This window comes from Cyanistes caeruleus, chromosome Z (genome assembly GCF_971803275.1).
Source record: "Cyanistes caeruleus chromosome Z, bCyaCae1.hap1.1, whole genome shotgun sequence".
Taxonomy (NCBI): Eukaryota; Metazoa; Chordata; class Aves; order Passeriformes; family Paridae; genus Cyanistes; species Cyanistes caeruleus.
This window is the reverse complement of record NC_141732.1, coordinates 35,523,726-35,662,982: the sequence shown is the minus strand read 5'-3', so window position 1 is coordinate 35,662,982 and position 139,257 is coordinate 35,523,726. Positions and strand designations below refer to the sequence as shown.

General features: G+C 45.6%; 5 protein-coding genes and 2 long non-coding RNA genes across 15 annotated transcripts; 5 read left to right on the top strand and 2 right to left on the bottom strand.

Annotated features, from left to right (window-relative positions):
- The first annotated feature begins 11,252 nt into the window (after positions 1–11,252).
- LOC111941729 (serine/threonine-protein kinase PAK 3-like) lies at positions 11,253–20,897 on the top strand. 2 transcript variants are annotated; one of them, XM_023944902.2, is made up of 13 exons: positions 11,253–11,486; positions 12,399–12,436; positions 12,840–12,962; positions 13,491–13,613; positions 13,832–14,012; positions 14,990–15,053; positions 16,333–16,381; positions 17,577–17,689; positions 18,219–18,336; positions 18,847–18,946; positions 19,384–19,580; positions 20,167–20,304; positions 20,682–20,897. In XM_023944902.2, exons 1-13 carry the CDS (start codon positions 11,411–11,413, stop codon positions 20,769–20,771), a joined length of 1,410 nt encoding a protein of 469 aa, XP_023800670.2. In that variant the 5' UTR covers positions 11,253–11,410; the 3' UTR covers positions 20,772–20,897. The 2 variants fall into 2 exon arrangements, with proteins under 2 accessions (XP_023800670.2, XP_023800672.2); XM_023944904.2 differs by lacking the exon at positions 19,384–19,580 and having other exon boundaries at positions 11,332–11,486.
- Positions 20,898–26,978: 6,081 nt separating this feature from the next.
- LOC147648351 (serine/threonine-protein kinase PAK 3-like) lies at positions 26,979–36,582 on the top strand. Its single transcript, XM_086867969.1, has 13 exons — positions 26,979–27,216; positions 28,129–28,166; positions 28,570–28,692; positions 29,221–29,343; positions 29,562–29,742; positions 30,708–30,771; positions 32,031–32,079; positions 33,274–33,386; positions 33,916–34,033; positions 34,544–34,643; positions 35,081–35,277; positions 35,859–35,996; positions 36,373–36,582. The coding sequence occupies exons 1-13, from the start codon at positions 27,141–27,143 to the stop codon at positions 36,460–36,462; spliced, it is 1,410 nt and encodes a 469-aa protein (XP_086724095.1). The 5' UTR covers positions 26,979–27,140; the 3' UTR covers positions 36,463–36,582.
- A 6,146-nt stretch (positions 36,583–42,728) lies between these two features.
- Positions 42,729–53,185, top strand: LOC147648350 (serine/threonine-protein kinase PAK 3-like). 2 transcript variants are annotated; one of them, XM_086867961.1, is made up of 13 exons: positions 42,729–43,006; positions 43,919–43,956; positions 44,360–44,482; positions 45,011–45,133; positions 45,352–45,532; positions 46,505–46,568; positions 47,829–47,877; positions 49,072–49,184; positions 49,714–49,831; positions 50,342–50,441; positions 50,879–51,075; positions 51,657–51,794; positions 52,171–53,185. In XM_086867961.1, the coding sequence occupies exons 1-13, from the start codon at positions 42,931–42,933 to the stop codon at positions 52,258–52,260; spliced, it is 1,410 nt and encodes a 469-aa protein (XP_086724087.1). In that variant the 5' UTR covers positions 42,729–42,930; the 3' UTR covers positions 52,261–53,185. The 2 variants fall into 2 exon arrangements, with proteins under 2 accessions (XP_086724087.1, XP_086724086.1); XM_086867960.1 differs by having other exon boundaries at positions 51,657–53,185.
- A 5,416-nt stretch (positions 53,186–58,601) lies between these two features.
- On the top strand, positions 58,602–68,985 carry LOC147648349 (serine/threonine-protein kinase PAK 3-like). Of its 2 annotated transcripts, XM_086867994.1 has the most exons (13): positions 58,613–58,837; positions 59,750–59,787; positions 60,188–60,310; positions 60,839–60,961; positions 61,180–61,360; positions 62,318–62,381; positions 63,639–63,687; positions 64,882–64,994; positions 65,521–65,638; positions 66,149–66,248; positions 66,686–66,882; positions 67,464–67,601; positions 67,978–68,985. In XM_086867994.1, the coding sequence occupies exons 1-13, from the start codon at positions 58,762–58,764 to the stop codon at positions 68,065–68,067; spliced, it is 1,410 nt and encodes a 469-aa protein (XP_086724120.1). In that variant the 5' UTR covers positions 58,613–58,761; the 3' UTR covers positions 68,068–68,985. The 2 variants fall into 2 exon arrangements, with proteins under 2 accessions (XP_086724121.1, XP_086724120.1); XM_086867995.1 differs by having other exon boundaries at positions 58,602–58,837; positions 67,464–68,985.
- A 6,869-nt stretch (positions 68,986–75,854) lies between these two features.
- LOC111941714 (neuronal acetylcholine receptor subunit alpha-7-like) lies at positions 75,855–138,483 on the bottom strand. 6 transcript variants are annotated; one of them, XM_086866752.1, is made up of 12 exons: positions 135,274–138,119; positions 132,775–132,927; positions 116,916–117,055; positions 103,928–104,024; positions 103,588–103,632; positions 101,797–101,906; positions 99,387–99,466; positions 98,408–98,575; positions 96,495–96,689; positions 95,122–95,208; positions 82,279–82,388; positions 75,855–76,908 (listed from the first exon to the last, which is right to left on the bottom strand). In XM_086866752.1, exons 5-12 carry the CDS (start codon positions 103,588–103,590, stop codon positions 76,387–76,389), a joined length of 1,275 nt encoding a protein of 424 aa, XP_086722878.1. In that variant the 5' UTR covers positions 103,591–103,632; positions 103,928–104,024; positions 116,916–117,055; positions 132,775–132,927; positions 135,274–138,119; the 3' UTR covers positions 75,855–76,386. The 6 variants fall into 6 exon arrangements, with proteins under 6 accessions (XP_086722878.1, XP_086722879.1, XP_086722877.1 ...); XM_086866753.1 differs by lacking the exon at positions 132,775–132,927 and having other exon boundaries at positions 135,274–138,483; XM_086866751.1 differs by lacking the exon at positions 103,928–104,024 and having other exon boundaries at positions 135,274–137,497.
- On the top strand, positions 108,973–111,186 carry LOC147648348 (uncharacterized). Its single transcript, XR_015280037.1, has 2 exons — positions 108,973–109,052; positions 109,894–111,186. It is a non-coding gene; the product is annotated as an uncharacterized LOC147648348 (long non-coding RNA).
- Positions 134,118–134,635, bottom strand: LOC147648347 (uncharacterized). The gene is made up of 2 exons (XR_015280036.1): positions 134,555–134,635; positions 134,118–134,271 (listed from the first exon to the last, which is right to left on the bottom strand). It is a non-coding gene; the product is annotated as an uncharacterized LOC147648347 (long non-coding RNA).
- Positions 138,484–139,257: the final 774 nt, after the last annotated feature.

The following is a 139,257-nucleotide window of genomic DNA, read 5'->3' as shown; positions in this document are numbered from 1 at the left end:
GTGTTAGCAGCCTCTTTCCAGGTGCCCCATACTGCCCGTGCTGCAAACCATGTATCTGGAGAGATGTCAGAGCAGGTGGGTGGGATAAACCATTTAAACCATTGTGTCAGCCCCTGCTGCCTTGTTGCCCTTGCAGGCACAGTGGCGAACACTTTGTCACCAACAGATCACAGCTCAGAAAAGCAGCAGCACAGAATCCCAGGTTGTGGTAAATTTAGCTGCTTAAGCACCTATTTTCAGGATTTCCTCAGTTTCCCCAGTCAGAAAAAAAACCCTCTTGCACTTGAGAAAATGTTTCTTAAAAAAATGAAATGCTTGAAATTTGAGTTCAACCTGGGTTCAGCTCTTTCTCCAGCTGAGCTTTTCCCATTTTTTCTATTTTCCAGAAGCCCCAGTTCGACGGGTTCACCATATGTATGAGAACAGAGAAGGGGGACCAGGCTTCCTGGGGTCAGAGCAAGCACTGGACATTTTGTGGTAAAATACTGAAAATCTCAGGTCTGGATTCAGACAACCCAGTGGAGCTATTCTCACCAAGTTCATTGAGACTGGATAGTGACAAACACCAACCTTCTTCAATATTTCAATATAAATCAAGGCAGGCAAATGTTTTCACTGGCCCCTCTTATGGGTGATCATATAACCAGACATGAAATTCATGCATTTCAGGTGATGAGAGTGTTAAAATTTTCTTTCACAGAATAAAAGGTGATAAGATGTAAGGAAAGTGAAATATAAGCTGTTCACCAGAAACATGGTATTTTCCCTAGTGGAACAAAAAGTTGCAAATTGTTGCTATGATACCTCATCAGGAAAATTTATTTGATAGAGATTATTTTATAGAGATGATTTTTCTAATCACTTAAGACTTCCAAATCCTTTTAGAAATACTGCTTTATGTTTGCAAATAGGCATTGCAGTTAATATTATGCACCTGATACATAAGCAAGACCAATACACTCACTCTTGTGTCATGTTTTTCTCAAAAATGCTTGCCCCTGTTTGCCTATAGGAATGCTATTGGTTTGACCATAATTCTGAGGGCATTTAATTTGTTTTTGTTTTATAGTATGTTTGAAAGGACACAATCTAAACAGTTCATTGTTTTCTGCTTAGAACATGATGAAAAGCATTGTGAATAATAATTATTAGATTGCATTATTCCCAGCTACCCTTAATCACACAGTTAATAATTTTCATTAAATCCTTATGTTTGAAATGTTTACTACATTGTAGCTAAAATCTTAATTGCCCTGAAGTGTATCATGATTTTTTCTTTAAGGGATGTCTCTGAATATTTAGGACATCTCTTATGACAGCTCTGAAAGAACTGAAAAGCAAAGCAGAAAGTGGAAGTTACTTTTGTATTACTCTGCTATTTCACAACTCTTTGTGCTCCTTATAATTTGAAATCTTTCCTATTAAACTTATATGTCCATCATATATAAACTTATATGTCCATCAAACACCAAGAGTTCTTTCACCCAGTCCATATAACAAGTGCAGGAGGAGTTTTGTCGACTGCTTTAATATTACACAAGCCCTTTTACTTGTACTTCACAGTGAATCACCAAATGTTCCAAGTTAATTTTAGAAAGGTGAGCGTGCATGGGCTCCATAAGTTGTTGCTGAAAATGCAAGATGAGTGTTTTTGTATGAAACTATAAATGAGTTCCAGCATATTTTATGGAGGTCAAAGGACTTGAACCATTAGTTTATGCCTGTGGAAAGCAAAGGTCCTGAAGATGACTCAAAACAATGACAATATGCATTTAGGTACTGAGGTGTGAATGTAGACACCTTACTAAAAGCTCTCAATCACCCTTCAGATGTCCTTGATAAAGGAAAGCAGGGATCCACATTTCACTCAAAATATGATTGTGCTTTGGTATCTAGACCTCCTCAATTTCAAACCTACTTTAGCAAATCTGCTTGTAAGCAGCAAAACCATCAGTATTTACTATATCCATGCTATAGGTAACAAGCGTAGAGAAGATGTGCTGTTAGTGTTTCTTAGAATAACAGTGTTTCTTATAGAAGTTCAGGAATAAACGAACTGGTACTGAGAGCTTAAGCATTCCTTCAGTCAGTAAACAAAAGTAACCTGACAGTTGTAGCCTTGTTACTAAAGTAAGATGTAACTAATTCTGCTTTGGGTATAGGCAGCACAGTTTTGGTGGTATTTTTTTTTTTTTTTTTTTTTTTTTTTTTTTTTTTTTGTCAGTCAGTCTGTATTAGGCAGGTCTGGATCCATCCATCAGGAGGGATCCACCCACATCAGAGCTTCATGATGGGTCACCATGGCAGACTCTTTCTGAGTCACCTTCTCCATGCTAAGTACAAACAGAGCAAGCTCTGCACTGCAGTTGGAAAAGAATATATGTGTTCTACTTCTCTCTATGTTGCGGAGAGAATAATTCCCTGACATCTACCACGAGTATTCACTAGCCTTACTTCTGAGACTATTTCATAAACTCAGAGAACATCTATCAATGTTGGCTGAATGGAAAAACGGGTTTAACTTCAGATCATCATTTTTTAAACAAGTATAATTTTTTATTGGATTTTCGTATCAGGACACTTTAATTTTTACTCTGTGGAAGTTTTACAGATACTTGGTGATCAATTGGTGTTGAGCTTGGTTATGAATAAGCTCTGATGTTAGACAGGGGTGCTTGTCCCTCTTTTGGTGGGCACAGTGTTTTATGAACACAGTGAACCATTGCTAAAATATTCAGTATAAGTGTCCTGTACTTAAAATGTTCACTGTGCAATAGATAAATACTTCTGTGTCAGGTCTCTGTCACAACTTTATATCCATCCTCAGGATACTACAGGCCTCTGTCTGGGATTTCCTCCTGACACAGAGGAAAATATTAGGAGCACACCAGGGATTTTTACTGACAGGATTTAATATGTTTTACTTATGGGAAGGGACAATAAAATATTTTCCTTCTGTCTGTTAGAAGTGGTGAACACTATGGCAAAATTCAACCTGTGTTCAAGACTAAACCCTGAGTAGCTGTTTCTGCTACAGGGACAAATTCTCTCTTTCCTTTTTCATATTTTTCTGCTAGGGAATTCCACGACACAGACTTCAGTTGTGTCACCTGGAAAACCCTCTCTCAGTGGAGAAGAACTCCACAGCCTGTCTGAGAGCAGAACTGATTGTCACCTTGCTAAGAAGATGCTGCTAGAATGAGGTAGAAAATGTGATCCCTGAGCTACAAGAAGCTGGAAATATTTTTTTGATAGTTGGTCAATGAGATGAAAGCCAAGCTCTTTTGATGTGTCCCTGAGAATGACAAAAGCTACTACACAGTATTTTTATATCAATATCTGTCTAAAATGACACACTTATTGCTGTCTAACAATAAACAGTGTCTCTATTTCCATGTTTTAACAGCCATGGAAGAAGAGCATGGACACATGTATGGTTTATTTTTTGCATTATCCAGATTTGGAATATCAGTGGGTCTTTGTGTCAGTTGGTCTTTATGCATCCCCAGGAACTGTGGAAAAAACATTTCTCCTACAAACACCTCTCTGTCTCTTTATCTTACCACTGAATTTGGACAATTTCATAGGAATATTTAGTGTTTTGCAGATGCTTTTCATCAACCCTTAGTTTTCCAAAAGCCCAGATTTTTATTTGGCCATCTTGCCCATGGTATAAATCTGTCTGCTTTTTGCTATTGAAAAACTCCCTAAAAATACCAAAATATCAAAAGCTGAGATTGTTATATTGTTGCATAAAAAGCATGGTATTATCCTATGGGAGAAATCATTACAAAAAACCAGCTATGAATAAGGGATAAGTGATCCAATTCTGATTTTAGGACAATGCTTGTAAGTCTTGTTTTTAGAACTCTAGGGAAACTCTCAAAAAAGCTAATGCTGTTTTTTATGTCAGAAGAGATGGAGAACATCAATAGTAGTTTTCTAAACAATCAGGTTTCTGCTCTGTCAGCCAATGCAGCATATCTTCTGAAGCCTTTAGGTAACTTTGTACAAGATTCACCTCAGGATAGCCATTCTAGATGGTTCATGCTGAACCTGACCTTTCTCAGCTTTAATTGGGAGACCTGTCCAGAGATATAAAAGAAAAGGCTGGCCCAAATTTGCTGTGTATTCCTTTCTCCGAAGGTAATTTGGAATTAAAATCCAAAATTCACGCAGCTGACTGAAAAGCCTATTAGTCAAGTCTTTTCCTGGACATCTGGTTGCAGTCTGCTGCTATTCTTCAAGACAAAGACTTCTGGGCACTGGGGAGAATAAGCTGAAACACGGTCCTTGTGGAACATGTGGTAGTCAGCACCTTCACATCTTGAGCCTTCCAGGTCATTGCACTGCATCAGTGTCTTAGATAGGGTCTTTTTCTGTCTGATCTCTCTGGAGCTATTGTTTCCCATTCCACTTTGAATATCATGTGCTTAATGCCATTTTCCCAGGTGTGTGGTCCAGAATGTTTCTGGCAGCAGCATTCCAATTAAGGCTGAGGACATCTTAACATAATTAGAGAGAACAAAGTCTTTAGGTGTCCTCCTTACTACCACAAACACTATTTGCCTTTAAAAAAATTCCTGCTGAGAACTTGAATCTCTGGCAATCTTTTCTGCTGACCTTACAACTGTTTGTGGGGAGTATGCTGGAACACTTAATCCCAGAGCATGTTCATTTTAATTTCAGCCGCAGCAGGGATTTAGTGAAGAGGTTTGCTAGACTGGTAATATGCAGTGGATACATCTTCAAAGAACACCCAAGAGACTTTAACAAACAGGGCATGTTAAATGTTATGTTTGGAGTTGAGCTAGTGTTTGAGATTATATATGTAGCACAGTCCTAAACCTTCAGTTTCTCCTGTTCAGAATCTTATGCACCAAATAACTAATGTGAAATATTCTCTTTTGTCACTTCCACTTCCTTCTGCTCATCATTGTTTGCCTGTGCTATGTAAGAACCACATAATTTTGCAATAGAATTTTGACTTTTGGATGCATAGAATTATAAAATTGGAAGCTTTCTGAACTGGCAAAAAAACTCCTTCAGCTCTGACTTCCTTGTGAAGTCAAGGTATCTCAGCTTTCAGAGTGCTGAGAAAATGCACTATTTAAATACCTAGGTCATATGTGGAGATATTCATGTTAACCATAAACATGTTTTAGATTCTCAGTTCTTCTCACGGTATAATATGTGGCCTGTTAATTCCTCAGGTATTGTTAGATGCAAAGCTGTAGAAAACAATTTCTATTTAAGAAGGCATAATCAGGTCATAGAAATTGTTGGTCCTCTTAGTTGGACACTGGACTAGAAGGACCTGTCATCACCACGCTATGGATCATTTAAGTGTGCTTCAGATGGGAGAAACTTAGCTATGAACTTCCAAGTACAGTTTAAGTATGCACTGTTAAAACTGGCAAATTACATTTAGTAAACTACTCAGTCTGTAGTGTAGTGGCCAAAAAAGTCACCAAAAGTCTTTCTGCTCCCTGGATTTTCTTTCCCACAGGGATTTTTGACAGGTTATAAAAACCCCACCAACAATCCAAATTTAAAACCAAACCAAAACAACAATAAAAGACAACAAAACAGCCAAACAAAAATCCCACAACAACAACAACACCAAAACCCCTAAACCAACTAAACAAAAACCAATGTAAATGGAAATACATTTTCTTCCTACAGAGTTCCAGAACATGGATTCTTGTTGTTCATATGTTGGGTTGTCTTCTTTTAATTTCCCCTAGATTAAAGGAAAAAGGGAGCCATCACCTGTAATTTTGGATAGTCCTTGTGGCCTGACAGACGCTATGGAGATTTATAGGTTAATTATACATCACTCTTCTATTGATTATAAAATGAAAAATCTTGGCTTTTGCTTAGGAGTAATTTTTCTTTATACAATCAAACTGAAAGTGCTATCCAAATAAAAATTAATTTTTAACTACTAATCATATGCCTTCTCAAAAGATCATAAAAACTAGGTTAAGTTTTTACTCAGAATTATTTCTCACTAAAATAAAATTCACAATAATATTGGTAAATCTATTTTTATTATTCTCTGTGGCTTTCACCTTATCTCTTTCTTCATGAACTTCAGTATTTTATACTGAGTGGATTCTGGGTTTCTGTTTGGTTTTTCTTGTCTGTGACATTTTAATTATTGTTTTCACTTTTTGATGTACTTTTCAGTATCTGTGTCCTCAGGATATCCTATTGGTCCATGGGAAGATTTTGACTGCAAGTCCTTGGGTTAATGACAGCACTATGTGCAGGTTTTGGATGGGGTAGGATTAGTTTTTTTCACAGTCTCAGGTATGGGGCTGTGTTTTGAATATGTGCTGAACACAGGATTGATAATATAGGGATTTTTTGTTGTTGTTGAGCAGGGCTGACACAGAGCCAATACTTCTGCTTTATCCTGCTGCCAAGCTGGTGAGGAAGCTAGAACTACATGGGAGTCTGGGGAGAGACCCAAAGTGACCAAAGGAATATTCCAGACCATCTGACATCCTGCTATGTAGTTCAAGCTGAGTGCAAGACGGAGGAAGGAGGAAGGAGGAAGGAGGAAGGAGGAAGGAGGAAGGAGGAAGGAGGGGATATTTGGATTGATGGCACTTGCTCTCCCAAGTCACTGTGAGGCGTGAGGGGGCCCTGCTATCCTGGAGATGTGAAACACCTGCCTGCTCCTGGGGAATGGTGAATGAGTTCTTTGGGTTTTTTGCTTGCGTGTGTGGCTTCTGTATTCCCTATGCAACTGAAATATTCTTCACCTGTGAGTTTCACAGCTTTTACCCTTCCAATTCTCTGCCCAGTCCATCCCCCTGGTGGAACAGTGAGCAAGAATGGCTGTGTGTGGAGCCTGCTTGCTGCCTGGGGTTAAACCACAGCATGAGAAACAGAGAAAAAAGTGGTTTAAAAGCGAGAGGCAGAGGGATGAAGCTTCCAGACTTTGGGATGGTGGTGGTTTTTCTGTTTTCCTAAGGCTGCCTTCCTGTAGCCTGTCTAGCACCTGATCTATTTGGTCTCTGCCTCACCACTTCCAGTTTTTCTGGGACCAGTCCATTTGGGCCCACTGCTTTCCTCCTGATAGCTAGCATTTTGTAACTTGTCCCACAGCGTGCTGGAATTTTCTTTCCTCCCTTTCTTCACATCCATAGCAGGCAGCTATGCTGCATGGCTGTAGCCAGGGAAGCTCCCTGAGGTGCAGCTCAGGTGGACAAGGCTCCCTGGAAATGCCACAGCAGTGCAGCAGCAGCGTGTCTGTGTATGCAGTGGGTGTGTTGCTTGGCTTTCCATGTTTCCATCAATCCTATCCTTTGGAGGCCCGTGTCCCGCTTTGTTCTGTAGTGAACATTTGAGAAGGTCTCTGAATGGCTTGGGGATGCAGCAATGTTGAGGTCATGTTTTCAGTCCTGTCTCTTCCTGATGTTAGCTCTGAAGTAAATGGAGCAGAATGACAAGCTGTCAAATAGATGGTATTACACTGGTTGTTGGAAGCAATTATTCTTCAATTGCATTTCAACACAGTGCTGCAGCTTCTCACCATTTGGATCAGTTTTCCAATGCCAGTCTCACTCACAGTGCATGCAAGAGTTCATGCAAGGCTTTAGAACTCCCACCCTCTTTTCCTGGTCCGTTGTGTCACAATTGACCTGATAGGGTTTGTGATGTTCCTTATAAATTCTTTTCAGGCTGAAAACGTGAGATCATGTCAAGAAACTGTTACTTGGGAATGTGGTGAACAAAGAGAGCACAAGAGACTAAAAGAGACCGATCTGTTTTCTTGTATAGTTTTACTGGTGTACACCTCTTCTGTGGAACAGATTTTGCCGCTGTTCTGGACATGTGCAGTCAGCCCTTCTTGGTGCTGTCCAGGAAGGGAGTCAGGAGTGGGAGTTCACCTATCAGTACTGAGCACAAGTCTCAAGGCAGAAAAATAAGTTGGCTTAAAAGCTCAGCGCTTTCCCATCTCCACAGCACCCTCTTTTCCAGTCACAAATTTCTGTTGGAACAGAATGTTTGAGATAAAACATTCTTATGCCTCGTACTCCACAACAGGTGATCATGTAAGTTCTCATCTTGTTTTGCACAAGACCAGTGGTTTACTATTCTCGTCAAGAAAGTACTTGAAAGCATGGAGCTTTATAATGTCTTGTGAGATTTTGAAAGAGGAAGGTATTTTTTATGTTTCTTGAAGAACTGCTGATTTGGAGGGTGAAACATGCAATAAATAGCACCAGTTGCCAGTATGAAGAAAGCTACTTGGTTCACCTGAAATCATAGAATCATAGAATGCTTTGGGATTTCAGGGATACTGGAAAGAGCTGTAAGGTCTCCCAGAGTCTTATCTTTGCCAGACTTAACAAGCCCAGTTCTCTCACCTGTCCCTCACAGCACAGGTGTTCCATCCCTCTGACCATCTTGGTGGCCTCCTTGGCACTTGCTCTAACAGGTCCGTGTCCTTCCTATGCTGGGGGCTCAGTGCTGTAGGCAGTGTTCTGGATGGGGTCTCACCAGAGCAGAGTGAAGATGCAGCCCCATTGACCTGCTGCCCACACTGCAGATGTGTGATGCAGCCCAGGACACAGGCTTTCTGGGCTGTAATCCCAGCTTTGTTGAAGGTGATGAGGTTCCCATGGGCCCCCTTTTTGAGCTTGTCCAGGTCCCTCTGGATGGCACCTCATTCCTCAGGCATGTCACCCGCTCAGCACGGTGTCACCCACAAATCGACTGAGGGTGCCCAAGATCCCTCTGTCTTCTGTCCTTGATGAAGATCGCACTGGTTCCAATATGGGCCCCTGAGGAACACCACTTTTCACTGATGCCCATAGGTTCAGCAAGCCATGGACTACTACCATTTGGATATGCCCGTCCAACCAATTCCAATTCCACTGAACAGTTCTATCAAAGCCACCTCTCTCCCAATTTAGAGCAGAAGATGTTGTGGGGAATAGTGCCAAAGTCCTTACAGAACTCCAGAAGATGACGTCTGTAGCCTTTCCCTTGTCCGCTGGTGTGGAAAATGCAGGCACAGCAAGCTCTCAAGGCCTTGAGCATCCAGGCTCAGAGGTAGAGACAGATACAAAGTTTGACCTGAGACCTTGGAAAAGGCTTGGAGTTTTAGAACAATAAATTTGCAGAGACGTGAAGTACGACATAAAGCAGGAATGTGTTTTAAGCAAGCAGAAATACGCCTCATGTAAGGGAATAAATACGTTATGCAAGATGGTAGAAAATTTTAAAGTTTAACAATAAAATCAGTTACAGAGTTAATAGAACTCTCAATATGATTGGTGTTATATATATATATATATATAAATGTATATGTTTATGTATATATGTATATATATGTATGTGATATATATTAGTGTTATATATAGTGTTATATGATGAGTCCGCAAACATGAAAAGAAAATTGTGCAAGAGAAGTAATGGCTTGACCAACAGAGGTGAAGTTTCACATGTGGCCCCTGGAAGAAAGACAAGATGGTGAGGGGCTCCAGAGTGGTTCTGATGGTCAATGGGGGCTGCTGGTGCTGCCTGGAGCAGCTCTGGACCTGCAGTGGCAGTTCCCTGCACCCTCTGTGTGGCAGTGATGGTGCCAGTGGTGCCATCAGTCCACCACGCTGGGCATGTGTGTGGGGATTGGTTCTGCCACTTTGCTGCCTCTTCCTATCACCCTGCTGGGCTCCTTCTGGCTTGGTTGGACCCAGTTGGTGTCAGTGTCACCACTCTGGGTTGCCTTGTTCTGCTGGAGCAGAAAAACAGACCTACATGCTGTCATGAATAAAATCTCTCAAGAAATCCACCCCGGTTAAAATACTGCGTTTAGTTACGTACAGTTAATGCTCTTATCCCATTTGTAAACCTTGTACCCCTTGTTTAGTCGGATAGTTCTTAGTAATGTTAATTACTTACCAGTTTCTGAAGTGTTTTGAAGTTTTTTATGAGACATTCCTGTACCCTTCCCCTTACTTGCTTGCTACTGTGTAACAAAGCTGCTCCCATGGGAGCTAAATCAAACCAACAAAAGCAACCCATTAGCAAGGTATGCCACAGAATGAGGCAACTCCCATGGATGCTGTGCCACACTAGAAGGAAGAAACTCCCAGGAAGCTGTGCAACCGAGTAGTATGCAAACTAAGGCATGCAAGACACCAAAACAACAAGCTAACAGAAGAATAAAAGGACAAAGAAACATATTCTAGCAAGTTATGATGAAAGATCATCTCCCTGTATCACCTAAGCCTGATTAGAAACCATCTTCCTGCATTACCATGACCTACTGGAAAGGACTGACCCCCCTAGACAACGAGCCAGAATATCAGGTCTCCTGGCTACTGTCATGAGGACAAAAGTCCCTGCTCTGCAGTGTGTGCTGCTGCAAAGCTGAATTGTGTCTCTTCCTTGGAGCTGCCAGTGTGGGAATGGCCATGGTGCAAGCAACTCCTCGGGTCCCCCCCACCCCCCAAGAGCTGAATCCTAATAAAGGCATCAAGCAGGAGTCCTGTCTCCTGGCCAATTTCTTTCACATGCTAGCATGGCCCTGATGCTTTCAGCTGTGTGTCAGAGCTGTCACTTCCATGCCACCCATCCTCAGCCCTGTGTTCTAAGAAATACCGTGAAAGGACAAAAATGTGTGGGGGGTGGAAATGGTGGTGGGGCTGGGGTGTCAAGGCCTCTCCGCTAAAGCAAGCCAGACAGAACGATTCCACTTGCATTTCCAGTCATGGCATTTTCCTGCCAAAATGTCACACCCATGTTCAAAATGGTTTGAACAAATAGTGCTGAAAGATCCATGACCTTGTCTCTGTACACAGCAGAGACCTGTAAATGTAATGAAATTAGTGCTTCTCCTTGTTTGCTGCTTCTAGAAATAAGGAAGGTCCAGCTGGAACAAGACTTTTGTTTTTTCTCTCAGAAGCATTAGTACCCAAAGATCACAAATGTGGTTCCTCACATCCTGGTTCCTTCTGGGTGTTCAGCATCTCAGTGTGGGTTATAGGGGCTTGGTATGTTTTTTGAGTTACTCTTAGACGCCTGGAGCAATAGGTTAGGAACTAGGGGGGCTTTTTGCATTGCTTTGTAGCACAGGAGAACTTTGCAGGCTTTTTTTGGCGTTAGCTGTAGAGGAGGTCTGGTTCTATGCATGACTTCACAAAGCAGCCTCATGTGGCTGCTCTTGTGATGTCAGCAGCCACATGCCAGCGTTGTCAAGGCAAAGTTGCTGTGCCGAGGCGCGGAAGGCCTCCGTGTGCAGAGCGGCTCTTTGGCACGCTGGCTGCAGGCGGGACCTGCTGATCGACGAGGTCTCTGCCAGCCGGCTGCACCCGGACAGGACTCGGAGCAGTTTTGCTTTTGCTCACAGGTGTTGTCCGGTGCAGAGTTGCTCAGCGCTGCTCAAGCCATGGAGAGAGTGTGTGCTGCAGTTTGCACGGCTTTCTCTGTGGCTTATTCTGGGTACTTTTTCACCCACCTGGCCCGTAAGTAGGCATTTCTGTTCAGTGCAGCGTATGGAAACCAAAAAGGCCACAAAGGGGCATTTGGTTGGGTAAAGCTGCTGTCAACAGCTCCAGCTAAGAAGGGGGTGTCTCTAGCCAGTGGGGCATGGGACAGCATTTGTAACGTAGCCTGCAGGGTTTTCTGCTCCCACCACGGCATGGCCTGTGGCAGTGGAGTCTGGAATCTCCTCGCTTTGCTGACTCAAGCAAGACAACTTCCAGCATGGGAAGAGTGAGAGAGCTTGGCAGGAGGCCTTGTAAAAACTGTGCGCTGCTCTCTAGGACTGAGGGGAAGCATTTCTTGTCTGCATTCCCTCATGCCAGGATGTGCCTGTGAAACTTGACACTTCCTGTGTGCTAAAGAATCCATTAGCTCTATGATGAAATCACAGAATCAGCTTGGAAAAGACCTCTGAGGTCGACATTTCAAAAGATTTCTTGTGTGCTCCATAGCCCAGGAGCTGTTGCCATGCTGTGTCATCATAGAACTGCCACCATGGCTGAGGGGGGACTTGGGTGAAGCTTTTCTGGGCAAACGTTTCCAGCAAGCTCATGGCAATTGTTGCATACAATGTCTTCAGAAAAGTGAAGCAGAGGAAAGAGAGGAGCTGTAGCTCCTGCTGGGTGGGGTGGGGCAGGAGCAGTGACTGTTACAGAAGCACTTGGACTTCCTGGGTCTCAAGTTTCTATGGGCTGAGTGGCCACAGAGGACAAAAGGTAGGCACAAGGCAGTATTTTGTGCTGTTGTCTTGCTTGCTGTGTGACACAAGTGTTGCTGCTGGAGGGACGTAGTGAAAGCAGAATGCTCTGGTTTTGGGTTGACTCTTTGGTGGGCTTGCCCAGTGTGGGAAGTTTTCTTACAGCATCCATCTCTTTTTCCCCTGTGTGTTGCAGGTCACATTGCCCATGTCTGGAGAGAATCCGGTCCATGGGTGAGTGGGAAAGGAGCCTTTGGCATTGGTAGCGTTTGACGGTTGTGGAGTAAGGTGTGAACTGGGCCTGGTGCAGCCTGGTGCCAGCCTGGTTGGATGAATGAAAGTAGGCTCTTTGCAGCAGCTGCAGCAGCAGCAGGAGGAGGAGGAGGATCCCTGGTTGTTTTCTGGAGTTGCATTTCAGAGCTTTTAATCAGATGAAAGTTGGGTTGCTTGGTGCTTTAAGGCATGATGGAATTGCTCCCGTACAAGAGAGTGCAGTCCCATGTAATTGGCCCATTTTACTTGGGTTTGAGCAATTTAGAATCCCATTTGTCTCCAGATGATTTCTCCTTACTGCATCTGGGTCTAGAGCTGAATAGAAAGAAGGTTGCCTGTCCCTCTCGCTGCTGTCTGTCTGCAGAGCCCAAGACCAATCTCAGAGCCTCCAGTGGCTGTGTGTCTTCCTGAAGAAGAGGCCAAAGGGAAGGAAGATGCCCTCCAAGCTGCACCTGCTGCCACTGCAGGGCCTGAGCCTCCAGCATCAGTAAGTGGCAGCTCTGGGTAGCCCTGTGGCTGCAGGAAAGCAAGAGGTGCACGTTTCTGATCAGACAGCACATCCTCTGTGTGGCTGCAACTGCTGAGGGCTGGAATCTTTCCAGCCCTTCCAGGGCATTTCCCCACCTGATGAGGCCTGGAAAAGGGGTGTGGTACTTGGAGGTTCAGGCATCAGCCTCCACTGTTGTGACAGGGGCCATGAATTTGTTTCAGGAAGAGATGAGAGGTAGCATTAGGATGTCTTTGGATGCTCCTGGGGTCCAAGTGAGGCCCTTTGTGCCCAGTGGCTGTGCAGGCGCCCTGTTCCTGGTGAAGAGAGCAGTGCAAAGATGCAGTTCACAGCCTTGCAGGATATGGAGGAGACACTGTCCCCAGGAGGGACCTGCCCTCTCCTCCAAGCAGCTGTTGGTAGCTAAAGGAACAGTTGAGATGCAGCAGGGCCTGTAACTGAACATACATAAGGTTGTGAGTGGCAGGTTCTCTCCTGTCCCTCACGCTGCTGTCTGTCACTCCACAGAGTGCAAGGGCAGCGTCAGCACCTGCTCTGGCTGCCTCTGTACCTGAGGAAGAGGCTGAAGAGGAGGAAGGTGCCATTGAACCTGTCCCTGCTGTGAGCCCACAGCCTGAGCAGGCAACATCAGTAAGTGCCTGCTTTGGTTAGCAGTGTCTTTGGTATCATTTTGTCCGTCATGTAAATCGGCCTTTGGGTTTTGTGCCTTGAGTTGGATAAGTGGGTAGCAAAAGCCGAGAGGGGAAGAGGCCTGCATGAGGCCTGCAGCATCTTCCTAGGGGCTTGCATTTGAAATGGGGCATGTCTGCACAACCCAAATTCTGACCCAAATTCCTGTCTTGTCCCAGAGCTCCACCTCCTCAGTTGCTGCACCTGCACAAAGTTCAGCTGCGGGCTCTGAAGAAGCCTCCAGGCCTGAAGCTGGAAACTTCAGCACGAGCAGCTCGTGCACCTGGAGCACGAGTAGTTCCTCTGGCAGCACAGATGGTCTGCGTGAGAGGAAAAAGGATGAATGCCTGGCCGTGCTGAGTAGGTCCTTTGTGATCCTTGTCTGCTGGAGCAAGTGCCTTGTGTGTGCATGTGTCAGCATGAGCTGTCCCACCTCCTCTTCATCTTCCTCAGCTGAGTGTCGGGTGCTGAGGCCTCCACACAGGACGTGTTATTGTGCTTTGAGGTGGTGAGGGAGCCACGGGGGTGTTGCTGCTGCCTCTGAGGGCAGCTCGGCCTGGCTTGGCTTTGCCTGAGCTTCCCTCCATGCAAAAGGCAAAAGAGGGATTATTTGTGGCTCTGAAGCAGGAGGCTGTGACCTAGCGAAGGAGGAGGCCTCAGGGAGCCCTGTGGGGCCCGGCTGCTGTGGGGCACAGCCAAGGTCATCTGCAGAACTTAGCCTGTCCTAAAGGCTGGGGGACCTCCTTCCTAAGGCCCATCACGCTAGGTCAGAACATGAGCTGCTGCTTCTCTTGAAAGGCAGGCGGGCATTGTTTAGGCAAAGTCCAGCTTAAAGGTGGAGATTGTACCTTTGCTGGAAGCACTTTGCAATGTTCTTCCTGTTCTGGAAAGGGCAGCTGTTGATAAAAACTGATTCCAGAACCCAAGATGCCTTTGATATTAGCAAGGTTTAAGGCTTTTGTTGAATGTCACAGGCTGTTTATTGCCACGAACAGAAAGGTTTTGTTCTTCCTGTGGCCCTTAATGTTTATAGACAACAATCACTTTACTTGGTTATGGTTTTCTGATCCCTGTCTCCTCTGACTGTTTCTCCATGTGCTTGGACATGTTTAGTTTAGGCTTTTAGTTGGGTGCAGGCCGTCTGTGCTGCAGAGCTGCTTGTCTTGCTGCTGCTGTTTTTGTGGTGGTGGTGGTGGTGGTGGTGCGGTGGTGGTGTTGATCCCCAGCTGACTGAGCTGAAAGGGCCCAGTGTCCCAGAGAGTGGCCCTGCCTTTCTGATCTGCTGCAGGGTGGCATCTCTGTCTTGAAATGAGCATCTTCCCTTTGGATTTTTGCAGGGATGCTGGTGAGCGAGGGAGATCCAGAGGCGAAATACACAGAACTGGAAACTATTGGCAAAGGGTGAGTGCAGCCACAGTTCCTTCCTCAAAGTTCCTTCCCTCTTCCAAAAAGAGGGGCTGTGTATTTTGCTGGTGTCACATCTCCCCAGAGTGACGTCAGGCAAGCTCCAAAGCTGTTCAGACGCTGTGTTGAGATGCTGCCATCTCTCAGAACATTAGAGCTTAATTTATAACAGTTATAGCTGTGGTCCGAAGGCATGGCAAGGACATCTGGATGCTGGCAATGTCTTTTCTGCAGCAAAGAGTAGCACCTGGCAGATGTCCTGTCCCTCAAGTGTGTTGTGCCTGTTTGCTACTTGTCAGAGGAGAAATCGAGTCTCAAGAGAATAGAGAATATGTGGGAATGAAAGGAGGCAAAACTTCATTGCCTCAAAGGTCCAGGTAGCGGTCAGGTCAAGATAGCTGTCAGGGGACAGCTCTCAATAACATTTCTTTCCAGTGTTTTGTGGAAAACAGGATTCAGTGGTCAGAAGGAGCACCACCCAGTGTAGAAGGCAAAAGCAGAAATGAAAGCAGCAGCTCTCTTTTGTAGCTGAGGTGGCAAAAGCCAAAGCTTCAGGGGATGCCCAGTGCCAGTGCACTCTACAGGAAAAGGCATCATCTCCCTGATGGCAGAACCCCTGTGGATCCTGTGGGGTTTAGGCCTTTCCTGCAAAGAATCCACCCAGCTGTTCCCTTTTGAAAGCCAGCTCTGCTGACTGTAAATGGGATTGATTTGCAGTATTTCCTCTGTGAGGAGCCAAATGTACAAGAACTCACAGGAAAAGTGAAGGCCTTCCTGTGCCCTGGGCAGTGAAGAGAAGCAGCTGCCGATGGCTCTGGACCCAGAACGCAGCTGTCTAAGGATCCTGTGTTCTGAGTACCTCTCCATTTTGTCTGTGCAACAATGGAAGCCTTTGCCTGCTCTGGCTGTAGCTGCAGCTATGGCTGGAGACTTCTTTCCTTGCCAGCTGGAGATAGGAGGTGTGTCTGGAGGCTTTCCTCCAATGGCTGTTACATGGCTTCAGGCTTCCCAGAAGGCCTGTGTGGTGGTGCCTGAGTTTGGCATAACCTCCAAGGAGAGGTGTGCGAAGGCCCAAGTGGCACGTGTGTGCCTGGAAAAAATCCACACATGCACAGATAGAGGAAGAGAAAAGGGTAAAAAGACCCACACCAGGATCTGGGCCATGTTCCATTTGCTGTTTGCACCAGGGCTCCTTTTCCTATTGGACTGCGGTGTCTTGCACTTGCTTGCAGGGACTAAAGGACCTCGCCTTCCTAAGCTGTTGTTTTGTTTCTAGGGGTTTTGGCACGGTGTTCACGGCAGTGGAGACTGCCACAGGAGAAGAGGTAAGCGTCAAGCAGCGCTGCAGCTGCTGCAGCTCTCAAGTGCCCTCCCCTCTGCTGTGAGCTGTGCCTGAGCTTTGGGTCGCCGGTCGAGCTTTGCTGCAAAGGCAGATGAAGCACAGAGTAGCGTCTGCCTGCCAAATACTGTGGGGACGGATTTTGTTCTCCTCAGCTGCCCCAAGGAATGCAAGGAGGCCAAGCAGTATCTTTCAGAGGAGGACACGCTGGCTGGGTCTTAACACCAAGGTGGTGTCATAGAGCATGGCACTTCTCTTTGGGGCTGCAGCTCAAGGTTCCTGAATTCTCATTTCTGGCTGCTCGCAAACACGTGGGAATTGTGCTGGTAGTTCCTTTGCCAACTGTAGTGCCATCCTTGGGAACTGTGCTTAGAGAAAGAGGTCTGCAAGGAGTCCCTCAAGGGCTTAAGCCCTGCTCAGAGCCTGCCTGGCGTGTATTGCTAGAGGATCAAGGAGTGGGTTATTTCTTTTTACAGTCAGGCAGTAATTGCAAATGTCAGCGATGTGAAGGAAAGTGTTTTAGTGGAACGGAATGAAAGTTCCTGAAGCGAGGAAGAGCTAGGATTGTCTTTTTTGGGGGTGTACTCAATGATGTTTTCATGGTCATGGCATTTTTTTCTGTAAAGTATGCAGGGTTGTATTTCTTCGGGGGAATACCCTCAGGATGTTTTTAGGACGGCATTTTATCTGTCATGTCTGTAAGAGTTTGCTTTCTGTTGTGCAATGGAAAACAGTGCCAGTGGCTGCTGGAGTAATGATGAAGCCCCCTAGAATTGCCAAAGCTTTGCCAGCAGTTTTGCTCGGTTTTCACCAGCACAGAATGGCTTCCTGCTTCCAAGAGGTGTGTGAAATGAAAATGATGATGATGATGATGAAATAAGGCCCTGGGGAAGACTGTGGGCACAGGGAGTGACATTAGAGTTTTAAGGTGGAGAGTTTAGAACCTGGTGCTTCTCCTGGGTTTACAAGGCAAAGGATGTCTGGCTCTGTGTCCTGGGACAGGCGCCCAAGGAAGCGGTGTAAGAGGCTCTGGCAAGCTCAGTTTCGAGTTCCTCTGCTGTCTAGTTGGAAGGCAATTAGGTCCAGCCCAGCTCTGTCATCCCAAGATCACTGTCTCCATGTTCCCCTTGTGGTCTTGTGCCACAGATTTCTTTGGTTCATGGTTTTCCATGTGGTTTTAGGTGGCCATAAAGAAAATTAGTCTGGTGGAAGACAGCAGCAGTGAACTGTGTGTGAATGAAATCCAGGTCATGCGTGACAATAAGAACTCCAACATCGTGAACTACATAGACAGGTGAGTGGTTCTGCTATTCTGCCGTGAAGGGTCCTTCACACCCTGCAAGCCAGAGGTTCAACCACTCCTTTGGTGGCTGGCAGAGGATGGAGCTGTTAATTCCTGTTTCTGGGCTGATCTACAGCATCTTGGGAGGAGATTGCATTGGGGCTGCATTAATCTTTGTGGGCATACATAGTCTGAAGTGCTCTTTCCAAGACCTGACTCGGCCCTGTCTTACTGAGTCAAGAGCCTGAAAGTTCCTGCCCTCTCTCCACATTGTTTTGTTGGGTTTAGGGTTTGATTTTTTTTCCTATGGGTCTTAAGTGCTGCCCAAGCACTGTAGATCGTATTTCCCTCAGCCTGTTCCCAGTGTTTTGCACGGGTGTGGATACCAAGAAGTCTTTTAGACTGCACAGAGTTCAAGCCCTGTAGAACCTAGTGAAAGACCATTGACTTCCTCCTGTCTTCCTGTGTGAGAGACAGGGAAACAAGAATCCGTCATGTAAATGCAGGCATTCATTCCCGGGCTGTTGCTTTCTCCTTTCAGCTACCTGGTTGACGAGGACCTCTGGCTCGTGATGGAATACATGGACGGAGGTTCTCTGCACGATGTCATTCGAGAGACTCGTATGGCAGAAGGAGAGATAGCAACTGTCTCTCGGGAGGTAAGGGATGGTGCTTGTGCCTCCCATGGCTTGGGCGGGCTGCTCCTTCCCCATGGCTGCTAAGGAGAGGAGTGGTGTCGTCTTCCAAGCTTCCTTTCTGCCTTTCTGTTACGACAGGCAGTAGCAAGAGCACCTGAAGTGCCTGCCAGTGTGCCTGCCCTTCTTCTGGTGTGTTTGTTTGTGTTTGCCTCTCTAAACACTTGCCTGGAGCGCGTGTGAAATGCACTCCTGCTGGAGGGAGCACAGCCACTGCAGGAGTGATCTTGCAGTCTGTGTTTGCAGGGCCAGAGGAACAATTGCCCTTTCTCTTTCAAAAGCAACTACAGCCTCAGTTAGAAAGGCAGCGCTGTCCTTGTGTTGGAGCAGCAAGCTCCTGGCCTTGCCAGCAGCGTGTCCTGCCATGGCTGAGCATCCCTCAGCAAGTCAGTCTTGCAGATGTGCCACTTCCCTGTTTGTGGGATGCAATCCGAACGGGAACTCTTAGGCTGGTGTTTCTTTTTCCTCTCTCAGTGCCTGCAAGGCCTGGATTTCCTTCACTGCAAGCAAGTCATCCACCGAGACATCAAAAGCCACAACATTCTCCTGGGCTTGGACGGATCTGTCAAGTTGGGTGGGTGTCGTTGGCCAGGCTGAGCTGCGGTGGGCTGTGGTGTGGGGCTGCCTTTGGGTGACTGCCAGTTCCTCAAGAGTGGTGCCTGTGGCAGGGCAGGCTGCCCTGCTGCCAGCGCAGAGCGTGGCTGCGAGGTGCAGGGAGGTGTGGCTGGCAAGAAGGTGGTGTCAGGAGTGGCCTTGGGTTGTGTGTGTCCCTTCCTGAGCGAGGCAATTACAGTCTAAAGCTTCAGGCAGCTAACAGCCACCGCATGAAACTGGGGGCTTTTGCTAAGCGGCCAATTCCATAGTTCCTTGGCTACAGGCCTGATGAATGCCCATACGGCCCCTTTTGCAGCTGGATTCCACACTGCTTTCTTGGACGTGGTACCATGGGGAATTCTTTTGTTGGCTTTCCTAATTTGCGTTGCCTTGATCAGAGTGGTTTCTTCTCCTCAGCTGATTTTGGCCTCGCTGCTCAGCTCACTGCTGAGCAGAGCAAACGGAGATCAGCTGTTGGCACTACTTACTGGATGGCGCCAGAAATTTTCACCAGGAAGCCCTATGGCCCCAAAGTGGACATCTGGTCCCTCGGCATCGTGGGGATCGAGATGGTGGAAGGAGCGCCTCCTTACCTGATGAAAACCTCCCGCACGGTACGCTGCAGCTACTCTCTGTCACTCTAACAGAATCTGTCCCCATCCTTCTGCCTGAGAAGCTTGTTAACACCTGGAGACAATAGGTTCCAGGCTGCATAGTCTCTTGAGCTTCTTGTCCAGATCATCCCCCTGCCATTTCATCATGAAAACCACAAAACAACGTGATGCCTTTTGCTAGATGGAAGCTCTGCCTAAGGGAGCAGGGAGCGGTGCTGCGCTGCCTTTAATGGAACAATACTTGGGAAAAGTAGAGTTGGAACAAATTCTACCATCCAGGTTGCCTGTAGAGCTAGTGTCAGTGCTCAGAGAAGCAAAGTGTGCTTCTGCTGATGGAGTTGCTCCTAATTCCATCAGGCAGTGAAATCGGGGGTCAAGGCAAGGGCCTTTGCATGTTGGAGTAGCTGTGGCTGTAAGTGGCTTTGGGGTAGTTCTTTTGGCTGGGGTAGGAAAGACATCTCCCAGCCTCTGGCAGGCAGGCAGGAAGATGGCACTGGAGAGTGGAGCTTGTCTGGTGGGGGGGTCTATTTGAGCAGTTTGGGCTGCGGAGGAGACAGGTAGAGTTTGGTGTTTCCTTCTTCTCTAGGTTCAACAGCTGATAAGCTCCGGGGGCTCCCCAAAGCTGCAGAACCCCAGGCAGCAGTCGCCTTGGTTGCGGGACTTTCTGCACTGCTGCCTGGAGACAGACGAGGACAGGCGCTGGTCTGCCCAGGAGCTTCTGCAGGTAAAAGGCAAAGCGGCTGCAGGGTGTGCCAGTTGCCCGCTGCCAGGGGCTCCTCATCTGCTCAAGTGCAAGGCATCAGATGGACCCTGCTCCTAAGAATGATCTGGGGGCTTTCCAAAGCAAAACAAAGGAGAATCCTGGCCCGGGGTGGGTTGGAAGGAGCTTTTCAAGGTCTCCCAGACCAAATCTCCTTAAGCTGAAGACATCTGTGTCAATGGAGTCGTGGGATTGTGAGCCATGTTTGCCTGTGGTCACAAGGTCCTGGATGTGGAGACAGAGGTGCACAGAGTGCCCTCATTTCTGCATTTATTCAGTAGCCAGAGAAAGCTTGTTTCAGCCTGTGAGGAAAGTTCATTTCTTGTTTTTCTCTTGGTCAGCATCCGTTTGTAACCTCAGCCAAGCCACCCTCCAGCCTGACGCCTCTGATCATGGCAGCGCAGCAGTTTATGGCCGACAGGAGATACTAGCCCTGGAGGAGGCCATTGTTGTTTTTTGTAGTTTGTAGTTTGTTTTTCATAGTTTGTAGTTTGTAGTTTGTAGTTTGTTTAGATTGATAGTCAAAATAAATAGTTATCTCTGTTTTGGAAGACAAAGTGTCTGCTAAAGAGGGCAGGAGCCTCCCCTGGAATGAGAGTGTAGACCCCCTCCCTCCGAATTATTATAATTCTGAAATCAAGGGGCTCTCAGGCAGAGATCTGGGGATAGGAATAACAGTTCTTTACTGGAATTTATATCAAGGCTAACATACAACAATAAGTACAGCGCTAGGAAAGAAACAGAACCAGGGACCCCATGACAGCCTTCTGGGCTGAGACGGGAAGGGATGGAGGAGAGGCTTTGCTTCACAAACCCCCTCGGGCGGGCAGTGCCGGTGCTCCTGCAGGGCTCTGAGCAACACTCAGCTGAAGCAGCAGGGATGAGCTGAGATCCTGGGCTGGTGGATGAGGTGGATCAGCAGCTCTGCAGCGGTGGCTGGCACTGCCACACGTCCTGGCAGGACAGGGGTGTGAGGCCACCAACGAAGAGGGAAGAAGGAGAAGCAGCAGCAGCTCCATCTGGGTGATGGCGACATTCCCTTCTCCACACTGCAACAGCTCTGCACATCCAAAGTGTCCTTCTCCAAAGCTGAAGAAGCCGTCAAACTGTCCCCACCTTCCCCTTTTCCTGCCCCATTCTCCCCTTGGGCCCGGCTGAACTCTTTGTGCTCTTCAAGTATCCACCACGTACCCCCAGTTAGGTTTTTCCCACAACTAAGGGGTAAAAATTCCACAGGTAACTGAAAGACCTAAAAGAAGCACACCTAACCCCCAACAATAATACAAAACCTTCATTGTATGGGAAGCTTCCCTTTGTTCTCACCCTGTGAATAAACTCTAAATTTGCTTCTGAATGGCCAAGTGTTTCTTAAATACGGGAAGACCCATGGATGGGGTTTGTGGCACAGTTTGGAAGTGGGCAAAGGTCTTCTTCCTTCATTGCCTCCAGGCCACAACCTCTTGTGGACATGCAGGCTTGCAGCTGTGAACAGAAGAGCAGAGCAGGACGAAATGGAGCAGAGCAGTGGTGTCACTGCTGGGGATGCCACAGGGGCTGTGGTTGTGTTGCAGCTGCTGGGCAAGGTTGGGAGTGTCTGTGTTGCTCTGGGCAGAGTGGGAAGCAGCCGGGCTTCTCTGCAGGCTCAGCCGCAAGTGAGTGTCCAGCGGGAATGGAAGTTCTGCCATGGGAACCATGGCTGATGTGAGGGAGGGAAAATTTGAGCAGATTGGATCTGTGTGAGCCACGGCCTCTCTCAGCCTCTCTCTCTTTGAGACTGAGACTCCATCAGTCTCAGCTTCACATTCTCAGCAGTGTGAAATGTGGCTCACTTCAGATAGAATTAAGAGGGGACAAATTCTTTGAACCACTATCTATTTAGTGATCCCAACAAATCAGCTGAGTTGGGTGTGTGTCTCTCCTCTGAGAGCTGCACACCCACTTCATTGAAATGGCAACCTTTTTATACCCTTTTGTGGCCAGGGGTCCCTGTTCCCTTTCCCATTGCTTGGGTACTCAGGAACTTTCCCTATCTCCTGACTGCCTACCCTGCTCCCAGAACCTCCTTTCCCCTCCCCTCCCATCTTTCTCCCTTTTCTGGTTGCATCTTCAAATGCATTCCTTTTTTGCTTCTGGACAACACTTAACAGGTGCAAAGAACAGATCAAACAAACCCCATCTAAACCATAGAAAACTGACTGGAGATCAGAATTTCATTTTCTCCTTTTTTTCCTCCATTTCTGTTCTGGACTGAAGCAAAATGCTTTCTCATGTGGTCCCATGGCAGCCACCACATCTGAAGGAGCTGCCCAGACAGAGCTCCCTTGGGCTTGTGCTGCATGAGAGGCTGGGAGGAGACGCAGCCAGGACAGGTGACCCAAAGTGGCCAAAGGAATATTCCAGACCATCTGACATCCTGCTATGTAGTTCAAGCTGAGTGCAAGAGGGAGGAAGGAGGAAGGAGGGGATATTTGGATTGATGGCACTTGCTCTCCCAAGTCACTGTGAGGCATGAGGGGGCCCTGCTATCCTGGAGATGTGAAACACCTGCCTGCTCCTGGGGAATGGTGAATGAGTTCTTTGGGTTTTTTGCTTGCGTGTGTGGCTTCTGTATTCCCTATGCAACTGAAATGTTCTTCACCTGTGAGTTTCCCAGCTTTTACCCTTCCAATTCTCTGCCCAGTCCATCCCCCTGGTGGAACAGTGAGCAAGAATGACTGTGTGTGGAGCCTGCTTGCTGCCTGGGGTTAAACCACAACATGAGAAACAGAGAAAAAAGTGGTTTAAAAGCGAGAGGCAGAGGGATGAAGCTTCCAGACTTTGGGATGGTGGTGGTTTTTCTGTTTTCCTAAGGCTGCCTTCCTGTAGCCTGTCCAGCACCTGATCTATTTGGTCTCTGCCTCACCACTTCCAGTTTTTCTGGGACCAGTCCATTTGGGCCCACTGCTTTCCTCCTGATAGCTAGCACTTTGTGACTTGTCCCACAGCGTGCTGGAATTTTCTTTCCTCCCTTTCTTCACATCCATAGCAGGCAGCTATGCTGCATGGCTGTAGCCAGGGAAGCTCCCTGAGGTTCACCTCAGGTGGACAAGGTTCCATGGAAATGCCATAGCAGTGCAGCAGCAACATGGCTGTGTATGCAGTGGGTGTGTTGCTTGGCTTTCCATGTTTTCATCAATCCTATCCTTTGGAGTCCCGTGTCCCGCTCTGTTCTGTAGTGAACATTTGAGAAGGTCTCTGAATGGCTTGGGAATGCAGCAATGTTGAGGTCGTGTTTTCAGTCCTGTCTCTTCCTGATGTTAGCTCTGAAGTAAATGGAGCAGAATGACAAGCTGTCAAATAGATGGTATTACACTGGTTGTTGGAAGCAATTATTCTTCAATTACATTTCAACATAGTCACAACTTTACTGTTGGAACAGAATGTTTGAGATAAAACATTCTTATGCCTCGTACTCCACAACAGGTGACCATGTAAGTTCTCATCTTGTTTGCACAAGACCAGTGGTTTACTATTCTCGTCAAGAAAGTACTTGAAAGCATGGAGCTTTATAATGTCTTGTGAGATTTTGAAAGAGGAAGGTATTTTTTATGTTTCTTGAAGAACTGCTGATTTGGAGGGTGAAACATGCAATAAATAGCACCAGTTGCCAGTATGAAGAAAGCTACTTGGTTCACCTGACATCATAGAATCATAGAATGCTTTGGGATTTCAGGAATACTGGAAAGAGCTGTAAGGTCTCCCAGAGTCTTATCTTTGCCAGACTTAACAAGCCCAGTTCTCTCACCTGTCCCTCACAGCACAGGTGTTCCATCCCTCTGACCATCTTGGTGGCCTCCTTGGCACTTGCTCTAACAGGTCCGTGTCCTTCCTATGCTGGGGGCTCAGTGCTGTAGGCAGTGTTCTGGATGGGGTCTCACCAGAGCAGAGTGAAGATGCAGCCCCATTGACCTGCTGCCCACACTGCAGATGTGTGATGCAGCCCAGGACACAGGCTTTCTGGGCTGTAATCCCAGCTTTGTTGAAGGTGATGAGGTTCCCATGGGCCCCCTTTTTGAGCTTGTCCAGGTCCCTCTGGATGGCACCTCATTCCTCAGGCATGTCACCCACTCAGCACGGTGTCACCCACATTGACTGAGGGTGCCCAAGATCCCTCTGTCTTCTGTCCTTGATGAAGATCACACTGGTTCCAATATGGGCCCCTGAGGAACACCACTTTTCACTGATGCCCATCGGTTCAGCAAGCCATGGACTACTACCATTTGGATATGCCCGTCCAACCAATTCCAATTCCACTGAACAGTTCTATCAAAGCCACCTCTCTCCCAATTTAGAGCAGAAGATGTTGTGGGGAATAGTGCCAAAGTCCTTACAGAACTCCAGAAGATGACATCTGTAGCCTTTCCCTTGTCCGCTGGTGTGGAAAATGCAGGCACAGCAAGCTCTCAAGGCCTTGAGCATCCAGGCTCAGAGGTAGAGACAGATACAAAGTTTGACCTGAGACCTTGGAAAAGGCTTGGAGTTTTAGAACAATAAATTTGCAGAGACGTGAAGTACGACATAAAGCAGGAATGTGTTTTAAGCAAGCAGAAATACGCCTCATGTAAGGGAATAAATACGTTATGCAAGACGGTAGAAAATTTTAAAGTTAAACAATAAAATCAGTTACAGAGTTAATAGAACTCTCAATATGATTGGTGTTATATATATATATATAAATGTATATGTTTATGTATATATGTATATATATGTATGTGATATATATTAGTGTTATATATAGTGTTATATGATGAGTCCGCAAACATGAAAAGAAAATTGTACAAGAGAAGTAATGGCTTGACCAACAGAGGTGAAGTTTCACATGTGGCCCCTGGAAGAAAGACAAGATGGTGAGGGGCTCCAGAGTGGTTCTGGTGGTCAATGGGGGCTGCTGGTGCTGCCTGGAGCAGCTCTGGACCTGCAGTGGCAGTTCCCTGCACCCTCTGTGTGGCAGTGATGGTGCCAGTGGTGCCATTAGTCCACCACGCTGGGCATGTGTGTGGGGATTGGTTCTGCCACTTTGCTGCCTCTTCCTATCACCCTGCTGGGCTCCTTCTGGCTTGGTTGGACCGAGTTGGTGTCAGTGTCACCACTCAGGGTTGCCTTGTTCTGCTGGAGCAGAAAACAGACCTACATGCTGTCATGAATAAAATCTCTCAAGAAATCCACCCCGGTTAAAATACTGTGTTTAGTTATGTACAGTTAATGCTCTTATCCCATTTGTAAACCTTGTACCCCTTGTTTAGTCGGATAGTTCTTGGTATGTTAATTACTTACCAGTTTCTGAAGTGTTTTGAAGTTTTTTATGAGACATTCCTGTACCCTTCCCCTTACTTGCTTGCTACTGTGTAACAAAGCTGCTCCCATGGGAGCTAAATCAAACCAACAAAAGCAACCCATTAGCAAGGTATGCCACAGAATGAGGCAACTCCCATGGATGCTGTGCCACACTAGAAGGAAGAAACTCCCAGGAAGCTGTGCAACCGAGTAGTATGCAAACTAAGGCATGCAAAGACACCAAAACAACAAGCTAACAGAAGAATAAAAGGACAAAGAAACATATTCTAGCAAGTTATGATGAAAGATCATCTCCCTGTATCACCTAAGCCTGATTAGAAACCATCTTCCTGCATTACCATGACCTACTGGAAAGGACTGACCCCCCTAGACAACGAGCCAGAATATCAGGTCTCCTGGCTACTGTCATGAGGACAAAAGTCCCTGCTCTGCAGTGTGTGCTGCTGCAAAGCTGAATGGTGTCTCTTCCTTGGAGCTGCCAGTGTGGGAATGGCCGTGGTGCAAGCAACTCCTCGGGTCCCCCCCACCCCCCAAGAGCTGAATCCTAATAAAGGCATCAAGCAGGAGTCTTGTCTCCTGGCCAATTTCTTTCACATGCTAGCATGGCCCTGATGCTTTCAGCTGTGTGTCAGAGCTGTCACTTCCATGCCACCCATCCTCAGCCCTGTGTTCTAAGAAATACCGTGAAAGGACAAAAATGTGTGTGGGGTGGAAATGGTGGTGGGGCTGGGGTGTCAAGGCCTCTCCGCTAAAGCAAGCCAGACAGAACGATTCCACTTGCATTTCCAGTCATGGCATTTTCCTGCCAAAATGTCACACCCATGTTCAAAATGGTTTGAACAAATAGTGCTGAAAGATCCATGACCTTGTCTCTGTACACAGCAGAGACCTGTAAATGTAATGAAATTAGTGCTTCTCCTTGTTTGCTGCTTCTAGAAATAAGGAAGGTCCAGCTGGAACAAGACTTTTGTTTTTTCTCTCAGAAGCATTAGTACCCAAAGATCACAAATGTGGTTCCTCACATCCTGGTTCCTTCTGGGTGTTCAGCATCTCAGTGTGGGTTATAGGGGCTTGGTATGTTTTTTGAGTTACTCTTAGACGCCTGGAGCAATAGGTTAGGAACTAGGGGGGCTTTTTGCATTGCTTTGTAGCACAGGAGAACTTTGCAGGCTTTTTTTGGCGTTAGCTGTAGAGGAGGTCTGGTTCTATGCATGACTTCACAAAGCAGCCTCATGTGGCTGCTCTTGTGATGTCAGCAGCCACATGCCAGCGTTGTCAAGGCAAAGTTGCTGTGCCGAGGCGCGGAAGGCCTCCGTGTGCAGAGCGGCTCTTTGGCACGCTGGCTGCAGGCGGGACCTGCTGATCGACGGCTCTGCCAGCCGGCTGCACCCGGACAGGACTCGGAGCAGTTTTGCTTTTGCTCACAGGTGTTGTCCGGTGCAGAGTTGCTCAGCGCTGCTCAAGCCATGGAGAGAGTGTGTGCTGCAGTTTGCACGGCTTTCTCTGTGGCTTATTCTGGGTACTTTTTCACCCACCTGGCCCGTAAGTAGGCATTTCTGTTCAGTGCAGCGTATGGAAACCAAAAAGGCCACAAAGGGGCATTTGGTTGGGTAAAGCTGCTGTCAACAGCTCCAGCTAAGAAGGGGGTGTCTCTAGCCAGTGGGGCATGGGACAGCATTTGTAACGTAGCCTGCAGGGTTTTCTGCTCCCACCACGGCATGGCCTGTGGCAGTGGAGTCTGGAATCTCCTCGCTTTGCTGACTCAAGCAAGACAACTTCCAGCATGGGAAGAGTGAGAGAGCTTGGCAGGAGGCCTTGTAAAAACTGTGCGCTGCTCTCTAGGACTGAGGGGAAGCATTTCTTGTCTGCATTCCCTCATGCCAGGATGTGCCTGTGAAACTTGACACTTCCTGTGTGCTAAAGAATCCATTAGCTCTATGATGAAATCACAGAATCAGCTTGGAAAAGACCTCTGAGGTCGACATTTCAAAAGATTTCTTGTGTGCTCCGTAGCCCAGGAGCTGTTGCCATGCTGTGTCACCATAGAACTGCCACCATGGCTGAGGGGGGACTTGGGTGAAGCTTTTCTGGGCAAACGTTTCCAGCAAGCTCATGGCAATTGTTGCATGCAATGTCTTCAGAAAAGTGAAGCAGAGGAAAGAGAGGAGCTGTAGCTCCTGCTGGGTGGGGTGGGGCAGGAGCAGTGACTGTTACAGAAGCACTTGGACTTCCTGGGTCTCAAGTTTCTATGGGCTGAGTGGCCAAAGAGGACAAAAGGTAGACACAAGGCAGTATTTTGTGCTGTTGTCTTGCTTGCTGTGTGACACAAGTGTTGCTGCTGGAGGGACGTAGTGAAAGCAGAATGCTCTGGTTTTGGGTTGACTCTTTGGTGGGCTTGCCCAGTGTGGGAAGTTTTCTTACAGCATCCATCTCTTTTTCCCCTGTGTGTTGCAGGTCACATTGCCCATGTCTGGAGAGAATCCGGTCCATGGGTGAGTGGGAAAGGAGCCTTTGGCATTGGTAGCGTTTGACGGTTGTGGAGTAAGGTGTGAACTGGGCCTGGTGCAGCCTGGTGCCAGCCTGGTTGGATGAATGAAAGTAGGCTCTTTGCAGCAGCTGCAGCAGCAGCAGCAGGAGGAGGAGGATCCCTGGCTGTTTTCTGGAGTTGCATTTCAGAGCTTTTAATCAGATGAAAGTTGGGTTGCTTGGTGCTTTAAGGCACGATGGAATTGCTCCCGTACAAGAGAGTGCAGTCCCATGTAATTGGCCCATTTTACTTGGGTTTGAGCAACTTAGAATCCCATTTGTCTCCAGATGATTTCTCCTTACTGCATCTGGGTCTAGAGCTGAATAGAAAGAAGGTTGCCTGTCCCTCTCGCTGCTGTCATTCTGCAGAGCCCAAAACCAACCTCAGAGCCTCCAGTGGCTGTGTGTCTTCCTGAAGAAGAGGCCAAAGGGAAGGAAGATACCCTCCAAGCTGCACCTGCTGCCACTGCAGGGCCTGAGCCTCCAGCATCAGTAAGTGGCAGCTCTGGGTAGCCCTGTGGCTGCAGGAAAGCAAGAGGTGCACGTTTCTGATCAGACAGCACATCCTCTGTGTGGCTGCAACTGCTGAGGGCTGGAATCTTTCCAGCCCTTCCAGGGCATTTCCCCAGCCAATGAGGCCTGGAAAAGGGGTGTGGTACTTGGAGGTTCAGGCATCAGCCTCCACTGTTGTGACAGGGGCCATGAATTTGTTTCAGGAAGAGATGAGAGGTAGCATTAGGATGTCTTTGGATGCTCCTGGGGTCCAAGTGAGGCCCTTTGTGCCCAGTGGCTGTGCAGGCGCCCTGTTCCTGGTGAAGAGAGCAGTGCAAAGATGCAGTTCACAGCCTTGCAGGATATGGAGGAGACACTGTCCCCAGGAGGGACCTGCCCTCTCCTCCAAGCAGCTGTTGGTAGCTAAAGGAACAGTTGAGATGCAGCAGGGCCTGTAACTGAACATACATAAGGTTGTGAGTGGCAGGTTCTCTCCTGTCCCTCACGCTGCTGTCTGTCACTCCACAGAGTGCAAGGGCAGCGTCAGCACCTGCTCTGGCTGCCTCTGTACCTGAGGAAGAGGCTGAAGAGGAGGAAGGTGCCAATGAACCTGTCCCTGCTGTGAGCCCACAGCCTGAGCAGGCAACATCAGTAAGTGCCTGCTTTGGTTAGCAGTGTCTTTGGTATCATTTTGTCCGTCATGTAAATCGGCCTTTGGGTTTTGTGCCTTGAGTTGGAGAAGTGGGTAGCAAAAGCCGAGAGGGGAAGAAGCCTGCATGAGGCCTGCAGCATCTTCCTAGGGGCTTGCATTTGAAATGGGGCATGTCTGCACAACCCAAATTCTGACCCAAATTCCTGTCTTGTCCCAGAGCTCCACCTCCTCAGTCGCTGCACCTGCACAAAATTCAGCTGCGGGCTCTGAAGAAGCCTCCAGGCCTGAAGCTGGAAACTTCAGCACGAGCAGCTCGTGCACCTGGAGCACGAGTAGTTCCTCTGGCAGCACAGATGGTCTGCGTGAGAGGAAAAAGGATGAATGCCTGGCCGTGCTGAGTAGGTCCTTTGTGATCCTTGTCTGCTGGAGCAGTGCCTTGTGTGTGCATGTGTCAGCATGAGCTGTCCCACCTCCTGTTCTTCCTCCTCAGCTGAGTGTCGGGTGCTGAGGCCTCCACACAGGACGTGTTGTTGTGCTTTGAGGTGGTGAGGGAGCCACGGGGGTGTTGCTGCTGCCTCTGAGGGCAGCTCGGCCTGGCTTGGCTTTGCCTGAGCTTCCCTCCATGCAAAAGGCAAAAGAGGGATTGTTTGTGGCTCTGAAGCAGGAGGCTGTGACCTAGCGAAGGAGGAGGCCTCAAGGAGCTCCTGTGGGGCCCGGCTGCTGTGGGGCACAGCCAAGGTCATCTGCAGAACTCAGCCTGTCCTAAAGGCTGGGGGACCTCCTTCCTAAGGCCCATCACACTAGGTCAGAACATGAGCTGCTGCTTCTCTTGAAAGGCAGGAGGGCATTGTTTAGGCAAAGTCCGGCTTACAGGTGGAGATTGCGCCTTTGCTGGAAGCACTTTGCAATGTTCTTCCTGTTCTGGAAAGGGCAGCTGTTGATAAAAACTGATTCCAGAACCCAAGATGCCTTTGATATTGGCAAGGTTTAAGGCTTTTGTTGAATGTTACAGGCTGTTTATTGTCCAGAACAGAAAGGTTTTGTTCTTCCTGTGGCCCTTAATGTTTATAGACAACAATCACTTTACTTGGTTATGGTTTTCTGATCCCTGTCTCCTCTGACTGTTTCTCCATGTGCTTGGACATGTTTAGTTTAGGCTTTTAGTTGGGTGCAGGCCGTCTGTGCTGCAGAGCTGCTTGTCTTGCTGCTGCTGTTTTTGTGGTGGTGGTGCGGTGGTGGTGTTGTTCCCCAGCTGACTGAGCTGAAAGGGCCCAGTGTCCCAGAGAGTGGCCCTGCCTTTCTGATCTGCTGCAGGGTGGCATCTCTGTCTTGAAATGAGCATCTTCCCTTTGGATTTTTGCAGGGATGCTGGTGAGCGAGGGAGATCCAGAGGCGAAATACACAGAACTGGAAACTATTGGCAAAGGGTGAGTGCAGCCACAGTTCCTTCCTCAAAGGGAGGGGCTGCGTATTTTGCTGGTGTCACATCTCCCCAGAGTGACGTCAGGCAAGCTCCAAAGCTGTTCAGACGCTGTGTTGAGATGCTGCCATCTCTCAGAACTTTAGAGCTTAATTTATAACATTTATAGCTGTGGTCCGAAGGCATGGCAAGGACATCTGGATGCTGGCAATGTCTTTTCTGCAGCTAAGAGTAGCACCTGGCAGATGTCCTGTCCCTCAAGTGTGTTGTGCCTGTTTGCCGCTTGTCAGAGGAGAAATCGAGTCTCAAGAGACTAGAGAATATGTGGGAATGAAAGGAGGCAAAACTTCATTGCCTCAAAGGTCCAGGTAGCGGTCAGGTCAAGATAGCTGTCAGGGGACAGCTCTCAATAACATTTCTTTCCAGTGTTTTGTGGAAAACAGGATTCAGTGGTCAGAAGGAGCACCACCCAGTGTAGAAGGCAAAAGCAGAAATGAAAGCAGCAGCTCTCTTTTGTAGCTGAGGTGGCAAAAGCCAAAGCTTCAGGGGATGCCCAGTGCCAGTGCACTCTACAGGAAAAGGCATCATCTCCCTGATGGCAGAACCCCTGTGGATCCTGTGGGGTTTAGGCCTTTCCTGCAAAGAATCCACCCAGCTGTTCCCTTTTGAAAGCCAGCTCTGCTGACTGTAAATGGGATTGATTTGCAGTATTTCCTCTGTGAGGAGCCAAATGTACAAGAACTCACAGGAAAAGTGGAGGCCTTCCTGTGCCCTGGGCAGTGAAGAGAAGCAGCTGCCGATGGCTCTGGACCCAGAACACAGCTGTCTAAGGATCCTGTGTTCTGAGTACTTCTCCATTTGTCTGTGCAACAATGGAAGCCTTTGCCTGCTCTGGCTGTAGCTGCAGCTATGGCTGGAGACTTCTTTCCTTGCCAGCTGGAGATAGGAGGTGTGTCTGGAGGCTTTCCTCCGATGGCTGTTACATGGCTTCAGGCTTCCCAGAAGGCCTGTGTGGTGGTGCCTGAGTTTGGCATAACCTCCAAGGAGAGGTGTGCGAAGGCCCAAGTGGCACGTGTGTGCCTGGAAAAAATCCACACATGCACAGATAGAGGAAGAGAAAAGGGTAAAAAGACCCACACCAGGATCTGGGCCATGTTCCATTTGCTGTTTGCATCAGGGCTCCTTTTCCTATTGGACTGCGGTGTCTTGCACTTGCTTGCAGGGACTAAAGGACCTCGCCTTCCTAAGCTGTTGTTTTGTTTCTAGGGGTTTTGGCACGGTGTTCACGGCAGTGGAGACTGCCACAGGAGAAGAGGTAAGCGTCAAGCAGCGCTGCAGCTGCTGCAGCTCTCAAGTGCCCTCCCCTCTGCTGTGAGCTGTGCCTGAGCTTTGGGTCGCCGGTCGAGCTTTGCTGCAAAGGCAGATGAAGCACAGAGTAGCGTCTGCCTGCCAAATACTGTGGGGACGGATTTTGTTCTCCTCAGCTGCCCCAAGGAATGCAAGGAGGCCAAGCAGTATCTTTCAGAGGAGGACACGCTGGCTGGGTCTTAACACCAAGGTGGTGTCATAGAGCATGGCACTTCTCTTTGGGGCTGCAGCTCAAGGTTCCTGAATTCTCATTTCTGGCTGCTCGCAAACACGTGGGAATTGTGCTGGTAGTTCCTTTGCCAACTGTAGTGCCATCCTTGGGAACTGTGCTTAGAGAAAGAGGTCTGCAAGGAGTCCCTCAAGGGCTTAAGCCCTGCTCAGAGCCTGCCTGGCGTGTATTGCTAGAGGATCAAGGAGTGGGTTATTTCTTTTTACAGTCAGGCAGTAATTGCAAATGTCAGCGATGTGAAGGAAAGTGTTTTAGTGGAACGGAATGAAAGTTCCTGAAGCGAGGAAGAGCTAGGATTGTCTTTTTTGGGGGTGTACTCAATGATGTTTTCATGGTCATGGCATTTTTTTCTGTAAAGTATGCAGGGTTGTATTTCTTCGGGGGAATACCCTCAGGATGTTTTTAGGACGGCATTTTATCTGTCATGTCTGTAAGAGTTTGCTTTCTGTTGTGCAATGGAAAACAGTGCCAGTGGCTGCTGGAGTAATGATGAAGCCCCCTAGAATTGCCAAAGCTTTGCCAGCAGTTTTGCTCGGTTTTCACCAGCACAGAATGGCTTCCTGCTTCCAAGAGGTGTGTGAATGAAAATGATGATGATGATGATGAAATAAGGCCCTGGGGAAGACTGTGGGCACAGGGAGTGACATTAGAGTTTTGAGGTAGAGAGTTTAGGACCTGGTGCTTCTCCTGGGTTTACAAGGCAAAGGATGTCTGGCTCTGTGTCCTGGGACAGGCGCCCAAGGAAGCGGTGTAAGAGGCTCTGGCAAGCTCAGTTTCGAGTTCCTCTGCTGTCTAGTTGGAAGGCAATTAGGTCCAGCCCAGCTCTGTCATCCCAAGATCACTGTCTCCATGTTCCCCTTGTGGTCTTGTGCCACAGATTTCTTTGGTTCATGGTTTTCCATGTGGTTTTAGGTGGCCATAAAGAAAATTAGTCTGGTGGAAGACAGCAGCAGTGAACTGTGTGTGAATGAAATCCAGGTCATGCGTGACAATAAGAACTCCAACATCGTGAACTACATAGACAGGTGAGTGGTTCTGCTATTCTGCCGTGAAGGGTCCTTCACACCCTGCAAGCCAGAGGTTCAACCACTCCTTTGGTGGCTGGCAGAGGATGGAGCTGTTAATTCCTGTTTCTGGGCTGATCTACAGCATCTTGGGAGGAGATTGCATTGGGGCTGCATTAATCTTTGTGGGCATGCATAGTTTGAAGTGCTCTTTCCAAGACCTGACTCAGCCCTGTCTTACTGAGCCAAGAGCCTGAAAGTTCCTGCCCTCTCTCCACATTGTTTTGTTGGGTTTAGGGTTTGATTTTTTTTCCTATGGGTCTTAAGTGCTGCCCAAGCACTGTAGATCGTATTTCCCTCAGCCTGTTCCCAGTGTTTTGCACGGGTGTGGATACCAAGAAGTCTTTTAGACTGCACAGAGTTCAAGCCCTGTAGAACCTAGTGAAAGACCATTGACTTCCTCCTGTCTTCCTGTGTGAGAGACAGGGAAACAAGAATCCGTCATGTAAATGCAGGCATTCATTCCCGGGCTGTTGCTTTCTCCTTTCAGCTACCTGGTTGACGAGGACCTCTGGCTCGTGATGGAATACATGGACGGAGGTTCTCTGCACGATGTCATTCGAGAGACTCGTATGGCAGAAGGAGAGATAGCAACTGTCTCTCGGGAGGTAAGGGATGGTGCTTGTGCCTCCCATGGCTTGGGCGGGCTGCTCCTTCCCCATGGCTGCTAAGGAGAGGAGTGGTGTCGTCTTCCAAGCTTCCTTTCTGCCTTTCTGTTACGACAGGCAGTAGCAAGAGCACCTGAAGTGCCTGCCAGTGTGCCTGCCCTTCTTCTGGTGTGTTTGTTTGTGTTTGCCTCTCTAAACACTTGCCTGGAGCGCGTGTGAAATGCACTCCTGCTGGAGGGGGCACAGCCACTGCAGGAGTGATCTTGCAGTCTGTGTTTGCAGGGCCAGAGGAACAATTGCCCTTTCTCTTTCAAAAGCAACTACAGCCTCAGTTAGAAAGGCAGCGCTGTCCTTGTGTTGGAGCAGCAAGCTCTTGGCCTTGCCAGCAGCGTGTCCTGCCATGGCTGAGCATCCCTCAGCAAGTCAGTCTTGCAGATGTGCCACTTCCCTGTTTGTGGGATGCAATCCGAACGGGAACTCTTAGGCTGGTGTTTCTTTTTCCTCTCTCAGTGCCTGCAAGGCCTGGATTTCCTTCACTGCAAGCAAGTCATCCACCGAGACATCAAAAGCCACAACATTCTCCTGGGCTTGGACGGATCTGTCAAGTTGGGTGGGTGTCGTTGGCCAGGCTGAGCTGCGGTGGGCTGCGGTGTGGGGCTGCCTTTGGGTGACTGCCAGTTCCTCAAGAGTGGTGCCTGTGGCAGGGCAGGCTGCCCTGCTGCCAGCGCAGAGCGTGGCTGCGAGGTGCAGGGAGGTGTGGCTGGCAAGAAGGTGGTGTCAGGAGTGGCCTTGGGTTGTGTGTGTCCCTTCCTGAGCGAGGCAATTACAGTCTAAAGCTTCAGGCAGCTAACAGCCACCGCATGAAACTGGGGGCTTTTGCTAAGCGGCCAATTCCATAGTTCCTTGGCTGCAGGCCTGATGAATGCCCATACGGCCCCTTTTGCAGCTGGATTCCACACTGCTTTCTTGGACGTGGTACCATGGGGAATTCTTTTGTTGGCTTTCCTAATTTGCGTTGCCTTGATCAGAGTGGTTTCTTCTCCTCAGCTGATTTTGGCCTCGCTGCTCAGCTCACTGCTGAGCAGAGCAAACGGAGATCAGCTGTTGGCACTACTTACTGGATGGCGCCAGAAATTTTCACCAGGAAGCCCTATGGCCCCAAAGTGGACATCTGGTCCCTTGGCATCGTGGGGATCGAGATGGTGGAAGGAGCGCCTCCTTACCTGATGAAAACCTCCCGCACGGTACGCTGCAGCTACTCTCTGTCACTCTAACAGAATCTGTCCCCATCCTTCTGCCTGAGAAGCTTGTTAACACCTGGAGACGATAGGTTCCAGGCTGCATAGTCTCTTGAGCTTCTTGTCCAGATCATCCCCCTGCCATTTCATCATGAAAACCACAAAACAACGTGATGCCTTTTGCTAGATGGAAGCGCTGCCTAAGGGAGCAGGGAGTGGTGCTGCGCTGCCTTTAATGGAACAATACTTGGGAAAAGTAGAGTTGGAACAAATTCTACCATCCAAGTTGCCTGTAGAGCTAGTGTCAGTGCTCAGAGAAGCAAAGTGTGCTTTTGCTGATGGAGTTGCTCCTAATTCCATCAGGCAGTGAAATCGGGGGTCAAGGCAAGGGCCTTTGCATGTTGGAGTAGCTGTGGCTGTAAGTGGCTTTGGGATCTTTTGGCTGGGGTAGGAAAGACATCTCCCAGCCTCTGGCAGGCAGGCAGGAAGATGGCACTGGAGAGTGGAGCTTGTCTGGTGGGGGGTCTATTTGAGCAGTTTGGGCTGCGGAGGAGACAGGTAGAGTTTGGTGTTTCCTTCTTCTCTAGGTTCAACAGCTGATAAGCTCCGGGGGCTCCCCAAAGCTGCAGAACCCCAGGCAGCAGTCGCCTTGGTTGCGGGACTTTCTGCACTGCTGCCTGGAGACAGACGAGGACAGGCGCTGGTCTGCCCAGGAGCTTCTGCAGGTAAAAGGCAAAGCGGCTGCAGGGTGCGCCAGCTGCCCGCTGCCAGGGCTCCTCATCTGCTCAAGTGCAAGGCATCAGATGGACCCCGCTCCTAAGAATGGTCTGGGAGCTTTCCAAAGGAAAACAGAGGAGAATCCTGGCCCGGGGTGGGTTGGAAGGAGCTTTTCAAGGTCTCCCAGACCAAATCTCGTTAAGCTGAAGACATCTGTGTCAATGGAGTCGTGGGATTGTGAGCCATGTTTGCCTGTGGTCACAAGGTCCTGGATGTGGAGACAGAGGTGCACAGAGTGCCCTCATTTCTGCATTTATTCAGTAGCCAGAGAAAGCTTGTTTCAGCCTGTGAGGAAAGTTCATTTCTTGTTTTTCTCTTGGTCAGCATCCGTTTGTAACCTCAGCCAAGCCACCCTCCAGCCTGACGCCTCTGATCATGGCAGCGCAGCAGTTTATGGCCGACAGGAGATACTAGCCCTGGAGGAGGCCATTGTTGTTTTTTGTAGTTTGTAGTTTGTTTTTTGTAGTTTGTAGTTTGTAGTTTGTAGTTTGTTTAGATTGATAGTCAAAATAAACAGTTATCTCTGTTTTGGAAGACAAAGTGTCTGCTAAAGAGGGCAGGAGCCTCCCCTGGAATGAGAGTATAGACCCCCTACCTCCGAATTATTATAATTCTGAAATCAAGGGGCTCTCAGGCAGAGATCTGGGGATAGGAATAACAGTTCTTTACTGGAATTTATATCAAGGCTAACATACAACAGTAAGTACAGCGCTAGGAAAGAAACAGAACCAGGGACCCCATGACAGCCTTCTGGGCTGAGACGGGAAGGGATGGAGGAGAGGCTTTGCTTCACAAACCCCCTCGGGCGGGCAGTGCCGGTGCTCCTGCAGGGCTCTGAGCAACACTCAGCTGGAGCAGCAGGGATGAGCTGAGATCCTGGGCTGGTGGATGAGGTGGATCAGCAGCTCTGCAGCGGTGGCTGGCACTGCCACACGTCCTGGCAGGACAGGGGTGTGAGGCCACCAACGAAGAGGGAAGAAGGAGAAGCAGCAGCAGCTCCATCTGGGTGATGGCGACATTCCCTTCTCCACACTGCAACAGCTCTGCACATCCAAAGTGTCCTTCTCCAAAGCTGAAGAAGCCGTCAAACTGTCCCCACCTTCCCCTTTTCCTGCCCCATTCTCCCCTTGGGCCCGGCTGAACTCTTTGTGCTCTTCAAGTATCCACCACGTACCCCCAGTTAGGTTTTTCCCACAACTAAGGGGTAAAAATTCCACAGGTAACTGAAAGACCTAAAAGAAGCACACCTAACCCCCAACAATAATACAAAACCTTCATTGTATGGGAAGCTTCCCTTTGTTCTCACCCTGTGAATAAACTCTAAATTTGCTTCTGAATGGCCAAGTGTTTCTTAAATACGGGAAGACCCATGGATGGGGTTTGTGGCACAGTTTGGAAGTGGGCAAAGGTCTTCTTCCTTCATTGCCTCCAGGCCACAACCTCTTGTGGACATGCAGGCTTGCAGCTGTGAACAGAAGAGCAGAGCAGGACGAAATGGAGCAGAGCAGTGGTGTCACTGCTGGGGATGCCACAGGGGCTGTGGTTGTGTTGCAGCTGCTGGGCAAGGTTGGGAGTGTCTGTGTTGCTCTGGGCAGAGTGGGAAGCAGCCGGGCTTCTCTGCAGGCTCAGCCGCAAGTGAGTGTCCAGCGGGAATGGAAGTTCTGCCATGGGAACCATGGCTGATGTGAGGGAGGGAAAATTTGAGCAGATTGGATCTGTGTGAGCCACGGCCTCTCTCAGCCTCTCTCTCTTTGAGACTGAGACTCCATCAGTCTCAGCTTCACATTCTCAGCAGTGTGAAATGTGGCTCACTTCAGATAGAATTAAGAGGGGACAAATTCTTTGAACCACTATCTATTTAGTGATCCCAACAAATCAGCTGAGTTGGGTGTGTGTCTCTCCTCTGAGAGCTGCACACCCACTTCATTGAAATGGCAACCTTTTTATACCCTTTTGTGGCCAGGGGTCCCTGTTCCCTTTCCCATTGCTTGGGTACTCAGGAACTTTCCCTATCTCCTGACTGCCTACCCTGCTCCCAGAACCTCCTTTCCCCTCCCCTCCCATCTTTCTCCCTTTTCTGGTTGCATCTTCAAATGCATTCCTTTTTTGCTTCTGGACAACACTTAACAGGTGCAAAGAACAGATCAAACAAACCCCATCTAAACCATAGAAAACTGACTGGAGATCAGAATTTCATTTTCTCCTTTTTTTCCTCCATTTCTGTTCTGGACTGAAGCAAAATGCTTTCTCATGTGGTCCCATGGCAGCCACCACATCTGAAGGAGCTGCCCAGACAGAGCTCCCTTGGGCTTGTGCTGCATGAGAGGCTGGGAGGAGACGCAGCCAGGACAGGTGACCCAAAGTGGCCAAAGGAATATTCCAGACCATCTGACATCCTGCTATGTAGTTCAAGCTGAGTGCAAGAGGGAGGAGGGAGGAAGGAGGAAGGAGGAAGGAGGAAGGAGGAAGGAGGAAGGAGGAAGGAGGAAGGAGGAAGGAGGAAGGAGGAAGGAGGAAGGAGGAAGGAGGGGATATTTGGATTGATGGCACTTGCTCTCCCAAGTCACTGTGAGGCATGAGGGGGCCCTGCTATCCTGGAGATGTGAAACACCTGCCTGCTCCTGGGGAATGGTGAATGAGTTCTTTGGGTTTTTTGCTTGCGTGTGTGGCTTCTGTATTCCCTATGCAACTGAAATGTTCTTCACCTGTGAGTTTCCCAGCTTTTACCCTTCCAATTCTCTGCCCAGTCCATCCCCCTGGTGGAATAGTGAGCAAGAATGACTGTGTGTGGAGCCTGCTTGCTGCCTGGGGTTAAACCACAACATGAGAAACAGAGAAAAAAGTGGTTTAAAAGCGAGAGGCGGAGGGATGAAGCTTCCAGACTTTGGGATGGTGGTGGTTTTTCTGTTTTCCTAAGGCTGCCTTCCTGTAGCCTGTCCAGCACCTGATCTATTTGGTCTCTGCCTCACCACTTCCAGTTTTTCTGGGACCAGTCCATTTGGGCCCACTGCTTTCCTCCTGATAGCTAGCACTTTGTGACTTGTCCCACAGCGTGCTGGAATTTTCTTTCCTCCCTTTCTTCACATCCATAGCAGGCAGCTATGCTGCATGGCTGTAGCCAGGGAAGCTCCCTGAGGTTCACCTCAGGTGGGCAAGGTTCCATGGAAATGCCATAGCAGTGCAGCAGCAACATGGCTGTGTATGCAGTGGGTGTGTTGCTTGGCTTTCCATGTTTCCATCAATCCTATCCTTTGGAGGCCCGTGTCCCGCTCTGTTCTGTAGTGAACATTTGAGAAGGTCTCTGAATGGCTTGGGAATGCAGCAATGTTGAGGTCGTGTTTTCAGTCCTGTCTCTTCCTGATGTTAGCTCTGAAGTAAATGGAGCAGAATGACAAGCTGTCAAATAGATGGTATTACACTGGTTGTTGGAAGCAATTATTCTTCAATTACATTTCAACATAGTCACAACTTTACTGTTGGAACAGAATATTTGAGATAAAACATTCTTATGCCTCGTACTCCACAACAGGTGACCATGTAAGTTCTCATCTTGTTTGCACAAGACCAGTGGTTTACTATTCTCGTCAAGAAAGTACTTGAAAGCATGGAGCTTTATAATGTCTTGTGAGATTTTGAAAGAGGAAGGTATTTTTTATGTTTCTTGAAGAACTGCTGATTTGGAGGGTGAAACATGCAATAAATAGCACCAGTTGCCAGTATGAAGAAAGCTACTTGGTTCACCTGACATCATAGAATCATAGAATGCTTTGGGATTTCAGGAATACTGGAAAGAGCTGTAAGGTCTCCCAGAGTCTTATCTTTGCCAGACTTAACAAGCCCAGTTCTCTCACCTGTCCCTCACAGCACAGGTGTTCCATCCCTCTGACCATCTTGGTGGCCTCCTTGGCACTTGCTCTAACAGGTCCGTGTCCTTCCTATGCTGGGGGCTCAGTGCTGTAGGCAGTGTTCTGGATGGGGTCTCACCAGAGCAGAGTGAAGATGCAGCCCCATTGACCTGCTGCCCACACTGCAGATGTGTGATGCAGCCCAGGACACAGGCTTTCTGGGCTGTAATCCCAGCTTTGTTGAAGGTGATGAGGTTCCCATGGGCCCCCTTTTTGAGCTTGTCCAGGTCCCTCTGGATGGCACCTCATTCCTCAGGCATGTCACCCGCTCAGCACGGTGTCACCCACAAATCGACTGAGGGTGCCCAAGATCCCTCTGTCTTCTGTCCTTGATGAAGATCGCACTGGTTCCAATATGGGCCCCTGAGGAACACCACTTTTCACTGATGCCCATAGGTTCAGCAAGCCATGGACTTGCTGACACATACTACCATTTGGATATGCCCGTCCAACCAATTCCAATTCCACTGAACAGTTCTATCAAAGCCACCTCTCTCCCAATTTAGAGCAGAAGATGTTGTGGGGAATAGTGCCAAAGTCCTTACAGAACTCCAGAAGATGACATCTGTAGCCTTTCCCTTGTCCGCTGGTGTGGAAAATGCAGGCACAGCAAGCTCTCAAGGCCTTGAGCATCCAGGCTCAGAGGTAGAGACAGATACAAAGTTTGACCTGAGACCTTGGAAAAGGCTTGGAGTTTTAGAACAATAAATTTGCAGAGACGTGAAGTACGACATAAAGCAGGAATGTGTTTTAAGCAAGCAGAAATACGCCTCATGTAAGGGAATAAATACGTTATGCAAGACGGTAGAAAATTTTAAAGTTAAACAATAAAATCAGTTACAGAGTTAATAGAACTCTCAATATGATTGGTGTTATATATATATATAAATGTATATGTTTATGTATATATGTATATATATGTATGTGATATATATTAGTGTTATATATAGTGTTATATGATGAGTCCGCAAACATGAAAAGAAAATTGTGCAAGAGAAGTAATGGCTTGACCAACAGAGGTGAAGTTTCACATGTGGCCCCTGGAAGAAAGACAAGATGGTGAGGGGCTCCAGAGTGGTTCTGATGGTCAATGGGGGCTGCTGGTGCTGCCTGGAGCAGCTCTGGACCTGCAGTGGCAGTTCCCTGCACCCTCTGTGTGGCAGTGATGGTGCCAGTGGTGCCATCAGTCCACCACGCTGGGCATGTGTGTGGGGATTGGTTCTGCCACTTTGCTGCCTCTTCCTATCACCCTGCTGGGCTCCTTCTGGCTTGGTTGGACCGAGTTGGTGTCAGTGTCACCACTCAGGGTTGCCTTGTTCTGCTGGAGCAGAAAACAGACCTACATGCTGTCATGAATAAAATCTCTCAAGAAATCCACCCCGGTTAAAATACTGCGTTTAGTTATGTACAGTTAATGCTCTTATCCCATTTGTAAACCTTGTACCCCTTGTTTAGTCGGATAGTTCTTAGTAATGTTAATTACTTACCAGTTTCTGAAGTGTTTTTAAGTTTCTTATGAGACATTCCTGTACCCTTCCCTTTACTTGCTTGCTACTGTGTAACAAAGCTGCTCCCATGGGAGCTAAATCAAACCAACAAAAGCAACCCATTAGCAAGGTATGCCACAGAATGAGGCAACTCCCATGGATGCTGTGCCACACTAGAAGGAAGAAACTCCCAGGAAGCTGTGCAACCGAGTAGTATGCAAACTAAGGCATGCAAAGACACCAAAACAACAAGCTAACAGAAGAATAAAAGGACAAAGAAACATATTCTAGCAAGTTATGATGAAAGATCATCTCCCTGTATCACCTAAGCCTGATTAGAAACCATCTTCCTGCATTACCATGACCTACTGGAAAGGACTGACCCCCCTAGACAACGAGCCAGAATATCAGGTCTCCTGGCTACTGTCATGAGGACGAAAGTCCCAGCTCTGAAGTGTGTGCTGCTGCAAAGCTGAATTGTGTCTCTTCCTTGGAGCTGCCAGTGTGGGAATGGCCGTGGTGCAAGCAACTCCTCGGGTCCCCCCCACCCCCCAAGAGCTGAATCCTAATAAAGGCATCAAGCAGGAGTCCTGTCTCCTGGCCAATTTCTTTCACATGCTAGCATGGCCCTGATGCTTTCAGCTGTGTGTCAGAGCTGTCACTTCCATACCACCCATCCTCAGCCCTGTGTTCTAAGAAATACCGTGAAAGGACAAAAATGTGTGTGGGGTGGAAATGGTGGTGGGGCTGGGGTGTCAAGGCCTCTCCACTAAAGCAAGCCAGACAGAACGATTCCACTTGCATTTCCAGTCATGGCATTTTCCTGCCAAAATGTCACACCCATGTTCAAAATGGTTTGAACAAATAGTGCTGAAAGATCCATGACCTTGTCTCTGTACACAGCAGAGACCTGTAAATGTAATGAAATTAGTGCTTCTCCTTGTTTGCTGCTTCTAGAAATAAGGAAGGTCCAGCTGGAACAAGACTTTTGTTTTTTCTCTCAGAAGCATTAGTACCCAAAGATCACAAATGTGGTTCCTCACATCCTGGTTCCTTCTGGGTGTTCAGCATCTCAGTGTGGGTTATAGGGGCTTGGTATGTTTTTTGAGTTACTCTTAGACGCCTGGAGCAATAGGTTAGGAACTAGGGGGGCTTTTTGCATTGCTTTGTAGCACAGGAGAACTTTGCAGGCTTTTTTTGGCGTTAGCTGTAGAGGAGGTCTGGTTCTATGCATGACTTCACAAAGCAGCCTCATGTGGCTGCTCTTGTGATGTCAGCAGCCACATGCCAGCGTTGTCAAGGCAAAGTTGCTGTGCCGAGGCGCGGAAGGCCTCCGTGTGCAGAGCGGCTCTTTGGCACGCTGGCTGCAGGCGGGACCTGCTGATCGACGAGGTCTCTGCCAGCCGGCTGCACCCGGACAGGACTCGGAGCAGTTTTGCTTTTGCTCACAGGTGTTGTCCGGTGCAGAGTTGCTCAGCGCTGCTCAAGCCATGGAGAGAGTGTGTGCTGCAGTTTGCACGGCTTTCTCTGTGGCTTATTCTGGGTACTTTTTCACCCACCTGGCCCGTAAGTAGGCATTTCTGTTCAGTGCAGCGTATGGAAACCAAAAAGGCCACGAAGGGGCATTTGGTTGGGTAAAGCTGCTGTCAACAGCTCCAGCTAAGAAGGGGGTGTCTCTAGCCAGTGGGGCATGGGACAGCATTTGTAACGTAGCCTGCAGGGTTTTCTGCTCCCACCACGGCATGGCCTGTGGCAGTGGAGTCTGGAATCTCCTCGCTTTGCTGACTCAAGGAAGACAACTTCCAGCATGGGAAGAGTGAGAGAGCTTGGCAGGAGGCCTTGTAAAAACTGTGCGCTGCTCTCTAGGACTGAGGGGAAGCATTTCTTGTCTGCATTCCCTCATGCCAGGATGTGCCTGTGAAACTTGACACTTCCTGTGTGCTAAAGAATCCATTAGCTCTATGATGAAATCACAGAATCAGCTTGGAAAAGACCTCTGAGGTCGACATTTCAAAAGATTTCTTGTGTGCTCCGTAGCCCAGGAGCTGTTGCCATGCTGTGTCACCATAGAACTGCCACCATGGCTGAGGGGGGACTTGGGTGAAGCTTTTCTGGGCAAACGTTTCCAGCAAGCTCATGGCAATTGTTGCATGCAATGTCTTCAGAAAAGTGAAGCAGAGGAAAGAGAGGAGCTGTAGCTCCTGCTGGGTGGGGTGGGGCAGGAGCAGTGACTGTTACAGAAGCACTTGGACTTCCTGGGTCTCAAGTTTCTATGGGCTGAGTGGCCACAGAGGACAAAAGGTAGGCACAAGGCAGTATTTTGTGCTGTTGTCTTGCTTGCTGTGTGACACAAGTGTTGCTGCTGGAGGGACGTAGTGAAAGCAGAATGCTCTGGTTTTGGGTTGACTCTTTGGTGGGCTTGCCCAGTGTGGGAAGTTTTCTTACAGCATCCATCTCTTTTTCCCCTGTGTGTTGCAGGTCACATTGCCCATGTCTGGAGAGAATCCGGTCCATGGGTGAGTGGGAAAGGAGCCTTTGGCATTGGTAGCGTTTGACGGTTGTGGAGTAAGGTGTGAACTGGGCCTGGTGCAGCCTGGTGCCAGCCTGGTTGGATGAATGAAAGTAGGCTCTTTGCAGCAGCTGCAGCAGCAGCAGCAGGAGGAGGAGGATCCCTGGCTGTTTTCTGGAGTTGCATTTCAGAGCTTTTAATCAGATGAAAGTTGGGTTGCTTGGTGCTTTAAGGCACGATGGAATTGCTCCCGTACAAGAGAGTGCAGTCCCATGTAATTGGCCCATTTTACTTGGGTTTGAGCAATTTAGAATCCCATTTGTCTCCAGATGATTTCTCCTTACTGCATCTGGGTCTAGAGCTGAATAGAAAGAAGGTTGCCTGTCCCTCTCGCTGCTGTCTGTCTGCAGAGCCCAAGACCAACCTCAGAGCCTCCAGTGGCTGTGTGTCTTCCTGAAGAAGAGGCCAAAGGGAAGGAAGATGCCCTCCAAGCTGCACCTGCTGCCACTGCAGGGCCTGAGCCTCCAGCATCAGTAAGTGGCAGCTCTGGGTAGCCCTGTGGCTGCAGGAAAGCAAGAGGTGCACGTTTCTGATCAGACAGCACATCCTCTGTGTGGCTGCAACTGCTGAGGGCTGGAATCTTTCCAGCCCTTCCAGGGCATTTCCCCAGCCAATGAGGCCTGGAAAAGGGGTGTGGTACTTGGAGGTTCAGGCATCAGCCTCCACTGTTGTGACAGGGGCCATGAATTTGTTTCAGGAAGAGATGAGAGGTAGCATTAGGATGTCTTTGGATGCTCCTGGGGTCCAAGTGAGGCCCTTTGTGCCCAGTGGCTGTGCAGGCGCCCTGTTCCTGGTGAAGAGAGCAGTGCAAAGATGCAGTTCACAGCCTTGCAGGATATGGAGGAGACACTGTCCCCAGGAGGGACCTGCCCTCTCCTCCAAGCAGCTGTTGGTAGCTAAAGGAACAGCTGAGATGCAGCAGGGCCTGTAACTGAACATACATAAGATTGTGAGTGGCAGGTTCTCTCCTGTCCCTCACGCTGCTGTCTGTCACTCCACAGAGTGCAAGGGCAGCGTCAGCACCTGCTCTGGCTGCCTCTGTACCTGAGGAAGAGGCTGAAGAGGAGGAAGGTGCCAATGAACCTGTCCCTGCTGTGAGCCCACAGCCTGAGCAGGCAACATCAGTAAGTGCCTGCTTTGGTTAGCAGTGTCTTTGGTATCATTTTGTCCGTCATGTAAATCGGCCTTTGGGTTTTGTGCCTTGAGTTGGAGAAGTGGGTAGCAAAAGCCGAGAGGGGAAGAAGCCTGCATGAGGCCTGCAGCATCTTCCTAGGGGCTTGCATTTGAAATGGGGCATGTCTGCACAACCCAAATTCTGACCCAAATTCCTGTCTTGTCCCAGAGCTCCACCTCCTCAGTCGCTGCACCTGCACAAAATTCAGCTGCGGGCTCTGAAGAAGCCTCCAGGCCTGAAGCTGGAAACTTCAGCACGAGCAGCTCGTGCACCTGGAGCACGAGTAGTTCCTCTGGCAGCACAGATGGTCTGCGTGAGAGGAAAAAGGATGAATGCCTGGCCGTGCTGAGTAGGTCCTTTGTGATCCTTGTCTGCTGGAGCAGTGCCTTGTGTGTGCATGTGTCAGCATGAGCTGTCCCACCTCCTGTTCTTCCTCCTCAGCTGAGTGTCGGGTGCTGAGGCCTCCACACAGGACGTGTTGTTGTGCTTTGAGGTGGTGAGGGAGCCACGGGGGTGTTGCTGCTGCCTCTGAGGGCAGCTCGGCCTGGCTTGGCTTTGCCTGAGCTTCCCTCCATGCAAAAGGCAAAAGAGGGATTGTTTGTGGCTCTGAAGCAGGAGGCTGTGACCTAGCGAAGGAGGAGGCCTCAGGGAGCCCTGTGGGGCCCGGCTGCTGTGGGGCACAGCCAAGGTCATCTGCAGAACTCAGCCTGTCCTAAAGGCTGGGGGACCTCCTTCCTAAGGCCCATCACACTAGGTCAGAACATGAGCTGCTGCTTCTCTTGAAAGGCAGGAGGGCATTGTTTAGGCAAAGTCCGGCTTACAGGTGGAGATTGCGCCTTTGCTGGAAGCACTTTGCAATGTTCTTCCTGTTCTGGAAAGGGCAGCTGTTGATAAAAACTGATTCCAGAACCCAAGATGCCTTTGATATTGGCAAGGTTTAAGGCTTTTGTTGAATGTTACAGGCTGTTTATTGTCCAGAACAGAAAGGTTTTGTTCTTCCTGTGGCCCTTAATGTTTATAGACAACAATCACTTTACTTGGTTATGGTTTTCTGATCCCTGTCTCCTCTGACTGTTTCTCCATGTGCTTGGACATGTTTAGTTTAGGCTTTTAGTTGGGTGCAGGCCGTCTGTGCTGCAGAGCTGCTTGTCTTGCTGCTGCTGTTTTTGTGGTGGTGGTGCGGTGGTGCGGTGGTGGTGTTGATCCCCAGCTGACTGAGCTGAAAGGGCCCAGTGTCCCAGATAGTGGCCCTGCCTTTCTGATCTGCTGCAGCGTGGCATCTCTGTCTTGAAATGAGCATCTTCCTTTTGGATTTTTGCAGGGATGCTGGTGAGCGAGGGAGATCCAGAGGCGAAATACACAGAACTGGAAACTATTGGCAAAGGGTGAGTGCAGTCACATTTCCTTCCTCAAAGGGAGGGGTTGCGTATTTTGCTGGTGTCACATCTCCCCAGAGTGACGTCAGGCAAGCTCCAAAGCTGTTCAGACGCTGTGTTGAGATGCTGCCATCTCTCAGAACTTTAGAGCTTAATTTATAATATTTATAGCTGTGGTCCGAAGGCATGGCAAGGACATCTGGATGCTGGCAATGTCTTTTCTGCAGCAAAGAGTAGCACCTGGCAGATGTCCTGTCCCTCAAGTGTGTTGTGCCTGTTTGCCGCTTGTCAGAGGAGAAATCGAGTCTCAAGAGAATAGAGACTATGTGGGAATGAAAGGAGGCAAAACTTCATTGCCTCAAAGATCCAGGTAGCGGTCAGGTCAAGATAGCTGTCAGGGGACAGCTCTCAGTAACATTTCTTTCCAGTGTTTTGCGGAAAACAAGATTCAGTGGTCAGGATGAGCACCACCTAGTGTAGAAGGCAAAAGCAGAAATGAAAGCAGCAGCTCTCTTTTGTAGCTGAGGTGGCAAAAGCCAAAGCTTCAGGGGATGCCCAGTGCCAGTGCACTCTACAGGAAAAGGCATCATCTCCCTGATGGCAGAACCCCTGTGGATCCTGTGGGGTTTAGGCCTTTCCTGCAAAGAATCCACCCAGCTGTTCCCTTTTGAAAGCCAGCTCTGCTGACTGTAAATGGGATTGATTTGAAGTACTTCCTCTGTGAGGAGCCAAATGTACAAGAACTCACAGGAAAAGTGGAGGCCTTCCTGTGCCCTGGGCAGTGAAGAGAAGCAGCTGCCGATGGCTCTGGACCCAGAACACAGCTGTCTAAGGATCCTGTGTTCTGAGTACTTCTCCATTTGTCTGTGCAACAATGGAAGCCTTTGCCTGCTCTGGCTGTGGCTGCAGCTATGGCTGGAGACTTCTTTCCTTGCCAGCTGGAGATAGGAGGTGTGTCTGGAGGCTTTCCTCCGATGGCTGTTACATGGCTTCAGGCTTCCCAGAAGGCCTGTGTGGTGGTGCCTGAGTTTGGCATAACCTCCAAGGAGAGGTGTGCAAAGGCCCAAGTGGCACGTGTGTGCCTGGAAAAAATCCCACACATGCACAGATAGAGGAAGAGAAAAGGGTAAAAAGACCCACACCAGGATCTGGGCCATGTTCCATTTGCTGTTTGCACCAGGGCTCCTTTTCCTATTGGACTGCGGTGTCTTGCACTTGCTTGCAGGGACTAAAGGACCTCGCCTTCCTAAGCTGTTGTTTTGTTTCTAGGGGTTTTGGCACGGTGTTCACGGCAGTGGAGACTGCCACAGGAGAAGAGGTAAGCGTCAAGCAGCGCTGCAGCTGCTGCAGCTCTCAAGTGCCCTCCCCTCTGCTGTGAGCTGTGCCTGAGCTTTGGGTCGCCGGTCGAGCTTTGCTGCAAAGGCAGATGAAGCACAGAGTAGCGTCTGCCTGCCAAATACCGTGGGGACAGATTTTGTTCTCCTCAGCTGCCCCAAGGAATGCAAGGAGGCCAAGCAGTATCTTTCAGAGGAGGACACGCTGGCTGGGTCTTAACACCAAGGTGGTGTCATAGAGCATGGCACTGCTCTTTGGGGCTGCAGCTCAAGGTTCCTGAATTCTCATTTCTGGCTGCTCGCAAACACGTGGGAATTGTGCTGGTAGTTCCTTAGCCACCTGTAGTGCTGTCCTTGGGAACTGTGCTTAGAGAAAGAGGTCTGCAAGGAGTCCCTCAAGGGCTTAAGCCCTGCTCAGAGCCTGCCTGGCGTGTATTGCTAGAGGATCAAGGAGTGGGTTATTTCTTTTTACAGTCAGGCAGTAATTGCAAATGTCAGCGGTGTGAAGGAAAGTGTTTTAGTGGAACGGAATGAAAGTTCCTGAAGCGAGGAAGAGCTAGGATTGTCTTTTTTGGGGGTGTACTCAATGATGTTTTCATGGTCATGGCATTTTTTTCTGTAAAGTATGCAGGGTTGTATTTCTTCGGGGGAATACCCTCAGGATGTTTTTAGGACGGCATTTTATCTGTCATGTCTGTAAGAGTTTGCTTTCTGTTGTGCAATGGAAAACAGTGCCAGTGGCTGCTGGAGTAATGATGAAGCCCCCTAGAATTGCCAAAGCTTTGCCAGCAGTTTTGCTCGGTTTTCACCAGCACAGAATGGCTTCCTGCTTCCAAGAGGTGTGTGAATGAAAATGATGATGATGATGATGAAATAAGGCCCTGGGGAAGACTGTGGGCACAGGGAGTGACATTAGAGTTTTGAGGTAGAGAGTTTAGGACCTGGTGCTTCTCCTGGGTTTACAAGGCAAAGGATGTCTGGCTCTGTGTCCTGGGACAGGCGCCCAAGGAAGCGGTGTAAGAGGCTCTGGCAAGCTCAGTTTCGAGTTCCTCTGCTGTCTAGTTGGAAGGCAATTAGGTCCAGCCCAGCTCTGTCATCCCAAGATCACTGTCTCCATGTTCCCCTTGTAGTCTTGTGCCACAGATTTCTTTGGTTCATGGTTTTCCATGTGGTTTTAGGTGGCCATAAAGAAAATTAGTCTGGTGGAAGACAGCAGCAGTGAACTGTGTGTGAATGAAATCCAGGTCATGCGTGACAATAAGAACTCCAACATCGTGAACTACATAGACAGGTGAGTGGTTCTGCTATTCTGCCGTGAAGGGTCCTTCACACCCTGCAAGCCAGAGGTTCAACCACTCCTTTGGCGGGTGGCAGAGGATGGAGCTGTTAATTCCTGTTTCTGGGCTGATCTACAGCATCTTGGGAGGAGATTGCATTGGGGCTGCATTAATCTTTGTGGGCATGCATAGTTTGAAGTGCTCTTTCCAAGACCTGACTCGGCCCTGTCTTACTGAGCCAAGAGCCTGAAAGTTCCTGCCCTCTCTTCACATTGTTTTGTTGGGTTTAGGGTTTGATTTTTTTTCCTATGGGTCTTAAGTGCTGCCCAAGCACTGTAGATCGTATTTCCCTCAGCCTGTTCCCAGTGTTTTGCACGGGTGTGGATACCAAGAAGTCTTTTAGACTGCACAGAGTTCAAGCCCTGTAGAACCTAGTGAAAGACCATTGACTTCCTCCTGTCTTCCTGTGTGAGAGACAGGGAAACAAGAATCCGTCATGTAAATGCAGGCATTCATTCCCGGGCTGTTGCTTTCTCCTTTCAGCTACCTGGTTGACGAGGACCTCTGGCTCGTGATGGAATACATGGACGGAGGTTCTCTGCACGATGTCATTCGAGAGACTCGTATGGCAGAAGGAGAGATAGCAACTGTCTCTCGGGAGGTAAGGGATGGTGCTTGTGCTTCCCATGGCTTGGGCGGGCTGCTCCTTCCCCATGGCTGCTAAGGAGAGGAGTGGTGTCGTCTTCCAAGCTTCCTTTCTGCCTTTCTGTTATGACAGGCAGTAGCAAGAGCACCTGAAGTGTCTGCCAGTGTGCCTGCCCTTCTTCTGGTGTGTTTGTTTGTGTTTGCCTCTCTAAACACTTGCCTGGAGCGCGTGTGAAATGCACTCCTGCTGGAGGGGGCACAGCCACTGCAGGAGTGATCTTGCAGTCTGTGTTTGCAGGGCCAGAGGAACAATTGCCCTTTCTCTTTCAAAAGCAACTACAGCCTCAGTTAGAAAGGCAGCGCTGTCCTTGTGTTGGAGCAGCAAGCTCTTGGCCTTGCCAGCAGCGTGTCCTGCCATGGCTGAGCATCCCTCAGCAAGTCAGTCTTGCAGATGTGCCACTTCCCTGTTTGTGGGATGCAATCCGAACGGGAACTCTTAGGCTGGTGTTTCTTTTTCCTCTCTCAGTGCCTGCAAGGCCTGGATTTCCTTCACTGCAAGCAAGTCATCCACCGAGACATCAAAAGCCACAACATTCTCCTGGGCTTGGACGGATCTGTCAAGTTGGGTGGGTGTCGTTGGCCAGGCTGAGCTGCGGTGGGCTGCGGTGTGGGGCTGCCTTTGGGTGACTGCCAGTTCCTCAAGAGTGGTGCCTGTGGCAGGGCAGGCTGCCCTGCTGCCAGCGCAGAGCGTGGCTGCGAGGTGCAGGGAGGTGTGGCTGGCAAGAAGGTGGTGTCAGGAGTGGCCTTGGGTTGTGTGTGTCCCTTCCTGAGCGAGGCAATTACAGTCTAAAGCTTCAGGCAGCTAACAGCCACCGCATGAAACTGGGGGCTTTTGCTAAGCGGCCAATTCCATAGTTCCTTGGCTGCAGGCCTGATGAATGCCCATACGGCCCCTTTTGCAGCTGGATTCCACACTGCTTTCTTGGACGTGGTACCATGGGGAATTCTTTTGTTGGCTTTCCTAATTTGTGTTGCCTTGATCAGAGTGGTTTCTTCTCCTCAGCTGATTTTGGCCTCGCTGCTCAGCTCACTGCTGAGCAGAGCAAACGGAGATCAGCTGTTGGCACTACTTACTGGATGGCGCCAGAAATTTTCACCAGGAAGCCCTATGGCCCCAAAGTGGACATCTGGTCCCTTGGCATCGTGGGGATCGAGATGGTGGAAGGAGCGCCTCCTTACCTGATGAAAACCTCCCGCACGGTACGCTGCAGCTACTCTCTGTCACTCTAACAGAATCTGTCCCCATCCTTCTGCCTGAGAAGCTTGTTAACACCTGGAGATGATAGGTTCCAGGCTGCATAGTCTCTTGAGCTTCTTGTCCAGATCATCCCCCTGCCATTTCATCATGAAAACCACAAAACAACGTGATGCCTTTTGCTAGATGGAAGCGCTGCCTAAGGGAGCAGGGAGCGGTGCTGCGCTGCCTTTAATGGAACAATACTTGGGAAAAGTAGAGTTGGAACAAATTCTACCATCCAAGTTGCCTGTAGAGCTAGTGTCAGTGCTCAGAGAAGCAAAGTGTGCTTTTGCTGATGGAGTTGCTCCTAATTCCATCAGGCAGTGAAATCGGGGGTCAAGGCAAGGGCCTTTGCATGTTGGAGTAGCTGTGGCTGTAAGTGGCTTTGGGATCTTTTGGCTGGGGTAGGAAAGACATCTCCCAGCCTCTGGCAGGCAGGCAGGAAGATGGCACTGGAGAGTGGAGCTTGTCTGGTGGGGGGTCTATTTGAGCAGTTCGGGCTGCGGAGGAGACAGGTAGAGTTTGGTGTTTCCTTCTTCTCTAGGTTCAACAGCTGATAAGCTCCGGGGGCTCCCCAAAGCTGCAGAACCCCAGGCAGCAGTCGCCTTGGTTGCGGGACTTTCTGCACTGCTGCCTGGAGACAGATGAGGACAGGCGCTGGTCTGCCCAGGAGCTTCTGCAGGTAAAAGGCAAAGCGGCTGCAGGGTGCGCCAGCTGCCCGCTGCCAGGGCTCCTCATCTGCTCAAGTGCAAGGCATCAGATGGACCCCGCTCCTAAGAATGGTCTGGGAGCTTTCCAAAGGAAAACAAAGGAGAATCCTGGCCCGGGGTGGGTTGGAAGGAGCTTTTCAAGGTCTCCCAGACCAAATCTCCTTAAGCTGAAGACATCTGTATCAATGGAGTCGTGGGATTGTGAGCCATGTTTGCCTGTGGTCGCAAGGTCCTGGATGTGGAGACAGAGGTGCACAGAGTGCCCTCATTTCTGCATTTATTCAGTAGCCAGAGAAAGCTTGTTTCAGCCTGTGAGGAAAGTTCATTTCTTGTTTTTCTCTTGGTCAGCATCCGTTTGTAACCTCAGCCAAGCCACCCTCCAGCCTGACGCCTCTGATCATGGCAGCGAAGCAGTTTATGGCCGACAGGAGATACTAGCCCTGGAGGAAGCCATTGTTGTTTTTTGTAGTTTGTAGTTTGTTTTTTGTAGTTTCTAGTTTGTAGTTTGTAGTTTGTTTAGATTGATAGTCAAAATAAATAGTTATCTCTGTTTTGGAAGACAAAGTGTCTGCTAAAGAGGGCAGGAGCCTCCCCTGGAATGAGAGTGTAGACCCCCTCCCTCCGAATTATTATAATTCTGAAATCAAGGGGCTCTCAGGCAGAGATCTGGGGATAGGAATAACAGTTCTTTACTGGAATTTATATCAAGGCTAACATACAACAATAAGTACAGCGCTAGGAAAAAAACAGAACCAGGGACCCCATGACAGCCTTCTGGGCTGAGACGGGAAGGGATGGAGGAGAGGCTTTGCTTCACAAACCCCCTCGGGCGGGCAGTGCCGGTGCTCCTGCAGGGCTCTGAGCAACACTCAGCTGAAGCAGCAGGGATAAGCTGAGATCCTGGGCTGGTGGATGAGGTGGATCAGCAGCTCTGCAGCAGTGACTGGCACTGCCACACATCCTGACAGGACAAGGGTGTGAGGCCACCAACGAAGAGGAAGAAGGAGAAGCAGCAGCAGCAGCTCCATCTGGGTGAAGGCGACATTCCCTTCTCCACACTGCAACAGCTCTGCACACCCAAAGTGTCCTTCTCCAAAGCTGAAGAAGCCGCCAAACTGTCCCCACCTTCCCCTTTTTCTGTACCCTTCTCCCCCTGGGCCCGGCTGAACTCTTTGTGCTCTTCAAGTATCCACCACGTACCCCCAGTTAGGTTTTTCCCACAACTAAGGGGTAAAAATTCCACAGGTAACTGAAAGACCTAAAAGAAGGACACCTAACCCCCAACAATAATACAAAACCTTCACTGTGTGGGAAGCTTCCCTTTGTTCTCACCCTGTGAATAAACTCTAAATTTGCTTCTGAATGGCCAGGTGTTTCTTAAATATGGGAAGACCCATGGATGGGGTTTGTGGCACAGTTTGGAAGTGGGCAAAGGTCTTCTTCCTTCATTGCCTCCAGGCCACAACCTCTTGTGGACATGCAGGCTTGCAGCTGTGAACAGAAGAGCAGAGCAGGACGAAATGGAGCAGAGCAGTGGTGTCACTGCTGGGGACGCCACAGGGGCTGTGGTTGTGTTGCAGCTGCTGGGCAAGGTTGGGAGTGTCTGTGTTGCTCTGGGCAGAGTGGGAAGCAGCCGGGCTTCTCTGCAGGCTCAGGCGCAAGTGAGCGTCCAGTGGGAATGGAAGTTCTGCCATGGGAACCATGGCTGATGTGAGGGAGGGAAAATTGGAGCATGTTGGATCTGTGTGAGCCACAGCCTCTCTCAGCCTCTCTCTCTTTGAGACTGAGACTCCATCAGTCTCAGCTTCACATTCTCAGCAGTGTGAAATGTGGCTCACTTCAGATAGAATTAAGAGGGGACAAATTCTTTGAAGCACTATCTATTTAGTGATCCCAACAAATCAGCTGAGTTGGGCGTGTGTCTCTCCTCTGAGAGCTGCACACCCACTTCATTGAAATGGCAACCTTTTTATACCCTTTTGTGGCCAGGGGTCCCTGTTCCCTTTCCCATTGCTTGGGTACTCAGGAACTTTCCCTATCTCCTGACTGCCTACCCTGCTCCCAGAACCTCCTTTCCCTTCCCCTCCCATCTTTCTCCCTTTTCTGGTTGCATCTTCAAATGCATTCCTTTTTTGCGTCTGGGCAACACTTAACAAGTCTAAAGAACAGATCAAACAAACCCCATCTAAACCATAGAAAACTGACTGGAGATCAGAATTTCATTTTTCCTTTTTTTCCTCCATATTTGTTCTGGACTGAAGCAAAATGCTTTCTCATGTGGTCCCATGGCAGCCACCACATCTGAAGGAGCTGCCCGGACAGAGCTCCCTTGGGCTTGTGCTGCATGAGAGGCTGGGAGGAGACGCAGCCAGGACAGGTGACCCAAAGTGGCCAAAGGAATATTCCAGACCATCTGACATCCTGCTATGTAGTTCAAGCTGAGTGCAAGACGGAGGAAGGAGGAAGGAGGAAGGAGGAAGGAGGAGGGAGGAAGGAGGAAGGAGGAAGGAGGAAGGAGGAAGGAGGAAGGAGGAAGGAGGAAGGAGGAAGGAGGAAGGAGGAAGGAAGAAGGAGGAAGGAGGAAGGAGGAAGGAGGGGATATTTGGATTGATGGCACTTGCTCTCCCAAGTCACTGTGAGGCGTGAGGGGGCCCTGCTATCCTGGAGATGTGAAACACCTGCCTGCTCCTGGGGAATGGTGAATGAGTTCTTTGGGTTTTTTGCTTGCGTGTGTGGCTTCTGTATTCCCTATGCAACTGAAATGTTCTTCACCTGTGAGTTTCCCAGCTTTTACCCTTCCAATTCTCTGCCCAGTCCATCCCCCTGGTGGAATAGTGAGCAAGAATGACTGTGTGTGGAGCCTGCTTGCTGCCTGGGGTTAAACCACAACATGAGAAACAGAGAAAAAAGTGGTTTAAAAGCGAGAGGCAGAGGGATGAAGCTTCCAGACTTTGGGATGGTGGTGGTTTTTCTGTTTTCCTAAGGCTGCCTTCCTGTAGCCTGTCCAGCACCTGATCTATTTGGTCTCTGCCTCACCACTTCCAGTTTTTCTGGGACCAGTCCATTTGGGCCCACTGCTTTCCTCCTGATAGCTAGCACTTTGTGACTTGTCCCACAGCGTGCTGGAATTTTCTTTCCTCCCTTTCTTCACATCCATAGCAGGCAGCTATGCTGCATGGCTGTAGCCAGGGAAGCTCCCTGAGGTTCACCTCAGGTGGGCAAGGTTCCATGGAAGTGCCACAGCAGTGCAGCAGCAACATGGCTGTGTATGCAGTGGGTGTGTTGCTTGGCTTTCCATGTTTCCATCAATCCTATCCTTTGGAGGCCCGTGTCCCGCTCTGTTCTGTAGTGAACATTTGAGAAGGTCTCTGAATGGCTTGGGAATGCAGCAATGTTGAGGTCGTGTTTTCAGTCCTGTCTCTTCCTGATGTTAGCTCTGAAGTAAATGGAGCAGAATGACAAGCTGTCAAATAGATGGTATTACACTGGTTGTTGGAAGCAATTATTCTTCAATTACATTTCAACATAGTCACAACTTTACTGTTGGAACAGAATGTTTGAGATAAAACATTCTTATGCCTCGTACTCCACAACAGGTGACCATGTAAGTTCTCATCTTGTTTGCACAAGACCAGTGGTTTACTATTCTTGTCAAGAAAGTACTTGAAAGCATGGAGCTTTATAATGTCTTGTGAGATTTTGAAAGAGGAAGGTATTTTTTATGTTTCTTGAAGAACTGCTGATTTGGAGGGTGAAACATGCAATAAATAGCACCAGTTGCCAGTATGAAGAAAGCTACTTGGTTCACCTGAAATCATAGAATCATAGAATGCTTTGGGATTTCAGGAATACTGGAAAGAGCTGTAAGGTCTCCCAGAGTCTTATCTTTGCCAGACTTAACAAGCCCAGTTCTCTCACCTGTCCCTCACAGCACAGGTGTTCCATCCCTCTGACCATCTTGGTGGCCTCCTTGGCACTTGCTCTAACAGGTCCGTGTCCTTCCTATGCTGGGGGCTCAGTGCTGTAGGCAGTGTTCTGGATGGGGTCTCACCAGAGCAGAGTGAAGATGCAGCCCCATTGACCTGCTGCCCACACTGCAGATGTGTGATGCAGCCCAGGACACAGGCTTTCTGGGCTGTAATCCCAGCTTTGTTGAAGGTGATGAGGTTCCCATGGGCCCCCTTTTTGAGCTTGTCCAGGTCCCTCTGGATGGCACCTCATTCCTCAGGCATGTCACCCGCTCAGCACGGTGTCACCCACAAATCGACTGAGGGTGCCCAAGATCCCTCTGTCTTCTGTCCTTGATGAAGATCGCACTGGTTCCAATATGGGCCCCTGAGGAACACCACTTTTCACTGATGCCCATAGGTTCAGCAAGCCATGGACTACTACCATTTGGATATGCCCGTCCAACCAATTCCAATTCCACTGAACAGTTCTATCAAAGCCACCTCTCTCCCAATTTAGAGCAGAAGATGTTGTGGGGAATAGTGCCAAAGTCCTTACAGAACTCCAGAAGATGACATCTGTAGCCTTTCCCTTGTCCGCTGGTGTGGAAAATGCAGGCACAGCAAGCTCTCAAGGCCTTGAGCATCCAGGCTCAGAGGTAGAGACAGATACAAAGTTTGACCTGAGACCTTGGAAAAGGCTTGGAGTTTTAGAACAATAAATTTGCAGAGACGTGAAGTACGACATAAAGCAGGAATGTGTTTTAAGCAAGCAGAAATACGCCTCATGTAAGGGAATAAATACGTTATGCAAGATGGTAGAAAATTTTAAAGTTAAACAATAAAATCAGTTACAGAGTTAATAGAACTCTCAATATGATTGGTGTTATATATATATATAAATGTATATGTTTATGTATATATGTATATATATGTATGTGATATATATTAGTGTTATATATAGTGTTATATGATGAGTCCGCAAACATGAAAAGAAAATTGTGCAAGAGAAGTAATGGCTTGACCAACAGAGGTGAAGTTTCACATGTGGCCCCTGGAAGAAAGACAAGATGGTGAGGGGCTCCAGAGTGGTTCTGATGGTCAATGGGGGCTGCTGGTGCTGCCTGGAGCAGCTCTGGACCTGCAGTGGCAGTTCCCTGCACCCTCTGTGTGGCAGTGATGGTGCCAGTGGTGCCATCAGTCCACCACGCTGGGCATGTGTGTGGGGATTGGTTCTGCCACTTTGCTGCCTCTTCCTATCACCCTGCTGGGCTCCTTCTGGCTTGGTTGGACCCAGTTGGTGTCAGTGTCACCACTCTGGGTTGCCTTGTTCTGCTGGAGCAGAAAAACAGACCTACATGCTGTCATGAATAAAATCTCTCAAGAAATCCACCCCGGTTAAAATACTGCGTTTAGTTATGTACAGTTAATGCTCTTATCCCATTTGTAAACCTTGTACCCCTTGTTTAGTCGGATAGTTCTTAGTAATGTTAATTACTTACCAGTTTCTGAAGTGTTTTGAAGTTTCTTATGAGACATTCCTGTACCCTTCCCCTTACTTGCTTGCTACTGTGTAACAAAGCTGCTCCCATGGGAGCTAAATCAAACCAACAAAAGCAACCCATTAGCAAGGTATGCCACAGAATGAGGCAACTCCCATGGATGCTGTGCCACACTAGAAGGAAGAAACTCCCAGGAAGCTGTGCAGCCGAATAGTATGCAAACTAAGGCATGCAAAGACACCAAAACAACAAGCTAACAGAAGAATAAAAGGACAAAGAAACATATTCTAGCAAGTTATGATGAAAGATCATCTCCCTGTATCACCTAAGCCTGATTAGAAACCATCTTCCTGCATTACCATGACCTACTGGAAAGGACTGACCCCCCTAGACAACGAGCCAGAACATCACGCATCCTGGCTACTGTCATGAGGACAAAAGTCCCAGCTCTGAAGTGTGTGCTGCTGCAAAGCTGAATTGTGTCTCTTCCTTGGAGCTGCCAGTGTGGGAATGGCCGTGGTGCAAGCAACTCCTCGGGTCCCCCCCACCCCCCAAGAGCTGAATTCTAATAAAGGCATCAAGCAGGAGTCCTGTCTCCTGGCCAATTTCTTTCACATGCTAGCATGGCCCTGATGCTTTCAGCTGTGTGTCAGAGCTGTCACTTCCATGCCACCCATCCTCAGCCCTGTGTTCTAAGAAATACCGTGAAAGGACAAAAATGTGTGGGGGGTGGAAATGGTGGTGGGGCTGGGGTGTCAAGGCCTCTCCGCTAAAGCAAGCCAGACAGAACGATTCCACTTGCATTTCCAGTCACGGCATTTTCCTGCCAAAATGTCACACCCATGTTCAAAATGGTTTGAACAAATAGTGCTGAAAGATCCATGACCTTGTCTCTGTACACAGCAGAGACAAGTAAATGTAATGAAATTAGTGCTTCTCCTTGTTTGCTGCTTCTAGAAATAAGGAAGGTCCAGCTGGAACAAGACTTTTGTTTTTTCTCTCAGAAGCATTAGTACCCAAAGATCACAAATGTGGTTCCTCACATCCTGGTTCCTTCTGGGTGTTCAGCATCTCAGTGTGGGTTATAGGGGCTTGGTATGTTTTTTGAGTTACTCTTAGACGCCTGGAGCAATAGGTTAGGAACTAGGGGGGCTTTTTGCATTGCTTTGTAGCACAGGAGAACTTTGCAGGCTTTTTTTGGCGTTAGCTGTAGAGGAGGTCTGGTTCTATGCATGACTTCACAAAGCAGCCTCATGTGGCTGCTCTTGTGATGTCAGCAGCCACATGCCAGCGTTGTCAAGGCAAAGTTGCTGTGCCGAGGCGCGGAAGGCCTCCGTGTGCAGAGCGGCTCTTTGGCACGCTGGCTGCAGGCGGGACCTGCTGATCGACGAGGTCTCTGCCAGCCGGCTGCACCCGGACAGGACTCGGAGCAGTTTTGCTTTTGCTCACAGGTGTTGTCCGGTGCAGAGTTGCTCAGCGCTGCTCAAGCCATGGAGAGAGTGTGTGCTGCAGTTTGCACGGCTTTCTCTGTGGCTTATTCTGGGTACTTTTTCACCCACCTGGCCCGTAAGTAGGCATTTTTGTTCAGTGCAGCGTATGGAAACTAAAAAGGCCACGAAGGGGCATTTGGTTGGGTAAAGCTGCCGTCAACAGCTCCAGCTAAGAAGGGGGTTTCTCTAGCCAGTGGGGCATGGGACAGCATTTGTAACGTAGCCTGCAGGGTTTTCTGCTCCCACCACGGCATGGCCTGTGGCAGTGGAGTCTGGAATCTCCTCGCTTTGCTGACTCAAGCAAGACAACTTCCAGCATGGGAAGAGTGAGAGAGCTTGGCAGGAGGCCTTGTAAAAACTGTGCGCTGCTCTCTAGGACTGAGGGGAAGCATTTCTTGTCTGCATTCCCTCATGCCAGGATGTGCCTGTGAAACTTGACACTTCCTGTGTGCTAAAGAATCCATTAGCTCTATGATGAAATCACAGAATCAGCTTGGAAAAGACCTCTGAGGTCGACATTTCAAAAGATTTCTTGTGTGCTCCGTAGCCCAGGAGCTGTTGCCATGCTGTGTCACCATAGAACTGCCACCATGGCTGAGGGGGGACTTGGGTGAAGCTTTTCTGGGCAAACGTTTCCAGCAAGCTCATGGCAATTGTTGCATGCAATGTCTTCAGAAAAGTGAAGCAGAGGAAAGAGACGAGCTGTAGCTCCTGCTGGGTGGGGTGGGGCAGGAGCAGTGACTGTTACAGAAGCACTTGGACTTTCTGAGTCTCAAGTTTCTATGGGCTGAGTGGCCAAAGAGGACAAAAGGTAGGCACAAGGCAGTATTTTGTGCTGTTGTCTTGCTTGCTGTGTGACACAAGTGTTGCTGCTGGAGGGACGTAGTGAAAGCAGAATGCTCTGGTTTTGGGTTGACTCTTTGGTGGGCTTGCCCAGTGTGGGAAGTTTTCTTACAGCATCCATCTCTTTTTCCCCTGTGTGTTGCAGGTCACATTGCCCATGTCTGGAGAGAATCCGGTCCATGGGTGAGTGGGAAAGGAGCCTTTGGCATTGGTAGCGTTTGACGGTTGTGGAGTAAGGTGTGAACTGGGCCTGGTGCAGCCTGGTGCCAGCCTGGTTGGATGAATGAAAGTAGGCTCTTTGCAGCAGCTGCAGCAGCAGCAGGAGGAGGAGGATCCCTGGCTATTTTCTGGAGTTGCATTTCAGAGCTTTTAATCAGATGAAAGTTGGGTTGCTTGGTGCTTTAAGGCATGATGGAATTGCTCCCGTACAAGAGAGTGCAGTCCCATGTAATTGGCCCATTTTACTTGGGTTTGAGCAACTTAGAATCCCATTTGTCTCCAGATGATTTCTCCTTACTGCATCTGGGTCTAGAGCTGAATAGAAAGAAGGTTGCCTGTCCCTCTCGCTGCTGTCATTCTGCAGAGCCCAAAACCAACCTCAGAGCCTCCAGTGGCTGTGTGTCTTCCTGAAGAAGAGGCCAAAGGGAAGGAAGATACCCTCCAAGCTGCACCTGCTGCCACTGCAGGGCCTGAGCCTCCAGCATCAGTAAGTGGCAGCTCTGGGTAGCCCTGTGGCTGCAGGAAAGCAAGAGGTGCACGTTTCTGATCAGACAGCACATCCTCTGTGTGGCTGCAACTGCTGAGGGCTGGAATCTTTCCAGCCCTTCCAGGGCATTTCCCCACCTGATGAGGCCTGGAAAAGGGGTGTGGTACTTGGAGGTTCAGGCATCAGCCTCCACTGTTGTGACAGGGGCCATGAATTTGTTTCAGGAAGAGATGAGAGGTAGCATTAGGATGTCTTTGGATGCTCCTGGGGTCCAAGTGAGGCCCTTTGTGCCCAGTGGCTGTGCAGGCGCCCTGTTCCTGGTGAAGAGAGCAGTGCAAAGATGCAGTTCACAGCCTTGCAGGATATGGAGGAGACACTGTCCCCAGGAGGGACCTGCCCTCTCCTCCAAGCAGCTGTCGGTAGCTAAAGGAACAGCTGAGATGCAGCAGGGCCTGTAACTGAACATACATAAGGTTGTGAGTGGCAGGTTCTCTCCTGTCCCTCACGCTGCTGTCTGTCACTCCACAGAGTGCAAGGGCAGCGTCAGCACCTGCTCTGGCTGCCTCTGTACCTGAGGAAGAGGCTGAAGAGGAGGAAGGTGCCAATGAACCTGTCCCTGCTGTGAGCCCACAGCCTGAGCAGGCAACATCAGTAAGTGCCTGCTTTGGTTAGCAGTGTCTTTGGTATCATTTTGTCCGTCATGTAAATCGGCCTTTGGGTTTTGTGCCTTGAGTTGGAGAAGTGGGTAGCAAAAGCCGAGAGGGGAAGAGGCCTGCATGAGGCCTGCAGCATCTTCCTAGGGGCTTGCATTTGAAATGGGGCATGTCTGCACAACCCAAATTCTGACCCAAATTCCTGTCTTGTCCCAGAGCTCCACCTCCTCAGTTGCTGCACCTGCACAAAGTTCAGCTGCGGGCTCTGAAGAAGCCTCCAGGCCTGAAGCTGGAAACTTCAGCACGAGCAGCTCGTGCACCTGGAGCACGAGTAGTTCCTCTGGCAGCACAGATGGTCTGCGTGAGAGGAAAAAGGATGAATGCCTGGCCGTGCTGAGTAGGTCCTTTGTGATCCTTGTCTGCTGGAGCAGTGCCTTGTGTGTGCATGTGTCAGCATGAGCTGTCCCACCTCCTGTTCTTCCTCCTCAGCTGAGTGTCGGGTGCTGAGGCCTCCACACAGGACGTGTTGTTGTGCTTTGAGGTGGTGAGGGAGCCACGGGGGTGTTGCTGCTGCCTCTGAGGGCAGCTCGGCCTGGCTTGGCTTTGCCTGAGCTTCCCTCCATGCAAAAGGCAAAAGAAGGATTGTTTGTGGCTCTGAAGCAGGAGGCTGTTACCTAGCGAAGGAGGAGGCCTCAGGGAGCCCTGTGGGGCCCGGCTGCTGTGGGGCACAGCCAAGGTCATCTGCAGAACTTAGCCTGTCCTAAAGGCTGGGGGACCTCCTTCCTAAGGCCCATCACACTAGGTCAGAACATGAGCTGCTGCTCTTGAAAGGCAGGCGGGCATTGTTTAGGCAAAGTCCGGCTTACAGGTGGAGATTGCACCTTTGCTGGAAGCACTTTGCAATGTTCTTCCTGTTCTGGAAAGGGCAGCTGTTGATAAAAACGGATTCCAGAACCCAAGATGCCTTTGATATTAGCAAGGTTTAAGGCTTTTGTTGAATGTCACAGGCTGTTTATTGTCCAGAACAGAAAGGTTTTGTTCTTCCTGTGGCCCTTAATGTTTATAGACAACAATCACTTTACTTGGTTATGGTTTTCTGATCCCTGTCTCCTCTGACTGTTTCTCCATGTGCTTGGACATGTTTAGTTTAGGCTTTTAGTTTGGTGCAGGCCGTCTGTGCTGCAGAGCTGCTGCTGTTTTTGTGGTGGTGGTGCGGTGGTGCGGTGGTGGTGTTGTTCCCCAGCTGACTGAGCTGAAAGGGCCCAGTGTCCCAGATAGTGGCCCTGCCTTTCTGATCTGCTGCAGCGTGGCATCTCTGTCTTGAAATGAGCATCTTCCCTTTGGATTTTTGCAGGGATGCTGGTGAGCGAGGGAGATCCAGAGGCGAAATACACAGAACTGGAAACTATTGGCAAAGGGTGAGTGCAGCCACAGTTCCTTCCTCAAAGGGAGGGGTTGCGTATTTTGCTGGTGTCACATCTCCCCAGAGTGACGTCAGGCAAGCTCCAAAGCTGTGCAGACGCTGTGTTGAGATGCTGCCATCTCTCAGAACTTTAGAGCTTAATTTATAACAGTTATAGCTGTGGTCCGAAGGCATGGCAAGGACATCTGGATGCTGGCAATGTCTTTTCTGCAGCAAAGAGTAGCACCTGGCAGATGTCCTGTCCCTCAAGTGTGTTGTGCCTGTTTGCCGCTTGTCAGAGGAGAAATCGAGTCTCAAGAGAATAGAGACTATGTGGGAATGAAAGGAGGCAAAACTTCATTGCCTCAAAGGTCCAGGTAGCGGTCAGGTCAAGATAGCTGTCAGGGGACAGCTCTCAATAACATTTCTTTCCAGTGTTTTGCGGAAAACAAGATTCAGTGGTCAGGATGAGCACCACCTAGTGTAGAAGGCAAAAGCAGAAATGAAAGCAGCAGCTCTCTATTGTAGCTGAGGTGGCAAAAGCCAAAGCTTCAGGGGATGCCCAGTGCCAGTGCACTCTACAGGAAAAGGCATCATCTCCCTGATGGCAGAACCCCTGTGGATCCTGTGGGGTTTAGGCCTTTCCTGCAAAGAATCCACCCAGCTGTTCCCTTTTGAAAGCCAGCTCTGCTGACTGTAAATGGGATTGATTTGCAGTATTTCCTCTGTGAGGAGCCAAATGTACAAGAACTCACAGGAAAAGTGGAGGCCTTCCTGTGCCCTGGGCAGTGAAGAGAAGCAGCTGCCGATGGCTCTGGACCCAGAACACAGCTGTCTAAGGATCCTGTGTTCTGAGTACTTCTCCATTTGTCTGTGCAACAATGGAAGCCTTTGCCTGCTCTGGCTGTGGCTGCAGCTATGGCTGGAGACTCCTTTCCTTGCCAGCTGGAGATAGGAGGTGTGTCTGGAGGCTTTCCTCCGATGGCTGTTACATGGCTTCAGGCTTCCCAGAAGGCCTGTGTGGTGGTGCCTGAGTTTGGCATAACCTCCAAGGAGAGGTGTGCGAAGGCCCAAGTGGCACGTGTGTGCCTGGAAAAATCCCACACATGCAGAGATACAGGAGGAGAAAAGGTAAAAGACCCACACCAGGATCTGGGCCATGTTCCATTTGCTGTTTGCATCAGGGCTCCTTTTCCTATTGGACTGCGGTGTCTTGCACTTGCTTGCAGGGACTAAAGGACCTCGCCTTCCTAAGCTGTTGTTTTGTTTCTAGGGGTTTTGGCACGGTGTTCACAGCAGTGGAGACTGCCACAGGAGAAGAGGTAAGCGTCAAGCAGCGCTGCAGCTGCTGCAGCTCTCAAGTGCCCTCCCCTCTGCTGTGAGCTGTGCCTGAGCTTTGGGTCGCCGGTCGAGCTTTGCTGCAAAGGCAGATGAAGCACAGAGTAGCGTCTGCCTGCCAAATACCGTGGGGACAGATTTTGTTCTCCTCAGCTGCCCCAAGGAATGCAAGGAGGCCAAGCAGTATCTTTCAGAGGAGGACACGCTGGCTGGGTCTTAACACCAAGGTGGTGTCATAGAGCATGGCACTGCTCTTTGGGGCTGCAGCTCAAGGTTCCTGAATTCTCATTTCTGGCTGCTCGCAAACACGTGGGAATTGTGCTGGTAGTTCCTTAGCCACCTGTAGTGCTGTCCTTGGGAACTGTGCTTAGAGAAAGAGGTCTGCAAGGAGTCCCTCAAGGGCTTAAGCCCTGCTCAGAGCCTGCCTGGCGTGTATTGCTAGAGGATCAAGGAGTGGGTTATTTCTTTTTACAGTCAGGCAGTAATTGCAAATGTCAGCGGTGTGAAGGAAAGTGTTTTAGTGGAACGGAATGAAAGTTCCTGAAGCGAGGAAGAGCTAGGATTGTCTTTTTTGGGGGTGTACTCAATGATGTTTTCATGGTCATGGCATTTTTTTCTGTAAAGTATGCAGGGTTGTATTTCTTCGGGGGAATACCCTCAGGATGTTTTTAGGACGGCATTTTATCTGTCATGTCTGTAAGAGTTTGCTTTCTGTTGTGCAATGGAAAACAGTGCCAGTGGCTGCTGGAGTAATGATGAAGCCCCCTAGAATTGCCAAAGCTTTGCCAGCAGTTTTGCTCGGTTTTCACCAGCACAGAATGGCTTCCTGCTTCCAAGAGGTGTGTGAATGAAAATGATGATGATGATGATGAAATAAGGCCCTGGGGAAGACTGTGGGCACAGGGAGTGACATTAGAGTTTTGAGGTAGAGAGTTTAGGACCTGGTGCTTCTCCTGGGTTTACAAGGCAAAGGATGTCTGGCTCTGTGTCCTGGGACAGGCGCCCAAGGAAGCGGTGTAAGAGGCTCTGGCAAGCTCAGTTTCGAGTTCCTCTGCTGTCTAGTTGGAAGGCAATTAGGTCCAGCCCAGCTCTGTCATCCCAAGATCACTGTCTCCATGTTCCCCTTGTAGTCTTGTGCCACAGATTTCTTTGGTTCATGGTTTTCCATGTGGTTTTAGGTGGCCATAAAGAAAATTAGTCTGGTGGAAGACAGCAGCAGTGAACTGTGTGTGAATGAAATCCAGGTCATGCGTGACAATAAGAACTCCAACATCGTGAACTACATAGACAGGTGAGTGGTTCTGCTACTCTGCCGTGAAGGGTCCTTCACACCCTGCAAGCCAGAGGTTCAACCACTCCTTTGGCTGGCAGAGGATGGAGCTGTTAATTCCTGTTTCTGGGCTGATCTACAGCATCTTGGGAGGAGATTGCATTGGGGCTGCATTAATCTTTGTGGGCATGCATAGTTTGAAGTGCTCTTTCCAAGACCTGACTCGGCCCTGTCTTACTGAGCCAAGAGCCTGAAAGTTCCTGCCCTCTCTCCACATTGTTTTGTTGGGTTTAGGGTTTGATTTTTTTTCCTATGGGTCTTAAGTGCTGCCCAAGCACTGTAGATCGTATTTCCCTCAGCCTGTTCCCAGTGTTTTGCACGGGTGTGGATACCAAGAAGTCTTTTAGACTGCACAGAGTTCAAGCCCTGTAGAACCTAGTGAAAGACCATTGACTTCCTCCTGTCTTCCTGTGTGAGAGACAGGGAAACAAGAATCCGTCATGTAAATGCAGGCATTCATTCCCGGGCTGTTGCTTTCTCCTTTCAGCTACCTGGTTGACGAGGACCTCTGGCTCGTGATGGAATACATGGACGGAGGTTCTTTGCACGATGTCATTCGAGAGACTCGTATGGCAGAAGGAGAGATAGCAACTGTCTCTCGGGAGGTAAGGGATGGTGCTTGTGCTTCCCATGGCTTGGGCGGGCTGCTCCTTCCCCATGGCTGCTAAGGAGAGGAGTGGTGTCGTCTTCCAAGCTTCCTTTCTGCCTTTCTGTTACGACAGGCAGTAGCAAGAGCACCTGAAGTGCCTGCCAGTGTGCCTGCCCTTCTTCTGGTGTGTTTGTTTGTGTTTGCCTCTCTAAACACTTGCCTGGAACGCGTGTGAAATGCACTCCTGCTGGAGGGGGCACAGCCACTGCAGGAGTGATCTTGCAGTCTGTGTTTGCAGGGCCAGAGGAACAATTGCCCTTTCTCTTTCAAAAGCAACTACAGCCTCAGTTAGAAAGGCAGCGCTGTCCTTGTGTTGGAGCAGCAAGCTCTTGGCCTTGCCAGCAGCGTGTCCTGCCATGGCTGAGCATCCCTCAGCAAGTCAGTCTTGCAGATGTGCCACTTCCCTGTTTGTGGGATGCAATCCGAACGGGAACTCTTAGGCTGGTGTTTCTTTTTCCTCTCTCAGTGCCTGCAAGGCCTGGATTTCCTTCACTGCAAGCAAGTCATCCACCGAGACATCAAAAGCCACAACATTCTCCTGGGCTTGGACGGATCTGTCAAGTTGGGTGGGTGTCGTTGGCCAGGCTGAGCTGCGGTGGGCTGCGGTGTGGGGCTGCCTTTGGGTGACTGCCAGTTCCTCAAGAGTGGTGCCTGTGGCAGTGCAGGCTGCCCTGCTGCCAGCGCAGAGCGTGGCTGCGAGGTGCAGGGAGGTGTGGCTGGCAAGAAGGTGGTGTCAGGAGTGGCCTTGGGTTGTGTGTGTCCCTTCCTGAGCGAGGCAATTACAGTCTAAAGCTTCAGGCAGCTAACAGCCACCGCATGAAACTGGGGGCTTTTGCTAAGCGGCCAATTCCATAGTTCCTTGGCTACAGGCCTGATGAATGCCCATACGGCCCCTTTTGCAGCTGGATTCCACACTGCTTTCTTGGACGTGGTACCATGGGGAATTCTTTTGTTGGCTTTCCTAATTTGCGTTGCCTTGATCAGAGTGGTTTCTTCTCCTCAGCTGATTTTGGCCTCGCTGCTCAGCTCACTGCTGAGCAGAGCAAACGGAGATCAGCTGTTGGCACTACTTACTGGATGGCGCCAGAAATTTTCACCAGGAAGCCCTATGGCCCCAAAGTGGACATCTGGTCCCTTGGCATCGTGGGGATCGAGATGGTGGAAGGAGCGCCTCCTTACCTGATGAAAACCTCCCGCACGGTATGCTGCAGCTACTCTCTGTCACTCTAACAGAATCTGTCCCCATCCTTCTGCCTGAGAAGCTTGTTAACACCTGGAGACGATAGGTTCCAGGCTGCATAGTCTCTTGAGCTTCTTGTCCAGATCATCCCCCTGCCATTTCATCATGAAAACCACAAAACAACATGATGCCTTTTGCTAGATGGAAGCGCTGCCTAAGGGAGCAGGGAGCGGTGCTGCGCTGCCTTTAATGGAAAAATACTTGGGAAAAGTAGAGTTGGAACAAATTCTACCATCCAAGTTGCCTGTAGAGCTAGTGTCAGTGCTCAGAGAAGCAAAGTGTGCTTTTGCTGATGGAGTTGCTCCTAATTCCATCAGGCAGTGAAATCGGGGGTCAAGGCAAGGGCCTTTGCATGTTGGAGTAGCTGTGGCTGTAAGTGGCTTTGGGATCTTTTGGCTGGGGTAGGAAAGACATCTCCCAGCCTCTGGCAGGCAGGCAGGAAGATGGCACTGGAGAGTGGAGCTTGTCTGGTGGGGGGTCTATTTGAGCAGTTCGGGCTGCGGAGGAGACAGGTAGAGTTTGGTGTTTCCTTCTTCTCTAGGTTCAACAGCTGATAAGCTCCGGGGGCTCCCCAAAGCTGCAGAACCCCAGGCAGCAGTCGCCTTGGTTGCGGGACTTTCTGCACTGCTGCCTGGAGACAGATGAGGACAGGCGCTGGTCTGCCCAGGAGCTTCTGCAGGTAAAAGGCAAAGCGGCTGCAGGGTGCGCCAGCTGCCCGCTGCCAGGGCTCCTCATCTGCTCAAGTGCAAGGCATCAGATGGACCCCGCTCCTAAGAATGGTCTGGGAGCTTTCCAAAGGAAAACAAAGGAGAATCCTGGCCCGGGGTGGGTTGGAAGGAGCTTTTCAAGGTCTCCCAGACCAAATCTCCTTAAGCTGAAGACATCTGTATCAATGGAGTTGTGGGATTGTGAGCCATGTTTGCCTGTGGTCGCAAGGTCCTGGATGTGGAGACAGAGGTGCACAGAGTGCCCTCATTTCTGCATTTATTCAGTAGCCAGAGAAAGCTTGTTTCAGCCTGTGAGGAAAGTTCATTTCTTGTTTTTCTCTTGGTCAGCATCCGTTTGTAACCTCAGCCAAGCCACCCTCCAGCCTGACGCCTCTGATCATGGCAGCGCAGCAGTTTATGGCCGACAGGAGATACTAGCCCTGGAGGAAGCCATTGTTGTTTTTTGTAGTTTGTAGTTTGTTTTTTGTAGTTTGTAGTTTGTAGTTTGTAGTTTGTTTAGATTGATAGTCAAAATAAATAGTTATCTCTGTTTTGGAAGACAAAGTGTCTGCTAAAGAGGGCAGGAGCCTCCCCTGGAATGAGAGTGTAGACCCCCTCCCTCCGAATTATTATAATTCTGAAATCAAGGGGCTCTCAGGCAGAGATCTGGGGATAGGAATAACAGTTCTTTACTGGAATTTATATCAAGGCTAACATACAACAATAAGTACAGCGCTAGGAAAAAAACAGAACCAGGGACCCCATGACAGCCTTCTGGGCTGAGACGGGAAGGGATGGAGGAGAGGCTTTGCTTCACAAACCCCCTCGGGCGGGCAGTGCCGGTGCTCCTGCAGGGCTCTGAGGAACACTCAGCTGGAGCAGCAGGGATGAGCTGAGATCCTGGGCCGGTGGATGAGGTGGATCAGCAGCTCTGCAGCGGTGGCTGGCACTGCCACACATCCTGACAGGACAGGGGTGTGAGGCCACCAACGAAGAGGGAAGAAGGAGAAGAAGCAGCAGCTCCATCTGGGTGATGGCGACATTCCCTTCTCCACACTGCAACAGCTCTGCACACCCAAAGTGTCCTTCTCCAAAGCTGAAGAAGCCGCCAAACTGTCCCCACCTTCCCCTTTTCCTGCCCCATTCTCCCCCTGGGCCCGGCTGAACTCTTTGTGCTCTTCAAGTATCCACCACGTACCCCCAGTTTTCCCCACAACTAATGGGTAAAAATTCCACAGGTAACTGAAAGACCTAAAAGAAGGACACCTAACCCCCAACAATAATAAAAAACCTTCATTGTGTGGGAAGCTTCCCTCTGTTCTCACCCTGTGAATAAACTCTAAATTTGCTTCTGAATGGCCAGGTGTTTCTTAAACATGGGAAGACCTGGATGGGGTTTGTGGCACGGTTTGGAAGTGGGCAAAGGTCTTCTTCCTTCATTGCCTCCAGGCCACAACTTCTTGTGGACATACAGGCTTGCTGCTGTGAACAGAAGAGCAGAGCAGGACGAAATGGAGCAGAGCAGTGGTGTCACTGCTGGGGACGCCACAGGGGCTGTGGCTGTGTTGCAGCTGCTGGGCAAGGTTGGGAGTGTCTGTGTTGCTCTGGGCAGAGTGGGAAGCAGCCGGGCTTCTCTGCAGGCTCAGGCGCAAGTGAGCGTCCAGCGGGAATGGAAGTTCTGCCATGGGAACCATGGCTGATGTGAGGGAGGGAAAATTTGAGCAGATTGGATCTGTGTGAGCCACGGCCTCTCTCAGCCTCTCTCTCTTTGAGACTGAGACTCCATCAGTCTCAGCTTCACATTCTCAGCAGTGTGAAATGTGGCTCACTTCAGATAGAATTAAGAGGGGACAAATTCTTTGAAGCACTATCTATTTAGTGATCCCAACAAATCAGCTGAGTTGGGTGTGTGTCTCTCCTCTGAGAGCTGCACACCCACTTCATTGAAATGGCAACCTTTTTATACCCTTTTGTGGCCAGGGGTCCCTGTTCCCTTTCCCATTGCTTGGGTACTCAGGAACTTTCCCTATCTCCTGACTGCCTACCCTTCTCCTAGAACCTCCTTTCCCCTCCCCTCCCATCTTTCTCCCTTTTCTGGTTGCATCTTCAAATGCATTCCTTTTTTGCTTCTGGACAACACTTAACAAGTGTAAAGAACAGATCAAACAAACCCCATCTAAACCATAGAAAACTGACTGGAGATCAGAATTTCATTTTCTCCTTTTTTTCCTCCATTTCTGTTCTGGACTGAAGCAAAATGCTTTCTCATGTGGTCCCATGGCAGCCACCACATCTGAAGGAGCTGCCCAGACAGAGCTCCCTTGGGCTTGTGCTGCATGAGAGGCTGGGAGGAGACGCAGCCAGGACAGGTGACCCAAAGTGGCCAAAGGAATATTCCAGACCATCTGACATCCTGCTATGTAGTTCAAGCTGAGTGCAAGAGGGAGGAAGGAGGAAGGAGGGGATATTTGGATTGATGGCACTTGCTCTCCCAAGTCACTGTGAGGCGTGAGGGGGCCCTGCTATCCTGGAGATGTGAAACACCTGCCTGCTCCTGGGGAATGGTGAATGAGTTCTTTGGGTTTTTTGCTTGCGTGTGTGGCTTCTGTATTCCCTATGCAACTGAAATACTCTTCACCTGTGAGTTTCCCAGCTTTTACCCTTCCAATTCTCTGCCCAGTCCATCCCCCTGGTGGAATAGTGAGCAAGAATGGCTGTGTGTGGAGCCTGCTTGCTGCCTGGGGTTAAACCAGAACACAGGGTCACAGGAGATTCCTCATCTATGCAAATGAATCTATTGGTCTCAGTGACTTTTTTGGAGCTGCAGAGGAACTGTGAAGCTGATCTGCAAGTGTAACATTCAGCACTCCATTCAGTACCAGAACAGGTACCTGCCAATCACAGATAAGGATTTCTTTGAAATTCCATTTTTCTCTTCAACAGTTTCATCTTTTTGAGCTGGGAATGTTTGAATCCACAAAATATGAAATCTAAACCTTTGCTAGGTGCTGAGTAAAGGTTACATCAGTGTGTACTGACATGGGATCATTGAACCATAAAATCACAGGATCATAGGATGGTCTGTGCTAGAAGGGACCTTAAAGATCATCTAATTGCAACCCCTCTGCCGTGGGCAAAGACATCTTGCCCTATACCAGAGCTCAGAGCACTATCCCAACTGGCCTTGAACACTTTCAGGGATAGGGCATCCACAACTTCTCTGGGAAACCTGTTCCAGTGTCTCACCACCCTCACAGTAAAGAATTTCATTCTAACATCTGATTTAACTCTCCTCTTGTAGTTTAAAACCCTTCCCCCTTTTTTTACCACAGTCTGTCCTACTATAATGCTGTACTACATAGATTTCAGAAATCTTTACCTGAAACACCATCAAGACTATTTTTTTCTCCCCCACAATTTCACAAAATATTATAAGGGAACTTTTTTTGCCTTTTTCTTTTGCTATTTATTTTTTTTTTTATCAATGAAAAGAGTCTTTTCATTCCTTTTTTTTGATGTGAAATTTCTGTGGGAAAAAAACCCTGGTGCTATTTGATAAAAATAGCTAAATGTATGACTTTAACCTTGAGGGATACAGAAGTTAAAGGATATTTAGATTTCTAAGGATGCCTTCACATTTTTTATGTTCTGTCATTGAATGTTAATAATGAATGTGGCTTGAAAGTTTTGGAATGCAATGTCATGTGCCTGAAAGCCAAGAGTATCACAGATATGATCTTTAAATTTATTTTGATTAGAATTCACTGTACCATGTCATGTACGCTTCCCCTTTCTGGATGCTGTATATGTTGTATAACCATGCAAATAATTTCAACAAAAATAATAAAGAAATAGATACTTCTAAAGGCACAGTACCATATTCCTGTCCTTGGTCTGGAATTTAGATCCTGTTTTCTCTCATAAATGAATTTAAAAATCCAAGAAGATATAATGTCTGTATGAGTTAAGCATGTGTTCTGAAAATCAAAACATAGAATTTTCTTTTTTCAATAGTATCTCTTTTTAGAGCTTGCCATCAGAATGAACGCATGTTTTTTTCCTAGCATTCAGTTCTTTTTTTTCTTGCATTCTAATTGTATTTGCCTTTTTTTTGTTTTTTGGTTCAACACATTTTTCCTTCAGTAAGACAAGCCTATCTGACCTGTGTCAAAACTATGTTTTATTTGCAAAGGTCTTCATCAGTTTCTTCCATTAAATGAAAATCTAAAGGGGCAGCATGCTGACAGCCTGTGTAACAACTCAGAGGGTTCTGTTCACAGAATAAATTCTCTATGTGTTGAAGAACTAGTAAACTTTCCTTTCCAAAATTGTGTCTGTGACATGATCAAGGTATTCCCAATATTAAAATAACTGTGCCATGATTAGGACTTTGATTGCTAATAATGATCATGATTATCACCGTCAAGATTTTTTTACTCATACCTAATCAGCTAACAATCCAGACATTTTGCTTTGTCACATGAAAGGTGGGTTTTTCAAGTGATTGAGACTACTGGATTAATTTATATGCTAGATATTAGCAAGGAGCAATAAATATGTCAATAATTTATTAGGGAAACTGAATTCTCTGTTATTGGAAGTTAAGATTAAGCACCTTTTGAAAGCACTGGAGACACAGCCACTCTTGCTCCCATACTGGGACAGGAGAAAAATGGTGTGAATTATTTGTATGATTCAACAGACTTGACAAGGAGTCAGAGACCTGAAGACCATCTGAAATGGTGTCAGAAGGCAGTTGTGATGGAGTTTAGGTTTAACAGCTGAAGTATCAAACATAAACCCAAGATGCACTTCTGCTCCTACCAGTGCAGAGCCCTTCATATTCTCTATCTCATTCAACAAGAAATAAAAGGAGGCAGCATTCTGAACACATTCTTTCTTACCTACATTGCAACTTGGAGTTTCAAATGCTTCATGTCTTTTCTCCCTTAGTCTCCTTGTCTTCAAGACAAAAAAACAAGCATCAAAACCTAGAAACCCTTGTTTAGCATCTAATTCCAAACTGGGTATGTAATTCTGGAAAGCCTTTCAGCCAGAGGATCACTGCTCAGCCCAGTCTCTTAACCCAGATGTAACCTCACTAAGTGTTTAACAGAGTTCTAATGTTTTTTTTCCAAATTATTCCAAGAGGAGCCTCACAAAAGGGAAGGCATATCAGCCTTCAAACCCTTAAAGTTTTGCCTTTATTTATTTCTGGGGAGATTTCACAGTATTTGGGGATTTCTCAGTATTTGACATTCTTATTGTCTAAAATCCCAGATTAGTCCTGTTCTTCATTAACTCTCTTCTGATTTACAGCATCCTCTTTTCATAGGCACTTGGTAATTCAGAATAATGGGTTTAGATTATGATCCCCTTCTTCTTTATTGTCATCAATACCAAAAAGTTAATTTCAAATGGAAGATGTATGCAGCCTTACTGTAATAAAGAAATATTTTGATATTCACTGCTGGAAGTTATACAGCTGTATTTCTCATGGTGGCAGATAACTTAGAAAACTTGCAAGACAAAAATGTTCTACCAAAACCAAAAAAACACATATTTTCATGCATATATCTAGATACGTTAAGATAACTCATGTATTAAAGTAAAGATTGTGTTTGACTATATGAACAGCTCTTTGTGTTTGATGAATAAACCAGGGCAGGCTCTCATCTTGTAATGCTGAATAGCTTCATGGCAAGAACCCATGGTGTCTCCTGGGAAATAAGGTGCTCCTCAGCAAGATAAAGTGCACAAGGACCTTTACTATTATGTTCTGTATTATCAGGGGACAGTAAGATCACCACACCTTGTGTAACATTGCTGTAAGTGCCTGGATTTTGGAAAGGATATTATTAGTTAGTTAGGGTTAGTTTCTTGTTGCCATTTAACCTTTGCAATCAATTTGGGATCTTTTCCTTATCTTGGAATTAAATACACCATGAAACTAACTGGTGATGCCATGAAGAGCTGCGAATCAGTATGTATCAATTTTTCCAAGTGTAATGTAATTCTCAGGAAAATCTTAGATTTGTTCGCACTTTTTTCTGCAATGTTCTCTATGTAAAGCAGCCATTTTCTCCAGATATTTTACATAGTTTGTTCTGCAAACCTTGTGTAACAATGTTATTACCTTTCAGAAGGCCAAGTGACAAGCAGATAGCTAAAGGATCTGCCTCATATGTGATCTGAGAAAGTAATCAGCAATTAGTTTCAGTCCAGTGTAAAGAGCTGTAAACTGCATACCACTAATACAACTTGAGTTTTAGGACATTTCTATAGGACACAATCCAGCCTTGGCAATCTAACAGCATAAAGTCATGGCCTATAAATGGAATATTTTTATTTGCACTGACTTTTATATATGAAAAAAAGTTATTGAAACTTATTTTTCACTGTTGTTTTCAGACAGTTTTCATCCTCCTTCTAATCCTAAGGTCTATCCATCCAGTTAAAAATACTCTTATACAACAACTCATTTCATGTAAGGGAACATTCTTTGCATTAGGAGGCTAAGTTATTGTGACTGTGTGCTTTAACATTAGCTTTTACCTTTTTTATCCTGTCACTGAAAATTACTTTCAAAAATGCTTTTCAAGCAAAAATATTAGTGGTCCTTGAACAAGTACTCCAAAGTTCATTTAGCATCCTTCATCACAAGTTGCAGAAATAGTTGGGTATTTAGACTTTTAACTAACAGAAAAATGAAATGAATATTTCAGCTTCTGTCCAAGAGAAGAGCCTGGTATAACTAACCCAAACCCCCAGAATGATTCTGCTCTTTCTTGAGGTTTTTCTATTAGGAAAAATCCTCCTGAATCCCATCCCGTACCTCAGCAAGCACAATTTTGAGAAATAATCAGGTATCAGGAGTTTTGTCCTGTATGCTTGGAAAGAATTACTTACAGCACTAGTGCTCCTATGAAGAAGACATTTCTCTGAAATATGGATAGAATTTAAAGAAGGGGGTTTTACATCAGCCATTGTTACCACTTGGAGCTACACCTGGAGCTGAAGTAACCAGGAAAGCTATGCGAAATATAAAACAGGTCACTGTAGTCAGGGCCTTCTCAGGTTGACCTCCTTAGGTGCTTTTTTTGAACATAACTCCACGAAGTGCAATAAATCCATGGTTGTAATGATCTCATCTTACTGCTACAGAGGTTTAAAATTCAAAAGAGTGAAGTCTCTGTTTAAAGCCAGTAATCACCACCTAATAAAGGCCATAATGGAAAAGCTGAGGGACCTTTTCCTTAAATAGTCACACATGACTTCAATCTGTAGACCTACCAGCTTCACCATCCATTTTAGATGGAAGCACTTTCCTTTGAGTAAAAGCATGATCATCTTCTTTCTCTCCAAACAGTGATGGTGGGTAGGATCCCATTACACAGATAGGGAAATGTTAATTTTTTATTAGCCCCGGAAAAACAGGAAGCTGAAAGTCAGCCAGAGCAGAAAATAGATTGTTATTTTCTTCCAGTGAATATTCAAAGATGTGTTGTGTTACGCCAAAGAGGATAGGTGTCTACATCAGACCTTATCCTTTTGTAGCTCTGCAGTGATCAGCAGGGAAAATAAAATCATGCAACAAAGGTGTCATTTCCACCCACACTACTGGGTAGAAAAAAACCTGCTATTGAGAATAGTGCTTTTTTCCCCCCTTATATTTCAGGAAGTGGCATCATTCAATTATGTTTTATTAATATATAGACATTATATTAGAGAATAATTAGGGACAGAAAATTGATAATGAACATAGATACATTAAAGTTCAGCAAAATAAAATTAGTCTTTTATACACTCCTTTTAACATGGAAAGGAGAATAGAATTTACTAATAGAATTTTCAAAAAAATACTACTTCGGTGGTATAGACTAGATAGGAAATCTGAACCAAATTAAATCTGTGGACCATTTCCTAGATATTACGGAGACACAAGATTCTGCCCTATTTGCACAAAATTAGTCAGTATTAGGTTGGCAACTGTGTTCCAGGAGAGCAGTGATATTTCAAATTAAGTAGACTTTCAAGGTGATGGAAAAAGTTAAGCAAGCATTGTAAATTATATAAACGATTGTCAGCAAGGAGAAAGAATTTTCTTTCCAATGTCACAACTAATATTTCCTAATTAAAAGAAAAAAACAAAACTGAACTGATTTTCTGGGGAAGATACATTCTTAACAAATTTACCAAGAAAACATTCCAGTCATTGTGCTAGCTTGAGCTAATATGATGATGGTTTATTTTCGTAAATACAATATACAGCATCATGAAACTGGAGATATGTCTTCCAAATCTGAGAAGTGCATGTCACAGCCACACCAAACAATAATTATAAAACACAGACATACTGAAAACAGCAAAACAATGCAAAACTTATCATTTTCAATAATAATTTAAATTAACAATATCCAAAAGTTCACAAATTCAAAGAAACACATTGCTACTAGTGTTAACTTGTAATAAATATATTATAGTATTGTAATGTGTTGAATTCTCGTCTATCACTTATACCAGATCATGACAAAAGTACATGTGGCACTAGTCTATGAAATAAGTAACAGAGTTCAATATATTTACTATTCAGTAACTACAATCACTAACATCAGGAATAATTATGTCCTGAAATTATTTTAATCCCCTTCTGTGTATGTTAGCACATATAAGTACACTTCTCTATTTGAGTTAAATTATCTAGTAAAATTACTGGCAATATTCACTTTTTGATTATCATGCTCATCTTCGACAACCTTATGCAAAATCCTTTGAAACAGCTTCTATAAAATTTGGAGCAGACATGAGTATTGTAAATGTGCAAATGATGGCAAAAAGGGTAAATGCAACCAGACATAACCTGTCAATGACAGCAGCTGCAAACTTCCACTCACTGCAGATCTCTTCACCCTCATCTTGCTTCCTGAACCGCATTGCTATGAACTGCACTTCCTCCAGGATCTTCACAATCACTGGAAGAGTATCCATTAAAGCTTTCTTTTGCACGAGCTCAATATCTTCTGCTAAGGGGCAAGTCATCTTCCCGCCCTTGCTGCCCAGGTCGTTTTTCTGTGGGCAGCACGGGCTCTCCATGGCGTGGTAGCTGTAGATGGTGTTGCCATTGCTGGACTGGTGCCCAGGAAGGACGTTCACCTCCATGCTGTTTACGCTCAGCTGGTGCTTGGAATAGCTATACTTGCAAGAGAGGGGCTTTATATTTTCCCCAGGTTTTTTCATCCGTAAAAACCAAGCGCACCAATTCAGCAGGATGACACGGACCTGAAAGAGAGTTACCATGGCAGAAATACTCTTCGCATTTTAAAAGTTTTTGAAACATTTTGTGAATATTATAGCTAGTCTGCACAGTCTCTGATTTCTGTGTTCTCCAGCTATCTGCTTCCAAAATGTTTCTTTGAGGGTCTGGCTTTTTACCGAGGATAGCCTTTTATTTTTGGATCTGATCTGAACATAGGGGTGCACAATGTGCACTTAGTTTATAAACCTAAAGAGATGCAAAATCTTACTTTACAGGATGGCCCTTGAAGATCCATCTTTATCAAGCACTCCCAGATCTCTGCAGTTGAGTAGACAGCACAAAACTGGCTGTATGGTTTTCAAACATTTCTCAGATTGTAAGGAAAGAGATACAGTCAAATACCTCTGGGGGCCAATGTTTTGATTTTGCTGAAAAAAATCGCTATACAACAGATTCTAGAACATTTCCCATTCCCGCTGCTATTTTTTACATCTAAATAAAAGACCTTGGCTGGGTTTTTGTGGTTTTTTTGAAAGCTATTTTATACTCCTTTGAGGAGTGCAACCACATAATACAGCAGGCTTTTTTTCAAAAGAGTAAATAAGTTACATTTAGCAGTTCAAAATTGGAGTGCCACTGTTAACTGCTGTCATATCCCTGTGTGCCGGTGCATCACAAGATGCTCTAATGTGCACATGGCAGACTGTGCCTCATATGTTTCTTGTCAAGGTCATTAAGTGAGCCAGCTCTGGAGAGTGAATCCAGATTTTTTTCCCAGTGAACTGATCTTCAGATATTTGGTCTGAAATTTGAACCTGCTAGAATTCCTGTTGGTAACACTGTTAAACGCAAAAGGCAGGAGAAAGCTGTGGATTCAGTAAGGTCTTGTGTGAACAACAGCAAGCTAAATTAGCAAAATCTTGTGATTATAAGATCCTCCAGGTATTATGCATACAAAATGGGCATTTACAATGTTCTTGAGCGGGAACAGGACTCTTTGATGACTTTATCATCCTGGCTGCAAGCCAAATAATCTGACATTGAAGAGAGAACATATATGGCCTCTGGTTTCTTTTTTGAGCCTTGACTCACAAGGACTCCCTATGTAATCCTGTTCCTGTGACTTTGGTCATGTTTGACTTGGGACCACATTTTGCCTCCAAAGCTGTTTTAGGTGCAGAAAAAGTTGGCTGCTGTGTTTGCACAGTACAGATAAGGAATGGGGAAATTACAGCTAGCACTCTGAGTTCCTGCTGTAATGAGAACCATAATTTCAGAAAAGAGGGAGCACTAATAACCACAGATAGGAATAATAATTAATAATAATAATAATAATAATAATAATAATAATAATAATATAGCCAAAACAAATGACTAGTGAAAGGCAGTTACACAATATTTTAGTTCTGCAATGTGAGGTCTTCTAGGTCAGAGCCCTATACCATTTTCTGTGAGAAATTTTGCTCTCTACCAAAATTCTAGTGAATTTTTTGTTCTTCATTATTTTCATGGTATTGGCTGAAATAGAGTTAATATTTTTCCTAGAAGCAGTGTGGTGTTCTAGATTCAGTCTGAGAATAATGTTGATAAAACACTGATGTTTTGGTTGTTGGAAAATAGTGCTTACTCTGAATCAAGGACTTTGGAGTTTCCTATGCTCTGCCAGTGAGCAGGCACACACAATGCCATGAGGAAGCATGGCCAGGACAGCTGACCTGAACTAGCCAAAGAGATATTTGAAAAGAATATAGTGTGGGGAGTTGTCAATTGCTGCTCAAAAACAGGCTGTGCATCAGTCAGCAGGTGGTGAGCAACTATATTGTGCATCACTTTTCTTTTGCATTTTATTACTTTCTCTCTCTCATCTTTGCTGTTATTATTATTTTATGATTAATTAATAATGATAATATAGATAATATTAATATTATTAATATAATTATATTGTATACTGCTTCAATTATTAAACTGTCCTCTCAAACCACAAAGTGTTGGAGGTTTTTCCTGATTCTCATTTTCATAAGGGAAGGGAGCTGGGATGTGAGCAAGTGGCTGTCTGGTACTTAGGTGCCAGTTGGGTTTAAATGACGACAGTCCTGAAGGATTGTGTTCCATTACTCATATTATTTTGCTTTAAATATTTAATTATTTCCTCCATAGTCACCACATACAAATAGTAACCTATAGTGTTTCACCCTAAAGAAAGGACTCTGCCTTTAATTGAACTTACTTAATTATAATGTGCTCAGACTGCTCATGGACACAAATGGGACAACATGGAACAAAATAAAGATCTTAATTGCTAGCAATGTGTCAACAGTGTAGGTTGCAAAGGGGAAAGACAATTAATTTTCTAGGACTATGAAATTCCAAAACTAAGTCAGACAAACTTTCTTACTAGAAGATGTTAATATGTCTGCCGTAACTCTGAAAGGAGATGTGAACAAAACACTTTTACATAGGAATGCTGATTTTTCTTTCAAGACAGAGTTTTTATTCCTTAGGGAAATTACATTTATAACTACAGTCAAACCCATTTCCCATAGAAAAATAAATACCCAGAAGACAGTAAGACAGCTTTTAATTAGCTTGGATTTCAAATGCCCTATTTCCTTGAAAACACAGTCAGGTATCAACCTGTTCTTGTCATACCAATTAATTCAAGACACAGCTGCAGCATACAGGTTTTTGGAAAACAGCTGAGTATGATAATATGAATATATACTCACACCTGCATTGTCTTGTATGGATTTCTATGAAAAAAGTATATAGGTACAGCTGTCTTTAGAGGTCAACAACCCTTCTGTGAGCCTCTCCTAGCTATAATGCAGCTGTGCTGCTAGCTTCCTTCACAACCATCTGCCTGGCCTAATCCAGAGCAGACAGTCTCCAATTAAAGCTCTCTTGATAAGGGACGTCTGCACCTGAGTAGAACTGTGCATGTCCAGGTTTGAAGCATATCATAAGAGAAGCCTGAAACATAACAAACCTGCTTTAGCACAACAAAGAGCCAGAGTTCTCTTGCCTTTTCCCACAAAACCCCTTCTTCCCTCAGTGCTTGGTGTCTCCATATCTCTTTCCCATACAACAGTCTTGGCTGTCAGTAGAGAAAGTCAGTTGAGCTGTAGTCCACAACTGAAGTTATCCACTCCCAAACAGCTCCTTAGCTGGACCTTCTTTAGTGTTCTTTTCCATCTTAGCTCAGCAGACACTATCAAAAGTGTCTATCAGCCAGCGACTCTCATTTCTCAACTGAGATGCCAACAAATGCCCTGACTGAACACCTTGGATTTAAATTCCTCTCTTGGAAAAAGTTTGTAAGTCAAAGATTAATAGAAAGGAAGGCACAATTCTAAGCAGTGGAATAAGGGAAGTGAGCACCTACAGGGAGGTTAAACACCAACAGGCACTTTCCTCCCTCTTCTGTTGCAAAGTCAAGCAATGACCCCTTGAGAGATGGCAGGGAAAATAAACTGCTCAACTGTAAATGGTTTATAAAGCATGTGTGTTTAGGAAATGTATCCATTCAAATCTTCTGGGTCTGCAGAAGCTCCCACACATGCCCAACTGCCCAATGCCTCCTCCTGCAAGTGACTCCAGAGACAAATCCTTTCAAGCAGGAGGTGATAACAATCCTGTAACAATATCTAATTAATCAGGGTTAGAGTTTGCAATAAACTGATGCCTGGCTCTGACAGGAAGAGGACATTGTGGGAAGTAAATGGTAAGGGCAGGAACTTGTACTGGAAATGCAAAAAATTGTAATAAAAAGCTTTTCTTCTTTCTTATTTCTTCACTTCAGGTTTATTTTTTTATACTGAGTGAAAGTCATTCAAGGTGTCTGTGTAAGAAACACCTGACACAGGTGGAGAAGCAAAATTGGAAAAAAACCCAACAAAACAACAACAACAAAAAGAATAGAGACAGACATGAATTCTAACAACTGAGTCTTGGCCATGTCTTGTAGAGTAAAAGTGCCTGCTTTTGTGGGGTCAGCCTTTTCCCTACGCACTTGCCATTCACTCTTTTGCTCTTGAGATCCCTCAGCCCTGTCAGCTTATCTGGTCTACAGCTTTTACAGTCTATCATCTGGACTTCCCAGTAATGTTTTCCATAGCTTTTGCTTCCTGATGGCGTGTTTTGTAATGTACGCCAGCTCAGCTGTCCGACCACTTGAACAAGGCTTCTCGTGAATGAGAATTTACCGCACATTGTGTTTTCAGCCAAGAAAATAAGAGACTGGTAGAGAGCAAGAGCTGACTTGCAGAGCCTATGAGCAGGTCTAACATGAGCCATTGTGTCTGGGCTCCTCAAAAAGCAATCAAATGGGCTCTGTTACACTGCTGCAGACTCTGTCCATGCAGACATCTGAAGCACGTTTCCCAGATTTGTGCCCTCAGGTTTTGCCTATAGGCAGGTTCATTCAGAATTCAAATTCTTTGCTGCTTTGAAAGTAAGAGGTTTTTAAATCATACAGCACTTTTGGAAATAATTGTAAGTATGCTTAATTGTTATTTGACTTTAAAAAATAAATTGCATTGAAGTGGCAGTCTATTTTAAGACAGGAATTAGAAAGCAGCTCTGCACTTGGGCTGACATTGGTAACCATGTGATACTCAATTATCCAGCATGTCAGGATAATTGTGTAGCATGACAAATGTGGTGAACAAGACATCAGAGGATGCTGTTCAACCAGACTCCTACAATCCTACAGGTTGATAGCTAGGTAGGTAGACTGTGAGTACTTGTATCTTCTTCAGCTTTTGTTCTTTTTCATTCTGTAAACACAAGCACACCTTGCATAATCTAAATCTATTAGGAAAAGGAGAGAGGGGTAAAAAATCATTATTTTCTTTTAACTTGAAAATCTAAAGGAAATATTCCATTTGAAAGACAGCTGGCATTGGTGCCAGACCTCACTGGGCTGACAAAGTCTGTTGCTGTAGAGAAAAGCGGGCCCACATGCAAATGTGGGCATAGATCAGATGGCAGCAGACAAACTGCCCAGTAGAGATGAGTGTTTGTTTAGCACATTCTGTCAGTACTGGTGTCTGCTGGATAAGAAATTAAAGGTTTGCACTTGCAAAGTAGGTGCTGAATGAGATAACTTTGTCATGACTCAACCACCCCATCCTAAGTTTGAAAAGAAAGGCCAAATGGGAGGAATTATTTTTAATGGAGAATAAGAGAAACTGTTTGTACGGGGAAAGCACATTTAATATGCTTGTTCTTTCCCTTCAATTGTAAACGTAAGTGTAAACTATGCTGTTTGTAACCATCTCTTCAGATTAATGGAGAACAACTTCTGTCTCTCACCTATAACAAATTTACTGTAGCTTTTAGACAATTTTCTTTCAGTGGTAACCTCCTAAATGTTTATCACCAAAGCTCCTTACCCATTTGGGCATCTTTCCTGCTTGGGGGTCATGATGATGAAACTGCAGAACCAGCACTGTTACCACCACAGACAGACCAACGATGACCATGATGCTAGCAAAATACTGAGCTGCAAGCAAAAGGAGGACTTGGTTAAGGGGGGAAAAATACAAAAAGCATATAATATTCCTTGGCCATGCCTCAAGATCTACATTTGAGAAGCACTGCACCACATCTGAACACCCTCTTTTCTGGTCTGCTACACTGGAGCATTAGAGGTATGTATCTGCTCAGCCCCCTCCTCTCCTTGTGAGAGAAGGCCTAGAACACACAAAAGGTGAAAGCTGTTTGGTTTTTGACCCAGAAGAGGAGTGTAGGGCCTCATGGTAAGAACACCTTTGTGCCTGCTGCCCGGACAGTGAGAAGCTGAGCTGATAACACCCACTGAACATCAGCATTCCCAATCCCAGGCCTTCCATGGAACCAGCAGAGATGCTGGAGATACTGTCGTCATGATGCCTCTGGATCCCTTCAAAAACTGTCATCAGTTCCCCACCTTTTCCCCACTATTGCTCCCAGGTTGGTTAGGCATATTTCTCATTAATCTTCTTAGCCCTTGGGACCACTTCTTCTAGTTTCTATGAAAGTACACTACAGCCTCCTTGAATGCTAAATCTAAATCTGCTGTGCAGGAAAGAAACCAAGATCTTGAAAGCCAGAACTGAGGCATGAAGCCATATCTCCTAAGTGTTAGCACAGCCTCCTCATGCCAGGAGAGAGGGTGATGCACTGGAGCGCAAAGCAGAATTACCCACAGGGGTAATGACATTTGAAGGTTTCAGTGGCAAAATACCAGAGAGCATTACTGTTGGCTGACATAATGGTGTAATGTGGGAAAGCACATCATATTGCAGCCTCTTGCAACCACCAGCCCTCCCTCCTGCAGCTTGAAGGAAAAGTAGAAAATTCAATCAAAGCTCCAAAGCAAGTTTTGTTCTGCCTGTTTCTTTATACCATATCCCACAGCTTCAGGAGCAAAACGCCTATCTACAATAACGAGGTTCTAAGGCCTTCCTGAAAACAAGGCTGCAATTGCTTCAAGAGGTATGGCTTTTCATGACAAAATGAATTATGTATCTAGATAAGAACACTCCCAAGGGTGACATGAATTGAAAGGTCTCTATTGCACTTATTCATAGAGAGGAGAGTCAGCAAGCAGGCAGGAGAGCAAACCAGGTTTCAGGGAAACTGTTACACGCCCCATGTAACAGAGAAACACAGCAGTGTTGACATTGTTGTGTCAACAACAATTGTAATTAAATTAAATTGTAAATTTAATTTAATTACTGCCATCAGTCACTACATAACTTCCTTAAACTCTATGCATTTTGATGCCACCACACTTCAAAGGCCTGAAATGGTCCATTTAAAATGGCTTTTAGCTAAGATTATTCTCATATACTTGAAAAATTAGTCACTTGGTTAAACTTGGAAACAACTTGATAATATCTGACTCAAGATCCTAGCCAATGATTAGCAGAGGAATTGACCCAGGGTTTTTTAAGCTGTAAACCTTGGAACAGATGTCAGGAAACAGCTGTGTAGACCTGCTAGTAAATAGAAAACAGTTCTCTCCAGAACAAACTGGGAGCCAGAGGGAAGCCAGGCACCCATAAAGAAAGACATTTTATAGTTTTGCCTGGTGGAAGGCAACGAAGAGGCTGGAGATGGGTCATCTGCATTTTGAGGGGAGGACTGGGGTGCTCCAGTTTAAGGTACACGGAAGTCTTCAGTTGGAAAGTATGGAGGACATCACACATGGTACTTGAGCCTTGTGTGTTAGTATGAGGCAGTCAAATGCATACAAGATATCTGCAAAATCTGGCAGGCAGATCTATGCCTACCAGGTAGGTGCGGGTGCTGTATTCACAGAGAAAGTCACAAAGTCCTGGAAATGCCCAGGACTAGCTGGATTTTGCCAGTCCTGAAGAGACAAGAGTGAAAGTGGAGGAAAAAAATATCAATGACTGGCACAGCTGCTGGTCTTTCACATCTCTGGCTGGAGATATGATGGAGACTATTGCCTCCTTTTGTGTGACAGGAGAAGGTAGAACTGATAGCCATTGATCAAAAAGGAATTGATAGATCATGCTAGATCACATGCCCACACCCATGCCCATGCATCTGCTCAATTGAAAACCTGACTGTCCTTACAATCTAGAACAAGGCAGGGATGGCCAAGACCATGGGTCCAGACTCAGTAAACATTCCCCTGTGAGGGAAGGGCTCAGAACTCAGTGGGTATGTCCACAAGGCAAAACATTCCTGGCTCTGAAATTATATCCTTAGCATTTTCTGATCTTTTCTTCCAGGGTTTAATTCTACATCTCCTCTTTCCTGGCAGCAGAAAAACAGAATTAGTGCAGCAGGAGTAAGACAGATGAGGAAAACTCCTGTGCTGTCCTCCATGCACTTCCTTAAAAGCATGGCCTAATCTTCCAGTCTGTTCTTTTCTGTTCTTGGCAATCCTTTGCCCTCACACCAGCAAGGTCAAACCCATCCCTTGGTGACAGCTACAAGGGCTGCTTTCCCTGTTCATCTGTGAGGAGCTGGTGTATTTTTTTGTTTTGTTTATGTCTCAACATATTACGTTTTTTGTTATGTCTCAACAATGGTTGTCAGAGGCACGTAGGGAGGGGTTGCCACGTGTGCCACATCCATGAGTCAGCCAGGAGAAGATGGAGGAAAGCCTTATCTCTGAGGAGACTTTGCCAGGCCACCAAGTCCTGTCTCATATGGGACAAGCCAGTAGGGGACCACTGAAGAACTGTACCCCAGAGACATTCTCCAGTCAGATGGCAAAAGGTATCCTGCATGGGATGCAGTGGGACATCGGACTGGGCCGGTGGTCTCCTGTCAGCAAGCAGGCTTGGACAGGAGCCAGGGGCATAAAAAGTAACTGCACCCCCAAGCTCTGGGGTCTGTTCTGGCCCTTGTCTTTTGACTCTTTTGGAGGCTTTTCGAACTTGATTTTGGACTCCTGCCTTTTGGCTCTCCTGCCCTCGCTGGCTCCTGCTCACCCTCGTGTCTGTCCTGTCTCCCTGTGTCCCTGACCAGCGCCCTCCTGCTTGATCTCTTCATCCCTGCCTGAATCTCTTGCATCCAACCCTGCCTGCCTCCAAGCCTGACCACCAGTGTGATGCTCGCTACAGCCCTGTCCAGGCTCCTGGAGCTCCTGCCTGAGCCCCCCTCACCTCGTGTCTGCCCCCCGTGGTCGCAGCAGCCGTGCCTGGGCAGGCAGCAAGCGCAGCACCGCCCTGGGACATGGACTGCACTCCCCGACCCCCAGTGGTAATGCCCTCTGTTCCCTGTCTCCCCTCTCTCTCTCCCTCTCTCCCATTTTTCTTCCTCTTGCTCTGTATTCTCTAGCCCTCTTTAGTGGGGTGACCCCTTTTAATTTTGTCTTTTAGTTACCAGTAAATGGTTCTCAGGTACAATGTTTTCCTCATTCGGCTTAATTTCCTTCCTGACCATTCATTATTAAAAGTAGTTCCCCACAATAGAATGCAACATCACCTCTAGCATCCTCTCTGATTATGACTATGACTTGGACCCATCCAGCAACCCTGTGAGCAGAGAAGCCTTGCTGCTGAAAGGATCAAACTACAGTGCTCATGGATAATACTTCCTTGGAGACACAGGCTTTAATCTTCACTCAATCTACCCTAGCCCCACCCTGCCCTGAATTAGCAAGCTCTATTTCTGGGTCTCCACTGATGTTGCTGAGCACAAAAATAGGATGCTCTCTGGTGAGGTGGGGCATGGGGGAAACAAGTAATGAGCTTTGGTCTCCCAAGCAACAACCTTGACCTAGCCACCAGACCTTTTCTGGCAGTATTTCAGGAACTATCCTAAATCCTATTTATTCATTTAGTGCTTTGAAGATGTTGCTCCCACAAAGTCCTACGCCCATGTGTCTGCTGACAGAGGTAAAGGCAAATCTGATTTTACAAAGAAGTTCTGCCCCTTTTACTTAAACTGCAGGAAGAAAACTCCCACTAAACATCTCTCTGTGTCCTACTTGTAACTCCTAGTTACTAGATCAGCTTGGAATCTTTAACAATTCCATTCACTGTGGGAAGTGTCAGGAGCAGCAATCCCAAATCGGGGTAAATGTGAAAGACCAGGAATCTGATTGCTGATAATTCAACTGCTCTGAGGCAGAGCTCAGATGTGACTGGCACATTCCGGAGAGGAAGTAGCTCATTTGCACTCTGCTCTGGGTAGCTGCCCCAGGCCAGAAAAATGCACCAGTGTTTGGAGCATGTGTTTGGAGCCTCTCAATATCCCTTACTTACACAGCAACATACTGTGTATGTAAGTGTACTCAGTATGGATACTGAGGTCTGTATCAGTCACTTCTAAGTGCTCCTCATACATTTTAAAACTTGTATGATGTTTTCTTCAGCAGAGGAGAGTAAACAAAACTTGTGGTTTGGATGCCTGATTGATCTTCAAGAAGTATGAAATATTTGCTCTCGTACAATTGATTTTCTTACTTTTCTTTGCCAGAGGCATTATGTAACATACTATCTGGACAGCAGTTTTAACATCTAGGAATTGTCATCTGTCCCAGGACAATCAGAAGATGATCAGGTGCTGTTGTCATAACAAATATGGATCTAATAAAACCACAGATAGTCAGAAAGTCTTCTAAAAAGTCAGTGAGAACAGCTATTTGTTCTTTGCAGGCATACTCTGATGTCACCTATATTAAAAGGATAGCAATGATTTGCAATTCATAATTTGAAGAGCATTCAGTACCATTTTTGAATGTTTTGTGTCATCTGATGTTAGAGAAGCACCTTAGGATTATTTCAGAGATGTTTTGGAAGACATTCTGCTGAAGTGAAACTGGATTAATTTCAAGGGCTGATTAAGGACAGGGTAAACAAGACAGATAGGTAAGATAGATGTTTTACCTTGATTTTGTCACTGAACAGTGATATATCATATCATTTATCATATTATATCATATCATATATATCATATCATGCTAGCAGTTATCATATGACCCAGATTTGTTAACACAGTTAATCACAAGAAAAACAGAGCATCTGCACTGTGACCAGATACGGTCTTGCTCCAGTGAAATATGAGGGGAAGGAGGAAAGTGTTGTGCTCAGGTATTCACATTGATCAAGTTGGATGCTGAATGCTTCCCACTGGTATTCCTGTTTCTATTCTATCTTTTCAGAAAACATCAGGTTTTGCATGTGGAATGAATAACTGGGTTAGAGCCACTCTAAGTCCAGTAATTTCAGTCATTCAGGGCTAAATGCTTTCTGCTTTTTGTGAGCTCAGAATGAGATATTCACTGCTCCTCCTTCTGGAAATGGTCCAGGTGAAAGAAGTAAATACTTTGGAGGCAGATGAAAACCTCAGATACTGGCAGAGGGGCTTCCAACCACCCTTCTTCTTTTCTCCTATGGTAGGGACTAGACCTGGCACTGGGCAGATGCTGTGACAGTCTACAAGGGGCAATGGCTTTTGCTTTTTACTTTTGCTGTTGTACAGAGACAGCAAATAAATACAGAAGCAGACAAAAGATTATGGTACTTGTGTTTTGAAACTCTTCTTCCATATGCTTTTAAAGAATAGAAGTGGGAGTTTGAAAAGTAAAACCCTTCTATTATTTCATTTGATAGTATTTTTCTGTAAAGATAAAGCATCCAAGACTCTTGGCTTTGGGAAAAGCATCACTGATCACAGGGAATGAAACTGTAAGGGCTGCCATGAAGGAGAATTTCTGTTTCATGAAAGAGATTGAGCGAGGTCCTGACTCTGACAAGGTACCAGGCAGGACCATGAAAAGATAGGGGATAAAAGCCCTCCAAAAGCTCAAAAAGGGACAGAGTAAAGAGATGGCATCTGCTGAGAACATACTCGAAGACAGCAAAAAATGTAATAGGGATTAATCTAATTTTCTTTCTAGTCAGAACAACTAATGCCATATGTTCATAACATAAAACAATCTGTAACTCCCGAAGGTAACAAAGCACTACACTGCTTCCCTGTCCTGGTAATTTCCAGTCTCATTTGCTGTATGAATAAATCCAAGAAATCACCCCAAGCAATTGCTGCAAAAGTACTAACTACAGTGCAAAGTGTTCATGCTTACTGAAATGGCGTAGGCGTGGAAAAGAACAGCAAGCAGGGGACACAGCTGGAAAACATCATCATAATGAAGCCCTAAGCAGCAACTTGTTGCTTTTAAAAAAACAGAGGAGGTTGGCAAAATAAGATGCAGTTTTGCTAACTGGAGATAATTTTATTTTTATTGATTTTTATTGATACATCCAGCCAAAATGTCAAGCATGATGTTAAGCATAGGAAGTGCCAGTTCCTCATACTATGAACCTCATGTTCCCCTTTCAAACACTGTCTACATACCAGCTTCCTGGTGTTCCCCACTTTGTGCTAAAAACTCCTTTTTAAGCAAAAAAACCTACTGATCCAAAATCAGTGGAGTTATTTTGGAGACAGCTGGCAGAAAACAAGGATTTGCAGCACTTTGGAATTATTTTGGAATGGAAAACAATCAAAAATTATTAACCACTTCTCCTGTGCAAGGGGAAGCCTCAAATTGCAAGGTATAAAAAGTGTTTACAGAAGAACCAAATCATTTGAATTTGGCCTGAGACATCTGAACATCTCATTTAAAGATTTGGCTTTTGGGCACAAGCATGCTTTATCTGCTTTTACAAAGTACTTTGGAAGTGATACTTCCTCAGAGCATGGGCCAGGATGGACAGAGAGCTGCTAAGTCGGAGCCTATTGCAGCTTTGGTCTAATGCTGAAGGAGTTCAGCCATGGGTGCTGCTGGCTGTTTTTCTGTGTGTCTCTACCTTCTGTGCTACCTGGGCCTGAACTCAAAGCCTGCATAGCTTCAGGTCAATACAAGTGCAAAGAGCTGTGTGAGGTTTTCAAAGCAGGCATTTTAGGGTCTGTCTCTGCACAGTGTCACCCTGTCCTCACAGTGGTGGGACTGCAGCACAGGAAAACAGAGGTGGGTGAAATAAGTTCCGCACAGCCTTAGCATTGGCTGTGGATTGATCCGTCTTTCTGAAAAACTGGCTGATTTTGGTAGGAACTAAATATTAAATTTGGAGATTAATTTTTTTTATGTCTATGAGCCCAAACTAGCAAGTTTTCCTGAGGCATTATTGAAGACTTTCCTACAGCTGTGAATGATAGATTTGATTCTGGTCACTGCTTTATTTGGTACCGCTGGAAGTGGGACCACATGACCACAACTGTGTAATCTTAAGGAGGCTCCAGCTAAAGGGAAGAGTTTTAGTTAGGAATCTGCATTGACTTTCAGGACTTTGTTCCTTAGTGACTTCGTAACGCATGATTTCCTTAATTATACGGTTGCTTTTGGATAGAAAACACTGTTTAATGAAACAGATCAAGGATATGAAGACTTTAAAGGAATTCAGGCATATGTCTATTGCCAAGAAAGGAACTCATCCTTTCCTGAGAAATGGCCATATAACCATTACCAAAACCAAATCCTTGTCCACTATTATTTACCTAAAATAATAGAATCATTTAGGTTTGAAAAGACCTCTAATATAATCGGGTTCAACTTTCACCTAACATGGATCCCAATGTCTTCATAAAAAAATAATAATACTATATATAGTATTATAATACTACTAATATTTTTTTTTATTAAAAAAAAATAGCCCTTACACTGTAGAGCTAAATACTTCAAATACAATTTTCAGATTAATCGCCTAGTCCTTTAATTTCAAAAGTCAGAGCCTGAACTTTTTCAAAGGTTCTAATTAAAATAACAGTATTTGTTAATAACAGTATTTGTTTAATTTTGATTTAATTGCTGAACCAGGAAATGGTTACGTCTTCCTATGTAATGCACTGGATGTGCGCAATAATAGGGACTGGAAGGTGCATGAAATCCACATTAAATTACTGTCATTTGTAATGCAAAACAAATCTGTATAATCACATAGGTTTTTAGAAAGAGAAAAAAACAATTTGTCTTTTACCTGAGCTGTATCATGCAGGGTTTATGATTTTACCCAGTGATTAGCGCAGTCAGACCAGTAATTTAGTTGTGTAACACATCTGGAGTTCTCTGCATTTCTGTACATACTTTCCTCAAATAACAAACTCCAGTTTTCTACTTACAAAGACTCTTGGTAAAAGTAACTTTAAAGAGAAAAATTAAAAGTAAGTAAAATCATGACTGCAGCAAGACGTACTTCCCGCAAAGCATGATTAAGCTACAGTAGGAAGGGTAAGTTTAGGACACAGTTGCTACTGCATAGCCATGGTCTGAAAGTCTCTTAGGAGCTACACTCTAGAGGTTTTAAATGCCAGTAGGGACTTTAAGTACTTTGCAGAGAAAGAATCCTTGTCCATAATGTTGACTTGTGCTGGATTCTAGCCAAACTGTTGAGTTTCTAGATGTCATGTGACTTCAACTCTTTTGATTTAAATGATTGAGTTTATTTCTGTGCTATGGGTGATTAATGTTTTAAACAGAAACAGAGGCATTGTTCCCTGGTTCAGCCTTTTCCTTTCACTGGCATCTCTGTGGAAGGGCAGGATTCCACTTTTGAAATATTGTGGTGCCTTTCTTTGCATAGATGTATGCTGTTGAAAACTGGGTTTTGAAAATAAATATTTTCTGCAAAAGGGAGGGTGTATTAGAGAAGGATGGGAGCTGATACGCTGCTGGACAAGGAGCAGCTAGCTACTAATGTGAATGCAAACCCCAAGAAAGCTGAGGGAGAGCACAGGGCCAGCCTGTCCATCTGGAACCTTTCTTGGCACAGAAAGTGGATTGCTCACTGTGGAAAGGAAAGCTCTACCCACAACCCTGCGGCAGGAGCAGCAGGGTTCTGGTGCTCAAAATTGCTGAGCAGCCTGCTGCTGATTCCTAGGCCAAGTCTTGTCACTTGCTCTTTACAGAAAAATAAATTGACTTGTTTTTATCATTTATTAACATGATGGTTGGTAGGCTACTGAAAAATGGGAATCTCTTGTCTGGGGAAGTTGGATGTGTGGGGTAAGAGAGTCTCTGTTTTGGGCAGCTTTATAAACAGAGAGAATGCAGAGCACATAACAAGGAAGGGGTGACCCACTTTGCAAAGGTACAAAAAAGGAACTGTCTTGTCCCACTTTCATCCTTCTGATTATTTAATTTGAGAGGTGCTTTGTTTGTTATAGTTTGATGTTCCCCTTAACTAAGAGAAACTAAGGTATGATTTCCACATTACTCTGTAAATATGTTCCAGATTGCAAAAGCTAATGGTTTTCTTGGTGTCATATGAGACCAGTTCTCCCTTACTACCTCAAAAAGGACACTCCAACAGCAGCTGTGATGTTTTCCCATATTATTAGAGTTCAATAGTTAAAGCCAAGGTCAGAAGGAGAAGAAAGTACAGCATGTTAGGCATGAGTAGTTTCGAAATAGCAAAGGCTATGAGGGTGCAGATCCAGAGAGGTGTGGATGCATGTTTGTTTTTAAAAAATAAGGCCCTAATAATATAATGCAGATTTTTAAAGCATGTGGATGCAGATTTTAAAGTCACATTTTCAAAGTATCTCTGCACCTACATGGATGAGGACCAATAACAGTGGCTCTTCAGCAGATCAGCAAGGGATCTTTCTACTTCAAGATCAAATGATCTGCATCTTGCACAAACCACATGCTTTAGAAAATTTGTTTATTCCTGTAACCTGCTGCTAACCATGCTGATTCTTCAAAACCTGAATGAGCTTTCCAAATGTACTCCTTTTCCTCATATTAATTCTGAGGATTTTAACTGAACCAGAGATCACACTGAAAAACTCAGTGATCATGGCCTGGCATATCCAGTTCAGCAGCTAAAACATCCCATTTGAGATCCCCTGTAAGACCATTGAGGAAAAGATACTATGTTCATTTATTAGAGTAAGGATAAGGTTTTTCAGAACCCAAGGTCATGTAAAAGCACACAGCCCAGCTTTGAGCACTTGCTGAACAAGGGCTGTTTGGGTGCAGAAAGCAAATGGATAAGCAGTCTCCCTGCAAATTTGGAGTGGAGCAAGGAGTCAGGGACAGGGTTTTAAACTAGAAGTACTGTGGAATGGAGATAACAACCTAAATGTAAATGCAGAAGTAGCAGACAAGGGTGGAAAAAAGTGCTATTGGGTAGCCAGAGCAAGATAGACCTCAAGAATGGTGAAACAAGGTGGAGAAGCTCACCTCTACAGTGAGCAAATCTATTAAATCTGGGGAATACGCAGGACCAATTGAAACTGCACATAGTCATGGAAAAATAATGTTCCTAGAAAACTGAGATGTTGGGGAACATTTCTCACCACCAGAAGCTCTTCAGGAGCAGTTATGTGAAGGATCCACTTGGATGTGAGAGGCCTCTGTCTGGATGGGCAAGAGGTGCTGGACAGTCTGTTGATCAGCTTCAGTGAAGAGGACAACAGGTGTAATTCTGTGGTAGGAGTGCATGACAGACCATCCAAAGATAGTGGAGACTTCTTAAAACAATTCAGGGAAACCTTTGTATTACAAACCCTCATTGTCACCAGGAGTTTGATCTACCCTGATGACTGCTGAAAAGGCAGTACATATATAATGTATAATTAGGGGTGGTGCACAGTGTGCTTCACTAACAATGCTGAACTGTTTGGGAACATGATAATCAGTGACAACCTAGGCTGGAATTATTGTCAAGTTGTGATGCTCAGGACCATAAACAGAGTGAGGACTAAGAACAACAGAGCATAGACCTTGGACTTCAGGTTAACAGACTTTTCATTTTTGGGGGGAACTAGTAGCTGGAATCCCACCAGGGATAATCTGAAAGATAAAGCAGCACAGGAAAACTGCAATGGCTTCCAAATGCAAGAAATAGGTAAGCATACTAGTAGATGAGTGTGGCTAAACTGTGAACTCATTTTAGGGCTTCAGTGAAGAAGAGAGAGGGTTGTGGGAAGCAGAGACAGGCTACAAAATGAAAATTTGGGAGCACTGTCTGGTCCTTATTGTTGGTATCAGAAATGTTATAACTCATTAATTGAGACTGGTGAGGGAATCAAGGGCAACTGGAAGAGTTTCTATCACTACGCAAACACTACACAAACAGCTGAACAAGGCAAACATGGACTTGCTGCTGGAAAGAGGGGATGATTTAGTGACAGTGAGCAGTGATAAGGTCAAGGCAGTATGTACTTCGCCTCAGTTTGCACTATCAAGGTCTCTGACATCTCTGTGTTTAAAGATGGTTCAAGGATGATGAACATGACCAGAAATAGGTAAGGAAGGACTCACAGATTGATTGTGAGATCTGAACTGCCCAAATCCATGGGATCATCAAGAATCCTAAAGGTATCATTGCAAGACCAAGGAGATGGACAGATGATGCATCCACCTCTAAAAAGTTTAAAAGGATAATCCACAGAACAACAGCTTTGTCATTCTGACTGTGTACCTGGATAAATCGGGCAGGAAGTCCTCAGGGACCACTTCTGGACAGCTGAAGAAGAGGGCTGGTACTGGGAACAGCCATCCAACATTTAATAAGAATAAATCATGTCTGATCAACATGATTGTCTTCAATAACAAAATATTTCCAATGAATGAAATAGAATGTAATTTCCAGAATGAGAGAGTAGTGGATATCACTAAAAGCAACTTTAGGAATTCTCTGATAAGCAGAAATTGTCTGTTACTGCAGCATCAAAGTCTGTAAAAATACATAATTATTCATAGCTTTTCTTGGTACAAATCCTACCTTTTATAATAGAAGACTGTATTAGTAGAAACTGTTCAGGTTAAAGCTAATGGACTGGCCATAGGCAAATGTACCCCCTAACAAATTCTAAATGGGATTTGATATGTATTATACAGAGCAGTTATGTCAACAGTGATTCAAGATGTCTTGTGTCTCCTCCTTACACAAGTTTCTCTCAGAATTGTGTCTGTCTCCAGTGTTCTAGGTATATGCTCAGAAAGAGGTTTTATTGCTTTTTGGAAGCTCCTGTATGACTTGAAGCCAAGACCCCTGCTGATTTTTGTGAAGATGTGTATGTTTTTCAGAGGTTTTCAGGAACTCTTGCCTGTGGGTGCCACTGTCCTTACTGTTGCATGCTTATCCTCCTTCCCCAGAGTCAGGCTTAGTTTTAAAGCCTTGAAGAGAAATAATGAATGCTTTGAGTACAAATTGTGTCTAGAACATGTACGTTAGTCATGATTTGTACTCACAGGTCTTTCAGGTAGTGTTCATTCTTTTTTATTTTTTAAAATAGGACTTTATTCTCTCTACCCTAGAATAAGGCCCTATGAGACCAAGGTAAAGGGGTGGTTCTGTAAAAACAGAGACTGTAACAATGTCTCTCTGGCCCACAGTCCCAAGATGATGATCTGTTCCATAGTTTTCAGTACATATTAAAAATGCTCCGGTGACATACTTGAATTTTGACTGTTGTTTCCTGAATTGCTCTTCAGATAGAGAGAAAAGGGAATGTGGGAAGGATTTGTGTAATAGCAGGGAGGTAGGGTGATGCAGAAGAAGAAGGATTAATTTTCTGCAGTGTTGATTCTGTGTCCTCTCAATCCTTGCAGTTACCTGCTTATCTAGTATTTCCAGTGCCTTTTTATGGGTCATGTAGGTCCTTTTCATACATGCACATGGTGAAGTCCAGGCTGACATTCCTGACATTGCTGAATGCAAAACTGGAGTACCAAGAGTAGTCAGTCTTCAAATTTGCTTTGAACAACTCTTGAGAGGCATCATACATGGTGCACAAAGCAGTGAAAATCGACTTACCTATTAGTGGGACAGAGTCAGAGGTTGCAGGCATGATCTCAGCCACAAGCAGCATGAATACAGTCAAGGAAAGAAGGACAGTGATACCTGGAGGGAGTGAACATATTTGGGAAGAGTGAGGAAAATGAACTCTGCAGCTGCTCCTCTGATGTCTTTGCTGTTAAATATAGCTTTGTCCTGATATATGGCTAGGCCAAACCCATGATTTCATGTATGTCAGTGAAGATTAGAGCTTCCACAAAGTGCAAGCGTTTTTAGATGCAACTCTATCTGCTCTATTTTCACTTCTCTCTAATACACACAAACCCTTGCTTCTCTCAAAGTAATGGAAAAATCTTTTTTGCTGTGTGAAACGAAGCTTGCAAAACTGGTTAACTATAGCGCTTTTCCAAAACATTGCACAAAGCTCAAATGGTTGTTAAGGGAGAGACTTACACAGACAGCAGCCTAGGTTTTGCTATCACATATTATATAACACCCCTCAAAAACATGTAGTCTGTTATAAAAGAAGCTCTTTGCTCTATCTGGAAAGGCTGTTGCTAAACCTATCCATCCTGGTACTGAGAAATCATTAGCTCCTATTTTTGTGTCAACATAGTACTTCAGCTCAAAAAATTATTTTCCTTATGTGCATCCTATATTTCATAGACAGTAATTGTACCCCTGATAGCCTGTGTTTTACTTCTTGTAAAGCAGGCTGCTCAGATACCTTTTATTTTTTAACCAAAAAAAACCCACTGAAGACACTTCATCAACTTAGAAGTCTCTTTCCTGAGACAGAATCATGGACAATTAACTTGTAAGATCTCATCTGAGCCAGTCTGATGTATTTACAGCTGTCCCCTATCTTCTCTTGGAAGAGCCCTTCCCATTTTTATCAACACACACAATAGCAAATCTCATTTAGCTCTTCCATGGCTGTATTCATAGGGGACTCATGGCAAGGTGTTTTGGGAGCTGAACTTTGAAGGTGAAAATCTGGTGCCCAGCTGCTGCTGTCCACAGCCCTTCACTCTTTGTTTCCTAGTATGTTCCATAATGTATGTTCAGTATGCTCTGAAAAAGACAGTCACAGTGAGCTGTGAAATGCATTGAGATGTACTAAAGAACATAACAGGCATGACAGACTACTATCACTACTGCCTGTGCCAGCAACAAGTTCAGCTTTCCCCCAGTCCAAGAGTTGTTATATGTGTAGCACAGGATGTGTGAATGCCATACAGAAAGCTATTACGCTTGTTCCTGCAATGAGAAAAGTACTTCTATTGCTCTTCTAGTGAAACTTTTATTCATCAAGCACTATAGCACCATGAAGTATTTATTTTCCTATTTTATGGGATGTTTACGAAATAAATGAGTATTTCAGCACTTACCTAAAGAAATCTTCTCCCCAGAATCAGCTGGCAAAAGGAATACAAGCAGTGCTAAGCCAGATATGAGAACACAGGGAATGAGTAAGTTCAAGCCATAATAGAGGGTGCGTCGACGCATGGTGATGGTGTACGTCACATCTGGGTATGGTTCTTTGCAGCATTCATAATACATCTCATTCCTCTTCCCTGGGACACCTACAGAGAGGGTGATCACAGCAGTGGGGAGAGGTGCAGGACTCCCAGTTACCTCCCTGGACTGGACCAAGATGTGATGGTTTATGAGCCAATGTGTGTTACCTCTGCTGTTCTTAATCCACCTTCTGGATTAAGAGCCACATTGTGGCTTTCTAGGGTTTACTTTTGTGCCTTCTGAGCCACTTGAACCTACCTTAGCTTATCTAAAGCTCATCATACTAAAGCTCATCTGGGCCAGAACAAAACCTCAGCAAGAAAGATGCGCATTCTGCACATTCCTACATTCTGTGAATGGTCATACTATTGATGTGATATTCACTAGCACATGCAGCAGATTATCTGTGTGACGAGTATCACTGCTTCTTACTTTTCTGTGATCCTCTATCTGCTCTTTTTTTTATCAGGAAAAACAGACAGGGTATGGCTTACTTTTCAAAAAGGATGCCAAGTAAAGCTCAAAATCTGTCATATCTGAAGGTTAAGAGACATAACTGTCCAATAGGGATGTACTGCAGGGCTGCCCATGGTGATCCTGCTGCAGCAAATTGCCTGACATGCTGTGTGATGGGGACTGCAAGAGCACTGGAAATGTCAGGAGAGCTGGAAGAACTCAGTACCTTGTATACTCCATGCCAAAATTGCTCACTTCTCTTTTGTTTCTCTGGACATGACAGATGATGTGACAAAGTGTGCATTTTGGCAGAGGCTTAGCAAAGTTTTCTTAAAAGATACAGCCATGGCTTGCCTGAGGTGCTACTTAATGTTTTTGCTGTATGAGCTAAATAAGTCCCTGTTTTCTACTCCCCTGGTCAGGGTGGAAGGCAGATAAACCACAAAATCTTAATAAAATATGCAAAATGATTGGACAAAAATACCCACTGTAAAGGAGCACTGGACATGAGAATTGCTCTGAAATAGCCAGACTTTAGGAGAACTTCACTATGGAGTCTTTTGCCTTCTCATTAAACTGAATATAATTTCTCAGATGGCCTGAATGGTAAAAATATTGCATGCAGTTGGTCAGGAAAATAAGTTGGATTTATTTCCTTGTCTGTGTATCCAGACTGGAAGATAAAATGTCTTTTTTATAACCTCTCATTGCAGTTGTCTAAGTTCCATCAATTTCTGTAACATTGCTTGTGACTTACAGCTACATAAATGAGTTCAAATTAACTCACTAGAAGCTCACTCTGATTAACTAGTTCTGGGCATAAGTTCTTTTGAAAACACAGGTATCTTCCAAAGCATAGAAGAGAGGCATACTGATCTGTGGATTCTGTAAACTGGTAGTCACTTTGATGCTTTTCTGGCTGAGAAAGATCCATTTATGTAAAAGTTTTGCTGAGATACTTTTTGCACCAATCAGTTTTGCTGATGAATTAGAGTAAATGTGAGAGTAGTGTTCCATGCACCTACATGAGACACATTCAAGTTTAGTACTGACAAACTGCTCAGATGTGTCAGGACTAGTAGCTTTCATTTATGTACTCACTGTCAAGCAATTGCTTCAGAGCACAGTGTTTTCAGACACAGTTCAATGAACGTTGCTGAAAGGCTGTCTCTGATATGTGATTTTTTTTCCCCTCTATTTTTTGCTTCTTCTTAGATCTATATTTTTAATACCTGTATTCTACGTCCAATTGATTGATTATTTCTATATTTTTGAGGTTTGCTCTTGAAAATTAGACTATTGAAAATTCAAAGGTTGGCTAACTTACCCACTAAATCCCATTCTCCATTTGAGATGTAGTTGGAAATATCAGCCTCAAGCATCTGCAGGTCAATCAACCAGCCACTGTGAGTCCAGGAGCCAAACTTCAAATCACACTTCTGCACATCAAAGGGGAACCAGCGGACATCAATGTAACACGTGCTTTTCAAAATGCCTGTAGATAGAGCATAGTCATAGTCATGATCAAGCATGTGCAGGGTGCATTCCATCTTACCCTTATCTGTCTCTCATTGTGAGCAAGTTTCCTCTTCAAAAATTCTGTGTGATACAACACAATCAAACAAGTACTGCAGGTGGAAGGTGCTGCCACAAGTGGAATAACCTTCCTTCCTCCACAGTGAAGATCTCTCTCACTGCATCCTTGAGGTAGGGACATCCTTGCTGGGACATTGTGGCCACCCAGGAGCAGCCCAGCCTGTCTAGCCCTAGCAGATTACAGGCAGTGTTGCTTGGTCTGACAGGCAAGAGTACACCAGGGAATCATCAAGACAAGTGAAAAAAGACTGGGGCCCAACTGGCTGAGACTAATACCAGTTTGTATTTACACCTCTATTTTTAGCTTTAGCCTAGCAAGAAGTTTTTCAATGCTGAGTGAGAGCTGCTCATGGGTCTCATTTGCTCACACCCCTCTCCTCACAACAGAGACCTAGCTGGACTGCACATGAAACATGATGACATGGTGCATACCACCTTACTTCGGATGACACTTCAGGTGGGCCTCTGGATGTTCTGAGCAAACCGCTCAGCAGAGCATTTTACTGATTTATAAAGTGTAAATAGCATTGATAATGGACTTAAATTTTCTTAGTGGATCTGTTTTTCCATTATTATCCATCTGTTTATCCCATTATGAAATGGGCAGCAAAATTTCCACAGATGGCTTTTAAACACCTTGGTTTCATTCATTAAGAAAACCTACTTGAAATTATTTGATTAAAAGTAAACAAATACCCTTTTTGCCCTACCTGGAGGAATATATTGGCAGGATCCAGAGTAGTTCACCAGAACATTTGTGTGAAATGTTGCATCAAATCTTTCATCTGCACTGTAATACAATATAAACAAAACAGAAAACAAAACAAAGAAAAAGCAAGCTGATGTGTGAGTTAAGATATAGCTGTCAACATAAAAATAAACTTTTGGCTGAATTAAGTTCCTACATCTGAGTGAAGTGTATACCCTTGACTAATATCTCAGTTCCTTGTAGTTACAGTCAGCCTGCACCTGGGTAGGCTGCTTGCATGAGCAACCCAATGTCCTTAAAGAAGTGAGAGGCAGAGTGTTGCAGTCTTAGAATAAAGGCAGAAGGAAAAGAAGCAAAAGTGTCACATTAGCTGTATCCAAAAATGGCCAGTCAGGACAGTGGGGCTTTTCTAGGGCACCTGTCAAAATGAGGCAGCTCACCACATAAATAGAGTTAGCTGTTACCTTACCCAGATATCTTGTAACAGCAGTGGTGGCCTGACATAACAATTGTGCAGTCTCCTGAGATGCAGAGAGGACAAGAGTTTGCTTCTAGCATTGGAAGAAACCACTGAAGAGAGCTTCTTTAACAGGCTCGTAGAAGGAGATTCATTGAAACTCCAAGAGCAAAAGGGACAAAGAAAAGAGAATTTCTTTATTCCAACAAGTTGGAGAAAATTAAAGGAGTAATGAGCCAGACACGGACCTGATTCTTAAAGGAGCAGGTCTGCAGACATGTTCCAGAGGGTCTCTTGGGAAGAGATTAACCACAGAGGGCTCCCCTGGCATGTAGATCCTTGCCTGTAGTGGCTCTGTGAAGGTCTATGTTGCATGACTACACCATCCTACATCCCCTTTCTTTCAACAAGATTTTAAAAATTCAGAATATCCATTACTCTTCTGATCTGGTCTTTATCCATGTCTTGAGTCCTCAGTCCTCAGTATTGTCCCCAGCACAAAACAAAAGGGATGATACTGAAAAGCCTAAGTCCAGAATGAGTGATAATTATCAAAGATATAAAAGACAACAAAAAGGGGTTTTATAAATACCAGGGGACAAGGAAAAGACAAAGGATCAGATTGATCCATCACTTGCTGTGGAAGGGAAAAAAACAACAGGGTGCAGAGATCTGTAGTATCCTGCACCCTGTGCACCTCCTCTTTGCAACTCATTCTCACACAGTGGCAGGAGTCCATGGCAGAGCAGGGGACAAACAGGTTAAGGAAATGTAGATAAGACAGATTCTACTCAGCAGAGCTGATGAAATTTACTCTTGAGAACTAAAAGGACTGGCCGAAATACCCTCTGAAGCATTAACAATTATCTGTGAGAGCTTGTAGAGAAGAGGGAAGGGCATGGTGAATTAGGGGTGATCAAAGAGAATTCTGACTTCATTTAAAGGTGAAATTATAGACCCATCAGCCTATCTTCAAAGAAAACGGGGTGAAACCTCTGGCACAGATTTGTGAAGGGCCAACTGCATTAAATCAATCTATTTTTCTTACTAAGAGGAGGCTGGTGATCTAACTGAATTTCAGCATGTTCCTACAAACTACTAAGTAATATGGACCAAGCTGTATGCCTCCTTTTCAGACACTGAAAAGGAAGAGACAGTAAGCAGCAAAGCTGAAGCAAAGAACACTTAAACAATCTAGGTCTCTCCAGGCCTCCTCTGGATATCTTGTGGTTAGGGTTTGGAAGATAGATCATGGGGAACTCTGGAAAATAACAAAATGAAATTTAATCTGGGTAATTAGAAAGTATTACCCTGAAAATTATCAAAGACATAATAGGGAAAATCTAGTAAGACAGCAGAGCAGAACAATATCTGGGGTTTGAAATAGATAAAAAAAAAAAGTTCAGAATTAAGATATTACTAGAGAAAACCCCAAATCCCCTCCTCCTGGAAAGCATTAAGGAAACAGCTGTCTAGAGTGTTTCCACTTCATTCAACACCGCAGAAATGCTGTCTAGAGAGCTAGATTAATCTCTGGAGAAGGAAAACAGATTAGAGAATTTTCAGAGTAGAAGAAAAATGATGAAGAAGTTTAAAAAATATGTGATAATGAAAGTGAGATGAAAATCTGTTTACTTCGATCAGAAACGCTATGACAGATATAGCACAATAGTTCTCCTGCAGATACAGAAATTTTGAAGAGATTATAGATGGTTTTCTCTCTGTGTTCACTGAGAAAAAGTTAAAGAAGTCATCTGCAGAACTGCAGCAAGGAAGAGTTAGACTGGCTATTAGAAAAATCTGTTAGCTGATACTTGCTTGTTTTTGTTAGTCTTTCAGGGTGAGAGTCAAATCCATAAAGGACATAGTATCAGTGCCCATAGTATCAGTGAAGCATGGCTGATTTTCAGCACTTAGTTCTAGTCTCCTACTGGCCATTTCACATCTTGCTTACCTGTTATACAGAAGAATGTCTGGTACCCAAATCTGGTCGGCAGGAAATCTCAAGTTCTGCACTCCTGGGTATTCATACTGATCCCAAGATAAGTAAGCATCAACCCAGGACTGTTGGCAAACACATACATCAGATTATTTGAGCTTGTAAAAGTCTTCTAAATTCTCTGGAATATTATGGGAACAGAATAGATTTTGCCAATAGCGATAGCAGCAGTATGATAATAGTTTAATGCTTGGCTTTAATTATTAAGAAAGGCTGGCATATATAGAGGAAATAACAGTGTGACTAGTGAAGACAGTGTCTAGCTCTTCATCTTGTGGCCTGAAGTCAGGCATCCCAAACCTTTCCTGGTGGGCTGGCAGAACCACTGGCAGTAGGCACTTCCATGAGGTCTGCTGTTTCTGAAGTGAAGTGGGTTTTGAGATGGTTAGTGGTAAGTGGACCATGGTCTGAAAGTCCCCGTTGGGTGGAAATAATTTAATTTATTACAAAGGTTGGGTGACTCTTTTACTAACCACCTTGCTATGAGAGGTAGGCAAGTGAACTTTATATGCCAAGGGGTTGTTTCTGATCCCATCTCCTCCACCTCAACACAGTGAATTCAAGAAAGGTGCAGGAACAGCTTTTGGGAAGAACCTTCTGACTTACAATGAAGCTCGGTGGGAGGCTTGCAAGGGAACCCCATATCAATGTTATACCTGTAGAACATCTCCACAAGGGACAGGACACCCACAGGCTCTAACCTAACAATCCTATAGTCATACAGGTTTGTCTGGGTTAGTTTTTTGCCATATGAAAACACTCATTTCTGCTGCAAATCCCAGCAGGTACTTCCTGTGGGTACAGGTATCCAGTGAGGAAGAAACAGCCTGCACAGTTGAACATATTAATGTGAGATAGTGTTTGGCTGTGAAAATCAAAACAGAATTACTTTAATCATTCAAGGCTCCCACTGTTTTTTCCTTCAAGGACTGCTTTTTTCCTGTAAGGAGATCTGTTTATACAGCATAAGAAAACACTATATCCCTCACCATAGGCAGCCAGGCAGACCTGACGGGAAACTCCCTCCTGCAAAGGAGGTCCCTTCCCTTAGTGAACGTCAGTTTTGCTTATTCTGCATGAGCGGTGCAGGTGAATCCTTGGCTGGAGCAGGCTGTGGAAGAGGGAGGAGTAATTTTTATGGAAGAGGTTTATAAAGCACAAGGGAAGGCAAAGTTCCAGAGAGGTGCCTTGGTGCTGCCAGAAACAATGCAGCATGGGGCCCTCTGTGGTCCCCAAACTACCCAATACCCCTTATGAGTAGTCTGCATGTGATCCAGTGACCATTTCTATGTTCAGGGACAGGTGCCCTGGCTCCCAGTTTCAGACAGAGGTGGGATTTTCTCAGAAGGAGCAAGTGCAAGTTGCTTGTGTATCACTGCGTGTCTGGCTCGTAAATCCCCATTGCTGGTTATGGAGAGGGCCTTGAGCCCCTTGAAGAATCTCTTCGTAGCTATGACGGGACCCTAACTCTGGGGTCTTTGTTTCTAGATACCTACATACAGTGGCAAAACAATGTGGTTGGTTTCATGCTCCAAAGGTCAACAGGCTTGTCCAAAGGATTAGTGTAGTCTCCTGAATTTAATTTTAAATTCTAGAAGGAGCCCTAGGGAAATTTTTAAGGACTAAAAATGTGTGCTTTTATTGCATTATACACAAGCTGTAAGACAGCAGTATTGCTTTTCAGCTAAGAAATCACATTCAGAAGTTTTCAATTAGACAATTTCTTTACTGACAGAGGTTACTCACCATCTGCAGCCAAGCATTGGTGATCAACACCTGATTCTTCTCATCCTTTGAACAAAAGTGGGAAGGAAAGAAAAGACAGGAGAAAAAGGGATGAAACCGTTTGATTAGAGGTGGAAGAATTTCTCTGTCTTTGAAAGAATACAGACTCTTGCGGTATATAAACCAAAACCCATGGAGTAAATTGCAAGCTCACTGGAACACCACTATTTGGCCCAGACAATAGTGACTCTTTTTCTTATCCTTTAAACCTACAGACTCCCTGTGTTTATCATAACTGATCAACAATAGAAAGGAAAGAAATAGATGATTACTCTTATTTTTCTGGGGACAAACTCCTTACCAGGTTTTATCTTCTTGTCACTTGTTCAAAACAAGATGTTTTCCAGTACCACACTGCGTGTCATAGTTGGAGAGATTTTATATTGTATTTGATGCCACTGCAAAGCAATGGTGAAATAATACTGAAAGAGCTATTCTTCTTCATATTGTGCTATGTAACTTAGTTCTGGCTAAAGGAAACAAACAGCTGGTCTTGGGTAGAAGCTGTCACTTGGCAAAAAGGACACAAATGCTGTGTGAGAGGGAGCTCACACAACATGTGCACAGAGCAGGAGTCTGCAGGTTCATTTGTGCATACAGAGGCCATGGGGAAGAATCTCTTATAACAGAAGCAAAGATGGTCTCACCACCCAGCTGGTGCCCAAGTTCTTTGGGTGTCACAAGGTTTTGTTTTCTGCTGTTACCCTGCAGGTGCCGGACTCTGCAATGTGGAGATGGAGCAGCAGGGCTGCAGTCACTGTGAAGCAGATACACCGGTGCCCAAACATCACCATATCCACACGCTGCACTTCTCAAGAGCTGAGGCTCAAGGGGACAGGCTCACTGTATGCCCAGATGTCACTGTGTGTATGTCCATGCCCTAAGAAGCTTACATGGTTTTCTGCAGTGTTTGGGGTGGGAGACATTGCAATTGCAAGCTGCTTGGCAGGCATTTAAACTGAACACAGAGTTCCCTGGACATGCATGCCCTCTCTGGTCATGTCCTTACTGCAGTACTTACTCTCTAACAAGGTAGAAAAACCTAAACTGTCTTACTCACTTTGGAAAAATACCAGTCCACTCACCTCAAGCTACATTCCTTCTGCCTTTCCTCCCCTCCTGACCTACCTCCACAGCACATATGCAAAGAAACTACCCCAGAAGTGTCAGGTAAGAGCTGCTCAGAACCAAACTGCAACATCTCACACCAAGCTGCAATCCTAGGTTTGTGTGGTCATCTGTGAGTCCTCTGGAGTTACTTTTGTGTCCCATGCAGGAAGTGCAGATTCCTAGGCTAAGGCATGAAGGAGAACTTCCCAGAGAAGTCTCCTGATTACTGATTCCCCAGCACACCAGACACTGGACTGAACCCTTGGTACTGCTGAACCCTTAGCATGAATCTTGTTTGTAGCATGATGTCTTTTTACATTTGGGTTGTTGGAGCTGCAGAAATACCACAGCCTAAAAAAGGAGACATCATGGACTTGGAGGATTCCTGATGTTTTTGGCCCTGTGGCCAGAGCTAGGCTCTTCAGCCAAGCTCCTGTCCCCAGGAAAGGTAAATTTCAGACAAGAAACAGGTCTTTGCCATAGTGATCACACAAATTTGTCTATCACACTACCTCCTCTTGAGTCCCCTTACTGCTTCTGCTGCTGTGAGATGCCACACAAAAATCAGATGTGATTTTATATTGTTATACTGTTCATACATTTCACTTTCTCCTCTCTGCCGCTCCAGCAGACACAAGCCTCTCTCTATGCAAACCACAACCCACCTCCAGAGGCCTAGTCCTTCTGCACCCCCCTTTTGTTCCCTTGGTTGCTGTAGTTGAAGCAATTGTAAGAAAATCTGCAGAAAAATAAGAGAAGGACTGGGCTTGTTGAGACAAGTTTTTTAGATGCTGAAGGATTCAAACACCGTCTTGAGAAATAAAATCCTGAAGTAAAGCAAACCCCAGAGTTGGTAATTGATGGAGACATCAGAGCTATCTGTGTCCACTGACCTGGGAAATAAAAGCAACCCAGAAACACAGAGGTTGTGTCTCAGGGATCCTCAGAGGCCAGCCATCAGCCTATCTCATGCATTCCTGGCCACCAGTGACTCCTGAAGTGTCCTGTAGGGCTGGCAAGCATGATGGTGATCTGAATTGCACATCAAGTACTAGCAATATTTTGTGTTGTTAGCCAAATAATGCTTTATACTTGTAAGCTGCACATGCCCTCCTAACAAAGACTTTCTGTGTACTGTTAAAGGAGCTTGAACACCATGATTAAAAACATGGTCAGCAACAGTCAGCCAATGCCTTTGCTGTACAAAACTAAGGATTTTCTCCATCTACACTGAAACCTACAGGGAAGGGGAAGAGAGGACATCTCTCATTTTCATTTCTCCTTTTCTTATCTACCTATGTAAACCACATGAAAGTCAAATGTACATCTGTGAGGTTGGGGGTTTCCAACATGTGCAAATGCCTTCCACCAGGAGCCTTTCATATGTGGCTCTGATTTACAAAGAAACTAATTTTTTTTCCTGGCACAGTACATTTATACTTGACAGCTTGCAAAGGAGGATATCATGGGCTTTCTTTTGTATTTCACAAAACAGTTTGTTTTCCTTACCTGTTTATCTGTGTGTCAGATACTAATGACCTGGCTAATTAGCTTTCACACCAAACAATTCTTCAGCCAGGTATTTCAAGTAGCACTACATTTATTGTCTTGGACCAGGACAGTCTGCTTTGCCTGCTTTTCACAGGGCTACTGTGCTTAGGTATGTTTTATAGTCAAAGGAAAACGTTTTGAGTTCTCAAATGCTTATCTAGAGAGTAACAGTGGCCCTCCTTATCTTGTGTTTAGATAGCAGCAAAACCACCAAGGTCTACCTAGGGCTTTGGGCTGCTTATGTCTCTCTGAGCTTGGGTGAAAAAAAATGTCACTTCAGGATGTTTGCTTGGACATTCAGAGACTATTCTCATCCTTACCTTCAGGCTACTGAGCTCCTAAATGGCATCTGACATTTTGGCAAAATACAGAAAATGCTTCCATATACAACACTAGTCAACAGAATTAGCCTGATGGGTCCTTCTTATTGCATGGAACAAAATCTTTTTCAGACAAGGATCTGCGTTTTCCAGAAGTGCCAGAAGGTATTTTTCAGAAGGTGCAGAAGCAGTGAAGCTGACTTTACACTGGGCAGGCATTTGTCCAGGTGTAGCTCTCCTGCTAAGTCCTTTCTAGAGAAGGACCCTGAAGAACCAAGGAAAAAGTGCCTTCTGGGTCTGCTGAAGAGATGAGGGCCATGGGAACCTTGAATCCACCTCCTGTTAGAGTGAGAGGCATTTCAGAGCTGAGGTGTTATGGAGCTTTCTATCTTTGTGGTGGTCTACTGAGCCACATAGCTTTGCATTCTGTAAGGGAATTCTTTGCAATGGGCTGGTTGTCTTGCCTTTCCAGAGCTGCAGAAGAATTACAGCTCCTGCCATCTTCATCATGGCCTGTGTGCTGTATGCACCTCTAAAATACCTTGGCACAGAAGGGACTGTATTTTTCTATTACTCACAAACAAATAACCTGGAGAACATGTGTGCTTTACTTTATCTCAGGAGATCACTGGTCACCTAGGTTTGCCTAAGGAGCAGCTAATTATTAAGCTTGGGAAGTTCTGGAGGCAGTTCCCTCATTCTGTGTCACTGGTTTATGCAGAGGGGTTTAAAGGTTAGTTGAGAGGATGCCTTTCCTCCCAGGAGAAAATCTGAATAATTTATCACACTGCATTTTCTGTGCAAGGTCCCTGTCTTGGCACTGTCAGCCTTGGGGATGACCTCCCCTCTGCATTGGGCTGGCTCTCAGCTCCCATCTTTCGTGCAGCAAAGCACTGAAAGCAGCTCTGCAAAGATTCTGAGCGAGGCTGAAAATGATCAGCTCCTAGAGGTGTTTTTCCATTACTTCCCTGGCAGTTCTGCTGGTTTGCAAATGTTCAGCTCAGGCAAATAATTTTGCTCCTGGTATTTAAAAATGCTGGAAAAGCTGTGGTCACTAGTGAGTGCAACACTTGTTCTCTAAATCCTTCCCGTATTTATCTGGGTCATTTTCTCCCCTTTCTATCTGTAGCCTGACTCCAGTTAATCCTCTGCCCTGGATATCTGCTTATTCCTACAGCCACCTTTGACCCATGGAAAGTGACAGTGGTTTGTTCTGGTGCACATGCTGTGACATGTGAATGTTTTAGTTTGGTTTTCTTTTCCCTGCCCTAATTTCAAAGCTTACAATTTACATACATCTGCCTGTATTGTGCATCACTGCCTGTCAAAAGATATTCCCTCGCCAAGTCAACATCTAAATAAAATATAAGTGCTCTTAGCCACATAATTACCTAGGTCATAGCACCTGGACAAAAAAAATCCCAAAGCCCTTCCTGGTTCAGTAATCACATCATATGATTACCTGCCATCTCTGTAGCAAGGCATTTGTTACCAGGTGGCCAGAAGGAGTTGTTAATTCTTGGCCTCTCATAGAGCCACAGAAGTGGGAGCTGAATCAGCCACTGAATTATTTCAAGACAATGATCAGAAAAGTTCCTAAATGAACAAGTAACTCGCAGTGGTCAGGTGTGACTACTTTGGTACTACTTCAGGTAATTACTTCAGGTAATTTTAATTTTTTTTTCCCACTGTACTTTTTGTACCTGAAGATCTGAAGATGTGGAGGGAAGCAGTCGAATGACATGAAAACATTGACGTGGAGACTTCAGAAGTTTTGTTAGCAGAGACATTGATCTTTGAGTGGGATCTTATACAAAATATTCAAAGGAATTGATCAAGCATTCAAATGCTGTGCAGTCTACAACTGCAAAGACACTCCTGTCCACTGCTGAACCACCAAACTGCCCACAATCTTCCACTGATCATCTAAAACTCAGCTCAAATGCATTGACTTGTTGAAGGCTCACAGAACCAGTAACCTTGAGGGGTGCCCAGGTTGCTCTGGCAACATTCAAGTAAGTACTGCCGGACAGCTTTTGTATTTCAGGGGTCTCATTGGAAAGATGGAATAAACCTTGCCATGGTAGAATCAGCTATGTAGGGATAATTTTAGTTTTTCATCTCAATCCCTTTAACAAAGCACCCTGAGGAGGAAGATGGAAACCAGACAGGAGGGCCCAGATTTAAGGTGAAAGAATGGGGAGAAATACAGAAATACAAAGGAATAACAAAAGAACAAACACCTGCTGTTTGTTGCCCCTCAGGATAAAGGTACATCTAGGAAAATGCTCATATCTGAACACCTTTGTTGCTCAGGATTTCCTCCTATGAATGGTTGAGGTGATGTCTCATATTTTTCATCTAGGGTTGAATCACACCCTCATCTGATGCCACTGTCTTCTACTTGAGGTCATGCCTTTCTTGGTCCCTTCCTGTCTTGTAGAGGTATGTGTTCTTTCACTGTGGGAAAAAAGTGCAATATGCCTTTGGTCTTTCCACTGTGTAGCAGCTACTACTAAAGAAGAGTATTAGCCTGTGTAGCTGTGTGGTCCTACTGTCTTTAACCACACACATCCTTCTCTCCCTAGAAGAAGGGTTTGATGGAGTGCCATTGCATCTCTATCTGCTGCTTTCAGGAGAGTCTATTCACTTGCTTTTGAGACAGAAACTTTACATATTGGAGGTTTTGCCTCCTCTCAGATCAGACTCCTCCCCTTGCAAGCCCCTGAGCCAGAAGCAATCACTTGTGGTGAGAGTGGAGAGTTTAAGAGAACCTTGTGCTGGGAGAAGCACAGCATTGAAAGAGGGACTGTGCCAGAAAAACCTGCAAACACAGGGATGCTGGGGATTCCTTAGGCTATGTAATGCATGGTTATCAAAGTCATCAAGAGGTATTCCTTGTGAAAGCCTTGGCTCCCTGTATGTGAGAGACCAACCAGATATGGATGTTAAATGCAAAGGCCTGGATACAAAAGCTGTTGCAGCAAGTACTGGACCTATGCATTCCCCAGAGATGAGAGTGGAAGTAAGAAAGGGCAGAAATGTTGGTTTCTATTGTCAATCAGGGCTTGAGTAGGCAGCCCTCCTACTCACTGGCACAACTGGTGACTGAGAGTCTCCTAGGCCTACTTGATTTGTGTCTTACTTGCCCTACCCCCAGTATTTTCCAATTTCCATTGTGGTGAAAAAAGGCAGTCTTGCTCTTGCTCTGCACAAGCGACATGACTTACAGCTACTTCCTGGGGCTGTGGATACTTGACTTAGGAAACTAATTTTATTTTTCTAGGTTGTAGCCTTACACTAGTCCCTGAAGATCAGGATTTCTGTGAACTGTGAAACAGTCTTGAGACTGTTTGACTTCAAGTTCTGCAAAGACCTGCAAATTGCCAACTCCCTGTTCCCACAGTTCTCTGGGAACCTGGGAAGAGTGAAGCCACTAGCTTAGTCCCGCTATTTCGAACATACTTCTCATGGAAACCCCAGAGGCTGGGTCAGAGGGCCTCACATGGCCTTCCAGCATAATGCTGTTCTCTGACTGCTTGGATAAACTGACATCCACGCTTAGTTCCTGTGGGAAAAGGTGTTATGTCATCTTACAGAAGCTGTCAGTCCTTCATTAAAATACCAAAACATCCACACATAGCATGTAGGTGGCTTTTATATTCTCCAGGGTGGATACCTCCTCCTGAAATAGCCCTCCATGTATTTTGTGCACAGTTGGCAGGTGCTTCAAACAAACAGGACTAGACACAAATCTTTATTCTAGAATATCAATTATTGATTGTCTTTTTCAGCATTTGAAATCACGAGGAAAATAGCAGAAGGATGGTTGAGAAAGCCAACCTTGAGTACTTATCCAAGAGTCACACTCAGTCTATCTGCAAGGTTGCCTTTGCTTTTTCTTCCTATATTTGCATGCTGCTGTGACAGCACAGCAAAAAATAAGAGGATATAGGTATGTTCCAAAACTCAAGTGAGCTCTTAAAACCTGTGATCAGGGATGGAAAATGGGAGGGAAGATTTTTACCCAGGAGCTGAACTCACTGTCTCTCAGGACTTACCCTCAGAGAACTCAGAGAAAATAAGAAATTCTACATTCAAGGCCAACCCAATGGCTTTGGCTTAACTATTTTACTGCAAATCTTTGATGCCTCAGATTAGCTACCCAAAATTAAAGAATATACATGAGCTCAAGAGCTATATTCCTACATCTACAAACAACAGAGTACACTCTTTTCACCAGTCAGACAGAAAATTGTTTAATTATCATGAAATGCCCAAGCTGGATGACCACAACTAAAAATCTCAGAAGGAAATCTTTTGTTAGAGCCACTGCCACTAAGTACAGCTTGGGGAACCATGCAGTAAGAAAACAAGCCATGCAACTGCTTCTCACTCAGGGAGTTACTTCCACTCTGAGATGAACAGGGCAGAAGTAGCACAAAATAAAAAGCTGCTGGTAAGGTTCAGGTAATTAAAACTCCATCATAATGCTTCATGCAAACATGTGTGAGTAGTATTAGTCAGGAAGCCATACTACCCATGGTGCTTAAATTCATTGTGCTAGAAAATTCAGATGTTGCATGTTTAATTGATTTAGTGAGACTAGCATTTTGATAATATCTGGTGCATAGGAGACAGCCAAAATAATAATTAATGGCTCAGTTAGCCTTGAATTTCCAAGTTTTCAATATCCTCCCATGCTAATGGAGAGGAATTTCATTTTTTTCTTCCTGGGGTTGGAAATTGGTTACACTGAGTTCTTTCACCAAGAGAGAGGTTTTGGGATTTAACTCTAAGGAATCTGTTTGGTCTAGAATCCTTTCTGTGATTTTCCTGTCTGGAATTTTAATGATCACGATCACAAATTGATTTTCAGCTTTTATAATGGTGTCCAGTCTGTTTTTCTTCTCAGCTGCACTATTTTGCATCAGCCTTGCTGCCGTGGTCTCATCAAATTGGCTCTTGCAAAGATGAGAGTGAAAAGAAACTTTCCAGAAAGATACAAGGTCTGGTAGACTAGATCTTTCAGTAAACATCGCTCACAAAAGCTATGCAAGAAGCATATAAACAAATAAATGCAAAGGTATTACTAGAAAAGGAAAAAAAAAGATACTTTAATCTAGAAGGGCTGAAAGAGTCAGTTGAATGGTCAAGCTTAGATAGTTGAAGATATCTATCTGTAAAAGATTTGTACAGGATGTACTATAGGGATTATGGTTTAATCTAGTAAATACTGAGACTATATTGGGAATAACAAATGAATAGGTGCTTATGTGCACTGCATATTTTTATTTGTTTCCTTGAATCAGTTGTCTGTTGATCTGGGTTTACATAATACCCAGCATAGATTTTTGTATGTGTGAGAATGCTGGAATGAAAGGTGGGAGGAAGTGATCTAGAGGCAGTAAGGTCAGTTTAAGAAGGAAGAGGTGAATTAGAGCTAGAAAATAAAGCTTGAACTTTCTAGCCTTTCAATGCACCTGCAGAACCAGCCCTAGAAAGCTTATGAAACAAAATCATTTAAAAACAAGGATATCAACTGCTAAAGGCATTCAGATCTGACACAGATTTTGTGAAAAAACAAACAGTAGGAGGGCTGTGTCAGACAGGACGCAGCCCAGGGCCAGGCAGAGCCTCCCCTCCTGCCTTCTCACCTTTAACTTCAGGCACAGTATTCTGACAGGTAACCTCTAGCTTTGGCAAATCTCACTCAAATAGACAACTCCCTAGCGTAAAGGTCTGAGATATTGAGGACTGAGTTCAACAGTCCTATTATTTGATGAGCAGATCACCTGAGAAATAAGCCGGCTGGTGAAGGCAGCTTCAACGTCAACAGATGCCTGCATTTAAAAGTTGTTCTCTTACCAAATACTTCCTGAAAAAACCCCAACCCAAAAAAACAAAAAAACCCAACGCCTTCAGGGCTGTATTCTCTAATTTAGGGAAAACCAGTGGAAGCTGAAGTTTCAATACAACATTTTTATAAGGTCTGGGTACAGAAAGCAAAAATAGATGTGCTGCTAAGCTAGTATAGCAGTCACAATGATAGTGACTGCACCTGAGTGCTTGATGAAAAGTATGTGAGGATCTTTTCTCTTGTTTTCTCTGAACAGCGAAGCTCAGGCCCAGTTTTCAGGAAAAAAAACACGAAGTCAATATTTGTTTTTATTTTCCCCCTAAACTCTTACATTACCTTGTCTTTCTGCTTTCCAAAAATGTGGAGAGCTTTGACACACATTAGCAACAACATCTGTAGTTTAAAAGTGAGATTGTTTGAACCTTGTAATATTCCAACCATGAGGTTTGGGATAATACTGAAATCCCTAGGATATACAATCACTTTACACACTGTGCAATTGCATAAAAACAGTCCATAATAAATTTTTTCAGACACAGCATTTGCTTTGGGTTTGCAGCCCAAAATACAGGAAGATTATGTATTTTTCGGCTTCTGGAAGTATGAGCATACTTCTGAGCATAATGACTCAGGGACTGTTGGGGATTTTTTTCAGCACTTTTGTGGCTTCCCACTGGTCACTTGCAATCCCCTTTTTTGTCATTATGACCTCTGACAGTGGCAGCTGGAAGGCTGAACAGTACTACAGGACTCCACCGTATGCAGGGACCTCAACAGCTATATATTTTTTTTAATAACTTAACAGTGCAACTACAAAGACACCACTTTAGATAAGGTCTCCTGCAAATACCAACACGAGATATGAAAATAATCATTCATGATGACAAATATCCATTCCACCTATCAGCTTCCTTTCACATTGTGCCGAAGAAAAACGTTGGCATTTCCTCTGCTGCAGAAAATGCCGCGGCTCATTTCTTAATTACTCTAGCCCCATCAACTGACTGGGCTCTTAGACAAAATAATAAGAGTTTTTGTTCTAAATATCTCGGATGTCTACCCTTGCTTGGATTGGCAAGGCTTGGCAGTGCCTGACAGTGCTCTGTGGGAGAGATCACCAGCCAATGCCCTTCTGATGCACAGGGAGTGCCTGGGGGTCAGGCTCCAAGCAAAAGTGAACCTCAGAAATGGCATACACATGAGACAGCTCAGCATGAAGTTGTCCTTACACAGAGGACAAGGCAAACTGAACTGAACCCTGCTGTTAAACAGGGGTTGTAACTGTCCCTCTTTCTGCTCATTTGTTTCCTGCATGTAATGGGCCTGTCATGGCTGTAGTTATGTATTAATATAATTTTGGGAAAAAGTCCGAACCCTAAAGTCCTTCATTTGCATTTGTCTACTACAATTGTGACAAGTAGAGAACATATTCTTCTCAGCTTTCAGTATGACGGCTGGCTTTGAATCCTAAAAACCGTACGTATCTTGTGTAGGCAAATACATCCATGTAGAAGCAGAAAATATAATCCAAAGAAGTCGTGCTTTGAAATTTTCTTTGAATGGTTTTAAGAAGAGGAGGTGAGATTTTAAGTAGTTACTTGTACTACTGCCTGGAAAACCACAGTGGTCTCAGAGCAGTCTTTTCTCTCTATGCAGCAGAATACATCTAGGTTGTCACCAATGCTGTTCTCAGCAGCCTGTCTGCAGAAGAACAGTTTAGGATTCATTACATCTTAATACGTTATGTGTAGGAAACAGACTTTGGAGGCATGTGATGGAACTTGTCCCAGAGAGATGTGCTTTAGATGTGATGCCAGGTCTTGGCATGTGTAAGACACAAGATTTTTTGAGTATCAGTGGCAGAGCCCTTCTCATTTCCCTGCAACAATAAAACAGATCTGTTTTCATCTTCTTCACATTGTTTTCTCCTGCAGGGAAACCAGAACAGGGTCCACTGTCTCATGCCCATTGCAGTGACTTCTTGCAAAGTATCTCAGCGAGTCCAGCAATGCTGCAATATGCCTTGGCACATGACACTTCCCTGAGCATGGAGTGCTTGTTTCCTCCCCAGGGAGTATGGTGTAAAAAGTGTCCCCATGCTGGGACCCTGCCCAGAACACTGCTCTTTTATGGTAATGGACCACACTGGACACACAAGTCCTCAGAAAGAGAAGCTTTTCATTTTGTTCATGCATACACTATTGCCAAGACTGTGATGCTGTCTATCCTCTTCCCCAAGTGAAGAGCTGTGCACCAGCTGCTTTGTCTTCTGCCAGGCAGGACAGCTGAGGAGGCAAAGTCTACTCAGCTCCAGACTCCCATCTGATTGAACAGAGATGGCCACTTTTTTTGCTTTATGATGTCTCAGCAGATAGAGATTACCTCTTCCTTGTAGCTTGACTGCTTCTCTTTACATCATTGTGGGTATAGCAAGCATCCTTTTAAACATCTACTGACATTTACCTCAGCAGCTGGAGCGGATAGATGCTGCCAGCAGTCTGTCCAGCCAGCAACAGAGGATGAGGGGCTCACAAATACAGTGCTTGTTGCTGGCATATTTCTGAATTGATTCTTGATTTAAGGACCCAGGGGATCGGTATTTTCTGCATTTTCAGGCTGATTGGTTTAGCCACTTATTGATGCCACAATGACATTTTTACTATGGGTATTCAACTGCCAAGTGATTTTTTGTCCTCCACTGAAGAGACAGGCACCTTTTCACATCATACAAGATAAACATTTCAGGTAACTCTGTATGTTTTTTAAAACAGTTTGAGTGCAGTTTTCAAGACCAAAAGCCTGGGATAGGTCATTAATTCTGATTAAAACAGGTTAACATCTAGCATCTTGACTGGGTACAAAGATGTAGGGAAGAAAATCTTCATTTCTGAAAGGTATGAACTTCTAGCATACCTACTGTCTATTATGGACAACCAAAAGGGAACACTGTAACTGCATTTCATGCAATAGACATTGATCTAATGTAGGTAAAGTACTTTAAAAAAATACCAATTTCCTGAAAGGTTGGGTTTCATGTATGAATGTGAAACATAGCTGAAAAATTGTTTTATGTAACTCCTCCTGACTCTGAAAATGTACAGTTACAGTTCTGTGGCTGAAGAGTCCCCTTCAGTACCCTCAACCTTCAAATTAGGTTGAAGGAAAATATCACAGAAAAAGAATGACTGAAGGAAGATCTTTGGAGCTGACAGACCTCTGCTAAACCTAGAATTGCTTGCTGAAATTTATTTGAAATTAGCTGCAGGAAATCTTTGCTCTTTCATTCATGTAGAGGCCTTTGGTTGACAGTACTGATTCCTCTCTCTTCCAGTTCAATGCAGTTGGTAACATTTCTAAACAGAAAAATGCCTACCCTACTTGAGTGGCTCCTGCCTGCCTCCAGGAATACCATAGCTGACTGGACCTGCCACTTGCATACTGTGATGCTAGGGGCCAACACCTTCAGGGTCCTGCTTACCTCTCCAGGGAGAGCACCTGGTATACTACACGTTTTCAGAAAGATTGTGAGAGCTTTAAAAAGTTTAAATATTTCAGGCCCCTCTTAAATTGTTTTGCAACTACACAAATGTTTTCACATCTCTCTCTCTATTCCTCATACCCTCTATGACAGTGACAGTGTAACAGAAACCAGCTCCAAATACTGTTTATGGAAAAGGTAGGATGAAGATAGGAGCACTAGTGTGTTCACCTGTTTGCACTGCTGACAGGGTGAAGATGGTCAAAATTGTTCTCTGGCTTGTTTTTCTCATGTAGATGAAAGAAATCCTGTCTATATATATCATGGTTTATCATAGAGAATCCTCTTCATGATGAAAAAAAGGATTTGGATTATTATGTTAAAATTTTCCATGGGTCAAATCTCCAATTCTGTAAAAGCATGTTGTAGTCAAGACAATTAGAGGCTGTGCCTCCAGGTTTTACTTTTATGTATTTCTAAGCTCATCTCAGGGCAGACTCATTCAGCTGCAGTGCAACGTAAAAATATGATGGGAGAAGAGGCCAATGCCATTATAATATCTAATGAAAAAGTGTAAGTGCAGTACTTGGTAGCTTTGAATTCTGCACATGGTCTTGAGTTATTGCATCCCACAAAGCTCTGAGAAGAATGTATCATTAATAATTTGTAGTAACACATGACTTCTAATTGATTGAATTCTTTTTTCTGTTTAAAACAAATGGAAAAAAAATACATAATTAATCTCCTTGCAGCTCATGTTGTGTCAGAAATGGCTGTGCTTTTAGGACGATATTCACTCCTCTGAAGTGTCAAAGCATGTACTCCAGCATTTAAGGAGGATGCTTAGCAAAAGACAGACTGCTTTCATCTCTGCTAACCCGATAAAAAGGAAAAGTATGTCTCCTAGATGAGAGATCAGATTTGTTATGCTGAATGGGTGCCACAGAGAAGAGAACAGCAGGTAACTTACCACATCAATTATCTGCAGCAAGGAAAGCTGGAGTTCCACTACAAGTGGTTGGGAGTCATTCACTACAGGTCGTTCCAGACGATTGTAGTTCCTCAGCAGATCTCTGTACAAACGTCTCTGGCTTTCACCCTGCTGAGAGACTAGTGGAAAAGAAAGAAGGTGCCTGTCATTCACACTGTCACACAGTCACCATTGTTTGTGTGTTTTGTTGAAAACTCACACTTATTAGGTTTGTAATTAGAAAGCAGTTCCTAAAAATATCACCCAGATTCTGCACATGGATATGACAGACACAGTTTTTCTGCATATGTAAATCATGAACTCTCAAAAAAAATTAACTACTAACACTCTAACTCATTATTAACATTCAGAAACTACAGAACAGAATTTGGGGTCTGATTGAATGTCCCAAATTTCTTGGAGGTCCTCCTGCGGCTGGCCAGTGGAGCTGTGGCTCCAAATCCACCAGACAGCTTCCTGGGAGGCAAGAAAATGAATTCATTTTATTGCTTGTTCTTAATTCCTAGACACTGGCTACTGTGAGCCAGCACTGGTATATGGTACTTAGCCATATTGTGTTTTTACTAAGCATGGATAACGGGTATCATTGTTCCTTGGAGCTGATGTATCAGGCCTTTTCTATGCTCAAGAAACAGTAACAACCCTTCTTCCTACCCTCTTCAGTTTTGTGTAGCAGTCTTTCCAGGCTTTGGGTTACTTCCCTGGACTTTTTTCCATCTGATGACAGCAAACTTTTATAGTGGTATTGAATTTCTCACATTACATGCTTAACTCACTTTGCACTGGGAACAGACTCCACACAAAGCTGTCATGCAAACAGCTGAGCATGCTAAAAATTTTCAGAACTTCAGTCTATATAATTTCCAAGATGCCCTAGTTCCCACCTTTGGGGTGGGTGTGGAGAGCATCTGTCTAACCTGCATGACCAAGTTTCCTTGGCACGACAACTGTAGATGGTGAAGGTTTGGGTATCTTCCCTCAGTGAAGCAAGAAGCTTGCTGGGATATTGCTCAGAATCCTGATTCCCTCAAAACTGTGTAGATCTTGGTCCTGTGGCTAGTGGGCAGCCTGAGCTCTACTTAAGAGCTGCGCCCAAGAGAGGGAAGGTCATGTAGTGCAGGTTCCCTGAGGTCAAACCAGTCCTGTCAACCTGAGTGTATATTCTCTGAACTGTATAAATTCAATCCCTGGCAGAGAATCTGCACTCTACATCATTATTACTTTGGACTGAGGCATTTTTTAATCCACTGCAGCTCCCACTCTCTGTATATGATGGTTTTTATTTCTTGATCAGAGATCTGCACACTGAGACCAAAACTTCTCACAGAGGTTGTGATGAATATTTTCTTGACAGTCCAAACAAAATATAATGCATTCTGCCTTCGCAGTCTCTCACTATACTCAACAAACCCTTTAAGCCTGAGACAAGCTGCCCTACAACAAAGCAGCCATGCCTTTTAAAACTTATAATAAATTCAGTTTATAAACACTTCCTAGGTCTGTTTAACTTGTGCTCTTTTCATTTTTGCTGATACTCAATGGAGCTTTGTGACTTTCTAGCATGGCAGTACCTATTAAACAAGAAAGAAGAGTATTTTGGTTCACTTTGGTAAATTACACCATCGCATCAATTTTATGGGCCCTTTCTCCTCTTGTGAAATATTCTACATGACCACAGGCAGCCAGAGAAGAAAATGCTGTAAGCACATCTTCAATAGCACTTGCTGACACCTCAGTATTGGATTCTATGTTTTCACCAATGGCAAAAACAAGCTCTGACCACAGTATCTCTCCTTCAGCACCTGCTTACTTAAGCAGAGATTTAAGTCCTCTGTTATGGCCTTAGTGTTTTCCAGCGCCTCAGCAGGACCAGACTCCATTATAAAAGTCTCATGTGTGAAGGAAACACATGAAAATCACTATACGATGTCCTGTGGAAAGAGGCTCTGAGTTTGGAGAAAATTTGCTGTCCTTTCACTCACCTACCCACCCATGTTCCTATGCTTCAGGGAAGAAATGACTTCCTGAACTACTGCTCTCATCTTAAGTACTTACATAATACTTGCCTTTAATCCTTCTTTTAAACTGGCTGCCTCATCTTTTAAAAGGGGAAAAGTGCCCTTCACCAGTCCTGAAACTCAACTGGGCTGCTAGAGTGCCCTGATACCTCCATTGTCAGGATGCACTGAAGCAGCCCCCCAAGGGAGGACTGACTTGCAGAAATCTAGGCATAACCCTTTGCTGCAGGCTTTGGAAAGCTGTCTTTGCACTGTGTGCTTCATCCATGCTGAAGCCAGATCCTCTTTCCCTGTTAAACTTTGTGAGGTGAAGTAGCTGAGAACTCAGTTTCCCATACTTTCTTCGATTCTCCTCTCTGCAATGTGATCCTGATACTTTTCAGTCTCTTGTACTCAAAACTGTTAACATAGTCGGAGCTAATCTTTTCTTAGTCTGCCGAGTAGGCATTGGCAATCACATATTTGTGTGCTGCATGGATTTGCTTACAAAATGATATAGATTCAGAAGCAATGGAGCCCTGGGGTGTCCTGGCAAATGGCCATAGCAGCTATTGGTACCACAAAGAGCTGGCTAGCCTAATCACTCTGCCATCTCTCTGCTACAGCTGCTTTGGAGAAGGGAACTGAGGTGGATGTCTAGTTTGACTTGTATGTTCACAGACTTTTTCTTTAAATTGTAATTTTCAAATACTTAATGTTTCATACTCCAGAGAGATTTGTGGTTTTTCCTCTTATAACGTTTGTGCTAATGCATTGTGACACTACAACTATGTGTGCTAAATGGAGTGTTTGTTGGTGATGCAGAAGCCTGAATCTCTCAGGAGTAGTGGTAGAATAAGCTTTACCACTGACTACCCCTCAGTCACAGAATTTTAACCAAAAGCAGTGGTACTGTTTCATCTTTTAAACTAGACTAGATCATGGATTTCAATCTTTAAGGTTGCCAAGTCCATGTCCCAAAACCTTGCTTATTGGTAAGTAAAAGTAACAGGCAAAGGGCATGATGTTTTCTAGGTAAAGGATCTGAGAGTTTTTATGACCCACTGCCTTTGATAGTGTCTCCCTTGTCTCTGAAATATCTTTGAAGCAGTAGGAAAACATACAAACTCATTAAAATTTGAGGGAAGAGGATGTTTACCTCAAGTTTAGCAAGACTTTTGACACCATCTCTGAAAAATTCTCACACACATTTGTCTATGCTTTACAGGCTAGATAAGTGAACAGTGGACAGAAAAGTGGCTGAACTGTCAGGCTCAGAGGGTTGTTTTGCTGCTCAGTCAGCAGCAAAAAGTTCAGCTGAAGGCCAGTCAGTGGTAGAGTACTCCAGGGATGGATACTGGGAACAATGCTATTTAATGTCGTTATGAATGATGGGACAGAGTGCACCCTTAGCAAGTTGGGGGTTTTTCCAGATGGTACAAAAATGAGAGGAGCAGCTGATACAGAACAAGGTTTTCTACCACTCAGAAGTACCTTAAAAAACTGGAGAAATGACTGACAGGCACCTCATGAAGTTCAATGAAATTAAGTATAAAGTTGTCTTGCACCTGAGGAGTAACTCCAGGTACCAGAACAGGCTGGGGCCTCACTGGCTGGTGAGCAGGATACCCAAAAAAGCCCTGCTACCAAGGTGACTATAAGCCAGCAATGGTACCAAGCTGACTGTAAGCCAGTAGCAAAGGTCACCAGCATCCTGAGCTGCAACAGGAGGAACCACACAAATAGATCAAGAGAGGTGATCCTTCCTCTCTACTCAGCACTGGTGATACACACCTGGAATGCTGGATCCAGTGCTAGGGCTTATCAGTAGAAAGGAGATGTGAAATTACTAGATGAAGAACTGGATTTTCCCCCCAAGATTTAATTTTGAATAATCTGAAAATGTTCCCTAAACTGATTCAGAAGCTTGCAGACAATTGAGAAACTCCAGGCAATCAACCCCCAGATTGGTTGTGAACACCTCTATGGAAAGCAATTACTCCTGCACTATGTTAAACTTTTAAACACCTCTCTGAATTCCCTCCATGCTTCTGCATGTGCAAAGTCTGCAAGAAGCCCACTGATTGAATGATATGACCTATAGACTGCTACCAATCTTCTGAGAATAGATGCTATAGTTGCATTTCATGTTTCTTTCCAGGATGTAATTGCTGACAATTTCACAACAAGGGAACCTGCAGCTAGGTCCGGCCAGACTATCCATATGGCATCCCCAGGAAGGACAGATGCTCTCCCCTTTCCAGGAGCTGTGCTGTCATGTTTGGTCTTGGCTGGTTGATTTTCCTGCTCTGCTTCGCATGCCAAGGTCCCCAGGCTATAAGGCAAGAGTCCAGCCCTTCCAGTTCCCCAGGTTTGTTCACAAAGTAGTCAGCTTCTTAACTGAGAATCCTGGTATGAGACACATTCTGGCTGGTTGTGCCCAGTAAAGAATAAATAATGAAATATTAGCAAGATAATAGGTAGCAGAACATGGCTTTCCACTAGTTTTTCAGCAATGGTACCTGTTATTATCAAGAGTTCTACCTCTGTTTCATAGTGTTCCCTGGTTTTGTGTTCATAATTTCTCAACTTTTTGAGAAGAGGAGCTTCTGGCTGTTTTCTAGCTGCTGCTCATTTCCTTAGGCAGAGACCTGAGTCCAAATAGATGAGTTATTACTTTTAGTCATACAAGATTTTTGGTACCTAAAGTGGTGAGTTTCAAACAAAATATCATATTCTTTCCATATCACTTTATATTAACATGTATGCATGCTAATATGAATTTCTGAATTAGGAAATGTCTCTGTTTTCTTCTTCTGTCTTCAAAGACAGTTCCTAGGATCACTTTTATATATAACCTTTTGGAAAAATATGTTAAGTTACAATCAACAGCCTATTTTTGATCCATCACATTGTTACTTTTATATATTTTGTCCCCCCAATACCTCATAAAAGGTCTCAAAATGCAGAAATACTATGGTTGTGATATTTATTCACTTCCCTTCTGCAGGGATTTCATCACATCTATGTCACTTTTTTCTCTCTGTACTGTTACTCTGACATGTATATTTTGTTTTGGTTTATTTGTTCGTTTCATAAAAGAAAATGAGTGAAGTTCTGGCATTTATAAAATACATATACAACAGCCATTAAACTGTGAGCTATTATTAATTTTAGTTGTGTAACAACTGTATTTAATTTTCTGATAACTGGAATATTTACTGAGGAAAGATCCATTAAAAATCTGGTTATCAGAGCTAAATCCTAGAACTTTAAACTATTTTCCTAAAACCTTTCTGCCACAGCTCCTCTTCTATTATTTATTTTCATTTTAGTTTATCAGTGTATTCTTGCAGGGACTTTTAGCTATTGCTTTCAGAATCCAAAGAGAATGCTCATAGGAAACACACACACGCACACACACTACATGCTATAAAGAATTATGGTGGAAGTAATACGAGAAGGAAAAGAGTAGGTTTTTTCACAGACAATTTCATTCGCATAAAGAACTGCATTGGCAAGAGCATTTACAAAATGAGGCATGTTCTAATGATCTGGTAGCTATAAAAAACAACTTATTTTGAATATTTTGCAGATTTTTGAGAAAGTAAAGCATGTCACTGCACATGTCACTTAATCCTCAGAAACACAGATGTATTCCATCTGCTTTTGTTCTTATGTGCAGCATTGTTACTTTTATCTGTGGCTGCAAATGCATTATTTCTTTCAACACCCTTTGATTTGAAATGCATGCCATCATGCCTTCAGGGAAGAGGATTCACATAAGAAACAATGGAATCACATCAGCTACCTCTACCCTGTGTGTCTCTGTGTGTGTGTTTATGTGTTGTGTGTTTGAATATATATCTCATTTAAAACCTCTTTTTAATCTACTTCCCTTCTGGGTAATCTTTGACTCTAATCTTTGTCTCTCGCAATGCAGATTGTTTCTGCATCTTACACACAAAATTCATCAGATACCCAGAGGAATGTGAGAAATGATATGATTTCCTAGGCAAGAGTACCTAATATTCCTGAAACCGGCCATTTCTGTTCTTTCATAGCAGATAAAGAGCTCCCAGCAGTGATGGATATTAAAAAGGTATGCTAGGAAATGTTTCTTCTTAAAGACTCTTGGCCCATGACAACATGTTAAAACTATATAATGAAAAGATGGGCTTGTATTTTTGGTCCTACTGGCTTGGCTGTGGGTGTTTTACGGGCTGAGTTATGTGCTTCAGGTAGAGAGACACGCTTTGAGGCATTAACTGTGGGATACCTCTCAATCACAGTCATCATAGTCATCTAAATTCCAGATAAGAAACCTAACTAGCCACAGCCAGTAAAGGCAAAAATTGTACTTTTAGTTTAATGCTAATTGACATTAGCTCTATGCAATATAAGTGTCATTGCTACAGTATTAGATCCACAGAGAGAACAGAAGGAGGAATCTGGAGCAGTGATGAAGAGAGGCACTCCTCTTGCTACACATTACAGAGTGCTGTGGCTGTCTGGAAGCAACTCTTGCCAGCCATGCTGGGATTTGTGGAGAAGAATAGTAATGGAAGCCAAAGGAAAGAAACAAAACCACAAGACAAAAGCAAGATACTAGTGATATGGTCATCAGTGTACAGGACTGGGATTCTGCACTCCCTGCTCCCACTGCCTTGCAGAACATTTTGTTACATACTTTCATCTCCACATGTTTCAGCACCCAAACTACTTAAGCCAGGGAAAGTCCTTGGGAAAGCACTATGAGCTTCACCCTCCAAGGGGCACCAATGAGGCAGCCACAGCAATATGCACAGCATTCACAGATGGCTCTGAAAGGGTCAAGTCAGTCTGCACCTCTCCATCAAAAGCCCACTCTACACCATGCCAGGCACATGTGGAGAGCTCAGATGTGCGAAAGTCATAAGTGAACTGACAGGTGTAATAATGATTTCTGTGGAAACAGGCAAGTCTTATTAGGCTGAGAAAAAAAACAGGTAGGAGGAGTTCTTTTTCTTAAACTCTCTGCAGATAATAGCATTGATAGAGCCTGCAATAATGATGTAGTTTAACCTCACACTGCAGCTGAGTACTATGCAGTCATTGCTTACAATCTCTCTTCTCCCAACGGGATTGAGAAAAGAATTAGAAAAAAAATTACAATAATAACATTAATGAGCCTTATGAATAATAAACCACAATCATTAATAATAATAATAACAACAACAACAATAAAAAATAAGGGAGACAACAAAAAAAGAGACAAATAAAATCCAAAGAAGTGAAATTATGCACAATACTATTGCTTGCCACCCACTGATCTGTGCCCAGCCAACCCCTGAACAGCAATTGCCTTCTTCTAATCAGTTTCCCTGAGTTTATACACTGAGATTACTAATTTCTCAGAAAGAGAAAAATAAATAATTTTGTCCCAAGATGTGAAGAGAGCAAAGATTCCAAGAGCTATTCCTTAGTCACAGGCATGTCTTTAGTAGGAAAAAAAAAGCTTTTTCCCTTTTTTTGTGGTTCAAAGGTGAGGAAGAGACCTTGCCTCTAAACCCTTGCATCAGTGTGTTATTGAAGCAGTGGTAATATGGTGTAACTTCTCTGGGCAATGCAGAGGACAGGCTGGACTGGAAACGATACAGACAATAATACTGTGAAAATGAACTGTCCAGTGTGCTCAAAGATATTGCAGTGTTTCTTTCCCTTTTTCCTTCTGCAGTGCTCATCAGCTTGTTATGATCTCAGAGAAGGCTAGTTTCCCAAACAATGAACTTTTGCCTTGCCAGACTGCCACCTGTACTTGCATTGCAAAGCTACAGTGCAGCAAAGGCATTGAGGATGCAATAGACAAGGCTAGAGATGGTTTCTCCTGCCTTTCTCTCTCAAGTTGCAGCTGCTGCCCATTAACAAAGGGAGAGCTCTACTGGCTGCAAGGCACAGGCAATGCACAAATGTCTAAAGTGAATGTGGATCTGAGAATGCAAACAAAGTTCCAGGTTGGTCTTTACAATATCAGAAGTCAAATGCTGGATAATGAGAAACATAGTGTAAGAGCCTTTTGAAAGGGACAGGGGTTATGAAAATTTTGATTGCACCTTGAATGACTCCTAATTTGCTCTGTGCTTAGTATATGATCTGGGAAACATGGTGATACATTTTCCTAACTCTGAAACAGTTTGCACTTGGGGAGCAAAACTTCCATAGCTTATAGATAGAAACTTCCTTATCTTATAGATAACCTTATCTTATAGATAAGACTCAGCCCTGTTTTAGGCAGCACCAATGAGATTTCGCTAAGTCAGGTCAAACTTACTGTCAGTCTATGTGAGATGTTGTGCTGCCAGTCAGCTGCTGCTAGTTTGGAGGTCTTGGCAGCAGAAGTGGCTGCTATCAAGGGATTGTTTCTGCAGGAAAGTAGCCTGAGGCTTTGGTGGCCTATGTCTTCAAAGACAAAGGGAACTGTAAATAGGGGCATGAAAATTCTTAGCAAGGAATTTATTTCACGTTGAAGAGAAAAACTGCTTCTAATACTATCTTGGTGAAGTAAATGACTGGCTCTGAGCAAATTGGACTTGTGACCAATCAAACAGAGTTTGTGGAAATCTGACTTAAGACATTTGAAAGTGTATGTACTATGCTTTGGCTAACTCAGTCCAGATTTGCTTATATGTGCACAAAGTGGCTTAAAAGCTTACATCTGTTTTGTCGTTGGATTTTTTTCCCAGATTTTAGAGGTATCAAGATCTAAGTGACAGCTGAGTGTTGGTTAGCCTTGATCTGTTTTCAGAACACTAGATGCAATTGTCCTTTCCTCAGGTACATGGCTCAGGTCCTAGTTTTGTTGGGATCAGTGGTTATATGAAATATCGGTCTCTCCCTGCTGTACCCTGCCAGCCAAACCTGCACTGGCTGAGTCACTCATCCTGACTAAGAGCAGAAATGAACCACAGTGAAATCGAGGTACTTCTAGAGAATGACAATATGAGGATCCTGATTTTGTCCTATCTCTGTTGCTTTTAAGCTTTGTTAACTTCAGTCTACTGCTCCTGAATTATGTTAGTGCAGACAAAACAAAATTAAAACAAAACTGGTGCTCCCTGTGTCCAGGGGGAGCATGATTATCATTGTGTAATACAGTAGCAATGCTGCAGAAATGCTGCTCGGTCTCTGAGTAAGACCAGAACAAGCCTGAAAGTCAGAAAGTGATTCTGTGCTGTCTGGAATACCCTCTTGTATTCTCCAGCAAAGAATTCCTGAGTCTGCCAGAGCATTTTGACCCAAAGGTGAAATAATTTGCCTGTTTGACAGAGGCCTCCTCTGGAGAAGGATGTCTCTTCTCTTTACCCATAGAGCTGTTTCCCTTAGATCCACCTTCCCTTTACCCTGCTTGCCCCTCTTTTACATCATCAGGCAACACGTAAGTAGATCTGATGGTGCCAGGAGTGCTGAAGTGCTTGAGGTGATGTACCAACCCAATAAATTTAAATTATAATTGGTGATTCTAATATCTTTAGAAATTACATTAGAAGTCTTAGACTTTGAACAAAATACTGCTGCAGAGAGTATGCTTCAGGATAGCTGTTTGGTTATAACAGAAAGGCAAATCTTTTTCTTGGAGGTCCTGGAGCTGCCCAGTTGCCATCTACGGACTGTGTGTAAAGCCTGAACACGAATGGGTGCAATTCAAAGTTGCTGCCCATTTGCTGCTTGAAACAGTGGGAACTGCAAACTGTCTAGCAATTTTTGATGTAAGTTTTGATCTCTTCATCTGTTGTTACAATTGCTCACACTGGTTTTCAGTTTGCTGACTACCTCTCTAAAATGACACAATATTAAAGGGAAAGCACTCCATCAATTGCCATGACTGCTCTATCACTTCTGCAGGATCTTCAAACAAACCCACAAGATGGCTAAGAATTATGCAATGTATATCTGCATCTTTATATGACTTCCTACATTTGGTTTTTCCCAAATGCACTGACTTGGACACAATGAGAACATTAAGCAGCATCATTCTCTACAGCCAGCCTGAGCTCAATGAGACCCACTGCATGACACACAGTTAGCTCTGTGTCATGAAGCCTCCATAGGGCAGTGCTGATCCTTTGGAGTGAGTGGAGGCCACTGAGACAACAGGCTGCTGTAACACAGCAGAGGGATTAAAGATATATGCCTTTCATCCACTAGGAGATGAGGAAAAAAAAGGGGAGTTCTTTTGGCTGCCTTTAGCTTCCATGAGGAAGGACTCCATCATGAAGAATCCAGGCCCTCCTGGGAGGTGCACAGGCACAGCAGCAGTAAGATAAAAGTTGCATGATGGGGCGTTCCCACAGTACCAAGAGAGCCTTTTTTTTTTCTCAAGGGTACTCTGCATTAGGGACACCACTGTCCTTGGAGAAGTTTGCAGCTTGACTCCTCAGACAGCAACCCAATAGAGAAGAAGGGTTGGACTGGACAACCTCTGGAGGTCCCTTCCTCCCAAATTATTTACCACTATATGAATCTGCATAGATCAGACCCTCTCTCGCCTCAGTTACCACACACACATCTTTTCCAATTTAAAACTTAATTTTGTCCCTTGGCATGGTGAAGCTCTAAGTGACCAGTGGTGCTTTTCCATGTAACCACAGCTGAGCTTCAGGGAACACAGTGTACTGTCATAGTCCAGTCTGCAAACTGACTTCAGCCTCTTTGAGTTCTCAGTGAGAAACAAGACCTCCTCAAGCCTGCCTCTTTCTTCTAAGCAATTTTTCTGCCCAAATCTATGTTGCATTAAGAGTAGAAATGTGGTTTTCTCTTCAACTTTGTGGAAAGCTAAAGTGTTGAAAATATCCATTTCTGAATGCTGATATGGTTTGCAGACACGTGTTCCAGCACTCCATTAACCACAGATTTTCTACTTGAGCAAAGCCAATTGATAGCAAGGCAAGACGGAGACACCTGCACCTCACTGTTTACATGCGTAAGTACTCATGTGGACTACAGGTTCCCCTTCCATTGCAATTTACTGACTTAATTGCAAGCCCTGGGTGAGGAGACTCTTACTTCCAAACTCTCCATCTGCTTCTGGTCTCAGCCTTCTCATCAGCTGTTTTGCTCAATGCAGAAAGTATTTGGTAATTATCTTTCTTCAGACCATATTTTCTAAGGAGTGTGTTCTAAAACAGCAATAAACTCCTGTCTACCTTTCTCATTTCCTGGGTTGATACCGATTGCCAGTGCCCTACCTGTCTCAGTCAGATCTATCTCTTTCTTAATTAGATTATGTAGGATCTCCAGGCAGTAGACATCTTCAAACAACCATGTCAGGACTGATGCAAAGGGTTTTGATCTACTTTAATCACACCCTAGAGCTGAGACCATATCTCTCTCCTTGCTTGTCACATACAGATGAAATTGTATGTGCCACCACCATCACTAACTCATGCTCTTTTCCACATGCCTTAAGAAAATAAACCAGAGAGAAGAAAAGAGTTCTGAAGCTGTCTTTAAGAGATGAATCCTCTGTCTGGAACAGGAACTTCAGCTCTGTGACCTTCAGAAAACCCTCAGAGCTGGAGCAAGGCTGAAGGCTCCCAAGGTGCCATCTGGCATCATCCCAAAAAAACAGACAGGTGCTACTTTCTCATGCATTGTATCTGCTTCTGGATCCCTCCCTACACGCAAGAGCGCTACACCAATAGGTGCATACAACAATAGGCACTGATGATGTCATGACCCAGGTGCTTTTTCTGGACCTTCCCACTTTTTCCAGTGATAGACTGGAGAAGAGTTAACACAGGATTTAGCTCGGATCACTATCAGCAAATGGGCATAGAAATACCTCCAACTTTCCTGGAGCCTGGCAACTTCTCAGGAGCTTGGGCCAGCTCCACTGTCACAGCTGTATCTATGATAATACAGATCAGCCTTAGAGCTGTGCCAGTGAATGCACATAGAAGATTAGTGACTGAACACAAGGTCTGGTTCACTGAGCTGAAAAGTCAACCTCAAGAAGCCAGCATGTAGAGCAAGTTACTGCAGCAGACAGTAAATCAGAGGAAATAGAGGTTTATTTGGGACCCTGCCTGCCCATCTTAAATGAACTGACAGTATCAATGGCACTAGTACTCTTGATCACAGAGCATATGTGCATGTGCCATGGACAAGTACATGGACCTTGGCTCCATGCATATGCCATGCCTCAGCACGCTCTCCGCATGCTCGCAGTGATCACCCCTGCAGTCCATGCAAGTGGATATTAAAGTCATGGCAGGCATCTGACAGCAATTTCCCATGTCTGCAAGTCACATGTGTGGCATCTTTTTATGCCATCAGTAAAGAAGAAAAGACCTACCAGTAGAAGCTAAGGCCTAGCTCGTATCTTTCCTATTTTAAATGTGTATCACCTGCATTGTTATCTTGGAAACTGTATCATTCAGTCCATCAGCATAGAAAATGTGGAGGGCTGAGGTGAATACAACCTTCAGACTTCTAATTAAGGTTATGAAAGATTCTAAATTATCTAACTTTAACACCTGGTTCTACTCTGATAACAGTAATGAGACGTAAAAGCACATCTACTTCACCAACCACCTAAATTATCAATGACATAACACTGTATTAAGGCACAGGAATCCTTTTATCTCTTCAACCGTGTCTCTTTGGAGTAAATGAGTTTGATTAAAACACATCATTGCAGTTCTATCAGGACTACACAGCTGAGGCCTGAAGTTTAGACTCTCTATATAGGTATTTAAGTAACATTATTTGTTCTTCCTACTACACAGATCTCTAAACTCATGTCACCTCAGTCTAATTAGCTCACATTAGAAAAATTGTAGCTTGGCAGTGTAATCTGGCCTTCTGGGGCCATCTTGCCAATGCTTCTGCTATTGCAGAAACAGCACCTGCTTGCATGGAAGTGAACCAAGAAATTTGTGAGAATTTCCTCAAAAAGATCATCAGTTCTGTTCTGATGTGATCACTAGACCTCATCTAAATAAGCAAAGGTGTGAAAAAGCATGAAATTGGTAGCACAGTAATTCAACTCTGTATTGTGAGCGAGCCAAAGAAAAACTGCCTTGCACCAGCTGGGTACACCAAGTCAGGCTGAATTACTTCATTATTTACATCTTTGAGCTGGTTAGCTCACTTGCAGCATCCCCTGCCATAGGATTTGTCCCATTCAGCTGAGCACTTATATTCCCACCAGACTGCAGAGGAAAGTTGCTGTCCTCAGCTTGCCTTTGCCTTTGTTGGGCTTTTCAAAACCACTTGGCCATATATAACCCCGATGGCAGTCTGTACAGAGGAAAAAAACCAAGAAATCTGAGTCTGCTCTGAGTGGCATGTGGGGACTGTAATGGTCTCATTCGAGAAACAAAAAAGGATATAATGGCACAGTAATTAGAATATATGGTTTGACTGGAGACTAGCCAAGTGCATGTTTAACTTCCCTGGCTGTTCAAACCCTGTAGGTGCCCGTGCCCTGAGAGGTTATGTGTATTTGTGGTCACTGCGACATGTTTCTCAGAACGTCCTCGCAGGGCTGTCTGCATCCTATCTCTCAGACTGCACCACACTCAAAAAAAGAGCAGGAATGGGTCTGATCCCTCCTTTCTAATCACTCCCTGGACCAGATTTTTCAAGTCCCTCCACCCAAGGTTGTTAGGTAGCTGCTAAGGCTCACTGGGTCCTTCTACATTCTGGGTGCTCCTTCAAGGATTGTCCCTGGCCTGGAAGGGATGTCTGACCCTGATAGTATTCACCTGGGATATAGGAAGGTTGAAAACCAGTATCTTTGATTTTTCCTGAAACCCATGTCTCAAAAAAAGTATCAGCTCTTGAAGAAGGAGAGCTGCAATGACCTAGCTTAAATGATACGACTACTAGCATTATTGCAAGTCAGGTTGAAGCAGACAGTTGAGGAAAGAACTGGAAAAAAAAAAAAAAAAGAGTTATTCATGTGTTGTTTTTGTTTGGCTTGCTTCTAGTTCTTGTCAAAACTTTCCTGTCAAACAGCCCTACAGGAGTTTTCAGTACTTGATAAGTTGCTATGAACAATGTTGAAACAACTCGGCGCAATGTGAGAGTGACACTAGTTATTATTTGAATTTACCGTGACTTCCATGTGGGTGAGCTAAGGAACCCAGGGGGAGTTCATCTGGATTTACTGTTTAAAAACTCTGCTACTGATAACATCCTAAGATCATCTTCACTTTTTTCTCTTCTGCCTCAACTTCTCAATTCCCAGGTTTTTATGGGTTTTTCCCCCCTCCTTTTTTTTAAAAGTTAAAAAAATCCATAAAGTGGAGGCCAGTTACAGACCAACTTTATCAGAGATTTCATTTTATTCTGCTTTAGCATTTTTCTGTAAAAATGCATACTTGGAAGATGTTGGTAAAAGCACCTAACAAAAAAATCCTCTGAATTATTTATAAAAGCAGTATGTCTCCATGTGCTGCTGAGAGAAACTAGGTATCCCCCTGATGAATTAGTGATCACTTATTATTTAAAAGGAAGGATTTAACCAACACACAACTTCTCAAAATGGAATGTCCACAAAATGACTTATAACTAGATGCTATAACCTGCCTGTTAGTTCAGCTCTTAAAGTAGCACAGAAATGTCTTGAAGATAGCAAGATTCCTAATTTAGAAAAGTGGGAAAACATTTTTCTTCAGTACCATTGCTACATTAGGCAGATGAAACGTTGATCTATAGAAATGAAATGTCCAGATGTTTTACAGCTTCAGACAAATTAATGAGAAATTTTCTGTGTGGCATGAATAGTCCAGTGCAATATAACATATATGCAAGTTTTCAGTGCTCCTGCACTTCTGAAAGAGGTGGACCACTTTCTCTGCTTTAAAAAGACAATTCTGCTTTATATATAAATTGTGAGAAACAAGACATGGTCCTTCACACCTAGAATACTCAGTTTTAGAATTTTTGATTGCTGCAGGCATCTGTGTTTCAGCTGAAAGGGAGCCATAAAAAGCACATTTCATGTAGAATACTGAATATCTTTCATGACTGTGGGTATTTCAACATTCTCACTTAAAAACACTTTATGGTCAGCCTTGTAATCCTGAATATTTTGAAATAATCACACAGCTCCTATTTTTGTTTGCACCATGCTGAAACTTCTTAAGATAGGTTAGTCAGAGCTGACATCTTAGACTACAGAAGCCCATTATTATTCTTATGTTTCCAACCATATAGCCACTTCTGCCTTGACTGTTTCTTATTAAGCATACTAAGAGTATGTTTAATAAAAAACCACAGAATTAGTATATTTATACAGATTTAACCCTCTTAAATGATTCACAGAAAATAAACAGTTTTGAATTTTCTTCTGCTTGTATTTCTCTGTAGAACACCATTGCACCCACACACCTGCACATTCTGTGCAGTCTGAAGTTATAATTTCATGTTCTCCAAAAGATCATGGGAAGGTTACATTTTTAAAGAAAGCAAGAACATATTTCTTCTGAAACACAGCCATTACTATTAATTTATGGAAGTTAAAATTACTCACTTTTAATTAAAAAAAAAAAAAAACAAAACCACAAAACCAAACCCACACACTTCTTCCTTGTTAAAAAAATGTGCCCAGCCTTGTAAGATCCACAAACTTATCCAAACTGTTTACAAAAGTCAGTTAAATCAGCATGGGACTCTAATGAAGTTCAAAATACAAGCAGACACAAGACTTTCTGAAAATAAAAGTTGGGGTTGGATGTAACTAGCATTTCGAAAAAGAGGGGAAAAAAACCAACCAACAAATTAAAACAACAGCATAAAAAAACCCAAACCACAACAAAAAGAAGAAAGCCCTGGACAAGCACAGATGAGCTTACCTTTAAAGAGTGAGAGGAACAAGGATGACCAGAGATACAGTGCAGAATAAACAAATGCCAAACACTTTTCTGTGAGCATTGTCAAAATAAGCTGGCTCTCCTTTCTGAGCAGAGGGTGAAAGAGGACGAAGTCTTGAAGACAGCCTGCAATGACTGATGGATTTGGTAATTACGGTAATAAGGCATCAAACCAGCTTCCCACCAAGGGAGAAAAGTGCATTTACTCATGTGCTTCTCCAGTCCCCAGGAGACAAATCAGCTCCGTGCTTGGTCAGTAAATCCAAACACAAAGGAACAGGTTACATTCCTTTGGACTCACGTTGCTCGACACACTGAGCTTTTCCCTGGTCAGGAGCAAATGCAAGTGATTCTCGCACACAGCTGTCTGTGTACTGCAAGAAGGGGGAGTGTGCTGCCTCGGAGATGTTTTCCACATCTCCACATATTGTACCTAACTCGAGACAGAACGGCTGCAGTGTTTCCAGTGCTTGCACTCGAGTGCCTCTAGAGCTGTTTCCCGGCAAAATAAATGTGTGCGTGCCCCCCTCTGCTCTCTCCCAGCTGCCAGGGCAACTTACAGCAAGCACCTGTGGTACACACCTGCCTTTTCTCCCAGCAGAGGTGGCAGGGGAGATTCAATAATGCAAAAGTTTGGAAAGATGAAAATAACCAATCTCCTGTCCTTTCTGATGCACCCCTTCCTCTAATCACTTCCACCAGACGCAGGGAGGTGCTCTGAGCGCCCTCTTCCCCAGCTGCCCACCGTGGGATTTTGCAGACCCTGACTCCTTTTCCTCCCCACGATTTTATTCACCAGCCAAAGAAAGACAAGGTGAGGCAAAGTCTTGAGTGAACTATACTCATCATTTGGGCCTTCCTTTTCTCATTTGCCTGTTCTGAACACTCACCCACTTCTCTTTCACCACCAACTGCGCTTCCCAGTGCTGAATTCCTTGGGACTCCTGCCTTGGCACAATACAACCCTGGGCTGACGCAGAGAGCAGCAGCAAGTCGTGACTCCGGGCAGGAGGAGGGATTTGGGCACTGCCGTAGTGAGGCTGCAGTGGGCAGTGCAGGCTGGTAGGAGAGCAGAGCCTTGGGGTGTGGGGTACAGGGTGCGCTGCGGAGGACTTGAGAGGCTGAGCACTGGCACTGGCTGACCGTGGAGTCCCCCTGGCTGCAAACATCTGCCCTAGGATCAACTGCAAAAACGCAAACCTCTAATGCTAAGGGAACACGTGAGAAATCAGTGGTCAAAGCACCAGGAAAGGGGAGGAAAACAGTACAAGTGGAGAGAGCAACACCACCAGTGTTAGTTGTTAATACTCAAACGTCTTCTGCAGTTTTCATGCTTTCATTTTCTTTTAATAAATGTTATGTAGATTTAGAAGGCTGGGACCACAAGGGGCTAGTGTATACTCCAGCTGCAGCCCGGACTAATTTAGCTGGATCCTCCTGATGCACTCTCACCCTGTCACTGGATGGTAGGCTGTCTTCCTGGGGGTATGGGAAGGGTCCTTAGAGCTGCTGGCCCTCCCTTTGCAGGCTTGGTAGCATGCCCCAGGTGAGCTTTCATTGGCCAGCTGCGCATGGAACACCCAGGCACAGCCTCCTCAGGGTTCTCCCAGGCCCCTTCTTGCTCCCCATGGGTGGGAAGAGGGACAGAACGGGACCTGCTACTGGAACCCCATGAAGGCTGGCCTGGGAATCCCCCTTGCATGGCATCAGGGCCAGGGACCGTAAAGGGGTTGTCCTCCCACTCTCCAGCTGTACTGCTGACCTCCAAGCCTCTGATGTTGCGCCTCCCCACTGAGCCTGTGTGTGATGGTGTCAATAAGCTGGTGGGCAAAGCTCCTTGTGTGCCTGTGCAGGGAGGCCCATAGAAACTGGAACAAAGCCTCATCAGGGCCAAAGTGCAGGCTGGATGGGATAGGGCACTGCACTGTTGCTCTTTCCTACCATCCTCAAAGAGCTGCCCAAGCTCCTGATGCAACAATGACAGCGAGCAGTGGAACACAGCAAGGTAGAGGAGGAATGCTGAGGTAGCGTGGGAGACACTTACTGACACCAGGGCAGTGGCCACATGGCTGACAGCAGGACTATTGCAGTGCAGTGGGGGCTGTGGGCAGCAGGAGCTCCTACTCTCAGGTGGAACATGTCTGATAGTGCTGGAGGGCAGTGGAGACTGGGGGCAAATAAGTGCTAAGGTGATCATGCATTAAACTTTCTGAGTTCTATATATGATCACAGCAACCTGCAGGGGAGATCACTTGAGCAGAATCCATAGCAGGGATGCCTGTTCCTTCAGCAAATTATGCTGCACCTGTACCAAAACTTCTCCTTTTTCTCCTTCTCTATTGCCCTCACATCTCCACAGTAAAACAACATGGGCCATAGTTTTGGTTTAGATTTGGGTCTTTCTTAAATTCCTTTAAAAATGAAAGCTTTCACCAGTGAGTACAACTTCACATGTATTGCAGTTCTGGTTGCTGTACTCACCTTCAGCCACTGGCGGTGGCTGTCCTCCCACTGATGGCCAGAGTGAAGCTACTGAGAGTAGCTGGGTACCCAGGACCTCCTCCTCTAAGATGGAACATGTCCCATGGTGCCCCTTGGGGTGGAATGACATGCTCCTCAAAGTTGTCATCCCCCCACACTGAGTATAGGATGGAGGTCATCCTCCTCCTGCAGACGGGGTCCTCAGGCTTGCTCCCAGTCCACTGCAGGAGGCACATTCAGCAGAAGCAGAGCAGCCACGGCAGTGCATAGCTGGTCTCCTCCCAGCTGTCCAGGCAGACGGGACAGCAGTTGTCCAGCTCCTGTTCAGCTCCTTGGCCATGCTTGCTGTGCGCTGTGGGGTCTGGAGACAGCTGGGGATGACAAACCACTTCACTGCCTCTCAGTGACACTGCAGCAGCAAATGTTGCGCTAGAAAAGTGAGGCCACAATTGTTGTCTGGCCCTAGGAGTAATACCCATGTCCCTCGGGAAGGAAACCTTCTTTGTTCTCCAGATGGAGTTTTCTCCTCCCAGATCATTTCTGCTGCTGACTCCTGAGTGCTCCAGCTGCCTCAACAGAAAGCTCTATTTTATGTATGACTCACAGGGGCACAGGCTGAAGGTCACTGATCTCACAAAGATGGCAAATCCACCTATATTATGGCTCTCTGCAAGTAGGAGACTTGGTGCTGCAATATCCCACTTTGAGCCTTCAAATGCAGACAGGCAGAATCCCAGGGCTTTGCAGTCTCACTCCTTTTCTGCACTCCTCAACTCTTAATCACATTTCAAAATTCGGCTATGAGTGAATTCTTTGAAATGCCTGGTTGCTCTGTTCCACAAACAGCCATTTAACCATGTCATCTGGCAAAAATGAGCATGTATGACAACCAAATACACACTGTGGTGTCTAGAAAACATAACTTATTGCAGTACTGAGCTGCAGCCAGGTTCTTTGTTGGAATCGCTGCCCATACAGGCTTCATCATCAGTGCAGGGACCTGGTGGTGGTTTCTCTCACAGGCTGTTGTTATGAAAGGATACAGCAAGAACAAGATTGTTGTGCAAGTCTACTATGCTCTTCCTCTCCCATGTCCACCTGAACTGCGCTGCCACTGAAAAAAGCTTTCCCAGAGAAGATAAAACCAGGCCCTTCTGGCTGAGATTATATAGTAAGGATGCACACCTGCCCCTCAGCTCTGGATGTTTTCATTGGTCTGTCCCTCTCTCCTACAGAAGCAGATGACAGGAATATAGAAAACAGGATTTTTCACCAAACAGCTGGAAGGCAGACATTTTCTCTCACTGCCATTTCCTTGTGAATGGGGATGGACTGCTCACTGGGACTTATGGACAATGTCCATGTCAAAGCTCTACCTAGAGGTTCAGACTGTGTTCTGACCTTGTGAAATTACGTGATTTGTTCCTCTTCTTCTTGTGGTAATGTCTCTTCTGGGTCACTTTGCTACAACTCAGTGAGTTTGAAGCTGGGCATCTTTCCTCTATGGACGAATTTGTCTGCAGGTGAGACAGCTCTTCTACCAGCTTTTTCACCATGCTTGAGTTTTCCCAGTCAGCCCTTCAAGGACTGACTTGACTTGCCAGCAAACCTCAGCACCTCATGCTGTGAGCCAACAAAGATAAGGGACAATTGGCCACTCACATTTTAACAGCTGAGCAAGAAAAAAGGAGGACGAAGAAAGCCCTTATAATGCAGGAAGTGAGGGAAAGTGCTTTATCCCAGGAATGATTTGGATGAGTTATAAGTGTTTTGGGGAAGTCTGGCAAAGGTGTCAAGTGCTGGAGTGGATATAGTGCATTGTTCAGAAGTTATGTCACCAGGGCTTCACCATGCATGTCAAGCTGCAGAGGCCACTCACTGGGTTCAGCTCCTCTCCAAGGAAGGTATATGACACCAGGCCATACATGCAGATGCCAAGTGATCTTGCTGGTGAGGCTGGGTACGCTGGAGGATAGGAAAGTATTGCAGGATGTGAATACTTGGCTGGTTAAGCAGGAAGCTGGTTTCAGGCGATCTCAGTTCTGCTGGGTGCTGGTATAAGGAAGCCAAGGAAGTGAGCTATGGAAGGGTCCACTGCTGGTGCAAAAGGAGGCAGATGGTGGCAGGATGGTCTGCATGAACTAGGGATCTCATGGCTCCCCACTCCTGCAGGCAACAGATGCCTTGTGGGTGGCCACACTGAGGTGACAGTGGAGCTGCCACCTGAGCTCTGCATGCTCCAACAGCACATGGAACAGAGCTGCACAACAAAAGCAAGGTGCAAGGAACTCCAGTGTAGCAATGTATTTGGACAGCTTGGGCCATGATGTGCTCCAGCCAAACCATATTTAGAGTTTATTATCAGACCCTCTGGAATTTCTCAAGGCTGCTGAGACATAAGCTATTCTAAAAATAAGAAAGAAGAGGCTGAAAAACAAGAAAACAGGGCCACAGGAGCCAGATAACAGAGGGCAGTTCAACACCTGAACTGTAACCAGTCCTGTGCACTGAGGGGTGCATGCAGAGCGCGTGGGCAGGACAGCGGCACCAGTGAAAAGATGCGTGGTCATGTGAATGGTGGTTTTAGAATGTATAAATAAATGTGTAATGTAAACAATAAAGGGCTTCTGTGAAATCATATTGATTTGTTGGCCAGAGGTCCTGAGCTTCTGCACTCCAGCCCTGTCAGGCGTGCAGTAGCCCCTCATGCCCAAGGGCTCAGGCTCTGATTCTTCAGCCCCTTCCCTGTCCTTTCCCCACATAAGAGGAAGAGAAGTATGGAAGTGTAGGGCACCATGCCAGAGCTCAGCTGGAAGGGTGATTTCCTCTCCTCGGGTGCTGTAGTCTGCACCACTGGATATGGTGGATGCCCAGCTGGTGAGGGAGCAATGCCAGCCCCTGGCCCTGCTGACAGGGACTCAGCCAAGATGGGGTCTGCGCCCATGTGCAGTGCTCCTAGAGACAGCCTGAATCTTTGAGACCAGTGAATCTTGTTATCTGTCCTATTTCCCATTCAAAGGGAAAGAAATGTTTCTTTCTTCAAAGCAGTGTCCACCTCCCTCTTTCCCGTAGTGCTTCCTTCCTGCTCTCCATCCCTTTTTTTCCGTGTTTCTGCCCCACTTCATGGTTTTTCCACTCTGCCCCTCTGTTCCCCAGTTTCTCTTTCTCCTACTGCCACGCCCTCAGGCTTGTTTCTGTATCATTTTCGTGTATTTTCTTTCATTTCCCTCTTTATCCCTGTCTCCTTTTTGCTCTCTCCACCTTCTTCTCCTCCTCCTCCCTTCCTTGTCCGTATGTCATTCTCTCTATCCCCACTTCTTGTCTCACCATCCCTTTTCCTCTCCCGGTCCCTCCCTTCCACTCTCGGACAGAGCCCCACTCCTTGCTCCCTACCCTTCTCCCTCTCGTCCAGGGGCAGAGTCCCTCTGCCTTCCCTGCCTCTCTCCGTGCGGGTACACGCGCGCTGTCCCCTCGGAGCCCGCGGAGCTGCAGGCTGCGGAGCCGGGGCCCCACGGCCGCTCCCGGCCCTGTGTGCTGCCCGCTGCGGCCTCCCCACGCCGTTCCGGGAGGGCCCGCACCGCTGCTCCTCCGCGGCGGCCGCCGGCGCCCGGAGCGCGGCCTGAGGCGGGGGGCGCGCCCGCCTGAGACGGCGCCGTGGGGAGGCGGCGCTGAGGGACGGCGGCGGGAGCGCGCTGGGGCGCTGAGGGACGGCGGCGGGAGCGCGCTGGGGCGCTGAGGGACGGCGGCGGGAGCGCGCTGGGGCGCTGAGGGACGGCGGCGGGAGCGCGCTGGGGCGCTGAGGGACGGCGGCGGGATGTCCTCTGCTGTTGGGAGTCGGGGGAGCGGCAAAGACGTTCCCGGAGCACGTCCCTGCAGAGCTGAGCCAGCCCACCGCCACACCCACGCTCAATTTAAGAAGGCTCCCCACGCTAGCTCGGAGTTCTTGGTTATAGCTGGGCACATGCAAACCGGCTCTGGTGCCCC

What these genes read in the sequence shown, in the direction of transcription:
- LOC147648350 (XM_086867960.1), top strand. Translation starts at nt 42,931, where the DNA reads ATGGAGAGAGTGTGTGCTGCAGTTTGCACGGCTTTCTCTGTGGCTTAT. An exon ending in CTTTTTCACCCACCTGGCCC is followed by an intron (nt 43,007 to 43,918) that starts GTAAGTAGGCAT and finishes TGTGTGTTGCAG; the next exon opens with GTCACATTGCCCATGTCTGG. An exon ending in ATCGTGAACTACATAGACAG is followed by an intron (nt 49,185 to 49,713) that starts GTGAGTGGTTCT and finishes TTCTCCTTTCAG; the next exon opens with CTACCTGGTTGACGAGGACC.
- LOC111941729 (XM_023944902.2), top strand. Translation starts at nt 11,411, where the DNA reads ATGGAGAGAGTGTGTGCTGCAGTTTGCACGGCTTTCTCTGTGGCTTAT. An exon ending in TAGCAACTGTCTCTCGGGAG is followed by an intron (nt 18,337 to 18,846) that starts GTAAGGGATGGT and finishes TTCCTCTCTCAG; the next exon opens with TGCCTGCAAGGCCTGGATTT. An exon ending in GGACGGATCTGTCAAGTTGG is followed by an intron (nt 18,947 to 19,383) that starts GTGGGTGTCGTT and finishes TCTTCTCCTCAG; the next exon opens with CTGATTTTGGCCTCGCTGCT.
- LOC147648349 (XM_086867995.1), top strand. Translation starts at nt 58,762, where the DNA reads ATGGAGAGAGTGTGTGCTGCAGTTTGCACGGCTTTCTCTGTGGCTTAT. An exon ending in GGCCTGAGCCTCCAGCATCA is followed by an intron (nt 60,311 to 60,838) that starts GTAAGTGGCAGC and finishes GTCACTCCACAG; the next exon opens with AGTGCAAGGGCAGCGTCAGC. An exon ending in GGACGGATCTGTCAAGTTGG is followed by an intron (nt 66,249 to 66,685) that starts GTGGGTGTCGTT and finishes TCTTCTCCTCAG; the next exon opens with CTGATTTTGGCCTCGCTGCT.
- LOC147648351 (XM_086867969.1), top strand. Translation starts at nt 27,141, where the DNA reads ATGGAGAGAGTGTGTGCTGCAGTTTGCACGGCTTTCTCTGTGGCTTAT. An exon ending in GGAGAGAATCCGGTCCATGG is followed by an intron (nt 28,167 to 28,569) that starts GTGAGTGGGAAA and finishes GTCATTCTGCAG; the next exon opens with AGCCCAAAACCAACCTCAGA. An exon ending in TAGCAACTGTCTCTCGGGAG is followed by an intron (nt 34,034 to 34,543) that starts GTAAGGGATGGT and finishes TTCCTCTCTCAG; the next exon opens with TGCCTGCAAGGCCTGGATTT.
- LOC111941714 (XM_086866751.1), bottom strand. Translation starts at nt 135,421, where the DNA reads ATGACAACTTTGAGGAGCATGTCATTCCACCCCAAGGGGCACCATGGG. An exon ending in GTTCCTCTCACTCTTTAAAG is followed by an intron (nt 117,056 to 132,774) that starts GTAAGCTCATCT and finishes CTTTTCCACTAG; the next exon opens with TCTCTCAGCAGGGTGAAAGC. An exon ending in TGACTCTGTCCCACTAATAG is followed by an intron (nt 82,389 to 95,121) that starts GTAAGTCGATTT and finishes TTTTGCTTGCAG; the next exon opens with CTCAGTATTTTGCTAGCATC.